Source organism: Capricornis sumatraensis, chromosome 8 (genome assembly GCF_032405125.1).
Source record: "Capricornis sumatraensis isolate serow.1 chromosome 8, serow.2, whole genome shotgun sequence".
Taxonomy (NCBI): Eukaryota; Metazoa; Chordata; class Mammalia; order Artiodactyla; family Bovidae; genus Capricornis; species Capricornis sumatraensis.
The window spans coordinates 24,593,380-24,736,944 of record NC_091076.1 but is presented as its reverse complement, the minus strand read 5'-3'; the positions used below and the strand labels follow the sequence as shown (position 1 = coordinate 24,736,944).

Here is a 143,565-nt window from a genome sequence, read left to right as displayed (position 1 = left end):
AGTAGAATAACACTTCTATTGCCAACTCACAGCCTAGCAAGCAGAGAGCTGGGGTAGATTAAAAACCTCCTTATCTCTCAGAGGCTTTTCTCCAGTTTCTTGTCAGTGTTGACCTTTGACTGATTTCTACAAGGAGTCACAGGAAAAGGCACTCATTGTTAAGGAACAGAGATGTATCCTACTGGAGTGCAAACTAGGGTAGAGAAGGATGGAAAGTAGATCCTGATGGCAAGTGGAGAACATCCCTCACCTTCTTACACCCACCACACAGCCTGTATTTCCTGGGACTTTCTCTATCTCAGTGTTCAATCTCTAATTTTATCTATTCAGTGTCTTATTTATATCTCTTTGCACTTCTCTCTTTAGTGTAATTTTATTGGAATGATCACACTGTCAATATACATACCTTTAAAAACAAAACATTAAGAAAAGAGAAATATGTTCTTCTAGGTATTTTTTGGTTTATAAGCTAATTTTTGATTTTTGCTGTTCTAACAGAAACTCATTTAAACAGTGAAAAGAGAAAATAGTTTATAAATGGTGGTTTGGCAGTTTTAGACACGAGGGCCCCTTCCAATTTGTTGCTCCTCCATCCCTCAAGAGGTTCTTTCATCTTAATAGTCCTTAACGGCCTCAATCTTTATTGCCACATCTGCATTCCAGCTGGCAAGAGATGCAAAATGACAGAAATAAGCCCTTCCTTATCAGTAACTATATTAAATTTAAATGAATTAAACCATCCAACCAAAAGACAGAGATCGGCAGAGTGGATTTTTAAAAAGCTATTATCCAACTTTACACTTTCTATAAGAAACTCATTTTAGATCAAAAGACACAAATAGGTTGAAAGTAAAAGGATGAAAAAAGATATACTTTCCAGTTTTGGCTATAAGGAGCTTGGAAGTCACCACTCCATCCTAAAAACAAGTAAACATTGAACAAATTGAAAAATCAATAACCATTTTGATCAGTAAGATGGAGGAAGACACAGGGCAAAGAGTCACCCCCAAGATTAAAGAGACAGATAGGCAAATACAGGAAGTCACGAATTACTGGAGCAGAGAATAATGGGTAAAAACACCACAAGATCCAGTGCCAAGGTAGAAAAACCTGAACTACAGCACATGTCTGGCAACCAAAAAGTAAACGAGTTATAATGCATACTAAAAGGAAAAAACACACACACACAATTGAAAAGACAAAGCAAGCGTCAGAACCAGACATGGCAGGGATGTTGGCATTATCAAACTGGGCATTTAAAACAACAATGATTAATATGCTAAGGGCTCTAATGGATAAAGTAGACAGTATATAAGAACAGGTGGACAATGTAAGAAGAGAGGTAGAAGTTCTAAGAAGGAATTAAAAAGAAATGCTAGAGATCAAAAACACTGTAACAGAAATGAAGAATGCCTCCAATAAGTTTATTAGTACACTGAGCATGGTTGAGGGAAAAAAATTCTCTGATTCTTGAGAATATATCAATTTGTTCTTGTTGCTCAGTCACTAAGTCATGTCTGACTCTTTGCAACCTGATGGACTGCAACATCTTTCCTTCCAAGAAGCAAGTGTCTTTTAATTTCATGGCTGCAGTCACCATCCACAGTGATTTTGGAACCTGAGAAAAGAAAATCTGTCACTGCTTTCACTTTTCCCCCTTCTGTTTGCCATGAAGTGATGGGATCAGATGTCATGATCTTAGTTTTTCAAATGCTGAGTTTTAAGCCAACTTTTTCACTCTTCTCTTTCACCCTCATCAAGAGACTCTAGTTCCTCTTCACTTTTCACCGTTAGAGCGGTATCATTTGCATATCTGAAACTGTTGCTATTTCTCCCAGCAATCTTGATTCCAGCTTGTGCTTCATCCAGCTCAGCATTTCATATGATCTACTCTGCATAGAAGTTAAATAAGCAAGATGACAAGATGTCATACTCCTTTCCCCATTTGAACCAGTCACCTGTTCCATGTCCAGTTCTAATTGTTGCTTCTTGACCTGCATACAGGTTTTACAGGAGACAGATAAGGTGGTCTGGTATTCCCATCTCTTTAAGAATTTTCTGCAGTTTGTTGTGATCCTCATAGTCACAGGCTTTAACATAGTCAATGAAGCAGAAGTAGATGTTTTTCTGGAATTCCCTTGCTTTCTCTATGATCCAACAAATGCTGGCAATTTGATCTCTAGTTCCTCTGCCTTCTCCAAAACCAGATTGTACATTTGGGAGTTCTCAATTTACATATTGCTTAAACCGAGCTTGAAGGATTTTGAGCATAAACTCACTAATATGTTAAATGAGAACAACTGTAATGTAGTTTGAACATTCTTTGGCTTTGCCCTTTGGAATTAGAATGAAAACTGACCTCTTCTAGTCCTATGGCCACTGCTGAACTTTCCAAGTTTCCTGACATATTGAGTACACCACTTTAACAACATCATCTTTTAGGATTTGAAATAGCTCAGTTGGAATTCCATCACCTCCACTAGCTTTGTTCATAGTGATGCTTCCTAAGGCCCACTTGACTTCACATTCCAGGATGTCTGGCTCTAGGTGAGTGACCACATCATCAAGGTTATCCAGGTCATTAAGACCTTTTTTGTATAGTTCTTCTGTGTATTCTTGTCACCTCTTCTTAATATCTTTGGCTTCTGTTAGGTGCTTACTCTTTCTGTCTTTCATCATCCCTATCCCTGCATGAAGTGATCCCTTGATATAGCAATAGAACCTCCAAAACTGAAAAGCAAAGAGAACTAAGACAAAACACACACAGAGAGAATATCCAAAGACTTTGGGACAACTACAAAAGTGTAACATACACATAATGAGAATACCCGAAGGAGAAGAAAGAGAGAATTGAATGGAAGAAATCATTGAAACAATAATGAAAATTTCCCCCAAATTAGTGTCAGACACCAAACCACAGATCCAAGAAGATCAGAGAGCACCAAGCAGGACAAATGTCCCAAAAATGTACATGTAGGAATATTGTTTCCAAACTGTAGAAAAATCAAAGGCAAAGATAAATATCTTGACAGAAGCAAGAGGAATAAAGAACTTTACTGCAGAGGAACAAGGATAAGAATCACATCTGACTTCTCCTCAAAACCACTAGCTTAGAACTCTGTACCCTGTGAAATTATCTTTTAAAAGTGAAGGAGAAATAGACTCTTGGACAAACAGAGCCTGAGGAAATTTCTTACCTGTAAATCTAACTTGTTAACAGAAATTATTGGGAGAGAAGAAAAACAATATAGGTCAGAAACTTGGATCTTCATAGAGAAAGGGAGAGCATTTAAGAGGAGTAAGTGAAGGCAAAATAAAATCTTTTATTTTTTTTTCTGGATTGCTCTAACACATCACAGTTTATTCAAAACAATAATACAACATTATGTTCAATTTTGTATTCAAAAGTATATGTCATCACGCATATATGTTTATATATGCTTATAAATAAGTGAAGTGAATGGAAGCAATGACAACAAGGGACAGGACTGAAGAGCTGGAATTATTTTGTTATTATAAGCTATTCAAACTAGCCGTGAAGTGGTACAGTGTTTTTTTAAAGTGCACTTGGATTAGTTGGGAATGTATATTGCAAACTCTGTAGCAACTGCTAAAAAGGTTTTTTAAAAAAGGAAAGAAAAAAAAGTATAACTGCTATGCTAAGAAAGGGGAGAAAATGCTAAGAAAGGCTTGCTAACTGACATGGTAAGAAAGCAGAATCACATAAATGCTCAACTGAAACCACAAAAGTTTGAAAAAGCAGTTAACAAAAATAGGAACGAAGAATAAGGGTAACAAATAGAAAATAGTAACAAATATGGTAGATATTAATCCAACTACATTGATAATTACCCTGAATGTCAATGATCCAAATGCGCAATTAAAAGAGATTTTCATATTGTATCAAAAACAAGACCCAACTATCTGTTGTCCATAAGAAATCCACTTTAAATATGCAGACACATGCAGATTCAAAGTAAAGAAACAAAGAGAATATACCATGCTAACACAATTTTTTTAATTTAAATTTATTTATTTTAATTGGAGGCTAATTACTTTACAATATTGCACTGGTTCTGCCACACATCAACATGAATCCACCACAGGTGTACACACCTGTTCCCCATCCTGAACCCCCATCCCACCTCCCTCCCTGTATCATCCCTCCGGGTCATCCCAGTGCACCAGCCCCAAGCATCCTGTATCGAACCTGGACTGGTGATTTGTTTCTTATATGATATTATACATGTTTCAATGCCATTCCCCCAAATCATCCCACCCTCTCCCTCTCCCACAGAGTCCAAAAGACTGTTCTATACATCTGTGTCTCTTTTGCTGTCTCACATACAGGGTCGTTACCATTTTTCTGAATTCCATATAAATGTGTTAGTATACTGTATTAGTGTTTTTCTTTCTGGCTTACTTCACTCTGTACAAGAGGCTCCAGTTTCATCCACCTCATTAGAATTCATTTAAATGTATTCTTTTTAATGCCTGAGTAATACTCCATTGTATATATGTACCACAGCTTTCTTATCCATTCATCTGCTGATGGACATCTGATCCTGCTGTGATTTATGTCGGAGAGTGTTTTGCTTCCATGTCCTGGCTACTATAAACAGTGCTGCGATGAACATTGAGGTACACATAAGGCCATGACCCAGGAATCTCCACTCTGTTCTCCATAGTGGCTGTACTAGTTTGCATTCCCACCAACAGTATAAGAGGGTTCCCTTTTCTCCGCACCCTCTCCAGCATTTATTGCTTGTAGACTTTTGGATCACAGCCATTCTGACTGGCATGAAATGGTACCTCATTGTGGTTTTGATTTGCATTTCTCTGATATTGAGTGATGAACATCTTTTCATGTGTTTGTTAGCCATCTGTATGTCTTCTTTGGAGAAATGTCTATTTAGTTCTTTGGCCCATTTTTTGATTGGGTTGTTTATTTTTCTGGAATTGAGCTGCAGGTGTTGCTTATATATTTTTGAGATTAGTTCTTTGTCAGTTGCTTCATTTGCTATTATTTTCTCCCATTGTGAAGGCTATCTTTTCACCTTGCTTATAGTTTCCTTTGTTGTTCAGAAGATTTTAATTTTAATTAGGTCCCATTTGTTTATTTTTCCTTTTATTTCCAATATTCTGGGAGGTGGGTCATAGAAGATCTTGCTGTGATGTATGTCGGAGAGTGTTTTGCCTATGTTTTCCTTTAAGAGTTTTATAGTTTCTGGTCTTACATTTAGATCTTTAATCCATTTTTAGTTTATTTTTGTGTATGGTTTTAGAAAGTGTTCTAGTTTCATTCTTTTACAAGTTTTCCCAGCACCACTTGTTAAAGAGACTGTCTTTTCTCCATTGTATATTCTTGCTTCCTTTGTCAAAGATAAGGTGTCCATAGGTGCATGGATTTATCTCTGGGCTTTCTATGCTGTTACACTGATCTATATTTCTGTCTTTGTGCCAGTACCATACTGTCTTGATGACTGTGGCTTTGTAGTAGAGCCTGAAGTCAGGCAGGTTGATTCCACCACTTCCATTCTTCTTTCTCAAGATTGCTTTGGCCATTCGAGGTTTTTTTAATTTCTATACAAATTATGAAATTATTTGTTCTAGCTCTGTGAAAAATACCCTTGGTAGCTTGATAGGGATTGCATTGAATCTATAGATTGCTTTGGGTAGTATACTCATTTTCACTATATTGATTCTTCTGATCCATGGACACAGTATATTTCTCCATCTATTCGTGTCCTCTTTGATTTCTTTCACCAGTGTTTTATAGTTTTCTATATATAGGCCTTTTATTTCTTTAGGTAGATATATTTGTAAGTATTTTATTCTTTTTGTTGCAATGGTGAATGGAATTGTTTTCTTAATTTCTCTATTTTCTCATTGTTAGTGTATAGGAATGCATGGGATTTCTGTGTGTTGATTTTATATCCTGGAACTTTACTATATTCATTGATTAGCTCTAGTAATTTTCTGGTGGAGTCTTTAGGGTTTTCTATGTATAGGATCATATCATCTGCAAACAGTGAGAGTTTTACTTCTTCTTTTTCAATTTGGATCCCTTTTATTTCTTTTTCTGCTCTGATTGCTGTGGCCAAAACTTCCAAAACTATGTTGAATAGTAATGGTGCCTTGTCTTGTTCCTGACTTTAGGGGAAATGCTTTCAATTTTTCACCATTGAGGATAATGTTTGCTGTAGGTTTGTCATATGTAGCTTTTATTATGTTGAGGTATGTTCCTTCTATTCCTGCTTTCTGGAGAGTTTTTATCATAAATGGATGTTGAATTTTGTCAAAGGCTTTCTCTGTATCTATTGAGATAATCATATGGCTTTTATTTTTCAATCTGTTAATGTGGTGTATTACATTGATTGATTTGCAGATATTGAAGAATCCTTGCATCCCTGAGATAAAGCCCACTTAGTCATGGTGTATGATCTTTTTAATATGTTGTTGGATTCTGATTGCTAGAATTTTGTTAAGGATTTTTGCATCTATGTTCATTAGTGATATTGGCCTGTAGTTTTCTTTTTTTGTGGCATCTTTATCAGGTTTTGGCATTAGGGTGATGGTGGCCTCATAGAATGAGTTTGGAAGTTTACCTTCCTCTGCAATTTTCTGGAGGAGTTTTTAGGTGTTAGCTCTTCCCGAAATTTTTGGTAGACTTCTGCTGTGAAGCCGTCTGGACCTGGGCTTTTGTTTGCTGGAAGATTTCTGATTACACTTTTAATTTCTGTGCTTGTGATGGGTCTGTTAAGATTTTCTATTTCTTCCTGGTTCAATTTTGGAAAGTTGTACTTTTCTAAGAATTTATCCATTTCTTCCACGTTGTCCATTTTATTGGCATATAACTGCTGATAGTAGTCTCTTATGATCCTTTGTATTTCTGTGTTGTCTGTTGTGATCTCTCCATTTTCATTTCTAATTTTATTGATTTGATTTTTCTCCCTGTTTTTCTTGATGAGTCTGACTAATGGTTTGTCAATTTTATTTATTCTTTCAAAGAATGAGCTTTTGGCTTTGTTGATTTTTTGCTATGGTCTCTTTTGTTTCTTTTGCATTTACTTCTGCCCTAATTTTTAAGATTTCTTTCCTTCTACTAACCTTGGGGTTCTTCATTTCTTCCTTTTCTAGTTGCTTTAGATGTAGAGTTGGGTTATTTATTTGACTTTTTTCTTGTTTCTTGAGGTATGCCTGTATTGCTATGAACTTTCCCCTTGTCACTGCTTTTAAAGTATCCCACAGGTTTTGGGTTGTTGTGTTTTCATGTTCATTCATTTCTATGCATATTTTGATTTCATTTTTGATTTCTTCTGTGACTTGTTGGTTATTCAGCAGCATTACACAAATTTTTAAAAGCAGGAGTAGTTATATAATTTCAGATCAAGCAGACTTTAAAGCAAGGAAAGTTTCAGATATAAAGAAGGGCATTACATAATTATTATAAAGGGGTGAATTCTCCAAGAAGACATAAAAATTCTTAATATCTATATGCCTAAAAACAGCATCAAACTACATGAGGCAAAAACTGATAGAACTTCAAGGATAAATAGCAGAATCCATTATTACAGTTGGATACTTTCACACCCCTCTATCAGAAATGGAAAGATTCAGTGGGCAGAAAATCAGTAAAGACATAGCTGAACTCAACAACATTATAAATCAACTTGTTATCACGGACATCTATAGACTACTTCATCCAACAATAACAGAATACACCTTCTTTTCATGCTCACATGGAATATTCATCAAGACAGGTCACATACTGGGCCATGAAACACACCTTAACAAATGTAAAATAAGAGAAATCTTTCAGTGTCTGTTCTCAGACCACAGTGGAATTCAGCTAGAAATCAATTAACAGAAAGATAACTGGAAAATTCCAAAATACATAGAGATTAAATAATACACTTCTAAATAACACATGGGTCAAAGAAGAGAACTCAAGATAAAGTCTGAAATATTTTCAATTAAAATTAAAATACAAATTATCAAAATTTGCAAGATTCAGTAAGAGCAGTGCTTAAAGAGAAACTTAAAATGCTGAATGCATATATTAGAAAAGGAAAAAAAGCAAAATAAAGTAAGCAGAAGAAAAGGAGTAATAAAAATTAAAGTATATATCAATGAAATTGAAAATAGAGAATCAATAGAGAAAATCAATGAAGCCAAAACTGATTCTCAGACTCACAGACATAGAGAACAAACTTATGGTTGCCAGGTTTAGGGGGGAAGGGCGAGAGATGGACCAGGAGCATGGGATTAGCAGATAAAACTCTCACATAGAGAATGGATAAACAACAAGGTCCTACTGTGTAGCACAGGGAACTATATTCAATACCCTGTGATAAACCAAAATGGAAAAGAATATGAAAATAAATATATATGTATAACTAAATCACTTTGCTGTATAGCAGAAAATAACAACATTGTAAATCAACTATACTTGAATAAAATAATTTTTAAAAAGATGCTTTTTTGAAAAGATTCATAAAATCAATAAGTCTCCAGTCAAGCTAACTAGAAACAAAAGAAGGATACAAATTACTAATATCAAAAATAAAGCAAGGGACATCACTACAGACTCCATGGACATTAACAGGACAATAAAGGAATACTATACAACCCTATGCCCACAAATTTGATAGCCTACCTGAAATGGATGGATTCCTGGGGTTCAGGATTGGGAACACGTGTACACGCATGGCGGATTCATGTTGATGTATGGCAAAACCAATACAGTATTGTAAAGTAAAATGAAGTAAATAAAAAAAGAAAAGAAAAAAAAAATATACCAAAACTCAAAGAAGAAAGAGACAATATGAATATATATACTGAATATGTATTTTTAACAAAATTATATCAGTAATAATAACCTTTCAAAACAGAAAGCGCCAGGCTCCAATGAGTTAACTGGTGAATTCTACCCAACATTTAAGGAAGAAATTATACCAATTCTCTACAATCTTATTCAGAGGATAGAAGAGGGGCTACTTCCTAACTCATTCTATGATGTCAGCATTGCTCTAATACCAAAACCAGATAAAGATGTTACAAGAAAAGGAAACTACAGACCAGTATCTCTTGTGAACATAGTTGAAAAACCCTCAACAAAATGTTAGCAAATAGAATCTTAAGAAGGCATTAAAAATTATATACCATGTCCATGTGGAATTTATTCCCGATATGCAAGACTGGTTCAGCATTTAAAAATCAGTTAATATAATTCATAACATGAACAGAGTAAAAAAAGTAAAATCAAGATCATTTCTGTAGATGCAGAAAAAGCATTTGATGAAACAACAGCCATTCATGATAAAAATTCAGTTAACTAAAAACAGAGAACTTTCTCAACTTGTTAAGATGTACAATCATTCTACAACTAACAGCATACTTGAAACTTTCCCACAAAGATACTTGAAGCTGTCCCACTAAAATCAGGTATGAGGCAAGAATGTCCCCTCTCACCATTTCTTTTCAACATTACACTTGAAGTTCTTGCTAATTCAGTAAGAAAAGTAAGTTAAATGTATATAGATCAGGAAGGAAGATATAAAACTGTTTTTGTTTGCAGATAGACATGTCTACACAAAAATCTAAAATAATTTTTTTAAAAAAATCCTCTGGAACCTAGAAGCAATTATAGCAAGGTTACAGGATACAAAGTTAATATACAAATGTCAATTATTTTCCTATTTACCAACAATGAACAAGTGGAGCTTGAAATTAAAAACACAGTATTTATTTATATTCCCTGGGTGGCTCAGATGGTAAAGAATCTGCCTGCAATGCTGGAGACCTGGGTTTGATCCCTAGGTTGGGAAGATCCCCTGGAGGAGGGCATAGTAATCCACTCCAGTATTCTTGCCTGGAGAATCCCCATGGATGGTGGGCTACAGTCCACAGGGTTGCAAAGAGTTGGACACGACTGAGCGGCACACACATTTATATTAGCATCCCTTAAAATGAAATATCTAAGTATAAATCTAATAACATATGCTTTATTATTTTATAAAATCTATACAAGATTTTATAAAATCTATACAAGATCTATATAAGAAAAACTACAAAGCTCTAATGAAAGAAATCAAAGAACTAAATAAATGGAGAGATAGTCCCTGTTCATAACTTAATATTAAGATGTCAGTTCTCCCCCAAGTTTACTTATAGATTCATTTTTCACAGTTCTGTACTCAGAACTCAGGTACCCTAACTCCAGATCCAGTGGTCTCCCAATCTAGCACTCTGCTAATTCTATATCCTAGATGTGCCTGCCCCTTGATTTCCAAATGCTGTAGTAGTGTTAGGTTGTATCTGGGGTCTTAATCAAGCTAGGATGCAGGGTGATGGAAGCAGCAGAAAGACAGCGTTGTACCCTAAGCACCAAACAGGATGCTTTGATGTGATGAGACAGATTTAGACAGAGGGTTCTTAGGAGAGTTAGATTTCCTAACTCTGTGAGCTGTGATTTCATCAAATGTACAGTTTTGGCTGAAAATGTCCATTATGAGGAATCCTGTAGAGAAATGTCATGTAGTGTTTAAACCAAAAACTGTTGGGTTTCATGTGGGCAATTGGTTATTTTGAAGTCATTGGCTTTCCTCTTCATGTTGGCTGCAAGATAACTTAGAGATGGATGCTTAAGCTCAGTCCCCGCAGCTCTGAACTCACAGAATTCACTCAGTCCTAACATTCCTCCATTATAGCACTTATAATACTATACTGTAATGATTCATGTGTCCGTTCTTCATCACACTGTGAGGTCTTCAAGGAAAAAAAGCATGCCTTTGAATCCATAATGTATAGGATTGGACCAATGACTATTCTCAGTTATTAATAGCTCCCCATTGAAACTCATGGTTGTCTAGCATCTTGAAAAGACTGGCTCAGTCACCAGGTATCCTTCAGGCACCTCCCACTCAAGAGGATGGACAGCGTCCCCTGGAGTTGGTCAATCTGAAGAAAGTGCTTCCCTTTCATTGCAGGTGTGCTTGCTGCCTCTGGGGAGAAGAACGGAAGAAAAGGAAAGGGTTTGCTCATGAGCTGCCTACTTTCCAAAACCAGCAATGGTTTTTCCACCTAGCTTCACCTTAGGGTGGATCATGCTTGATATTCAGGAGTTTTCTTCAGGAAGAGAAAAAAGATATGAAAGTCCCTCGTGGCACCTTTTGGGAGCTGTCACCTACGACCATTTATTCATGCATGAATTTGACAAACGTTATCTAAACCTACTTGATAAAGCACTATGCTATTTCTTTATGGAGCAAACACTTTTTATGTAAATCTCTGGTTAACAGACTCTTATCTGTTTAACCAAGCCAGTCCATTCCACTAAGAAAATAGACTGATTGACGTCCAGTAAACACTGAGTCCTCAGGACCATTCATTGACTACCTAGTATACCTGGACACTACAGCCCTGAGTTAGCTGGTTTGTAGGAAACAATTGGGCCTATTTCCAACCTTTCTTATGCCAGTTAGACTTTTTCATGTAATCATCTGATTCATCAAGTTTATCAAAACACATTATAAATCAATGAAATATGAATATAAAAAGAGAATTTTTGATGAAAATTAATTAGTGCTTAAAAGGGCAATAAAAGCTAGTCTCAAGATTATTGTAATTTAATTAGGAATGAGCCTGACAACTATACAAAACTGAAAAAAAATTAGCAATATTGAAAAACATCATCAAGCAGAATGCTATACACATGATGTTAAGATCTCTAATAAATACAACTGCAAATAATAGACAAGGCTGAATGGATGTGCTCTCTGCAAAAAAGACTAGAACAACATTTTATGACCATAGTCAAAGGAAAGTCCTTCTTGCTCCTTTATTTTGGTGAATGAATTCTGGGTTAAAATAAAATATTTCTATTACAAATATATCCTTTTTTATAATTGCCCTTTAACAGACTGTTGCAATTAACCTATCTATTTCTACTACTCTTAACAATATCACTAAACAGGCTTCTCATAGCAGAGTCACTCAGTATTCTTCTGTTCTTTCCATAAATAATAACTGAACATCTTCAATGTTCCAGTCCCTGTGCCAGGCACTAGAGGTTCAAAGACAACATATTCATCTTCAAGGAACTCACAGTCTGTGGAAGGAAGGAGCCTAGTGTGGGACAGACTGCCACACAATGTGATCCATGCGATCACAGAGTTGTTTGGGAGTCAAGGGTCCCCAGAGAAAGGATCATTTAAAAATTCCATTTTTTCTCATTTACAATTTATTATCAAAAATAATAAAATACTTAGGAATGAACTTAATCAAGACAATAAAAGATGCATACACTTAAAACTACAAAGGATTGATGAAGAAATTTAAAAGTACCCAAATTAAAGGAAAGACATTTTATGCTCAGGAATTGGAAACGTTAATATTGTTAAAATGTCCATGGTATTCAAGGAGATCTATAGATTTGATCCACTCTCCAGCAAAATACAAATAGCATTTTTTTTGCAGAAATAGGAAAACAATCTTCTTAAATCCATGTAGGTCCAAAAAGACTCTGAATAATCGAAGCAATATTTAGAAAGTAGAACAAATCTGGAGGCAACACACTTCCTAACTTCAAAATATACTATGCAAATACAATAGCAAAACAGTATAAATAGCTTCAATCCTGAAGAAGAATGTCATACCCAACCACCCAGGAAAAGCATGGCAATATGAATCCAGGTGGCTCCCATGATTGACAACATCCTCAGGAAAAGGTCTATAATTGATTAAATCACTAGACTCACTATGCTGAATCTTCTAGCAGTCTTTAGTCCACACTGTGACATCACATCCAGGCACAATTCAAGAAAGCATTTTTAAGAAGGGTCCCTGCAGGTGCTAAGGCATAGGCATTGCACCTCTACTTATTCTCATTACCCTATATTCCAGCAGAGGAAGTCCTTGCCTCCAGCCAAGCCCACCTCAGAATCCAAATATCCTGGGATATGCAGGAATATGGGCTTCAGTGGTAAAGAATCCTCCTGCCGAGGGATTCCATTCCTGGATCAGGAAGATCCCCTGGAGAAGGAAATGGCAACCCACTCCAGTACTCTTGCCTGGGAAAGCTATAGGCAGAGAAGCCTGGCAGACTACAGTCCATGGGATTGCAAAAGAGTCAGACATGCCTCTCTGGGTGGATTCATGTTGATGTATGGCAAAACCAATACAATATTGTAAAGTAATTAACCTCCAATTAAAATAAATAAATTTATATTTAAAACAAACAAACAAACAAAAAAGAGTCAGACATGACTTAGCAACTTAACAACAAAGATAATGCAGGAATATAGAACTGGGAAGTGCTAGGCTGGGAAGAGCACTGGACCTGCAGTCAGGGAATCCAGATTCTCATGAGCAACTTGGATCACAAGGCAACTCAAGCAGATAGTGAGGTAACAGGATTGCACCAGTCTGAGTTTTATGCCATTTGTTGTTGGGCACCTGTCTTCAGAATAAGGCAGTAGGGACTGACTTCACCATAGACAGGAAGGTAACTTCAGTTATAAGTCAGGTGGCCTCAGAAGTTCATGTCTCTATACTTTGACTATAATCATGAGCACATACATTCTCATCTGAAGCTGTATTTGGCAGCTACCTTGTGGGCTTCCCTGGTGGCCCAGACAGTAAAGCAGCTGCCTGCCTGCAATGGGTTCGATCCCTGGGTTGGAAAGATCCCCTGGAGAAGGAAATGCAACCCACTCCAGTACTCTTGCCTGGAAAAGCCCATGGACAGAGGAGCCTGGTAGGCTACAGTCCATGGGGTCACAGAGTCGGACATGACTAAGCGATTTCACCTTTTGGAATTCAGGAAGGTTGCTTGATATTCTTTCTGTATGATGGTAGGGTATGTATTAGACACCAATATTGTCAATGTTTACAAATAGATGAGATTTGATTTTTGTTCTCCAGGAGCTTATAATAGAATGTGGAAGAAGGGCTCTTACACATACTTAACATACTGTTATGACTGGCTCTGAATTCTGCCAGGATACGAACACAGAGAGGCATATGATCTCATTAATAAGGATGTACATGGTGGTAAGTGGATCAGGGAAGGCTAAAATACTTGGAGTTACAGTTGATGATTCTACAATTTACCAAGCAAGTAACCTGTGTCACTTTTGCCAACCACACCAATCTTTTAAGGTAGGGAAGGGAAGATCAATAGGATCTGGACAAATGAAAATGGGAGAAAAAGCAGTTCATAGTGGCATTGCTAATAAAGCACAGAGGTTGGTTTAGAGAACAGTGATCAGTATGCAAACAAGTTTTATTCCCTGTGACACCCCAAGTATTTGGTCTTGGTTGCTAGATCCCTCGTAAGACTGGAATGCCATGAGCAATGAGCAATGCTTCTCGTGATCCTGAAGGGATAAATGTTGGCATAAGTTTTTCACAATCAGCTGGAGTCAACTCTACAAAACTGTTAAGTTCAGAGAGAGCCAACAAAGTTACCCCAACAGGATAAACCGTAAAAAGCAAGTCCTCCTCTCCTGATCTTCCACCCTGGAATATGCCCAACCCTCCAGGGTCAGAAATCACAACTAGAAACAGTAGGAAGGTACAAGGAGAAAGTGGGGGAGAGAAAGAGAGAAGCAACAAAGAGCACCCATTTCCCTGCTGCAGTCTTCTCACCTGCAAGAGTCGAACTGGGAGCAGGGGAGATGGTTCATCTTTAAATTGAATTTGATGTTTTATTCCTCACATAAAAATTCAACTCTAAAAATTTTAACAACTTTGACATGGATGATGATGTAAGACTCAGTAAGCAATTATCAGAAATTTTCTACCTAAATTCTGCATATCATCCTGTGCAAGCAAGTGAAGTTGCTTAGTCATGTCCGACTCTTTGCAACCCCATGGACTGTAACATACCAGGCTACTCAATCCATGGAATTTTCCAGGCAAGAATACTGGAGTGGTTTGCCATTTCCTTCTCCAGGGGATCTTCCCGACCCAGGGATCAAACCTGGGTCTCCCTCATTGCAAGCAGATGTTTTACCATCTGAGCCACAGGGAAGCCCCATTTTTCAAAATGTAGTATCTATAGTATCTTGTCTTTTTATACAGTTCATGAAGTTCTCACAGCAAGTATACTGGGGTGGCTTGCCATTCCCTCCTCCAGTGGATCATGTTTTGCCAGAATTCTCCACTATGACTTGTCTTGGGTGGCCCTACATAGCATGGCTCATAGCTTCATTGAGTTACGCAGACCCTTCGCCACGACAAGGCAGTGATCTGTGAAGGGAATTCCTCTCCTCAGGTTCTAAAATCACTGTGGATGGTGACTGCAACTATGAAATCAGAAGATGATTGCTTTTTGGCAGGAAAGCTATGACAAACCTAGACAGTGTGTTGAAAAGCAGAGACATTACTCTGTCAACAAAGGTCTGTATAGTCAACACTATGGTCTTCCCAGTGGTCATGTACGGTTGTGAGAGTTGGACCGTAAAGAAGAGAGAGCATCAAAGAATTGATTCCTTTGAACTGTGGTGTTGGAGAAGACTCCTGAGAGTCCCTTGGATTGCAAGGAGATCAAACCAGTCAATCTTACAGGAAATCAACCCTGAATACTCATTGGAAAGACTGATGCTGAATTTGAAGCTTCAGTATTTTGGCCACCTGATGTGAACAGCCAACTCATTGGAAAAGACCCTGATGCCAGAAAAGATTGAGGGCAGAGGGAGAAGAGGGCATCAGAGGACGAGATGACTGGATGGCATCACCAATGCAATGGACATGAACTTGGGCAAACTCTAGAAGATGGTGAGGAACAGAGGCCTGGCATGCTGCAGTCCATGGGGTCACAGAGTTGGACATGACTGGGTGACTGAACAACATAGCATCTTGATATTTAGAGCAAAACTTCTGTTTTAATACCCTGTTACACACATGAAAGAATAACGTATGTCATCTTCAGAAGTTCTGAAGAAATCGATGAAAGAAGAGAAACAGGTTTGAACCTCTAGTTGTATCTGTAACATTTTGTTCATTTTTAAGGAGAGATTGGAAAAACATGACCAAATTTTAAATATATGCTTAATTTTAACAGTGAATTATGTGAATGCTCACTACATTATCTTCTAGCCGTACACTTGGCTTATAGACTTCTCCAGGGCATAACCCTGTCCTCACCGTGTCTTCAGTATCCACCTAGGGAGTCAATCCAACAAACTAACCTTTTAGTTTTTTCACTTTTCTGAATTAATTATCGACTAATGAGTTGCAAAAAATAGTACAAAAAGTCCTTTTCATCCATCACCAAGCCTCTGCCAACAGTGACATCCTCATAAAGTACATTATCAAAACCAAGAAATTGATCATAGTATGATACCACTATCAACATTACAGATCTCACGTAGATTTCACACACTTTTGCATGCACTCATTTTTCATGCCATTATATATAATTCTAGGGCATTTTATCACATCTTCTATTGTATAACCACCAACACTTTCATGATATGAAAGTCTTCACCACCAAAAAACTCCCTTCAGCTCTGTATTTATAGTCAAACCCACTCCATCCCCCTTCTCAAACCCCTAGCAACCAGCAACCACTGATCCGTTCCCCATCTCGATTGTTCTGTCATTTCAGAAATGTTATATAAGTGGAATTGTACAATGTCAAACCTTTCGATTTGGGGTTTTTGAGCATATGTCCTCAACCCAAGTGGTTGTATGTTTCAATAGTTTGATGTTGCTGGTTTTTTTTTCATTTTTGGATAGTATTCCATGGTATGCATGTACTACATTTGGTTTCAATAGTCACAAGTGAAAGGATATCTAGTTTGTTTTCAGTTTCCTATTATAAATAAACCTGTCATGAACATTTCTATATAGGTTTCTATGTGAACATAAGTTTTCCATTTTCTAGGATAAATGCCAGGAATAGATTGCTGGGTTATATGGTTAAGTGTATGTTCAACTTTAAAGAAAACGCAAAAGAGTTTTCCAACGAGACTGTACCATTTTACATTCCCATCAGCAACATATGATATGTAAGATTCAGTTTTTCAAATCTTTATCAATATTTGAAACTATCAGTATTTTTTTTATTTTAGCCATTCTAAGAAGTGTGTATTGTGTGGTGGCATCATGGCTTTGATTTGCATTTCCTAATGGTGAGGAATGCTGAACATCTTTTCATGCGTTTACCTGCCTTCCGCATGATGTGCCAAGTCTTTTGCCCTGGTTGAATCTGATTCCCACTAACGCCATGCCTGTTGCCAGGGAGCTAAGTATGGGTTTGAAGAACAACATCCAACCACACCCAGAGGTTTCACTTTCAATGTAGGTCCACACACCTCAGGTACCCACTTGGTTCTGCTGAGTGATTATGTAACGTTTCCATAATTACCCTTCTCCAAGGGAAGCATTTCACACCATTTTTCCCCTGAAACCTCCTCTTCACTCTTCTAACACTCACAGATGATGCTCTGCTGAAAACTTCTCCATCTCCTCACACCAAATCTACCAGCCAATCTGCCTCTGAGCTCATTTCTCTGCCTTTCCTGCCATGCCAGGGAATAGTTCTACACACTCCTATCCGAAGCCATCTTTTCTACCCGCATGCCGGCTCCCACCCCTCTCCTACACAGAAACAGTGTCGACAGTGATAAGTAGACCTCTCCACCTGCCTCGCAATGATCCTTCTCTACTGCATCATCTCTGCAGCCACAAACACGGTCTTCCATTCCTAGCTTAAAGACCACCAGGTCTCCATTCCCCTCCGTCCACAGCCTGCTCTCTCTGCTTGCCTTTATGGAGCATCTTTTTTCTCAATCTATTTCTCAATCTCTCTCCTCCTCTCTCTCCTCCTTCTCCTCCTCCATTTACTTGCCTACCCTCATCTCCCTCTTCACATCTCTGTCTCACCCTCTTGGCTACATCATTAAATTTATTTTCCTTGTTCTAAAATGTTATTTTTGAAATAGCAATACATTTGTAGCTTAAAACAGTTTTAAAGCATTCATTGAAAATGGTCATTCCATTCCAGGCCTTCAGGCATCTGTGTCTTCTCCACAAAGACAAATACAGTTATTATGGTTATTAGTTTTTTTAATCTTTCCAGAGATATTTAAATGCTAAAACAAGTGTATATAGATATATTTTTATGAGAAGGAATAGTATATATAATACATGTATTATACTATATGTACATATATGTATAATATATGCATTCTTTTTCATACATACACATATTGTTCTGCACACTTTCTTTTTTTTTTAACTTGATATATCTTGGAGGTCCTTCCATATCAGGTTTGTTGTTCTCTTAATACAGTTACACAGTATTCCATTGTATGGATGGACTAATAACCACTAATTTACACAGTACTGATGGCCATTTTGGCTGTTGCCAATCTTTTTTATTGCAAATAGTTCTGCATTTATGAACTTATATTTGTACATGTGTAAGAGATAAATATCTCTAGGATAAGTTGCTAGATGAATAATTATAGGTAGAAAAACTTAGATACTTTATACATGTTGATCTATGTTGCAAGTTGCCCTTCCTGGGGACTCTATCAGCCTTCATTCCCACCAGAAACAGGTGAGAGTGCCTTGTCCCCACACTACCAAACTGTGGGGTCTTTCATACTTCAATGAATAAAATATAACTGTGTGATTTTAATTTGCATGTTTCATTACATGTTTGGCTTCTCATTCTTCTATATGTTTAAGAGCCATTTTATTTTCTAGAAATTATGAATTTGTGTCCCATAGTCATTTTATTATTGGCTTATTAGACCTAGAATTATAATTTTATGGAAACTTTTGCAATTAGGAGAAATTAGTTCTTCATCTTTAATATGAGTAACTAATATTTCTCAACTTATTACTTATCTCTTGATTATGGTGGTTCATGCCATGCCAAAATTTTTCATTATGTTGTCTTCATTAATCTTTTCTTTAATATCTTCTGAATTTTGTGCCATACTTTGAAAATCTTCTCCACTTTGAGTTAAAAGGAATTTTCCTAGAGTTTATCCAGATACTATTCAGTTCAGTTCAGTCACTCAGCTGTGTCTGACTCTCCACGACCCCTTGGACTGCAGCACCCCAGGCCTCCTTGTCCATCACCAACTCCCGGAGTTTACTCAAACTCATGTCCATTGAGTCGGTGAGGCCATCTAACCATCTCATCCTCTGTCATCCCCTTCTCCTCCTGCCTTCAATCTTTCCCTGCATCAAGGTCTTTTCCAGTGAGTCAGTTCTTTGCATCAGGTGGCCAAAGTACTGGAGTTTCAGCTTCAGCATCAGTCTTTCCAATGAATATTCAGGACCAATTTCCCTTAGGATGGACTGCTTGGATCTCCTTACTGTCCAAGGGACTCTCAAGAGTATTTTCCTGCACCTCAGTTCAAAAGCATCAATTCTTCGGCGCTCAGCTTTCTTTATAGTCCAACTCTCACATCCATACACAACTACTGGAAAAACCATAGCTTTGACTAGACAGAACTTTGTTGGCAAGGTATTGTTTCTGCTTTTTAATATGCTGTCTAGGTTGGTCAAAACTTTTCTTCCAAGGAGCAAGCATCTTTTAATTTCATGGCTGAAGTCACCATCTGCAGTGATTTTGGAACCCAAGAAAATAAAGTCTGTCACTGTTTCCACTGTTTCCCATCTATTTGCCAAGAAGTGATGGGACTGGATGCCATGATCTTAGTTTTCTGAATGCTGAGTTTTAAGCCAACTTTTTCACTCTCCTCTTTCACTTTCATCAAGAGGCTCTTTAGTTCCTCTTTGCTTTATGCCATAAGGGTGATGTCACCTGCATATCTGAGGTTATTGATATTTCTCCCGGCAATCTTGATTCCAGTTTGTGCTTCATCCAATCCAGCATTTCTCATGATGTACTCTGCCAAGTCCAGTTCTAACTGTTGCTTCATGACCTGCATACAGATTTCTCAGGAGTCAGGTCAGGCGGTCTGGTATTCCCATCTCTTAAAGAATTTTCCACAGTTTGTTGTGATTCACATAGTTAAAGGCTTTGGCATAGTCAATAATAAATCAAAAGTAGATGTTTTTCTGGAACTCTCTTGCTTTTTTGATGATCCATCATTTGTTGCCAATTTGATCTCTGGTTCCTCTGCCTTTTCTAAATTCAGCTTAAACATGTGGAAGTTCTTGGTTCACATACTGTTGAAGGCAGGCTTGCAGAATTTTGAGCATTATTTTGCTAGTGTGTGAAGTGAGTGCAATTGTGTTGTAGTTTGAGCATTCTTTGGCATTGCCTTTCTTTGGGATTGGAATGAAAACTGACCTTTTCCAGCCCTGTGGCCACTGCTGAGTTCTCCAAATTTGCTGGCATACTGAGTGCAGCACTTTCACAGCATCATCTTTCAGGATTTGAAATAGCTCAGCTGGAATTCCATCACCTTCACTAGCTTTGTTCATAGTGATGCTTCCTAAGGCCCACTTGACTTCGCATTCCAGGATGTCTGGCTCTAGGTGAGTGATCACACCATCTTGATTATCTGGGTCGTGAAGATCTTTTTTGTACAGTTCTTCTGTGTATTCTTGCCACCTCTTCTTAATATCTTCTGCTTCTGTTAGGTCCATACCATTTCTGTCCTTATTGTGCCCATTTTGCATGGAAAGTTCCCTTGGTATCTCTAATTTTCTTGAAGAGATCTCTATTCTATTCCCATTCTATTGTTTTTATATTTTATTTATTTTTAAGTATTTAGTATCCTTGGATTTATCCCAACATGGTATGCAAAGTATGTTTTCAACTTTATTTTATTTTAGATGATTATCAGTTGCCTCAGTCCCATTCACTGAATAGTATATGCTTTACCCACTACTTTAACATACACCCTTTGTCATACAGTAAATTTCCATATGCATTTGTGTCCAATTCTGAGACTTTTCCACTGTAAGTTGTTCTACGTATGAATCAGTATTACAATGTTGTCCTCATTCAAGTTTTGTATTAATATGATGTTTCAATCGCCCTCTGTACTCTTCTTTTCAGAATATGTATCTGTATCTGTGTGTGTGTGTGTGCGCACGCACACATTTAGTCGCTTAGTCATGTCTGACTCTTTGTGACCCCGTGGACTGTAGCCCACCAGGATCCTCTGTCCATGGGATTCCCAAGCAAGAATACTGGAGTGGGTGGCCATTCCCTTCTCCAAGGCATCTTCCTAACACAGGGATCGAACCTGAGTCTCCTGCATTACAGGGAGATTCTGAGCCATGTGGACCTCGGTAAGTATCTTAATCTCTGCAAGCCTCCTTCCCTCCTCTGTAACATGGGGACATTAACTCCCACCTAGCAGGGTGGCTGTGAGAATGGATGGTCACACAGCAGGTGCCCACGTTTGTTTGTATGCCCAGGAGCACCAGCGGGGGGTTTCTGAGCTTGGATCCGACCACCCCAGCCAGGGAGACTGAACTCATACTCATGAGTCAAAGTGACAAGACCCTTTCTGAAGGTGACATACTGACCCTGATCCTGCTCTTGCCAAATATCCTCTCTGCCATGGGAGGCCTGGCAGGAAACGCGGTTGTGCTCTGGCTCCTGCGGTTCCACGTGCACAATGATATATCTTCACCATCTTCATCTTAAACCTGGTGGAAAGCCAACTTTCTCTTCCTCTGCTGCCAGATTACAAGACCTCTGGAGACACTCATCACTTCCTGCCACAGCCACAACCCATTGTTCTCAACTTTGTGCCTATCTTTGCCTACCTCTCAGAAGCTTTCTGGAGAAGGAAATGGCAACCTACTCCAGTATTCTTGCCTGGAGAATCCCATGGACAGAGGAGCCTGGCGGGCTACAGTCCATGAGGTTCCAAAAAGTCAGACACGACAGAGCAACTCACACACACACACACACAGACAGGAGCTTTCTCAATGCCATTAGCACCAAGTGCTGCTTGTCTGCCCTGTACCCCCATTTGGCACTGCTGCCACTGCCCCCATACAGGTGTCAGCTGTCACGGGTGCCCTGCTCTGGGCCCTGTCCCTGCTGCTGAGGATCCTGGCAGGGAATTCCTGTGGCTTCCTGGTTAGGGATTTTGACCGTGTTTGGTGTTGGATGTTTGATTTCATCATTGCTGGGTGACGGGTGTTCTTATTGGTGGTTCTTGCTAGCTCCAGCCTGGCCCTGCTGGCCAGGGTCCTCTGCGAGTCCCAGCAGGGGCGGCTGACCAGGCTCTGCATCCTGCTCACAGTGTTGGCCTTCCTCCTTGGCAGCCTCCCCTCAGGCATCCAAAGGTTTCTGCTGTACTGGCTCAGGAGGATTTCTTTGTTTTAGCATGGGGATGGTCCTATAGAGCAGTGCCAACCCCATCATTTGCTTTTTTGTTGGCTCCTTTAAGCATCAGAGGCAGGGGCGGCTGGCCCTCAAGTTGGCTCTTCTGAGGGTTTTGGACAACACAGCTGAGCTGAAGAAAAGCAGAGGAAGTCCTCCTCAGGAAACCAGGGAGTTGTCAGTATTTTCATGCAGTGATCCTGTATTAACCAGGGTTCAGAGAAGAAGCACTTACAGAAGATTCTCTATATCACTGTGTAAATATATATAAGTATGTATATTGGGGGTAAAGAATCCACCTGCCATTGCAGGAGGACCCAGGGGACATGGGTTTGATCCTGGGTGGGGAATATCCCCTGGAGGAAGAAATGGCAACCCACTCCAGTATTCTTGACTGGAAAATCCCATGGACAGAGGAACCTGGTGGACTACAGTCCATGATGTGGTAAAGAGTCAGACACAATGGAGTGACTGAGCACATGTATATGTATTTGACCCTACACAGTTGTAGGTTCTGGTTAGACTATCTCTGTAAGGCCTGTTTGTCTGATGCTAGAACTTGAAGCCCCACAGGACAAGCTGGAACTCAGGAGCATGAGATAAAGCCAATGAGAACCAACCAGAACTTGTGTCAGTCTCTCTCAGCACCTGCAGTTTTGCTGAAGACTGTAGAGGTTGGCGGAGAAGGCAATGGCACCCCACTCCAGTACTCTTGCCTGGAAAATCCCTTGGAAGGAGGAGCCTGGTAGGCTGCAGTCCATGGGGTCTCGAAGACTCAGACACGACTGAGTGACTTCACTTTCACTTTTCACTTTCATGCCTTGGAGAAGGAAATGGCAACCCACTCCAGTGTTCTTGCCTGGAGAATCCCAGGGACGGGGGAGCTTGGTGGGCTACAGTCCACGGGTCGCAAAGAGTTGGACACGACTGAGCGACTAAACAACGACTAAACAAGCTTCCCCTTAACACGACAGACCTATCCCGTAATACCTGAAATATACTAACTTTTTCTCCAAAAGAGAAAGTCCATCTTTTCATGGACTGTCAATCATTTATTCTCTTTTTTTCGAAGTATCTTTTCCATCCATTAGGTTGTTTAGCTCTTTATATTGATTTGCTCAAGTTCTTCACATTTTCTAAATAAACTTCTTTGTTGAATTGATATCTCACAAATATTTGTCCTCAGTCTGGGCTGTGCCTATTTATTGTTTAAATATCTTTTGTTGGGCAGTGGATTTTTCCATGAAATCTAAGTTATCAATTTTTACCTTTTACATTTAGTGCTTTATGCTTTCTAAGACATCTTTGCCTTCTCTGAAGGAAACAAAAGTATTCTTCACATACGCTGTTTTCTTCTAACAGTATTATAAATTTTGCTCTTCCGTATATTAATTTCTGGGCAGAGTTTGAGGAAGGGGTCAAGGTTCATTTTTCCCTATCAGTTATCCGGGTGTTCTAACTTGTTTGTTGAAAATAACTTCCTCCTGCCCCATTTTACTATTTAGCCCCTCTGTCAAAAACTATAAGTATGGGTCTACCTCTGGATGTTCTGATCTATTCTATTAGTCTATTCCAGCAGTCAGCAAACTACAGCCTATGTGCCAAACCCAACTGAGTTCGGTTTCTTGTAAATAAAGTTTCATTGGAACATAACTATGCCTATTCATTTATATATTTCTTGTGGCTGCTTTTGTGCTAAAACAGCAGGGTTGAATAATTGTAACAGAGACTATATATGGCTTCAAGACTAAAATATTTACTATCTAGTCCTTTCCAAAATAAATTTGCTGATCTCTGGTCTATTTTTAAACCAACATCCACTGTTCTGATGACTGTAGCTTTGCAGTAAGTCTTAATATCAGGTGGTGTATGTCCTCTAAGTTGGGGGATGGTTATTTTAGCCCTTGCATTTGCATATAAATTTTAGAATAAACATCTCAATTGCCATAAAAATCCTGATGGGATTTTGATTGTGTTTAATCTATTAATTAATTTGGATGTAAATAATATCTTAGAATAAAGAGTCATTGAATTCATAAACATGGTATATTTATATAAATTCATAAACAAGGTATATCGATATATCTTTCTTCATTTTTCTCACCAAATTTTTGTACTTTCTACCATACAAGTCTTGCGTACCTTTTATCAAATTAGTACTTTATGATTCCTGATGCTATTATATACACCATTTTTTAACTTCATCTTTCTGATTGTTCACTACTAGAATACAGAAATATAACCAAGAGCAAAATGGCTGGATGGGAGGCCCCTGACTTTGGCTCCTCGCACAGAGGATCTGTTCCCTCTGAGAGAAATCCAGAGGTGAGTTGAATGACTCCTACACATCAGGCAACTGAGAAAATGTGAATTTATTTTCGCTTATGAGAAAGAAGGAAAGAAAAAGAAAAGAAAGGTAAGGAGAGCTACAAAGATGGCAGATGCCTGGCTGGGTACCTGGAAGCATAAAACACCAGTGAGAAACCTCTAGTGTGGAGGGCTAAAAGGATACTTTAATATTTACACATAGATGATTTATTTATGTGATATATTAATAACATATGGCCTCTTTCCATGACCTCAAATCTTCAGTGATGTCTATACCACACTTACAAATATAAACGTGGGTAGGGTTGTAAGTGGAGAGGGGAATTGTGTGTGTGTATGTGTGTGTGAGAGTGTGTAAATCAAGTTAGATGAAGCTCCCTCTAAGAAGACACACTAGAAAAAAAGATCAGCTATAAACCAGATCTGGAAACAGAGGTTTTAAGACCAAAGATGATATCTGGTTCATCCATGGCAGTATGAATGAAATGTGTTGGGAAAAAAGACATTCCGAGTTGGGAACAAAATGACGCCAGAAATGAGGCTGAAGTGCCGATCATGCAAATCCCCTGGGGATATGTGATCGTCAGTCACACATTCATGATACAATATAGGTCATCATCCCAGGGGAACTGCAATTGTACTTAGTACCAAGATCAGATGTACTCAGCCCCAAGGACACTCTCCTAACTGAACATTCTCAACCACATCTTGACAAAAGACATGCACATGAACTTCTGCAATGACTTCTGACACCAACTATGTGGAGTTAGGCTAGACCCCACAGGTGAAGGGCACAATCCTCACAAGACTGCCCTCACTTTTGACACCAGCCACAAGTTCAGGGGACCTCTAGCCAGCCTCACTTCTGGGCAGCTGGCTAGAAATTCAGTAGTTTGGACTATCCCTTCAGCTTCAATAATTCTCTGGAATAATTCACAAAACTCAGGAAAGTACTATGTTTATGACTGCATTTTTTATAGCAAAAGGAAACCAATCAGAATCGGCCAAAAGGAGAAAGAAGCATGTAGTAAGACATTTGGGACAGTTTCAAACATGAAGCTTCCATTCCCCTCAAGAATGCATCACCATCCTGGCACTCAATGGGTGGCAATATGCAGTGTTGGCAACCAAGGAAGCTCACATGAGCTCCAGTATGCAGAGTTGTTAACTGGAGCTACATTATGTAGGCAGGATTAATTTTATTTTCTTGGGCTCCAAAACCACTGTGGACAGTGATGGCAGGCATGAAATTAAAAGATGCTTGCTCCTTGGAAGAAAAGCTAAGACAAACCTAGATGGCATACTAAAGAGCAGAGATATCACTTTGCCAACAAAGGTCCGAATAGTCAACCTAGTAGTCATGTACAGATGTGAGAGTTGGACCATAAAGAAAACTGAGCACTGAAGAACTGATGCTTTTGAACTGTGGTGCTGGAGAAGACTCTTGAGAGTCTCTTGGACTACAAGGAAATCAAGCCAGTCAATCCTAAAGGAAATCAACTCTGAATATTCATTTGAAGGACTGATGCAGAAGCTGAAACTCCAATACTCTGGCTACCTGATGCAAAGAGCCAACTTACTGGAAAAGCCTCTGATGCTGGAAAAGATTGAGAGCAAGAGGAGACGGGGGTGACAGAGGATGAGATGGTTGGATGGCATCACTGACTCAATGGACATGAGTTTGAGCAAACACCAGAAAATCGTGAAGGACGGGGAAGTCTTGTGTGCTGCAGTCCATGTGATTGCAAAGAGTCAGATATGACTTAGGGACTAAACAACAACAATTGACTCATTGGCCATGTGTTTGAACTCAATCTCCAGACCCCTCCCACTCCCCGGGACTCAAAACCCTAAACCTCTAATAACACGGTTGGTCTTTCCAGCTTGGCCAGCCCCATCCTGAGTCATCAAATTAGCATAAATTATCCAGGGCTCACCATGAATCACCTCATTACCATAAACTATCAAGTTTAGTCTGAAAGACCCACCATGAATAGTAAATTCATTCTCATCACACTGGAAATTCCAAACATTTAAATGCTGCCTCCCAGGAACCAAAGGCAAAGGCCAGTCAGATTCTGTTTTACACCTCTCACTGGTTACTTGGGGCTTCTGTGATAGCTCAGCTGGTTAAGAATACACCCGTGGCTGATTCATGTCAATGTTTGACAAAACCAATACAGTATTGTAAAGCAAAATAAAGTAAAAATAAAAAGAATCCACCTGCAATGCAGGAGACCCCAGTTCTATTCCTGGGTTGGGAAGTTCCCCTGGAGGAGTTCCCCTGGGTTGGGAAGTTCCTCAGTATTCTTGGGCTTCACTGGTGGCTCAGCTGCTAAGGAATCCACCTGCAATGTGGGATACCTGGGTTTGATCCCTGGATTGGGAAGATCTCCTGGAGAAGGGAACAGCTACTCACTCTAGTATTCTGGCCCAGAGAATTCATTGGACTGTATAGTCTATGGGGTCACAAAGAGTCAGACACGACTGAGCAACTTTCACTGACTGACTGGTTACTTCTAACAACAGCTCTCGATCTAGACTACTAGGACCAGACCAAAGTACAAATCAGAAAAAATAAAAAATTCTCAATGGAGAACTGCAGCTGTCTGTTTATGCTGGAACAACTGAAAGCCTCTCTCTTTAAATTCTGGGGAGAAGATCTCAGCCCAGCCCCAGAATAACATGTCAAAAATAAAGTAGGAGCAGGGTTCAAGGTTAGCTCAGTGAAAATACACTAAGATCAAAAATTGGCTATAAGGGTAGGGGATTAACAGGAACAAACTCTTTTACATATAAAATAAGCTACAAGGATATATTGTAAATCCTGGGAAATATAGCCAATATTTTATAATAACTATAAATGGAGCAAACCTGTAAAAATTGTGAGTCACTATATTGTACATTGCAATGGCACCCCACTCCAGTACTCTTGCCTGGAGAATCCCATGGACGGAGGAGCCTGGTGGGCTGCAGTCCACGGGGTCACTGGGAGTCGGACACAACTGAGCGACTTCACTTTCACTTTTCACTTTCATGCATTGGAGAAGGAAAGGGCAACCCACTCCAGTGTTCTTGCCTGGAGAATCCCAGGGACGGCGGAGCCTGGTGGGCTGCCGTCTATGGGGTCACACAGAGTCGGCCATGACTGAAGCGACTCAGCAGCAGCAGCATCATATTGTACATTAATTCTACCATACTTCAGTTAAAAGAAGTATGGTACCTTGAACATAAACTGTGTAAAGTTGGGCTCACCCCTTCTCTCTTTGGCATCAGCATCACTTTCCACAGAAGGAGGGGTTTGGACCATAGAGCCTCGATATACCTTCCACTCTGGATTAAATGGCTCTGTGCTTTCTGTGCTGTGAGCCAGATCTTAGTTTATGTTGACAGCTTAGGCCTTCTGTCCCTTTGCCTATCATCCAAGTGTCCTCGGCCTGCAACAGCTTGAAGCAGGGCTTGGGTTCCCAGCTGGCAGTAAGAGCACCAAATCCTGACCACTACACCAGTGGTCAGTGACAAGGGCCTTGGCCCTTCGGCTTTGCAGAAAAGGATTTCCACAGAGACAGAAAGCAGTGAAACAAATAAAGTATTGACTAAGAAAGAGTACAGTACGTGTGGATAGACACATGGGCAGACTCAGAGAGAGAGGGTCGCTGAGTTGCACCATCATGGCAGTTTGAATTCCCTGTATGCAGCATTTCTTCCAGGTTTCCTAGCCAATCCTTTTGATTTGCCTGGTTCACAGTCCACATTTGGTATATCTGGATCCTCCCATGTGCACCCATACATCTCTTAGCCAAGGTGGATCCTACTGAAGAGGCATATGGGTAGAGCATCCCTTGACATCGCTTGTCTTTAACCTGCTAGGAGCCTTTCTGCACACGTGTGGTTGGGAGGGCTCCTGATTTCGAGAATGAGAAATACATGGTCTGGGCAGGGCCCGGCCTCCTCACTTAATTGTCCCACTATTCTCAGCTCAGAGTTTTGGTCCACAAGGAACGAATCTCCCATCACTTTACCTGGGGAGAGGGGGCAACTACTTCCTGCCTCACAAGAAGTCAGATTTCCTCTTATTGTTCTCCACTCAAGGCAGCCTCCTTCTTGAACATACACTTCACTTACTTCTCTTGTTGTTGAGCATAATTTTCTTTCTGGTGGTTCCCCCTGGTTCTAGGTTTTATCTGCAAAGTCAAGCTGGACTGAGAATAAAGCACACTCAGAATGCTATTGAAAGCCTCCTTTGTCTGGTCTCCCCAGCTTCCCCAACCTTAACCTCCCAGATGATCACTGCCTCCAGTCACTGCATCCTCAACTCAGCTCAACCAGGTGTGACCTGTAACAGCTAATCTTCTGCCCTCACCTCTGCTGCTGCTGCTAAGGTGCTTCAGTTGTGTCTGACTCTGTGCGACCCCATAGACGGCAGCCCACCTGTCCACGGGATTTTCCAGGCAAGAACACTGGAGTGGGTTGCCATTGCCTCCTCTGGCCCTCACCTCTACCTCAAACTAAATTTAATCTGTCTTCATCCTTTATTCTAGCACAGAAATCAACATTTTCTGTAGACAGTCAGATAGAAAATGGCTTAGGCTTTGTGGGACACAGGATCTTTGTTGAAATGGCTCAAGTCTGCGGCTACAGCATGGAAGCAGTCATAGGCCATGCTGGAAACAGTGTCAGACTATTTTTTGGGGCTCCAAAATCACTGCAGATGGTGACTGCAGCCATGAAATTAAAAGACACTTACTCCTTGGAAGAAAAGTTATGACCAACCTAGATAGCATATTCAAAAGCAGAGACATTACTTTGCCAACTAAGGTCCGTCTAGTCAAAGCTATGGTTTTTCCAGTGGTCATGTATGGATGTGAGAGTCGGACTGTGAAGAAGGCTGAGCGCCGAAGAATTGATGCTTTTGAACTGTGGTGTTGGAGAAGACTCTTGAGAGTCCCTTGGACTGCAAAGAGATCCAGCCAGTCCATTCTGAAGGAGATCACCCCTGGGATTTCTTTGGAAGGAATGATGCTAAAGCTGAAACTCCAGTACTTTGGCCACCTCATGCCAAATTTTGGTTAGTGTAACAAACTTTAGTTTCAGTGTATCTGGGGATTTGTCCCATTATTCATCAGGTAGCAAAGAGCCACTGCTGCTAAGTCACTTCAGCCGTGTCCGACTCCGTGCGACCCCATAGACGGCAGTCCACCAGGCTCCCTCATCCCTGGGATTCTCCAGGCAAGAACACTGGAGTGGGTTGCCATTTCGTTCTCCAATGCATGAAAGTGAAAAGTGAAAGTGAAGTTGCTCAGTCGTGTTCGACTCTTAGCGACCCCATGGACTGCAGCCTACCAGGCTCCTCCATCCATGGGATTTTCCAGGCAAGAGCACTGGAGTGGGGTGCCATTGCCTTCTCCGAGCAAAGAGCTAAGATGTATTAGTAATTTGATGTTGACAATGGTGATTATGATGGTGATAATAAATGCAGCTAACATCTATGTATCACTAGTAGTGTTACATAGTGTCACTAGTATCACCATACAGATGAAGACAATTAATTCCCTAACAACTTTCCGAGCTAGTATAAAATGAATGAGTTATAATCTGTGATATTATTTTTTGTTATTCAATAAACTGTATTTAGTCCATTTAAAGGACAACTTTTATCGTTAGTTTTCCTTTCCATATTCTTCTAATCAACATTATTAAACTAAAATTTATATATCAAAGATGCACCCATTTATGTATATATGTATCATCAAAATGAACTTTGACATGTATCACCCACCGCCAGTCGAGATACAGAACTTTTCTCTTACTCCAAAAAGTTTCCTCATGCATTGTCGTAATCAATCTTCCAACCCTGTCCATTGCCCCAGACAACCATTGATCTGTATTCTGTTACTAAAGAATAATTTTCCCTGATTTAGAAAGGACAATTACATTGTGTGGTGTTGGAGAAAACTCTTGAGAGTCCCTTAGACTGCAAGGAGATCACACCAGTCAATCCTAAAGGAAATCAGTCCTGAATATTCATCGGAAGGGCTGATGCAGAAGCTGAAGCTCCAGTACTTTGGCCACCTGATGTGAAGAGCTGACTCCTTAGAAAAGACCCTGATGCTGGGAAAGATTGAAGGCAGGAGGAGACGAGGATGACAGAGGATGAGATGGCTGGATAGCATCACCAACTTGATGGACATGAGTTTGAGCAAGCTCTGGGAGTTGGTGATGGACAGGGAAGCCTGGTGTACTGCAGTTCATGGGGTGGCAAAGAAACGACTGTATGACCGAACTGAACTGATTACGTTGTGTAATCTTCTATGTCTTCTTCATTGAATGCATCTATACTTCATTCTTTTTATTCCTAAATTGTACTCCATTGTATGTACCAAAACTTGTGTGTATATTTACTTGCTGTTGGGCTTCCCTTGTGGCTCAGATGGTGAAGAATCTGCCCACAATGCAGCAGACTGGCGTTCAATCCCTGGGTCAGGAAGATCCCCTGGAGAAGGAAATGGAAACCTATTTGCTTGGAGAATTCCATGGGCAGAGAAGCCTGATGGGCTACAGTCCATGGGGTCACAGACAGTCAGACACGATGAAGCGACTAACATTTTCACTTGCTGTTGAATATTTGGAAATATTTGGAAATGTTCAAATCTTTGCAAATTGTGAAGAAAGTGGCTTTGAACATTCATGAATATACATATATTGAATATGTGTATTTATGAACATATATATTCAAACAGTTTCACCTCTCTTGGGTAAATATCTAGGAGTGGGATTGTAGAACCAAACGGAAAGTATGTGTTTATCCTTATAAAAACGTGCCAGTCTGTTTTTCCAGGTAGAGCAGACATGGGTGGTGACCTGTCCAGATCCCTGAAACTTCTTTTGTGTTCTTGGTTTCATTTGTCCATCTACCAGCTAGTTCAGTAGCCACTGCTAATACCTCACATCTGCAATCTTCTCCAAAAGCTTGTCCTTGGGTAACTGGGGCCACCTCACCTGGAGATGCCTGGCTAATTCTTCCCTCAACATGGGACAGACTCCACATGATAGCTTATACTCAAGGTCAAGATCAGATCTGACTTTTCCTGAAACCATTGCCATATTTAGCTCTGCCCCTTCCCTATTCACTTCCCTCACTCTTACAGATTACTCCTGAGAACACTCCCCTAACTAATCCCAGGAATCCCCATTTCAGGCTCTGCTCCTCAGAACAGCCCATAGGATGCTACCTCTACCAAACTGAGAAGGAGTGAATGAGGAGGACGACATCAGGTAGCTGAGAAGCTCCATGGAGGCTGTCCTCTGGAGGCCAGAGTTGGCAAGGGGAGATGATGTCACAGAACTGGGTTCCCTGGTTTCAACAAGGATAGGAGGATTCTGGAGTAGTAAAGACCAAACAGCGGCATTAATCATTAGAGGCAAGAGAGCCTTAATTAACCACAATGAGCAATAACGTCAGAACAGCAGCCAGGGGACCTAACCTGGAGGACTGTATGGAGATGGGCCTGACCTGAAGGACTCTAAGGCACAGTATTCCCTGGGGCAATAAAGACCTTCAGGCATCAAAGATATCACTTACTATACATAACCAAAAGAAATCAAGAATGAATGCGTAGAAGGCTGAGGTCACCTCAAGAGAGTGTCATGATACCTCGCCTTGTTTTCAGACTATGAGCTCGGTCTCAGACCCAGAGCCCATCAACTGGAAGGGAGGCTGATGAGCTCATGCAAGGATGACACCAGAGCAGGGGGTGAGGCAGAGCAGCAGGATCAGGGTTCCATGAGGAGAGGTCCAGGCAGAGAGCTGGCCCAGGGGGGTCAGGTTATGGATTATACTCCAGAGGTTTAGCAAATAAGTAAATATATCAAGCATAATGAGAGCCGGCTATGAATGCTGTTGGACTGATGCTGGATTAGAATTGGAAGTATAGATATAAACTAATGGTTTTCAATATATACAAATGGAAATATCCATATTTATCTGTGTGTATATGCATACACACACAAGTGCACATACACACAGATGTATATACACACACACATATATGTATGCATGTATGCAGATACACAATTTCATGGTGATTGCAGCCATGAAATTAAAAGACGCTTGCTCCTTGGAAGAAAAGCTATGACAAACCTAGACAGCATATTAAAAAGCAGAGACGTCACTTTGCTGACAAATATCTGTCTAGTCAAAGCCATGGTTTCTCCAGTAGTCATGTACAGGTACGAGAGTTGGACCATCAAGAAGGCTGAGCACCAAAGAATCGATGCTTTCGAACAGTGGTGTTGGAGAAGACTTTTGAGAGTCCCTCAGACTGCCAGGATATCAAACCAATCAATCCTAAAGGAAATCAATCCTGAATATTCATTGGAAGGACTGATGTTGAAGCTGAAGCTCCAATACTTTGGCCACCTGAAGAGCTGATTCATTAGAAAAGGCACTGATGCTGGGAAAGATTGAAGGCAGGAGAAGGGGACAACAGAGGACAAAATGGTTGGATGGCATCACTGACTTAATGGACATGAGTTTGAGCAAGCTCCAGGAGATGGTGATGGACAGGGAAGCCTGGTGTGCTGCAGTCCATGGGGTCGCAAAGAGTAGGACGTGACTAAGCGACTGACCAACAACAAATGCAGGTACACGTCTAGTTCTGACAACTGAGGGGCCTGGAAGCAGTAATACTCCAATAGATATTTCTAAATACCACTGTCCATTTAAAGAACCTAAGACTGCTTGTGGGGAAAAGTGGCTGATTTCAGGACTAAAACAGGAAAAGAACAAAGTGACCCTGGAAAAGTCTTACTATTCTAGAAAGTAAGAAAATGTCCAAAGAATGATGGAGATGTGTAAAATGAACACAGAAGCCAGATCAATGGAACTCTCGCTGGAAATATCCCGTATAATTTGAAACCACCAAAATAAATAATTGATAGTACCAGATTATAACTTGTGAATAATAAACATCAGTGAGTCCACAATGACACAAATAGATAAGTGAGTGAAATAAATGGGGAAAAGAAAAAAGTGTTTCCTTACAGTCGAATGCCAAGTGAAAATTGATAGAATTAGAAAATCAACATTTGGCAACCACTGAAGTAATAATTAAGGCAAGAAATAGCAAAGGATGCTAAAACTAGTGGGCTAAAACGGGATGAGGAATGGAGTTTATGACAGCTTCAAAGTATTTCCCAGAAAAATTCTTACTGTTTACAAAAGGGAGAAAAGTAGCCAGAGTGGAGAAACACAGCAGACACTATCTTGATCAAGTGATCGAGTCATACCACCAGTGACAGGACAAATCCACACCCGTAGGGTTGCAATCAGAAAAACACAGCACCACTTCTGCGGTATTTCGGCCCAAACGGATAGCCCAGGTCTAATCACATGTAACTATTAAACAAAACCATTTTGAGGGGCCTTTGACAAAAATACTGGCCTGTGCTCTTCAAAAAGGATGTAAAAGTCATGAATGATAACGGAAGATGGGGCAGCTAGACTGGAGGAGAGCACAGAGACCGCACGTGTGAATGGGACATGTTATCCTGGACAAGATGCCGTAAAGGATGTTCCTGATGAAATCTGAATGGGGCTTTCATGAGAGAGCATGCAAAATTCCTGTGTACTAGTCTTGAAACTTTTCTATAGGCTTGAAATTGCTTCAAAATAAAACCTTTTAAAAAAACAAACGAACAAAAACCTGCATTTTTTCTTTAAAAGAAAGAAAGGCCGCGTTCTCTTGGGGGAAGTACCCTGAAATACCAGGTGTGTGGTGTGTACCTACTTAGTCAGTTCAGCTGTGTCCGACCCTTTGTGACCTCATGGAGCTGTAACCCACCAGGCTCCTGTGTCCATGAGATTCTGATTCATGTTGAGGTTTGACAGAAAACAACAAAATTCTGTAAGGCAATCATCCTTCAATTAAAAAATAAATAAACTAAAAAATTAATTAATTAATTTTTAAAAGAAAGGGAAAAAAAAGAATACTGGAGTGGGTTGCCATGCCTTCCTCCAGGGGATCTTCTCAACCCAGGGATCATGTGTGTGTGTATAGTAGTAATTCCTCCAGTCCTTTCTCAAAGTATTTGGATAACTGTAGTGCCAATGTTTGGATAAAAAGAAATACCTAGATCTTTGAGGGCTGTTATTTACAGCATCTGAGCTGACATAGAAGCCCAGGGATTCATTCCTGTCCCCTGTTAGAGAACTGTCAGATTCAGATCAAGTAATAAACACAGTCCTGGACCAAATCCATCTCACAGTGAATCCACCATGTCCACAGACTAACTGGAGCTATCTCTCCAGCTCTTAAATATATAGTTGGAATGGTCTTACTTAGCAGTTAGCAAAAGCCCATATTGGTTCCTGGACTCATGGAGTAAAAGTTACTGTGTATGAAAGATCAAGTAGAAGTCCCTAAAACTATCCCTTCTTCTAGACAAAATAATAATAATACTGAAGACACTGCATTCCAGGAGGAACAGCAGAGATTGGCACTACCCTCAGAGATTTAAATGACGCAGAGCTCATTATCTCAACCGTACGTTCATTTGGTTCACAAGTCTGGACCCACAAGAAGCAAATGAATACAGCAGACAGTGAACTATTCATACCTACCAAGAAGTCGTACCAAGGGCAGCTACTGCTCTACATTTAGCCTCTTTACTAGAACACAATAACGTGGTGTCCGGTACACGGTGCTGCTTTGGATCTGGCATTATTTTTAATATCCATAAGGAAGGAGAACTGGAAGGAGTTTGCTTGAGGTGGGATGGGCAAGAGTAGATAACTATTACACTCTCTGTTGCAAAATATTCTGAAGGGACCTGGGCCATCCGGACATTCCAGAAAGTACTGTACTGGTCCACTATATTGATGACAGCATATTAATTTGACCTAGCGTCCATGAAGTGGCAACTACTCTGGATATCCAGGAGATAAATATTACAAAAATTCAGAGGTCTGCCTCCCCCATTGAGGAAGTTTAGGGATTCAGTGGTTTGCCAGGACATTCCCTTCAAAGTAAAATACATGTTATACCTACTGCTACCAAGAAAGAGCATTAATAAGCCTCTTGGAGTTTTGGACGCAGCATATATCACATGGTGTGAACTATTTATTGAGTGATACGGAAGGATGCCAATTTTGAGAGGAACTCTCTGGGATCTGGCTACTGCTGCTGCTGACATCCAACGTGTCAGCAACAAAGACCCACGCTCAGGCCCCCAATACGGTACCATCCTTCAAGGAGGCCAACCAGCCACCTATTGCCATTCGGGCTACAAGTGGAACCTTGCTCCTGGAAATGGCAGCAATTCTTCCCTCTAGGACTGGCACACAGTCTGGGTATATCGTTTGCCTTTCCTGCCTGGAGTGTCTTCAGTAGCAGCCTTATTTTAAGGCTCAGAGAGTCAGGGCCAGCACCAAAGTGAGGCAGTACAAGACTTCCCCAGTGGTTCAGTGGCTAAGGCCCCATGTTCCCAATGCACAGGGTCTGGGTTCAATCCCTGGTCAGGGAACTAGATCCCACATGCCGAACTAAAGCTCCTGAAGGCCACAACTAAGACCCGGTGCAGCCAAATAAACTTGCTCTGTAGTACAATTTGCACATCCAAGCTCTCTGCAAGATTCGGCTGAAGCTCGACTTTCCTGAAATATATTCTTGCTCGGCTTCTTCTCCTCTCCTGCCTGGCTTTCCCCATTCCTGTACAGGCTTCTCCTGAGAGCACGCCTTAATAAATTACGTGCCCATGAATCCCCGTCTTGGATTCTGCTTCTAAAGAATCTGACCTGCATTTACAAAAGTGATTTTAGTTTTAATGTGAATACAGAATTTAAATAAAGCTCAGTTTGAAGTAATGGCAAATGCAATTTGGAAGTCATCCTTGAGACCAGCAATTCCCAAGTTTGTGACTGAAATCACATGGCAAAATTCTGAAAATGACATGTCTAGGTCCTAACCTAGACCTCCTAACTAAAATTCCACAAGTGTGACTTAGGAGTCTCAAGTTTTTTACAGTTCTCCCAATACAATATTTCAGGCTTCCCAGGTGGTGCTAGTGGTAAAGAACCCACTTGCCAATGCACAAGATGTAAGAGATACATGTTCGATCCCTGGGTTGGAAAGATCCCCTGGAGAAGAGCATGGAAACCCACTCCAGTATTCTTGCCTGGAGAATCCCATAGACAGAGGAGCCTGGCAGACTGCAGTCCATAGGGTCACAAAGAGTCGGACATCACTCAGGCAACTGAGCATGAGCACAATACAATACTTCAGCTCATTAAGGTTTTGGAAAGACGGGAAATAGATGGGGAAAAAATGGAAACAGTGACACCCTTTATTTTCTTGGGCTTCAAAATCACTGCGGGTGGTGACTGCAGCCATGAAATTAAAAGATGCTTGCTCCTTGGAAGAAAAGCTATGACAAACCTAGACAGCATATTAAAAAACAGATATCACTTTGCCAACAAAGATTTGTATAGTCAAAGCTATGGTTTTTCTAGTAGTCATGTACGAATGTGAGAGCTGGACCATAAAGAAGGCTGAGAGGCAAAAAATTGATGCTTTCAAATTGTGGTGCTGGAGAAGACTCAAGAGTCCCTTGGACTGCAAGGAGATCCAATCAGTCAATCCTGAAGGAAATCAACCCTGAATATTCATTGGAAGGACTAATGCTGAAGCTCCTATATTTTGGCCACCTGATCCAAAGAGCTGACTCACTGGAAAAGATCTTGTTGCTTGGAAAGACTGAAGGCAGGAGGAGAAGAGAATGACAGAGGATGAGATGGTTGGATGGCATCACTGACACAATGGACATGAGTTTAAGCAAGCTCTGGGAGACAGTGAAGGATGGGGAAGCCTGGCGTACTGCAGTCCATGGGGTTGCAAAGAGTAGGACATGACTGAGCAACTGAACAACAACAACAAGGATTTAGAAGCCATTGGTTTAGACAACTTACTCGTTTTGGATGGTTGCTATATATCTCTCTCTATACGAACTTGTGGAATGTGCAAGATAAAATTTTTAGGTCCCTCCCAATACTACATGTCTATGATTCAAATAACTTTTCATTACAAACCAATATCCCTTAATTGAAAAAAAAAAAGTGTGCAAATTCCCTGGAGGTCCAGCGGTTAGGACTACATGCTTCCACTGCAGGGGCCACAGGTTCAGTCCTTGGTCAGGGAACTAAGATCTCACATGCCAAGCAGCAGCCAAAAAAAAAAAAAAAAATCAGTGATCTTGATTTTAAATCAATCTTAGTATGATTTTTCATAAAGACTATGTGAAAGTGAAAGTCACTCAGTCATGTCTGACTCTTTGCAACCCAATGGACTATACAGTCCATGGAATTCTCCAGGCCAGAATACTGGAGTGGGTAGCCTTTCCCTTCTTCAGGGGATCTTCCCAACCCAGAGATCAAACCCAGGTCTCCCATATTGCATGTGGATGCTTTTCCAGCTGAGCCACAAGGGAAGCCCATTAAAACTTTAATTCAATATAAAACTAGACATAAACATTTCTGATTATGGTATATGTTTGATTACATTTTGTGAAATGGTAATAATTCTTTTTAGTACATAAGTTATATACAGTATATGAGTGATACATGCTACTGCACTAGTCAACACTTCCCTTGTAGCTCAGTCAGCAAAGAATCTGCCTGCAATGCTGGAGACCTGGGTTTGATTCTTGTGTTGGGAAGATCTCCTGGAGGAAATGGCAACCCACTCCAGTATTCTTGCCTGGAGAGTCCCTTGGACAGAGGAGCCTGGTGGGCTACAGTCCATGGGGTCACAAGACTTAAATACGACTTCGTGACTAAACCACCAAAGCTGGGGCAACAAACACCACCAAAATCTCAGTGCCATAACCCAGTAAAAGTTTATTTCCTTTTCATCCAAGTCCACAGCATGTCTGGGCACCTCTTCAGGGCAGCTGTCCTCCTGACCCACTCCTCAGCCGTGTAGGAAGCTTCCCATCTTAAGGCACTTCAACCTCAACACAAGACCTGGAGTTCCCTGGTGCTAGAAAGACTCATGCTGGGAATTAAATGCGGTGACCCTGAGGCAATCCTGACTATTCTGATCACATGGGTCCCTACTTATTGGCCAAAGTTAGTCATATGATCCTACAATAAGTGTGAGAGCCAAAGAAGAGTAAGGTAATCCTACTACAAGGAAAGGTGATCCTGCTATATGGCCAGAGCAGAGAAGAACTAAATAGGGGGAAGACTACTGGTTTCTACAACACTTACTTTTAGAATGTGGAAAATTCATGAAAATGGAAAAAAGAAACAAGTGTGTGTGTGTGTGTGTGTGTGTTCTATTGCATTTTGGGTTTTGGTTTATTTCCTTTGAGTCACTGAAAATACAAGTTCTTTTGAATAATGTTTTTTTTTTATTTACAATTCTGTATCCTCACTAGAGAATATTTTTAAAATACAGCACTGCATACAAAGAAAATTTAATACCCTTGCAATCTCACCTCCAAAAAACAATCACATATGATTTTTAGTCAAAATTAGACTCGTGCTATTCACACTATTGTAATACGTTTGTTCTCCTGTCAACACATACAGATTCAATTTTTAATTCCCATTTGCTAACGATCATTGATTATGATTTCAGGAAAGGTATTTCTTTCTGGGGCTGAGTTACTCCATCTCTAAAACGAGGATGTTACCATTAATTTTTAGAGAAATGCAAAGCAAAACTACCATGAGGTACCACCTCACACCACATGATTAAGAAGTCTACAAATAACAAATGCTGGAGAGGGTGTGGAGAAAAAGGAACCCTCCTACACTGTTGGTGGGAATGTAGCTTGGTACAGCCACTATGGCAAACAGTATGGAGGTTCCTCAGAAAACTGAAAACAGAATTACCATATGATCTAGCAATCCTACTCCTGAGCGTATATCCAGACAAAAGTGCAATCCAAAAAGATATATACCCCCCTATGTTCACAGTAGCACTATTCACAATAGCCAAGACATGGAAGCATCCTGAGTGTGCATAGACAGATGAGTGGATAAAGAGATGTGGTGTATATATATTTACATATATAATGGAATATTACTCAGCCATTAAAAAGAACACAATAATGCCATTTGCGGCAACATGGACGCAACCAGTGGTTACCATGCTAAGTGACGTTAAGTCAGAAAGAGAATTACAAACAACTATGATATAACTTGTATGTGGAATCTAAATTATGACACAAACGAGCCAATCTATGAAGGAGAAAAGAATCACAGACACAGAAAACAGAGCAGTTGTTGCCAAGGGTGAGGGGCTGGGGGACAGATGGAGTGGAAGGCTGGGGTTAGCAGATGGAAGTTTTTATATATAGAATGGATAAACAACAAAGTTTTACTATATAGCACAGAGAACTACATTCAATATCCTATAATAAACCATAATGGGAGAGAATGTTTTTAAAAGGATGCACACACATATATGTGCATGCGCTGTGTGTGTGCTAAGTCGCTTCAGTCGTGTCCAACTCTGCGCGACCCTATCGCTGTAGCTCTCCAGGCTCCTCTGTCCATGGGATCCTCCAGGCAAGAATTCTTGAGTCGGTTGCCATACCCTCCTCCAGGGGATCTTCCTGACCCAGGGACTGAACCCACATCTCTTGCATTGGCAGTCAGGTACTTCACCACTGAGCCGCCTGGGAAGCCCATACATGTATGTATGTATATATCATATGTATATATACATATGTGTATGATATGTATATATACAACTGAATCAACTTCCTTTATAGCAGCAATTAACACAACATTGTAAATCAACTATATTTCAACTTAAAAAACTAAAAAAGTAAATAAAATGAGGATGTTAGAGATCATCTCAAACATGCTTCCAGCTCTAGAGAACTGTAAATATATGCAACTCCTGATGTCTCTACAAGTTCCTCTCTTTCCTGTCCTCCCATCTACAGGCTGCATCCAGGATTGATTGCACCTTAGAGAATGAAAACCTTGAACCAGCTTCTCCACTTTCAGGACCCAGAATAGCTCCAAGTGGTAGGGCTCCTGTCTGTCAGCATGATGTCCAGAGGCCTCGATTGCTCTCAGTCTGATACACAAAATTTCCTTAGGGCCCTGAGTCCCTGGCCAAAATCTGTTACCAACGTTTGCCAAACCAGACTCCTATTCCTTGGAATTATGAATCTTAAAATTTCTGATTAGAAAATAACACTGGGGGCTATTTTCCCCAATAAAATGTAAGCTTGTAAAACAAGAACTTTGTTTTGTTCACAACTTGTACATCCTGTCTTTTAGGAATTTTCTGGGATATAGCAGGTACTCACAAATATTTGCTCATTTAGGTCAGTGGATCTAGCCTCATCCATACCCTTTTCTAACAACTGCAAGAAGGACAAGAAGCACACCCACAACATCTGCTTCTGCATCTCCAACAACAGAAAGCTGATCATCTCCTGGAGTAACCAATTCCACTGCTGCACGGACAGACAAGCGTAACTAAAGGAGGGCCACGTGGAATTCAATACATCCTCTACCCCTACTGCAAAGTCAAGAGCTGGAAGGCAAGTGTGGAAGTGCCAAATGGGCAACAGTTGGTTCTGAAATGCAAGCTTCACATATGTAACCTTCTCATGTTTAAACTATGTATTACTTTCAATTCAGTTCAGTTCAGTTGCTCAGTCGTGTCCGACTCTTTGCGACCCCATGAATCACAGCACACCAGGCCTCCCTGTCCATCACCAACTCCCGGAGTTCACTCAGATTCACGTCCATCGAGACAGTGATGCCATCCAGCCATCTCATCTTCTGTCGTCCCCTTTTCCTCCTGCCCCCAATCCCTCCCAACATCAAAGTCTTTCCCAATGAGTCAACTCTTCACATGAGGTGGCCAAAGTACTGGAGTTTCAGCTTTAGCATCATTCCTTCCAAAGAAATCCCAGGGCTGATCTCCTTCAGAATGGACTGGTTGGATCTCCTTGCAGTCCAAGGGACTCTCAAGAGTCTTCTCCAACACCACAGTTCAAAAGCATCAATTCTTCGGCGCTCAGCCTTCTTCACAGTACAACTCTCACATCCATACATGACTACTGGAAAAACCATAGCTTTGACTAGACGGACCTTTGTTGGCAAAGTAATGTCTCTGCTTTTGAATATGCTATCTAGGTTGATTATAACTTTTATTCCAAGGAGTAAGTGTCTTTTAATTTCATGGTTGCAATCACCATCTGCAGTGATTTTCGAATCCCAAAAAATAAAGTCTGACACTGTTTCCCCATCTATTTCCCATGAAGTGATGGGACCGGATGCCATGATTTTTGTTTTCTGAATGTTGAGCTTTAAGCCAACTTTTTCACTCTCCTCTTTCACCTTCATCAAGAGGCTTTTTAGTTCCTCTTCACTTTCTGCCATAAGGGTGGTATCATCTGCATATCTGAGGTTATTGATATTTCTCCCGGAAGTCTTGATTCCAGCTTGTGCTTCTTCCACAGGACATGATGTATCCACTTTTTAAATCCTGCCTTTGAAGGCTGGGGAGAGGCAGGATTTAAGTTCAGGATTTGTTGAATGGCTGAGTCTTTTTGCAATCTTCACAAAGGTCACCAGGGGGCGAACGTGTTACTTAAATCATCACAATCTCTGACGCTGGAGACCTGCAGAGTCTGAAGTGCGATATTGGACTTGAAAAATAATTAGCCAGAGACATTTAGATTCTGTCACTGTCCCTTTATATAATAAAGGAATGATGGTAAACGTAAGATACTAAAAGGCAGATGCCTGGGGCACATCACATCTACTGAGAAGGGTGGATAGAAATCCTTCCTTTACCGCTGATTAAATAACCAGAGAGAAAGCCAAAGACCTACAGCTGAATATTATGGCTTCAAGGTGAAGGGGTGCCAGGCCCTTGCTAACCTGGAAAGAGAGTCATAGAGACATTACTTGATGGTGCAATCTTATTCTCTGAATCTCTGGCAGTCTCCTAAAATATTAGGGCTCGCGTGGAAATACAAGAGTGTCCAGGCATTTCTTCCAACCTATTTTACAGAGGAGGAAACTGGGGCCCAGAGAAAAATTAATTACTTACCCAAGGTCAGATGACAAATGAGTGGTAGAATCAGAATTAAAACCCTGAAGGTCATTTCACTGAGTATTCAATATTTGGCTGGTGGGAAATGGTCTTTAAAAATAACCTTTTGCTTGGGGCTGGTGCACTGGGATGACCCAGAGAGATGATATGGGGAGAGAGGCGGGAGGGGGGTTCAGGATTGGGAACTCATGTACACCCGTGGTGGACTCATGTCAGTGTATGGCAAAACCAATACAGTGTTGTAAAGTAAAATAAAAATAAATAAGTAAATAAAAAGATATCCTAAAAAAGAAAAATTAAATTTAAAATAGATAAATAAATAAAAGTAACCTTTTGGTTTCAGGGCAACCTAAACTCTACTAGTGATTAAGACTGGTCTTTTTAGAAGGGATTATTGATTTTGACAGGGTTTCCCTGGTGGCTTAGTGGTAAAGAATCCACCTGCCAATGCAGGAGACATAAGAGATCCAGGTCTGATCCCTGGGTCGGGAAGATCCCCTGTAGGAAGAAATGACAACCCACTCCAGTATTCTTGCCTGGAAAATTCCATGGACAGAGTAGCCTAGCAGGCTATATTCCATGGGGTAGCCAAAGAGTCAGACATGACTTAGTGACAACACAACAACAAATTGATTTTGATATCTTTGCTCAAAAGATAAAAAGAGAGCAAGAGAACGAAAGAGGGAGGAGGGAGGGAGGGAGAAGGGAAGTAAGGCAGGGAGACTGGGGTTTTCTGATGGCCTTGTCTCCAGGCAGCCTCTGTGGCCAATCGCCCTTCCTAGCAACTGCAGCTATGCTGCATTGTTTGAAGTACTCAGTTTTTTCCCCAAATCAAAAGATGAAGGATAAACTCCCAAAACAAAAGGCATTTTTCTTCTAAGGGCTTAGATAAATCATAATTCAAGGACAAAAGAGTCAAGGGTGAGCAATCCCTCAAAAACCATCTGCAGAACAATTAAGCATTGTCAATAGTACAACTCATTTCTCAAGTGCAGACTTGGAGAGCCTTGCCAGCCAGAACTGGAAAGGACCTTGGAATCATCATATTCAAATGCCTCGCTTTACACGTGAAGAATCTGTGGTTCACAGAGGGGAAGCGTCATAATTCAAATGCTCACAGACACCAGGGAAACAGGGAGCAAGCTGGGGTCAGATAAGAGATCCCTTAGATAGGTTCCAGGAAATATGTGACTTTCCCCTTTAAGAAAAGCAACAGAGCAAGCTTCCTGACAAATGGCAAATAACACAGGCCCTTAGTAAAGGCAGTAAGAGTGGAGATCAAGGCAAACTGGACACGGGCTGCCTCAGGGGCTCGGTGCTGCCCCATTCACTGGCCAGTGTTGTGCAGGCATGTGAGCCTCAAGTTCTCAGATCTGTTCTGTTGGGTTTTTTTCAATATGGATTTGTACTTGCAATGTCCTCATTTTTTTTTTCATGATGACAACTAATTTGAATTAGTGAGAGGCCAAACAGAGCCCTTCTGGAGTCTGAATTGAGCTGCAGGTTTCCGGTGTACACAATCTGGACCAGGGCACTGTGGGCGGCAGGGAGGAGGAGGCCTTCAGCTCAGTCGTCTAACTCACTTTGTGGTCTTCCAGAAACAACTTTTCTTTGGACTCTGTTTTCTCATCTGAAATGTGAAGGCAGTCTCTGAACTTTGATCTGACAGTCTGCAGTTTTTCAGCGTTCTTTACAGAGTCTAAATTAGCAAGGGATCCCGGGCAGAGAGTAATCTGGAGGCAAAAAGCCCACAGACTCCTGTCTCTCTCCACATCCCTGTTCCCCTGGAAACGCCAACATCACTTGTCCAAAATGGAGTGTATAGGTTCCCCCACCCAAATGGCCCCTCAACTGGCTTTACCCGCAGTATACAGCACCACTCCCCACCTGGGTGCCCAAGTCAAAAACCTCGCCCTCATCTTAAATCTCTCCCTCCCTCTCCCCCATCATCCAATCAGCAAGTCCTGTCAATCCCACCATATCAGCCCCCTAACTATCTCCCTCCCTTTATTCTTACCCACTCCAGGCCAATCTTCACACTGCAGTCAGAGTTGTCTTCATAAAACACAAGTTCCCAGTTTTGAAATCCTTCCACAGTTGCCTCCTTAAGACGAGGCCCTTGGTTTGGTTTGGCTCCGGACCCTTACCCATGCTCTAGCCTTTTCTCCTGCCTCTGCCCCCGGAGCTGGCAAACTTATGGAGAGAAGACACTGCAGCTGTTCACCACTGAGCTCCCAGAACTCAACCCAGTCCTGACCCCTGACAGCCACTTCACTTGCTATTTGATGAATGAGTGAATGAATGACTATATGACTCCAAAGATTCCGCTACTAACTAGCTGTGTGACTCTAGAGCATGCGCACACACTCTCCATCTGTGAAATACCCTATCCTTACAGGCTGTCGTGAAGAGCAAATTAGACAACAGGTATAAATGGGCTTTGGAACCTATGAAAGCAGGATCTAGACATTAGTTGCTACATACGTTCTCTGCTCCAGTTTCCCAGCTCAGACCTGTCCCACAGCCTTAGAGTATGAGTTGAATGAGTTAATAAATATAGCATGCTTTGAATGGTACCTGACACACTATAATTATTAAATGAGTAAGCATTACTTTGATCCCAGCAGTGATAGCAATGATGACTGGTCATTACAACTCTCTGAGGTGCCAGAGGTAGAGGACATTTTTGGTTGCTCTTTTGGTAACAGCCTTGTGACTTCCTTTTGGATGAAATCTCAGTGCAGTTCGGATGGGACTGTCAATCAAGATGTGCCCTCCCACTAGCCAGTGGGGTGAGCCCACAACCAGAACTCAGCCAATCCACCTCTCACTCTCCCAGGACTCTGAGAGGTAGGAAAGGCAATTCTTGCGTCCTTGGTGGTACCACCTCGACGTCACTGTGGAGAGGCTCCCAACCCTGAAAACTTCCAGAGCTTTCTGACCACTCTCCCTTCCCAAGCATGCTTCTTCAGCCTTCCCTTCCATCCATGAACTTCCCCATGGCCTTCCAATTAATCCCTCTTTGCCAAGAGGGACATTTCTATGACTTATTTCCAGAGACCCCATCCATGCACTGCTCTGCGGTCAGGACACTGGTCAGCCCTCAACTCACTGTGTGCCCTGGAGAGGCATTTCTTCTCTCTGAACCTCAGTACCCTTCTCCTAATGTGGGAGCCTTGACCAGAAGGGTGGTCCCCAACCCTGGCCCATCAGCCAGAAGCATTTGGGGGAACTTCCTTAAAGCTGACCCTCTCCTCCATCCTACTGAACCAGATTTTCCAGGGAAAGGCATGAGAATCCGTATCTTTTTTAACAGTTCCCCCAAATGATTCCGGGACACAGTGAGTTCAGAGTCCACAGCCTCTGGGGGGCCCTCTGAGAACAGAAGGGCCGGGAGTCTCGGCGCTTCTACAATGCTGCTGCTGCCCCAGACACACACGATCCGAGTCCAGATCTCATCACTCTCCCCACTTAGAAACTGCCAGTAGCTTCTCAGCACATCACAGTAAAACCCAGAGTCCTCTCAGCCTTCAAGGCCCCCTGCAGCCCGGCTCCTGCCCTCCTCCCCAACCTGATCTCTCAGTCTGGCCTTCCTGCTGTGCCCAGAGGAGAAAGTCCTGACTGGGTAGGTCCTCCCCTTCCCTGCCCAGAGAGCACCTTCTGATAACTCAAGTCCCTGTTCAACAGTTATCTCCTCTGAGAGGCCTTCCCTGAACCGCCAAAGTCCAAAGTCTGTCCGCTCTCCACCTGTACTCTCCATCACCCCAACTCTCTTTTCTTTTTCTTCACTGCACTTACCACTGTCTGAAGTTAGCCTTCATTCATCATTTTCACCCAGTTCCCTGGCAGTGTGTCCCCACCAGAACGTAAATTCCGTGAGGGCAAAGAAGCTGACTGCCCTGTTCTCTAACATGTATTCAAGCTTCTGAAACAATGGCTAACTTAGAGTAGGCATTCCTGAAAATATCTGTTGAATAACTCTGCTTTGCAGATTTCTCATGGTCCCCAGAGCAGGGACCATGAGAAAGCCAAAGCTCTGACTCTCACTCCTCCTGACACAAGTGTTTCCGATGTTTCTTCCTGGGGTTGGCAGCCAGGTGCCCTTGGCCTTCACCTTGAGGTGACACCAGTGTCTGTGGCTCCCAGAGGCTTGGCTGAGATCTGTGGCCAGCTCCTATGGAAGATCACATCACACCCCCACCCGCATGCACCCCAGCAATTGGTCTCAGCTCAGGTTCTCCTCTGATAAACCTCACTAACGACCTTGGCTTTTCACCCTTCAGGCTTGCAGCCAGGAAAGATGACTCCAGAGGTGACCTCCTAGGAACACAAAGGATGTCCTCCCTTTAAATCAATTGTTTCACACAAAAACTCCACTTTTTATTTTCCTATCTCCATCCCTACAGGATCTGCTATAAAACCCAAATCGTTGGGAATGGTACTTAGACACTATTCTTAGACCCAAGGATTGCCTTTGCAGACTTAGATGTCCATCTTTCGTTGAAAGATTCCATCAAAATCAGCATCATGAAACCCCTTGACACATTTGCCATAATGATGACAGTAAGGTCAGAATCTACAGTCAGAAAACCCTCCTGAAGAGTTGGTCTGAGAGTTAAGTGCTAGAGCTGCCTCGAGTTCATCATGGAAACAAGTAGAGAAAAAGGAAGAAAATGAGAAAAGAAAGAAAGAGAAAGAAAACATGAGCTGGTAAAAAATTGACCCACTTTGCCACTTCAGATATATGGTTCTGTCCTTCCTCTCTGAAATTGTCATTTAAACGTTAGACAAAACTGTTATTGAGTACCTGCTATATATCAGGCATGGTCCATGACACTTGGGATCCAACAGTAATCCAAACAGACAATGATGCTCCCCATGGTATTTTAGAGGAAGAAGACAGACAATTAAACAATGAACGTATTAAACAGATGAAGTATCTAATTTGCAATTCATAAATGAATTTATTACTAGATACTATACTGTAGAACCTCCTGTGTGCTGCACAAAGTATGCAATATTTGAAATATGTAATATAGTTAATAAAGCATCCAATGTTAGAAGATAAAATGTGCCATCATAAAAGCAAAGCAAAAAGGAGATTGGGATTGCTGAAGGTAGCAGGAAGAGGCAGGCTCCAGTATGAATTAGGACGAGGAGTCAGGGTAGATCCCATTGAGACTGAGCGACACTGAGCAAAGGCCTGAAGGCTATGAGGGTATTAGTGCCATTTAACTTGCCGTTTCCCTTCCTTGTTGATAGCCAAGAAAATCAAAACCAAATATGAGACTAAAATCCAGTACACTAGAGGAATCCAGAGTGGTCAGCAAACCTGTAGTCTTTTGTCCCCGAGAGGCAGGACAGGACAGTGATTAAGGCCATGAGTTCCAAAGCCAAACTAGACTTCAGTACTGGCTCTATGACTTCGCTGGCAGCTCAGATGGTAGAGCATCTGCCTACAATGTGGGAGACTCAGGTTCGAGGATCCTCTGGAGAAGGAAATGGTAACCCCCTCCAGTACCCTTGCCTGGAAAATCCCATGCACAGAGGAGCCTGGTAGGCTACAGTCCATGGGGTCGCAAAGAGTCGGACACAACTGAGTGACTAAACGTTCACTTTTGCTATGACTGACTAGCTACATGACTTTGGTCATCATATTTAATCTCTGAGCCTTGGTTCCCTATATCCCCAAATAAAGATAATAAGAGCACCCACCGTGCAGGACTCTCTTAAGGACTAAATGGAATAAGGTACAAAGTTCCTCTGCAGACTGGAAGAACTCAATAAACATCAGCTGTAAGGATTAAACCTTGGTCTTGTCTCTCAAAGTTTATTTACATCTTCCCTGGTCCTGCTTCTCTGTCTCTATTGATATTTTAACATTGTTTTATGGTTTCTACTCCAGTGGTAAGCAACCTCAAATCCTTTGAGGATTGGGGCGGATTATAAATAAGTAAATAAATAAAAATCTGGATAGGGGAACATTTTCACCAAAGCAAAACATTTCATTACTGATAGAGTGAATTGGAAGAGAAGTCAAAAGCAAGAAATATTGACTCTAACAGTCCATCAGAAACCACCAGCAAGACACACTCTGGTTACTCAGCCCATCTTTCTCTCTCCCAAACCCCTCTTCCTCTCTCCATCAAGGGAGGGTAAGTGAGTCACACAAAATGACTCAGGAAGCCTAAATCCTCCCAACCTCACAACTACTTCATTGCTGGGGACCTCGGAAAACACTCCTTCTTCCCCATCAGGGACGAGAAAGGAAATCGATGGAGGTGTTTTTCATGGTGATGAGACTGAGGAAGACAGGTGGTGGCTAAGTGCAGCATCAGATGCAGGTTAGAATCTCTTTACTGCTACTAATTAGTGGGGGCTGTAGCCATAGGGAAGTCCTCTGGACTCCCTATGCCTCAGTGTCCTCACTGGTAACAACAGAACCTCCCTTATCAAGGGTTTGCGAAGAAGAAAGGAGAGTGTGCGCAAGTAACATGGCTAGCCCTCAATAAATGTTGCTTTCTTTCCTTACCTGTACCCCAGGGCAACGCTCAATGGACTACAGGAATTTGGAAATTTTAAATGAAAGGATGCACAGGGGAGAAATGGGGTGAGAAGACAAGTTTGGGTGTATCTCTCAGTGACAGAAACTGCCCACAAGAAGCAGAGGAGAAAGACCATTTTTGATCCCCTCCTATCCTGTAAGTATATTATCATGCTCCTTCCTCACCATAACCCTTCGACATGGGCATTGTTAGCCACACCTGACAGCTGAGGCTGGGCTATGAACACAGGGCACACAGGGAGGAATGCTTAGGAGGCAGCTCTGGCCTTCCAAAGTTGACTTCATGAAGGGCAACAACTAGCCTCCACCATAGGACATCCCAGGTACCACAGACAGCAAGGTCTCCTCTCACCCCCAGAGCCACGCCCCTGTGATTCCCGAGCTGGCTTCAGCAAAAACCGGGGCCATGGTGGACCCTGCTGAGGCTGCCTCACGCTTCAGCCACCGGGGTCTCTACTCTATGAGCTTGGGCTTGGGAATCAGCTAGCTCTTGATTTGAAACACATACCCCTCATATAACAACTGTAGGACTGTAAACACGTCATCTCTTTCCGGTTCCTCTTCTAAGAACGGTGATATCAAAATGCCTGCCTCACGAAGTCGCCATGAAGAGCATCGGAAGCATACCAAACAATGCCCAGCACACACTGAGCACTCAGTAATGGTAGCTGCTAAGGTTACACCGACACTGTCTGGGGAAAATCAGCCTTATGCTGGATGACGGAGATGATGCTTTCTGGGGGAGAAAGAGGGTCCCTGAGTACTGGCTGACGCATGCAGCACAGCCTGAACAAAGGCTAGGAATGGGAAAATGCAGTCTGTTTAGAGAAGAGTGCGGTAAGGCTGGAGAACTAGGGTGCCAGTGGACTAAGGTGAGAGCTGGAAGTGAAGGGCCAGCGAACCTTATGCGCAGGGAACACGAAACAAAGGTCATGACTACCATGGAGAAAATGGGTGTGCATTTAAAATAGAGTGGTCACAGAAGCCTGTTTGAGGCGACACTTTTAAGAGGTAAAGGAGCAAGCCATGTGACTATCTGGGGGAAGTTTCCAGGCAGAGAAAATAGCAGTGCAAAGGCCCTGAGGCCACAGGGTGGCTACCATGTTGGTGATCACTAAAAAGGCCCCTGTGACTGGAGCAGTAGGAAGTGAAGTCACAGAGTTAAAACAAAAGGAAGCCGGCTCATGACAGGGGCTGTAGCTTTCCCTTGAATGAGTGGAGAGCCATTGAAGGATTTCCAGTAAAGGAGCAAGGCCATCTGACTTACATTTTCAAAGGTTAGCTCTGACAGTAGAGAATCGACTGCAGGGGGCCAAGGGTGGCAGCGGGGAGACCAGGAAGAAGGCTATTGTAGAAATCCAGGCGAAAGAGGGCGGTAGCTGGAATTAGGGTGGTAGCTCTGTGATGGTGGACCTTGGTAACCTCCTGTAAAAACGAAGCTTAGGATCCCGGCCCTGTGTGTCTCCCAATATCTCAAAAAGTCGGGACAGAATGGGGCGCCAGCCTGAGGAACGTGGGTCTGTAGGGTGCGTGGGCAGCTCCTTGAACTTCCGGCCCCCCGGTGCACCCCTCCCCCCCCGCCCCCCCCCCCCCCGGCCATAAAGCCTAGACAGATGCACGCCCCATGACGCGCATCAGGAGGGTGAGATCCGGCAGAGGAAGGTTTTACTCCTCAGCGACTCAACAGGGAAGGGTGGTAAGGCGAGTGCCTCCACCGACAGTAAGGGAGCAGGTCCTGGGAACCCGGCACTGCGTGCGCCCCGGGTTTGCAACCACTCTGCTTGTGCAGGTGTGGCAATGACATCTTGCGGGCGTCATGCGGGGAGCGCCACAGCACCCCCTCCATAGAATTCCCCCCAACCCGGCTATGACCCCTTTGTCTTGCTTTCCCCTACCCCCAGCTGTCTGCCTGTCCCTCTTGCACCGGGTTCGGCGCTCACGGCCCTGCCGGGGTCCCTCTGACGGCCGCCGTAGCGGCGCAGCCCGGGCCTCCGGGCTTCCGAGAGGAGAAAATCATGAATGAAATGGATGCGGTGCTCCCGCTCCCCCGCCCTCCCTGTCCAGGCAACCTCGGCGCGGGCGCAGAGTCTGCGTGGACTCCAAGCGGAGTTGCGGGGTGGAGGCGCCCGAGATCAGGGTCAGGCAGGGATGAAGGGTCTGTGATCCCGCCCGACTTGGGCCCCGGACGCCGCCAGATCTCCCCACCCCCCGCCCGCCAGCCCCGCGGGCCCTGCGCAATTCCCGCGGAGCGGCGCAAGCCCGCCCGGGGGCGGGGCGGAGCCGGGGCCGAGGGTGCCGAGCCGACCCGGCGGCTGCGCCCGAGACTCTGCAGCCGAAGCCGGTTTGGCTAGGCGGCCGGGCAAGGGAGCGCGCACGGAGCACGGGACAGAGCGCAGGGCAGACGGACCCACGGACGGACGGACGCCCCCGCACACGCAGACGCGCAGAGCTCGGCGAGGTCCCCGTCACATACACACATTCACACACTCGCGCTGACACACACAGGGACACACGCACACTCGCGCGCGCACATCCTCCCGCCAGCCTGCCCGCCCGCTCGCCGGCGCCCGGAGCCCTCTGGCCGGTAAGTGCGGCGTCTCAGTCGGCGCCTTTGTGTGGGGAGCTGGGAGGTGGAGGGCGCAGGGTCCCTCCCAGGGAGGCCCGGCAACAGATCTCCTCCAGACCCCCGGGCGGAGAAGCCGGCGCCCGCCCCCGCCACGCCCCCATGGGGCTCCCGACGCCCCCGGACTGGGGGAAGGGTCCTCCACGCCCGGGAGGGGACCCGGCGCTGGGTAAAGGGAAGGGAGCAGCAGCCACTCCCCACGAAGCTCGTGCGCGGTTCCCGAGAGGGGAGGGATCGCGATGGCGGTCCCGGGTCCGAGCCTCTGCTGCTGTGGCGGGTGCGCGGCTCCTGGCTGCATTACCTCTCCAGGGTCCGAAGCTCCCGGGGGAGGTTGGAGATCGCCGCTAGCCTGCTGGCCTGTTAACCGTGGCTCCCAGCCTTCGCTTTGCCTCCCCCGACCGTGTAGCTTAAACCACCAGTTCCCCCACCCACCCCCAAAATAAAAGCCCAGCGCGTTCCCCTCCCCCAGCGTGCCCCTTCTACCGGCTGAGGCCCAGACTCCTGCAAAACCTGGAGATTGCTCGGGTCAGAGCTCTGAGGGGCTTACCTTACCAGGGATCGTGTGGCTTTCGAGGGTCAGGACCAGGTGAACCTTGGGAATTCATTTAGCCCCCTCATTCTACAGATGGGGAAACTGAGGCCCAGTGAGGTGGCTTGACCAAGGTCACAGGAGGGTTCAAGGCAAAGCCTGCATTAGAATCTAGCGTCCCTGGCTTTCAGACTTACTTCCTCTCCTATACAATTCCATCCTTATCCTCACCGAAACCCTAGAACATAAAAATTTACCCCAGTATATCAGGAAAGTCTTTGTAATTCCACCCTGCCCCCCCCTCCCACCTTGGAGCAGCAGGTACCCTTCATTGGCTACCATATTTACTGTTTAAAAAAAAAAAGGCTGGCCTTCAATTTGCATCTTTCAGCCTCACAGGGGATCTCTGTTAGGCAGGTACTCCAGGTTTGAAATCATTGAAACAGTGTCCTCAATTGGACCAGGTGATGTCGTGGTTGAGAAGCCATCACCCGGCCCCCCCCCAACTTTGACCTGATGAGATGCCTTCCCCCTCACTCTCCACTTCACCTTAAGGGCCTCACCCTTCTGATCCAACCCAGCTCCCTTCATAATCCCTTTGCAGAGGTCTCTAGGGCCTTCCTGTCCGGCCATCTCTCCCTCCTTGATGCTTGTTGCGTGCAGCCTCTTGGTACTGCTGATGGAGCTGCTGGGGAGGCTTGAGTTACAGCCCCATCAGGCTCGGGTGGTGGCTCAGGGCAAGGTTCCCTCAAGGGCAGCTGGGTGTCCCCAGAGCTGAACCCAGTGCCTGGTACAGAGAGGTGTCCTGAGAGGTGTGTTGATGGAGTGAGTGCAAGGTGGGTGGTGAATGGATAAAGTCAGTCACCTTTGAAAAGACTGTGTTGGATGGGGGAGTTGGCGAGGAGGACAGTATTCAATCTCTAGGGGCCTGAGGCTCTTGTCTCAAGAGCTTCCTTCTTGAGGGAGCAGCCTGGCAAGGAGCAGAGACAGGGTGACCAGCTGGCATCTCTCCAGGAGCCACCACTCATATTGCTGGGTATGTAAATGGCATAGTGCTCCAGAAGCACCGTTTGCATAGACTTCATAATGAGCGTTGCCCCTGAGTTGCAATTGCAATGCGGTGTCTCTCACCCTCAGAATGAAGAGATCTGGGTTCCAGGTCTCCTTCCTGGCTGGACAATTTCAGTGAATGTTTATAACCTCTCTGGGTCTCAATTTCTCCAACCAAAAAATAAGATCATTGGATTGGAGATTTTCAGGATAGCTTTCAGGTCTAAATTGTTAGTGTGGTGGGGGGAGGGAGGAAGCACTTATTTATATAACTGCTGTGGGCCTGGTTTTCCTCTTCTATTACTCTATGATGAGATCATTTATGTAGGGTACTTAGCACAGTGCCTGGGGCATAGAAAAAACTCAGAATAGGTAGCTATTAATACCATTTAGGTCCTGGCCTTATGGATATACCCTCCACTTCTTCTCTTCTTAAAGATTGCTCAAGGACAAGAGATTTTAGATCCTGAAAGGCCCTGTCTCTCAAAAAATCCCTCCTCCACTGATCTATTCCTGGACTTAGGGCTCAGCCAGCATAGGACATCCATGAAGCTTCCTCGGAGAAGTCGCGCTTTTGTTTATCAGTTATTTCATGCCTAAAGGTGATTGAATTTGATCATTTATGTACAGTCAAAGTTTTTCTTACAGGCTGTCACTTACATATTTGATCTTATGATATCAATAGTGTTATTATTCCCACTTTATAGATGGGGAAGTTAAAACTCAGAGTTTAACCTGAACCCTTTCTTCTGTGTCACTTTGCCTATCCTTTCCTGAAACCTGTCCTGAAAGAGACAGCTGACCCCTTGGACAGAGTTGAGAAGGAAGGCTTTATTCTTCTGGAAGATGAGAAGTGGCTTCTTGGAGAAGCTCAGTAGCATTGGAGCTGGGTCTGCATGATTTGTATGGTGGAAGGAAGGAGGAAAATATTACAAGTAGTGAAAACAGCAAGAGCAGAGAGCTGGTGGTAGGGGCTTCTAGGACAAGTGTAGAAACTGGAAAGTTGTTCATTCCCACTGGAGCAAAAAGGATAAACGAGGAGCTGTGAGAAGGAAGGCTGGGTAGGAATGTGGAGGCAGTGGCTAGGGCAGGAGTGTCAAGCCAAGGGCTCGGCCTTTAGGTTTCGAGTACGGGAGAGACGTGATCAGACATGGCCATTAGGAAACTCACTCTGGCTGCACAGAACAGATTGGAGGAGAGAGCCTGCTGGCAGGGAGCTCAGGTAGGAAGCAATGACAGTCCTATAGGTAAGAGATAAGGAGGGTCTGGGTGGGGCAGGGAGCACAAGTGGTTTGTAAGAATGAGGAGAAAGAGGATTTGATGCAGAGGCCACAGTGTCATCAGAATCAGTAGTGGACTGGATATGGGAGGAGAGAAGAGAGGAACGAGAAATGATGGCAAGGCTTGGAACCTGAGTGGCTGAGCGTCCATTCACAGACAGAGTCCAGCAGGAAGGAGAGGGGGATGCCCAGGAGTGGGGGGCCATGATCTGACAGGGCACCAGAACAACTCCTGCAAAGCTGGCTCACTGAGCACCCCAACCTGTCCAGAACCCGTTGCTTCATTCATTATTCACATAGAAACATCTGTTGCGCGAGGTTGTTCTAGACTCTGTAGAGACGCATTGCTAAAAAAGATGAACTGCCTCTACCAAGGGAGACAGGAAAGAAATCATAAGCAAGTACAACATTTCAAGAGGTGAGCAATACTCTGGAGACAGACAGAACCCAGTGAGGGGTGACTGGGGGGAAGAGATTCACCCTTACGTAGACTCGTCTTCCAGGAAGTGGTATTTGAAAGTCCTGAATGGAGTGAGGAGGAGACCCTGGGGAAGAGGGTTCTAGAGAGAGGAGACCACAAGTGCAAGAGCCCCTGGGTAAGAATAGCTTGGTGTTTTCAGGGAACAGCAAGTGTGGCTAGACAACATAGGTCAAGAGGGAGAGTGGGAAGGAAAAATGGAGGAGAGAGGGGCAGGCCCAGATCACACAGGCCTGAGTAAGAAGAAATCACGTGATGTTAATGGGTCCAAGAGAATTAAAGTCCCATTCTCCATGTGTGTTTCATGCCCAGAGAACCAAGCCTGACACTCAGCAGTGGCTCACTAAATAGTTGTCTAACAAGCAGGAAACCACCATTTATGTATGCAGCTTTTTGGTGTTGCTGCTGCTGCTGCTAAGTCGCTTCAGTCGTGTCCGACTCTGTGCGACCCCATAGACGGCAGCCCACCAAGCTCCCCCGTCGCTGGGATTCTCCAGGCAAGAACACTGGAGTGGGTTGCCATTTCCTTCTCCAGTGCATGAAAGTGAAAAGTGAAAGTGTTGGTGGTGGTGTGCAATTGCTCAGTTGTGTCCGAATCTTTGCGACCTCATAGACTGCAGCCCTCCAGGCTCCTCTGTCCTCCACTACCTCCCGGAGTTTGCTCAGATTCATGTCCATTGAGTTGATGATGCTGTCTAACTTTCCCTTTCTCTTAAAGCCTCATATCTTGGACTAAATAAAGAAATTATAGCATAGTAAGGTAAGGGCATAGTAAGCTGTGTATGATCAAAATGATAAAGTTCAGATGATCTGAATATCTGTGATATCATTCAAGTATGAAAGTTTGAGTCATGTCTGCATATTCAGTGTGACTGTTGACTAAGATGAAATAGGAAAACATACCTGAAATGATTGTAATACAGTTAAAATGGTAACCTTTTATGGTCTTCCCTCATCCCCTTTCCAGTGCAAATATACAGCCTTTTGGTTTCATTTCAGATTTTCTCTTGTGCCACTCATGCCCTCAGCCATTTCCCTTAATAGAGATTTTAAATTAACTCACCTGAAGCACAAAGGCCCATATTGGCAGGACAAGGAATTATCATCTTCTTCAATACATTGACAGATTTCAAAGAAAGCAGGGAGGGTGGTGGGGAGAGAGAAGCTATTTGTAGAAGTATAAATTCTTCAAGCACCTAATTAATTGTTTAAATGGATCTACAAGTAGGAATGGAAAAACTCCAGAAGATGGTTAATCGTTTAAAGCTTTCTGTCTGCATTAAGTTGAACACAGGATATGTGTGAACACTTCAAAATATATGGCACCTTTTACCGAAAATTTAACCCACAGACCAGGAAAGATGTTCTTACCAGGAAGGGTCAGCATAGCTCTCCGTGTATATATATCTGTTCAGTTCAAAGATTACTTGTAGTTACGTGAGCTGGGTCAAAGTCCTTCCCCTCTCCCAAACTGTTTCCCTGTCTCTGGGCGGTAAGGCTTGGGTTTCTGGGGCCCTGGAGGACTCAGCACGGTGGTCTGTGATATCTGTAGGCCCACACTGTCATCTTCCCGGAGGACAGTGACCAGTGTTGCAGCATGGGGGTGTGGCTCCCTGTGACACTCAGATGACGTGACATATAGGAGGCAGACAGGTGGTCCTGTCACAGAGAAGATAGGATGTTTCCACCAAGCAGACAGAACCAGATACTAGGCCAGACCTTCTGAGGGGGTAAGTTGACAGGTAATCTAAATCTGAGAAGCATAGACTGTCTCTAGGTGCCCTGGTCCAAATTCCATCTGATTTCTGCATGTCTTGTCACTTCTAGGAACTGGAAACTCAAGTCAGCTGAAGAAAAAAAACACTCAACCCTTTTAATTTTTGTGCAACACCATCACCAAAAAGCTCTTCCTTACCATCAACAGTGGCATTGTGGAAAATAAGGGTTTCCCCCATTCTTTAATGTTAGCTCCATCTTTTTTGCATCTGGTAAGATATGGGATGAGTACGTTGGCTAGCAATGTCTGGCAAAGCTCCAGAAATCCCAGACTCTTAGAATAAAGCTTTTCCCACTCAAATGTGGCTGCTGCTACTGCTGCTAAGTCGCTTCAGTCATGTCCGACCCTGTGCGACCCCATAGATGGCAGCCCACCAGGCTTCCCTGTCCCTGGGATTCTCCAGGCGAGAAAACGAGTGGGTTGCCATTTCCTTCTCCAGTGCATGAAAGTGAAAAGTGAAATTGAAGTCATTCAGTTGTGTCTGACTCTTAGCAACCCCATGGACTGTAGCCTACCAGGCTCCTCCGTCCATGGGGTTCTCCAGGCAAGAGTACTGGAGTGGGGTGCCATTGCCTTCTCTGCTCAACTGTACACTTAGAATCAAAGCCATCTTCCTTCCTGTGTGCCCCTTTGACACAGTCTAGACTTAAGTTTCTATAGCTGGAGTGCAGCATGTTGAGTTGGGAAAGGATCCCCTCAAGCTAGACACAGGGGATCCACAATTCATAAGTGAGCAGTGTCTTAGTGAGAATTCCTGACTTTGGCCTAATGAAGGGCATTGACTGTTCTTGACTGTATCTGGTTACTGTGATGGCAACATACAGGCCTTCATGTGATGAGATGATTGGCTAAGAGACCTAGAGAGACATACTGTACCAAGCTTTAAGATGTCTTTCTTAAGAGTGGAAATGTTCCTTTTCTCCCCCCAATTCTCTGGAAGCCACTCAGGAGGGATTCAGTGGACTTCAGTGGTGGGCAGCTTGTGGCTGTCTGGAGTGGACCCAAAGATTTCATCATCTGCCTAGGAGAGTGGTCCAGTCTTTAAAAAATAAGTTATACCATAAAAATAACAGAACCATACTGTAGAATTAAATGTAAGATGAACCATGATTTTATCTGTTCCATTCTGTTTCTTCTATAGATCTGTATCTCTCAATAGTTGAAATCAGTCCACAACTAATTTTGTACCCAGCATTTTTTACTTAACATTTTCTCATAACTTTTGTGTTCATGCATGACCTTCTTCCATCCTCAGTGGTTTTACCATACTTTACTTAGCCATTTCTTAGTTGGTGGACATACTCAGTAGTGCACATCTTTATGAACACAACTCTTCCATCTCAGATCCTCAAGGCTTCTGATTTAACCATCCCCAAGAGGGTGGAGTCTTTGGAAGGAATGATGTTAAAGCTGAAACTTCAGTACTTTGGCCACCTCATGTGAAGAGTTGACTCATTGGAAAAGACTCTGATGCTGGGAGGGATTGGGGGCAGGAGGAGAAGGGGACGACAGAGGATGAGATGGCTGGATGGCATCACTGACTTGATGGACGTGAGTCTGAGTGAACTCCGGGAATTGGTGATAGACAGGGAGGCCTGGCATGCTGCGATTCCTGGGGTCGCAAAGAGTCGGACACGACTGAGCTGAAGAGGGTGGACAGGACGGGGCTGCTGGGGAGGGGGGAAGAGGAGCACACAATTAAAGAACATGTCGATGCAGGTTGATTTCATGGATGCTGATGACATGGCCCTGGATCCTGAGGTGGAAAGGGAACAGTGGATACCAGAGCTGGAGCCAAGGAGAGGCTGGAAGGGGAGACTGTGGGCCAGGAGGCCAGAGTCACAGGCATTGAGGGTGTGATAGAGGGATGTCAGATTTCAGAGGGAGCTCCTCCAGCGGTTTGATGATTTGGTTTGGGGTGCCTTTTTTAAATTAGGAAGCAATAGATAAAATATACTACTGTAACCTTCTAAGTATATAGTTTAGTAGCAGGAAATGCATTCATATTGTTGTACAGCCATCGTCACCATCTATCCTTGGAACTCTTCACATTGCAAAACTGAAACTCTGTACCCATTAAACAGTGACGCCTTGTTCCCCCTACCCCAGTCTCTGATAAGCTCTTTCTGCTTTCACATATTCTAGGCACCGTGTATAAGTGGAATCATATGCCATTTGTCCTTTTGAGGCTAGCTTATTTCACTTAGCATATTTTCAGGGTTCACCCATGTTGTACCATGTGTCAGAATTTCCTTCCTTTTTAAAAGTGAATAATAGTCCATTGTATGGATATGCCACATTTGTTCATCCATTCATCTGTTGATTGGACACTGGGGCTACTTCTACCTTTCGGATATTGTGAATAGTGCTGTTATGAACTTTGACATACAGGTACCTCCTTGAGCCCGTACTTCCAATTATTTGGGGTACATGCCTAGAAGTGGAATTGCTAGATCAAATGGTACATCTATATTTAACTTTTTGAGGAACCACAGGGTGGTTTTTATTAAGGATTTTTGTGTACTCATTGAAAAAGACCACTAATTGAAGTCTTAGGAGTGGAGGGTCCAGGAAGAAACCATTAATTTTTCTAAGTAAATGTTGTGTAGGTTTCTCCATGGCGTTGGAGGGAAGAGAGAAAAGGGAGCAGAATACAAATGAATCCACCCTCCATTTCTGAAGAATTATGGTGATTTAGAGGCATCGTGGGTGGAAAAAGAAAGCTCTCAGGAGAGAGCTTTCAAAGTTGGGATTCATTCACACATGCAGGTATTTACTGCTCCAGGAAATCAACCTGCCGTGGGGACCCTGCCCACAGGAGCTTGTGTGTGCTGTTGGGGTCACCAGTGAATATCCGGACAACAGTGGTCTGTACAGATGCTCACTATGGTGGTCATAAGTACCAAAGTTTCTGAGTGCTTACTACGTTATCTCACTGATCTCTTATCATGGTTCATTGCAGACAAGTTTTTATTGTCCTCAGTGTATTGATAAAGACTCAGAGAGTTTAAGTAACTTGCCAGAAACACACAGCAAGTAAGTGGCAGAGCAGGAATTCACACCTAGGTATGTAACCGTACTCTGGTGATGAGCTGAGGGTTGTGGGGACCCAGGACAGGCACCTGCTCATTGTGGAGGTCAGAGAAGGCTTCCTGAAGGAAGGGGTCAGGTGAGCATCTTGGTGGAAGTTGGCTGTGTTCTTCTGTGGCTCATGATTTCAGAACATGGTTTTCAGTAGGAGCAGTGGCAGCATCCAGCCCTGCTTGCTGTGCCTCTGGTCACCCAGGGCACCCGCAATCTCCACCTGCTCCAGCTCCATTGAGACTACGTTTCAGAGGAAGACGCTCAGAGTCAGCATCCCCGGTGCTTATCGAGGTAGGGAGGCCAGCGTGGAGCCTGTCCTTTTCTCTCTGACATTTGCTGCCTCTGACTCCCTTAGCTGCCTGCCTTCCAACCCCTTCTGGGATGCCTTAGAGGGACAGCCCAGGATGCCTCCCAGGTCTGGGCAGCGTTGGGCCAGTGGGCTGGAGTTGGCCAAACACAAGGCCCAGGAGTGGCAGTGGAAGTCACATATCCACCTCTGTGTCGCTTCACACCCAGGGTACCTGGACCTGTGGGCTCCCATCACCTCAAAGCCCTGAACCCAGAAGTAGCCAGCTCTCTCTGCTCTTTGAGCCCCTTGTAGCTCCCTGAGGCCTACAGCAGTGTTTCTCAACAAGGACCTTGCTGGTCTGTAGGTGGGGAGTGCTTTATTACGACAGCATCCCTGCCGACTCCCCTGAATATTTCCCAGGAGCACCCTTCAGTCATCAGGACAACAGAATGCTCACACACATTTGAAGGTCTGTTTTATGAGCGGGAGGATGTATAGACCTTCAGCGCTGCATTCAGCGAGTTTTGATGCCTATATGAAGGGGAATAACCATCACCGGGATTGGGATGTGGGACGTTTCCATCACCTCTCAGAGTTCCTTTCTCCGTCAGTCAGTACCCGCCCTCAGAGGGAACCGTCCTCGCCATTTCTGTCACTGAAGATGACTTTTGTCTGTTCTTGATCTTGGTATAAACGAACTCAGGTAGCGTGTGGTCTTTGTGTCATAAGTAGTTTTTGAAATCCATCTGTATTTTTACACCCCCACTCTCCCCGACATGCAGATCCCTAAATGCCAGCTAGAATGGCAGTCCTCGCCTTTATCCTACCGAGGGAAAATGGGTTGTGAGTTACAGTCTGTGTGTGTTCACAGGGTGCATGAAGCCCTCAGCCGTGGGAAATGAGGCCCCCTCCTGCCCACTGTCCAGCCACACTGAGGGGCCCTCTCCCAGCTCGCCTTGCCCTTTCACCTCTCCTGGCCTTTGCCGCTGCATTGTTCTCTGCCTGGAACACCTTCTGCACAGTCTGGTGAGCTCTCCTGGTCCTTAGGTCCTCAGGGTGCTCAGACAGCAATTCCTGTGCAGCTTCCTGGATTTTCCCACTGTGCCCTCCCAGGCACCCATATCCCACAGCCTCCAGTGACATTTAGCACCTATTCAACTCTGCTCACAGGACTGCAAGCTGGTTGAGGGCAGGAGTGGGGTTTAGTCATCTGTATATCCTTGCAGGTCCAACACACAGAGCCTGATAGTAAAGAAACAGATTTAAGATTATAGCAGATCCTTTCTCAAGCTTACTTCGAGGCAAATTGGGTCTAAAACAGCTGTGCAAAATATATCCCCAAACCACCCTCTGAAATTGATCAAAGAAAGGTGATGGAAAAAAGAGTGTAATCTCTGACCAAAAATGATAAATGTAGCATTAAACTCACTACAGTGAGGCAGAAACCTTGACCCCTTGCCTAGAGGATCTGGATTCATGGGAAATCCATGGGCATTAATAAGTGCAGAGTAATACAGCTCAGGGAGTCAAGGGGATGGGCAAAAGAGTAGAGCCAATCAAGGAAGGCTGCCTGGAGGAGGTAAGCTCCAAAGGGTTTTCAGAGAGAGGAGTCTGTTGAGCCAGAGTTACATAATCAAGGGGAATCTATAGAAAGCCTTAAAGCATGAGCCAAGGCAGCCTGGATCATGGTCTGATCTGTCTTCTTGTGACTGTGGTCCTGAGTCTCACATAGGTCCCCTTCCCTCACCTTCCACTCCTTTTCATTCACTTCTTCCTTCCCTCTTTTCTCCTATTTAATCTCCTTTGCATCTACCTTACAAACTTGAATGTGCAGGAGGAGCTGGATGTACATTGCTTGGCCTTCCATCCCGTCCTCGGTATACTGGACTCCCGTCTTAGAGGAGACAGAAGGAGGCCCATCCCCTGTCCCCCCTACCCCCAGCCTGGGCAGCTCACAACAGTCAAGGTTCTGGGCAAGAGAGCCAGGGAGTGGCCCAGGCTGGAGCGTGGGCCATCGCCAGGTGCCGAGTTACAGATCAAAACACTAGAGAAAGAATTCAGCTGGAAGAGGGGTCAGTGTGCACTGGGTTCCCTGGGGAGGCTTCCCGGAGGTGGCGTGAGCTTCGGCAGGCCCTGGCCACAGCTCAGGGGAGAGGAGCAGGGGGGCCTGTCCAGGACAGAGGATCAGAGAGACACGGGCTGAGATGCAACAGTGAGCATGGCTGGGGGCTGGGGCTGTGTTCATGATGGAAGAGGATCTGGGGAGCCCCACGAAGCTGGGTTTTCAGCTCTTTATGCCCCACCTTCCTCTGGGCCCTGTGTCTGACCCAGGGGACCCCGAAACAGCCCAGGGCTCTCCAAAGGGGAGAGAGCAGTTCTGCCGGAGAGGCCCCTTTCATCCTCAAGGTAGCCTCTTCAGCATTGCTCTCCTTAGCTCCAGGATACCTGGTGGAGCCTAAGGACAAAGCAAACAGAGCTTTGCAGCTGATGGCACCGCCTGGTATGGAGGGCAGGAGCGGCTCCTGTGCGGGGTTGACTTGGAGGGCCCTGGGAGAGGCAGCGTTGAAGCAGGTCAGCATGGTGACAGGGAGGCTGTCAGCCCCAGGTGGCCTCGTACTTTCTCTGCCTCGGTCACTTCCACCGTCTTTACCACAAGCTTGTGACCGGCAGCTCCTATTGCTTCCGCAGCCCAAAAGAAGAAACCAAGGCTCAGAGAAGCTGGGACACAGGTCCAGGGCCCCATGGGGACAAGGTGGCAGAGCACAGCGTTTCAGCCTGGTCTCTCGGCCTCCGAATCCATCCTTTTTGCAGAGGACCGTGGCTACCTTGAGGTGTGCGACCTCAGAATGGCCAGTCTGCTGTGTTTTGAGGGATTCTCCCAGCGACTGACGGCTCGGTCACAGCCCTCCCCCGACCCCAGGTCTCTAGACTCTTTTCAGCCTTGAATTTTGGCTTCCTTTTTCCTCTTTCCTATTCCATTCAACTTCCTGGCTCATACAGTATCCTCTCTCCTAGCAAAGCTCCTCAGACCCAGCTCACGTTTCCAAACAGTTTCCGTCTTGCGTCCCCCGCCCCGGCTCTGTGTCTCAGTTCTGCCTAATTCTTTTACCAAACCCTGAAGTGCCAGCATCTTCACAACCTGAGCACCGAAGGGTTACCTGAGAGGCTGAGGGTGAGGGCCCTGATGGAGGACTAGACGCCACAGTGAGGGGTGGCAGGAGCCAGAGGTCTAGCCGCAGGTGGGAACAGACCTAGCTCTGTACCCCAGCCCCCTCCTTTCCAAGTGTGTTCGAGCCCTGTGAGAGGTGGTTCTGTAGGTGACGGAGAGCGGAGCAGATGCCAGACAGGATCTTCGTGGATAATCCAGAGCAACACACAGGCGGCCCTGGCATTCAGGCCCAAGGTTGGCATCGGGGACATCTAGGGCTAAAACCAGAGGCAGGTAGAGATCAGAAGCCCAGAATCATTTGCGATCAGGGTGTGTATGTCACCAGCACTGGCTAGGTCAGGATTCTAGTTCCGTTTGGAGAGGGCAGAGCTGCAAGAGTGGACAAGGCCTCAATCCTCGAAGGAAGATGACCGAGGCAGAGATTGTGCCTGCCAGGGCATCAGGCGGAAGGCCAGGTGCTGGGATGGGGCCAGTGTTGGGGCAGTGTCAGAGCCAGATGAGCAAGAGTGAGACTGACTGTTGTGAACATAATAGTTAACACTTAAATGAGCTTCCTTGGTAGCTCAGTGGTAAAGAATCTGCCTGCCAGTGCAGGAGATGCAGGTTTGCTCCCTGGGTCAGGAAGATCGCCTGGAGAAGGAAATGACAACCCGCTCTAATATTCTTGCCTGGGAAATCCCGTGGACAGAGGAGCCTGGCAGGCTGCAGTCCATGGGGTCGCAGAAGGGTTGGACACAACTTAGTGACTAAACAGCAACAACAGCACTTATGTAGTGCATTCCATGCTACAGGTCCATTTTACAGATGAGAAAACTGAGGCACCAAGCGTTTAGGTCAAACTTCTGATCTCTTCCAAGATTGGCAGCATGGCCCCTCACATTCATAGCTTGCCCTCAGCCATGGTGGGAGCATTTACACCAGGGAAATTGGCAAATGCCACAAATTATAGCTTTTAAAATTTTTATTTATTTTTTTTTCTGAGAACCAGTTTGTTAGCATACCACTAGGCTCAGAGGGTAAAGAATCCACCTGCAGTGCAGGAGACCTGGGTTCGATCCCTGGGTTGGGAAGATTCCCGTGGAGAAGGGAACAGCTACCCACTCTAATATTCTTGCCTGGAGAAATCCATGGACAGAGGAGCCTGGCAGGCTACAGTCCATGGGGTCACAAAGAGTCGGACACGACTGAGTGACTTTCACTTCACTTCAGGCACATTCCAGAGCCTCCATGAACCTCACCTATGGGTGAGAAGGCTTGTATTAACTGAAAAGCAGGCAACACTTGGACCCTGTCTAAGCATTTCACTTGCATCTCATGTAAAAACTTCGTGTACGGATCAGCATTCATTCAGTCTCCCTGAGACCCTCTGAAGTGTAGACACTGCTTTCCCTGTTTCACAGATCAGGAGGCTGAGCTGCGGAGAAGTCAAGCGTCTTATCTAAGATCAGGCAGTCAATGAGGGAGCGTCGACTCAGACTTGGCCGCCCAATCCCAAAGCCTGTGCTTTGTGGCGTTTTTGATGAGCCATTTATACACGCTCAAACCCTAGCCCTATTTTCACTTATTTTTTCAAGACTAGATCTTGAGTATCTTCCTGGTGCCAGATAGGGTATTAAGTGAGGAAATAGGAACGTCCACATCAGAGGCCATGCACCTGGTGGCTTCAATAAAGCCTGGGTCTGGGGTGGAGGCCAACTGAGTTTGAAGCCTGCTTCTGCCACTTACCAACTGGATGACCTTGAGCAAGTGACTCTCTCCAAGTCCTCATCTCCGCATGTGTAGGAGGGGGCTGACAACTGTGTTTAGCTCATAGGGCTGTGGTGAGAGATGAGTGATGTAATACATGGGCAGTATTGGCACGGTATCCAGCGCTCCCTAGGCACTCCATGGAAGGAAGCTGCCGTGATTACTGTCCACAGGTTTGTGTTTGGGTAGCTCCATGTGAGGTGGGGATACAGGCATCAGGAGATTATCACCGAGGGACTTCCCTGGTGGTCTAGCAGTTAAGATTTCTCCATCGCAGGGGACATGGGTTCAGCCTCTGGTCGGAGAACTAAGATCCTGCATACCACGTGGCATGGCCAAGAAAAATAATAATAATTAAAACATAACCACTGAATAGAGCGTGAGAACCGAGGGGGCACCCAGTTCTTTCTAAGGGAGTCAGGGAGAGTACTGCTGAGGCCACATTTGAACAGGGTCTTGAAAGGGTCTTAAAGAGTTTTTCAAGCAGAGAAGGGAAACGGGGGCTTTTCCCTGAAGGGTGAAGTGCATTCCAAGGCATCCTGAGTAGGAGCGAGCATCTAACAGAATGGAAACAAAAACACTCCCCTCGCAAGAGATGTGATCACGCCTTCACGTTTGTAACTGTCTGTTTCCTCCTTGTAAGTTAAACTATATACTTCGGGTGAAGAAAGAGAGGGCCGAAGGGGGTCGTTTTCAGAATCTTGGAGAGCAGAGGATTAAACCAGATGACCTTTCAGCCCTGAAATCCCACTCTTCGATTGAACATCTTCTGGTCTCCTGTCCACCACACAGATATACCTGTCTGCAATAGATACTGACCCACCCAGGGGAGCTGGGCCTGTGTCAGTCACTGACTGGGGTGGGAAAGCTCCCCTTGCCCCACCCTCTACCCCGCACTCCCACTCCCCCCCAGCCCCACCCATGGACCAAAGCCTGTTTCCCTGCTGCTGGGAGCGCCCTCTGCTGGTTCCCTGCTCCACCAGCCCTGCCTCATCAAACCTTGATACCCCGGAATCAAAACTTGAGACCTTAAGGAAAGGCCCTTAAATGTCATTAAATTCATTTTTTTAAAATTTTCATTTGTGGATGCTGTGACTCGAATTGGGGGAAATGACTGGCCCAGGGTCACACGCTGGACTAGAGCCCAGGGCTGCTGTGCCCTTGGGCCGTGGAGCCCTTGTGTTCCTCCAGTCATGGAGCACGGCTGCTACTATCACACACACTCTCCACTCCAGCCAGTCTCCCAAGGAGGGCTCTCTGGGCTGCTGCTTCAGGTGGAGCAACCTGAGGCCAGGGTCCAGGGCAGGGCTTCCTTCTGTTCCTGGGGAGGACATACGAGGTAACGGCCCTGCAGCTGTGAACTCCTTCGGATCCCTGGGGACAGGAGTTTTCCCCTCGGGCTCCTTCACTAAGTCACCTGCTGTATGAATCTAGCCGAGTCACTTCACCACCTGAGCCTCAGTTTCTTCATCTGTAAAATGGGCGTGCTGCCCCCAAAGACCTAGGTGAGGATTGTTTCAAAGAACATGTGCAAGGTAACTGCCGTTTCATTCACTTTCACTCGCTTCCTATTTTCAGAGTGTTGTTTTCAACGAATACCAAAAGCCAGAAGAGAAGAGAGCTGAGGACTATGGGCAGCAAGAGGCAGACCTGTTACTACTAGCTGTGTGCCCTCGGGCAGGTCACTGGACTTCGCTGAATCTCCATTTCCTCATCTAGAAACTACAAGGTAATGATCGCATGTGCCTCCTAGGGCTGTTGTGGAGATTAAGGTCTGCCTTATGTCTCTGGAAAGAAGGGGAGGGAGGAGGAAAACACACAGGAAGATCATGACAAACGAGCCCCTCGGAAGGTGTCCCCGTCCGCACGCCCTTCCCACGTGCCCTTGTCAGACTGAATTTCTTTCCCGTCGTTTGAGCGTGCCCCGCTTCCTCTCAACTCCAGGCCCCTTCACGGGCCTTCCTTCGGCCTGGAACACCCCAGCTGCTCCTCTGTCACTCCGCAAGTCCTGCCCCCCTCCTCTCCTTCATGTCCCCTCATCGGTTCCTTCCTGGGAAGCTTCCCCGACTCTCCTGCCTGTCTCGGGGCCTCACCAGCAGCCCCTACACCCGGCACTTCTCCCATCAAACAGGCCGCCTGTGTTTCTTTGCCTTTTGCTTCCCTGTACTCCCCCTCTGTGCTCTGAGAGCCTGCGCTTTGCTGTATCCCCGGGACCTCCCCCTGTGGCCCGCACATAGTTGGTGTTTGGCAAACACTAGTGTTTGGTCACGGAGAAGGCAATGGCACCCCACTCCAGTACTCTTGCCTGGAAAATCCCATGGATGGAGGAGCCTGGTGGGCTACAGTCCATGGGGTCGCTAAGAGCCGGATACGACTGAGCGACTTCACTTTCACTTTCATCATTGGAGAAGGAAATGGCAACCTACTCTAGTGTCCTTGCCTGGAGAATCCCAGGGACGGGGGAGCCTGGTGGGCTGCTGTCTATGGGGTCGCACAGAGTTGGACACAACTGAAGCGACTTAGCAGCAGCAGCAGTGTTTGGTCATCACTAGTCAAACGCATGAGTGTTCCAGACCTGAATCAGACTCATGTGAAAGATGGAAAACTCCTTCCATCTTGCCCAGCCCCCACCCCTTTGCAGCCTGGGCCTCTCCAGCACCGCTTAGTCTCCCCTTCCCTTGGCTGTCTGCCACGCCCACACCACTGTCTCCCACCAGCAGAGCAAGGTGGAGAAGGCGTCATCATTCATCAGGGCACGTCCCAAGCAGAGGACTCACAGACCCTGTGTTTGGGATCCAGAGCGCTCTGAGTTTGCAGTCTGCTCAGACGTGGGGACAGATGGCTGGACAGTGGACAGCTGGGCAGGGAGGGTAGGCAGCTTGGCAGGATGGAAATAGCAGTGAACTAAGCATTGGGAGTCCTGGGCTCAGAGCCTATCTGTTCCACGAGTTAGCTGCATGCATCAGTCTGAGCACTGTGGTTGCCAGCAACAGAAACTGACAAACTTACGCAGGAAAGCTGCTTGTTAGAAAGCTTCGGGGTGTGACACAGGATGACAGGTAACTGATCTCTGGTCTTGGGCCCTCCCTGCGGCAGGGGACCGGCAGAGCACCTGCAGAAGAGAGAGGCAACTCCTGATAGGGAATCGGGATTTTTAATTGCCTGAAAACAATTGTTCACACCCTTTGTGACCTGAGGCATGTACTGAATCTCCCTTGCCTTGGTTTCCCTTTGGGGGTATCCTAAAGGTGGCCTCTCTCCTGCATTCACATCTCGTGTGCTTTGTCCAGAGAAAACTTTCTGCCCTGGCTGCAGATAGTGATGAGGAGGTGACTGAGCGCCTATGTGCTTCCCTGCTACAGCCCTGGGAAGGAGGGTGAGGTCTCTCCACCTGCCGGCTCTAAAGCACGTGGCTCATTTGCAGGAGGCGGTCAGCCTGGTTCTCCATGAAGCAAGCATGTTCTCTGCCCCTGCGCACCGCAGTGCTGATGAGAACCTGGGTGGCATTCTGGGTCCCTTTCTGGCCACGGCGTGGCCGTCTTCTCCAGGTTGGGAAGCTCCTGGCCAGGTTCTGCCCACCCAGAACCCTCAAAACCACTACCCCTAAGACCCTGCCACTGCCCTCCATCTGTCCTTTAACATGTACATCAACAGGCTTGGGCCCTGAACACCTGGGTTGCAGGGATGGCTGATGGGGTGAGTGTGCTCTCAAGTCAGTGCTCGAGAGGCAGGTGCACAAACAGCTAACTATAGCAGCAGAACAAAGTCAGAGGCAGAGAGGAGTAAGAGCCAGTGTGGGCCGGGAGCAGAGATCGGAGAGCTTGATTCTTCCCCGGAGATCAGGAGGTGCTTCATGAAAGAGGCGATGGGGAGAATTAGTAAAATTTGACAGGAGGGGGAAAGAAACATCAGGCTAAGGTAATAGCATGAACAGAGGCCTGGAAGTCGGAATGGGCAGGTTTGGTCCTGAGGACATGGCCGTGTAGTGGGATTCAAGCTTTGGGAGGTGGTGGAGACTCCGTTTGGACACTTTGGGGTGTCTAGAGCCTAGAGCCATTGTCCCCAACCTTCTTGGCACCAGAGATCAGTTTCATGGAAGACAATTTCTCCACGGATGGGGGTCGGGGATGGTGTTGGGATGATTCAAGCACATTACGTTTATTGTGCACTTTATTTCTAGTTATTCTTTATTTCTATGTATTCTTTATTACATCCGCTTCACCTCAGACCATCAGGCGTTAGATCCCAAATGTTGGAGACCCCTGCTCTAGCGAGCCCTGGGAGCCCCAGAAGCAGGAATCCCAAGGTAGAGGGCATATCTGCCTGGGCTTGGGTCAGGAGGTTCCTAGGGGCTCAGCCTCCCACCCAGAGAAGCTGGCTTCAGCATCCCAGCTCCTCCTCACCCACCTGGGAGGAGAGTGCAGACTCCTCTGCCTCCCTCCCCAAACCCGTCAGCTATCTTTCTGCGTGCATCCTGGGCAAAGCTGACACCCACTCCAGGATGTCTCCTAAGAGCACCCATGCATCCACCGTCCCACCCTCCAGGCAGAGGTGATGTGCCCACAGTCCGTCCCAGGCAGGCCTCTGTTAGCACTCTTCACGCAGTCCCTAATGTCACCTGGTCTGTCTCCCCCATCAGCTCCTGGAAGACAAGGTGGGCTGGTCCGGGCTGAGTCTCCAGCAGCCCGCCAGATGCACCAGCACCTTCAAACATGAATGGACGAATGACACTGATGACATTTAAGGTTCCAGGAGCCTAGGGTCTAAACCACCTTATTTCGTAGATGAAGCCTCAGGGGTCCAGAGTGAAAGAGGATTGCCCAAAGTCATAAGCAAGTAGGGAGCAGAGTTTAAAAGGTAAGTTTGGATCATAGCAGCACTATTCACAACACCCAAAAGGTGGAAGCAGTCCAGAAGTCCATCAGACGATGGATGGGTAAGATGTAGTTTGCCTGTGGAGTCGGATATTATCCAGCCATTGAAAGAAATTAAGTACTGACACATGCTAGAGCGGGGATGAACCTAGAACATGTTACGCTGAGTGAAAGGATCCAGACACAAAAGGCTACAATATTGTAAGATTCCATTTAGTTGAAATACACAGAACAGGCAAATCTGTGAGACAGGAAGAGGATAGTGGTTGCCAGAGGCTGAGGGAGGGGAGGATGGGAGGGACTCCTTAAGGGGTACAGGCTTTTCTTTGGGGGGCAATGAAACTCTTCTGGAGCTAGATGGTGGTGGTGGTGTCACAACATTATGGATGTAATAAGTACCCTGGAACTGTATGTTTTCAGTTCAGTTCAGTCGCTCAGTCGTGTCCGACTCTTTGCAATCTCATGCCAGGCCTCCCTGTCCATTACCAACTCCTAGAGTCTACCCAAACCCATGTCCATCTAGTCAGTGATACCATCCAACCATCTCATCCTCTGTCATCCCCTTCTCCTGCCCTCAATCTTTCCCAGCATCACGGTCTTTTCAAATGAGTCAGCTCTTCGCATCAGGTGGCCAAAATATTGGAGTTTCAGCTTCAACATCAGTCCTTCCAATGAACAGCCAGGACTGATATCCTTTAGGATGGACTGGTTGAATCTCCTTGCGGTCCAAGGGACTCTCAAGAGTCTTCTCCAACACCACAGTTCAAAAGCATCAATTCTTCTGTGCTCAGCTTTCTTTATAGTCCAACTCTCACATCCATACATGACCACAGGAAAAACCGTAGCTTTGGCTAGACAGACCTTTGTTGGCAAAGTAATGTCTCTGCTTTTTAATATGCTGTCTAGGCTGGTCATAACTTTCCTTCCAAGAAGTAAGCGTCTTTTAATTTCATGGCTGCAATCACCATCTGCAGCAATCTTGGAGCCCAGAAAAATAAAGTCAGCCACTGTTTCCCCATCTATTTTCCATGAAGTGATGGGACCGGATGCCATGATCTTAGTTTTCCAAATGTTGAGCTTTAAGCCAACTTTTTCACTCTCCTCTTTCACTTTCATCAAGAGGCTCTTTAGTTCTTCTTCACTTTCTGCCATAAGGCTGGTGTCATCTGCATATCTGAAGTTATTGATATTTCTTCCGGCCATCTTGATTCCAGCTTGTGCTTCCTCCAGCCCAGCATTTCTTATGATTTAAAATGGTTTAAATGATGAATTTTATGTTATGTGAATTTTACCCCAAATGTAGTTTGGGACCAAATCAGGTAACCACCAACTGGGTCTAATGTCTGTTCCTCAAATCTATGCCACTAATCACACTTCCTACAACAGACCTCCTCAGCCCAGGGATGGGGGAGCCCGTGGCACCTCTTGGTTCGAGGGAAGCCCCACCTGGGTGGCAGGATTTCTGCTCAGGTCCCTCTGCTGTGTCCTGGCCTGCATCACTTCCCCAGCCGGTTGGCCAACTACTTCCAGTTAATGCCAAATACTCTATCCATCTCGAGCCTCCGGGATGTTCTCCTGTTTCTGTTTGCACCATGAAAGAAGTCCTTTTCCTTGTGACCCCTCATCCACCTGAAAACATCCTTTAAGAACCGGCTCCTATCTTCCCCTTGCCACCCCCTCCACCCCCTCACCACAAGCTGAGCTCCCCAAGGTATCATGGGCATGCAGCCTATTAAAGCTGGTGTGGGAGCAATCGTGTTTGCCGGTGTGTCTCCCCAGAAGACTGGGGCTTGCGGGGGGAAGGGCCTGGCATGTTCGTCACTGTGTTTCTAGTTCTGCTGCCTTGCTCCCCGAAGCTGCTCAGTGAGCGCTTGGTGACTGGGGCAGTGGCTTTGGAAAGGTTCTTTCCACTCCCAGACATTCTCCATCGGTGAGGGAGGGACAGGCCGGGTGATCGCCTAGTCCCTTTTTCTCGGGGGTTCTCTGGTTTCTAAGAGTAGCAGTGAGGGGCCAGTCCAGCAAGTGGCTGCTTGTGGTCACAGGCCAGTTTTCTCCTCCTGTGTCCCCAGCCGGATAAGGGGAGAGAAGGAGCCTGCAGTAATCCACAGCAAGCCGCTATTTCTTCTCTTGGCTGGGAGGAAGGAGGACAGTGCCCAGAGACTGGGCTTCTCGAGTCAGCCTGAATGCACCAGCTCTTCCCTTTGGAAATCTAATCCAAACCCTCCCCTGAACAGCCTCGACATGCAGGTTTTGGCGAGGTTGCCTGGAGTCTTCCGACTCCAGGGCCCAGAGCAGGCTCTTGCTTCATTGTCCTCTCCAGATGAGAGGTGCTACTCTTTCTGCTTTCCTGATGATGAAATTAGTCATTTTCTAGGAAGCTTATTTATAGAGTCCGCTGCACACATGCAGGGCTGAGCTATTCTGAACACGACTTGGGGCCTGGGAGGCTTGAGGTGTGAAAGCAGCTGTGAGTCACTCATGGGTCCTGTTGCAGAGGTATCTGGATATACCTGGGTTACCTTTTTGCACTGAGCCAAGGGTCAGACCTTTGGGGCTACCCTCCAGCCAGGGCTCTCTTCAAGGTAAAGAAAGCAAAAGCTCTGGATCAGGAGGTAGAGGGTAGGTGTTCTCCATCCCCATCTGCTGGCTACCCGCTCGGCATATAACCTGGGGCCAGGCAGACCTCCCTTCTGTGCCTCCGTTTCCTCCTCTGCTAAATGAAAGGGCTTCCAGCCCCGTGTTACTGGTCTGCTGTGGACTGCAGCAGGGGAGAAGGGTTCCAAGTACCTGCACGAAGATCTGCCTTCACAAAGGCAGCTCAGATAATGGCCATGTTTGAGGGGCCTGAGGTTTTTTTCAAGAAGGTCAGGGCAACGTTCACTTATTCACTGAGTGTTTGTTTATGTATTGAACACCTTCTATGAAGCAGGCACCAAGCAAGACTCTGAAGCTACAGTGATAAATGAAACCCAAATGGTGGTCCCTGCCCTCATGTCATTTATAATCCAATGTTAGTCAAATAATGGCATAAGGTAAAATGAAATTTCAAACTTTATCAAAGGCTATGAGTAAAAACTAATGGGAATTAGACCTTGGGGGGCAGGGGGTGGGGAGCTCTCCAGGCAGGGAGAAAAGCATGTGCAAAGGCACTGTGCAGAAAAAAGCCTGCCCTGATGTAGCTAGAGTGCAGAGGTTAAACAGGAAAGGGGCATGAAATAAGGCTGGAGGGATGAATGGAGGACAGAACATTCAAGATCTGGCAAACCACATCTAAGGATTATAGTCTCTGTTTTGAGTGTAATAGGATGCCATTCAAGTATTTTTTAAAAGAAGCAAGTTATATGGTAAGTGTGAAAGAGCTGATTCTAGCTCAGGCCTCCCCTATCCAGTTGTGCAGGTTGTAAACTGCACAACCTACGAAGCCATATATATTAGAACCATACGGAGAAGGTTTCGGAGGCCAGCCTGAGTGGATGCCAGAGACCAGTTAAAAGACAGCCTCAGGAATCTAGGCAAGAGATGCTGCCCTGGACCAAGATGTAGGTGGCAGAGAGGGGGGGAAAGTGGAGAGACTTCAGAGACATTTAAAGGGCCCTGAAGATAGCACTTGTCTCTCTGCAGGAGAGCCAGGCCCTGGGGTTTGGGATTCTCAGAGATCATGCAACTGGAGTGAGGAAAGAGTAAAACAGTTGCCAGTTGAGAGCAGAAGATGTCAGAATCAAAAGGGGCATCCTTACCCCGACCTCTGTGCCCTTCACTGTTTCAGGGTTGCAGTTGGGCCTGGAGTTGGCCTCAGGACCAGTCCAAGAGGCAGGATTGCAGGGCTAGTGGGTGGAGAGGCGGCTGACCTCTTGAACCTCTTGGCAGTGCTATGCTAGCAAGGGTAGATTAAAGTTTCTTCTGGCTGCCAGTTTCAGAAATCAAATACCACCATCTTAAGCTAAAATATTGGAATTTATTGGAAGGATCAAAATCACTATAGACAGTAACTGCAGCCATGAAATTAAAAGACGCTCCTTAGAAGAATAGCTATGACAAACCTAAACAGCATATTAAAAAGCAGAGACATTACTTTGCCAACAAAGGTCCATCTAGTCAAAGCTATGGTTTTTCCAGTGGTCATGTATGGATATGAGAGCTGAACCATATAGAAGGCCGAGGGCTGAATTGATGCTTTCAAATTGTGGTGCTAGAGAAGATTCTTGAGAGTCCCTTGGACTGCGAGGAGATCCAACCAGTCAATCCTAAAGGAAATCAACCCTGAATATTCATTGGAAGGACTAATGCTGAAGCTGAAGCTCCAATACTTTTGGCCACCTGTTGAGAAGAGCTGACTCATTGGAAAAGACCCTGATGCTGGGAAGATAGAAGGCAGGAGGAGAAGGGGGCAGCAGAGGATGAGTTGGTTGGATGGCATCACCAACTCGAAGGACATGAGTTTGAGCAAGCTCTGGGAGGTGGTAAAGGACAGGGAAGCCTGGCGTGCTGCAGTCCATGGGGTCGCAAAGAGTCAGACATGACTGAGTGACTGAACAGCAATTGGAAGGATCCTGGGGCATCTGATGGTCTTAACAGGCATGTTGCTCAACAAAGGTTCACGATGGGCCAGAATGAAGCAGTTCCAAGGCCCTCAGCAGCAGATGTTTCTGGACCTTCTCTCCAGGGCACTGTGGCTACCGTGGTCCAGCCCCCAGAATACATTTGAAAAGTGCAGGGGAGAGGTTCTGATTGTCCCAGGCTGGTGGGCTTGTCCAGCCGAGAATCAGTCAGCTACTGCTGGGAGTCGAACACAAAGGGCAGGCAGAGCCCCTGGAGCCCACGCTGCGCATTAGGCCCTTCCCAAAGCAGGGGAAGCCCTCAGAGCAGAGCAGCCACCTCAGGATATGTCAGATGACTCAAACTCCCTGAAAAATGAAAGTGAAAAGGGAAAGTTGTGTCCAGCTCTCTGCGACTCCGCGAACTGTAGCCTGCCAGGTAACTCTGTCCATGGGATTCTCCAGGCAAGAATACTAGAGTGGGTCGCCATTCCCTTCTCTGGGGCATCTTCCTAACCCAGAAGATACCCAGATGACATCTTCTTTACCGTCTGAGTCACCAGGGAAGTCCACAGAAACTCCCTGGGGTCTGGCTAATCTCCAGCAAACTTTTTCCAGCTTATTGGGTAAAGGAGAAACTCTAGACCCCAGCCTAGTCCTGAAAGGAACCCTGATAAAGAAGGTTTTCTGATTTCAGAAGGAAATAGAACATTTAGAATATGCAAATACATCAAGAGCTTCTTTTTCTAGCTGTTTCTAGAGAAGAGTTTTGCATACCACTTTGTACTGCCTGAGCCACAGGAAATGTGCAGGACTTGGGGGGGTGCCAGACACCGACTGGACATCACCCAGATCCCTCTTGACCACCCATGGTTCAAACCCACAGAAACTCGGAGGCAGAATGGCACAGCAGTGCAAATGTGAGCCTGGAGTCCTAGACTGTAATTTCATACCCCGCTCTACCCAAAGGTGCTGTGTGACCTGAGGCAGGTTACTTAATTTCTCTGAGCCAAGTGGAATGATCCCTAATTCATGGGGTCCTGATGAAGACTCAGTGTGACAAAGTTTGTCAAGTGCTTTGCATGAAGTAAGCCCTCCTTCTGTGGTGGAGATATGGTGTTATTCCACGTGGAAGACACCTGCAAAACTCTGCCCCTGCCTCTCCAGCTTGACCCCTCCGTAGGTTGGTCTTTTCCTCGGATCCCCCTAATGGGACAGGGTTATTCCAAAGGACCTGGTTCAAGAAAGGAAGGCTTTTTCTCTTTGCTCAGGGTTTTGTCTTGATCCCCACTCATCAACAGCCTCACCTCCCATTTTTCATCCTGCTGCAGGAGTGAGAGAGAGAGAACCTCACTGCTGATGACTCCGAGGGAGGGGCCCTGGACATGTGCTGCAGCGAGAGGCTGCCCGGTGAGTCTTCCCAGCACCCAGGTGCTCCCAGAGCTCTGAATGGAGGCAGAGAGCCCCCAAGGACCCTGGGGCTGGAGGAGAACCTGGGTGGCTGTGAATCAGCTCGAGAAGAGTGACCCGGCTGGTCCGTAGGTCTTCATTTCAGTGAAGATTTGTTTTGCGCATCCCTAATGTCTCTCTGATACAGTTTCGAGCTGCTCTAGGCTCAGCTGGAGGGACGAGCAGGCAGCTGAAGGTGTGTGGGGAGGGTGGAGAGACGGGGGGAGAGCTAGGGAGTCCCGACTTGACTGGGACAGGACCGCTGGCCAGTGGTGTACTGGGCAGACTTCGAAAGGTAAGATGAGGAAACACAGCCTCACCGCGGCATGAATCAAGGGTAGGGGGGACGATGTGGAGAAACTCCTGACAGGGCTGGGGGGAAGCCTGGCTGTGAATGTCCAGTTATGCTGCCTGAGTCCCATTGACTGCTCTTGCGCGGAGTGTGAACCGAGACCATTACTGTCACCGCAGAGATATTACCAAGGCACTCCGGCCCACGAGGTGGCAGCCCATCCCAGTTAGAGACCAGATACCCAAGTCATGATAAACCGCCTTGGAAGGAAGGAAGGAAGGAAGGTGGGGGGAGTTTTTTGTGTGCTTTTACCTTTTATGAAAGTTTTTATTGATTTTTCCGTCCTAATAACAAATATCCATTGTAGAAATACTAGAAAATAAAGACAAGTTAAAAAAAGAAAAGAAAAATCACCCTAATCCTATCACACTGCATACATTTTCATAGCTCCTTTTCCAAAAGTGTTAGTGTTAATTACTCAGTCATGTTCGACTCTTTGCAACCCCATGGGCTAGCCCACCAGGCTCCTCTGCCCATAGGATTTTTCCAGGCAAGAGTACTGGAGTGGATTGCCATTTCCTCCTTCAGCAGACCTTCCTGACCACAGATCCATCCCAGGTTTCCTGCATTGCAGGTGAATTACTTACCACCTGAGTCACCAGGGAAGCCCCTCCCTTGCCAGACCTCTTTGTTAAGGGAAAATCAATGAATTCTAATTTTGAAGTCTCAGACCTGTTCAGTTCAGCTCAGTCGTGTCCAACTCTTCGACCCCATGGACTGCAGCACACCAGGCCTCCCTGTCCATCACCAACTCCCGGAGTTTACTCAAACTCATGTGCATCAAGTCATCCAGCCATCTCATCCCCTGTCATCCACTTCTCCTCCCGCCTTCAATCTTTCCCAGCATCAGGGTCTTTTCCAGTGAGTCGGTTCTTTGTATCAGGTGGCCAAAGTAGTGGAGTTTCAGCTTCAGCATCAGTCCTTCCAATGAACACCCAGGACTGATCTCCTTTAGGATGGACTGGTTGGATCTCCTTGCAGTCCAAGGGACTCTCAAGAGTTTTCTCCAACACCACAGTTCAGAAGCATCAGTTCTTCAGCACTCAGCTCAGACCTGTAGCTTGTCAGAAACCTCATGATTGGCAAGGAAATAGAGTATTGAGTCTTCAGCGATCCTCTTTAACAAAGACACAGAAAATAACTAGGTGTGACTCTAAAGCGATGACTGGTTTGTTTGTTTTTTTAGTTGGAGGCTAATTACTTTACAGTATTGTAGTGGTTTTTGCCATACATTGATATGAATCAGCCATGGGTTTACCTGTGTTCCCCATCCTGAACCCCACTCCCACCTCCCTCCCATCCCATCCCTCTGGGTCATCCCAGTGCACCAGCCCTGTCTCATGCATCGAACCTGGACTTGTGATCTGTTTCATGTATGATAATATACATGTTTCAGTGCTGACAGAATAGTGATGACTGTTTATGCAGTTGTTTTATTCACACCAGGAGCCAGGGCCCCAGTAACTGATGAAGCTCCTCCAGGCGCCTAATAAGCATTTGGCCCTTTGACGTAATTCATACCTTGTCCAGTAGGGGGTGCCATTGCTCAAAACACTTTGGATGGCCTGTTAAGATAGGCTAGGATGGATGCCATTGCACCAGAGTCCTTGTGGGAACCCAAAACAGCTATCTTGAGGGGAAGAATTCTCCAAAGGGCTATGGGAGCTGTCTACAAACATCTGAAAGGCTGTCTTGTGAAGGGGACAGCATATCCATTCTGTCTGTCTCAGAAAGAGGTTGTAAATCCAATACATAGAAATTTTAAAAAGAGACCTTGTTGGCCCACAGGATACAGAACTTTCTTTTTGACTGTAAAAGAAATCTGGTCCCGGAACTTGATAATTCAAGACAAAATGAGTGTTCCGTCACTCGGGGCATTCAAGTATTATCTGGATAGACACTGGAAATTTCCGCAAAGGGTGGGAGGTCGAGATGACATCACAGTCCTTTCAACTATTAAACAGTTCTGTGATTCAGATATGAGTCATAGAATTCAGAGATGATTCTACAAACAGGGATGGCCCCACTGGCTAGAAAAAAATCTACAGAAAATAGGACATAGTGTATAGGAATCCAGAGTAGCATAGTGTGGAGGAAAGAACACCGGCTCTGGCCTTAGAATCCGGCTGTTGTGTATACAAGCTGTGTGTTTATGGACAAGTCACTTAACCGTCCTCTAGTCCTTTGTTTGTGAATGGAGACAACACTATGTACATTAATCCTCACCAGAATGAAATAAATGTAATCACATGAGCAGTCATTCCACAAATGCTTGTTGAGCACCTACTGTGTGTCAGATGGGATGCTAGGAATATAGTGGACTGTGCTAGGAATAACAAACATAGTCGTTGCCCTGCTTTGAGCTGCTTCTGGAAAATAGCATGAAGCCACTGCAGAGAGGCTGCAGTAATAGGCGTGATGTGTTCCAACCCTCTTTCCCAGGCCTCCCCAAAAGCCAACAACCAGCAGAGAACGGAAGGGGAGTAGTGATCACCTCCACAGGGCCAGCACATTGCCCTCCTGGTGCCAGGCACTGTACTAAATGCTTTTACCTGTATGCCAAGGGGCAGGGACACCAGCAGGGTATGTGAGTAGTCAGCTCATTCCTAACACCGTCTACTGGGAGAGAGTATCAGATTCCACAGGTAAAGGGCTCGAACCCACAAGTCCACCCTCCACTTCAGATGCCAGTCACAAGCCCAGGTTGTCACCTGTGCTTTTTGATGACCCACTACCAATTGGAGGTTCCAACAACCCCCTCCAACTCAGGATGCAGTCACAAGTCCTGAAGGTCACCTGTACTTCTGACCTATGATTGGCTATATATCAGAGGTTCCCACAGCACACTGCCCTCGGGTCTGCTAGAATGGCTCTCAGCACTCAGAAACATTTTCAGATCCCCAGTTTATTATAAGAGGATATTAAAGGATGCAGAAGATGACCGCCCAGACCGAAGACGATGCGTCGGGAAGGGTGTCGGTTTCCCTGCTCAGAGGCCCCATCCTCTCCCAGCACCACTCTCCCCACATCCATGTAGTCACTGGCCCGGAAGCTCTCCGGCTCCTGTCCTTCTGGATGTTTCCCGAGGCTGTGTTACATAAACACGATTGATTAAATCATTGGCCATTGGTGACTGACTCCATCCCCGGCCTCTGTCTCTCGAGGTCGGGCCTGGGACTGGAAAGTTCCCGTGCTCTAATCACATGGTTCTCCTGGCTACCAGCCCCCACCCTTGGGTGGGATACACAAGGCACCTTCCCTGAAGCATTTTCAGGAACTAGAGATGCGACCAAATATTATCCCATTGCTCTTCTAGCTCAAGAAGCACCAAAGGTTTTGGAAGATATGAGTTAGAAACTGTGGATAAAGCCCAAGTATATTTGAGAAATATATATTTTTTGGTCATCTGAATGACCAATTATAAATTTCTTATGAATCATAATATCGTAACATACCTTACTCAATCCTCTATGCTGCCCTAGGAAGTTCAGTTCAGTTAAGTGGCTCAGTCATGTTCGACTCTCTGTGACCCCATGGACTGCAGCATGCCAGGCTTCCTTGTCCATCATCAACTCCCGAAGCTTGCTCAAATTCATGTCCATCAAGTCAGTGATGCCGTCCAGCCATTTCATCCTCTGTCGTCCCCTGCTCCTCCTGCCCTCAATCTCTCCCAGCATCAGGGTCTTTTCAAATGAGTCAGTTCTTCACATCAGGTGGCCCAAGTGTTGGAGCTTCAGCATCAGTCCTTCCAATGACTGATCTCCTTGAGGACTGACTGGTTGGATCTCCTTGCAGTCCAAGGGACTCTCGAGAGTCTTCCACACCACAGTTCAAAAGCATCAGTTCTTCGGCACTCAGCTTTCTTTACAGTCCAACTCTCACATCCATACATGACCACTGGAAAAACCATAGCTTTGACTAGACAGACCCTGTAGGCAAGGTAATGTCTCTGCTTTTTAATATGCTTTCTAGGTTGGTCATAGCTTTTCTTCCAAAGAGCAAGCATTTTTTAATTTCATGGCTGCAGTCACTATCTGCAGTGATTTTGGAGCCCAAGAAAATAAAGTCTGTTACTGTTTCCATTGTTTCCCTAGGAAACAATGATTGCCCTGGGAAATTAGGTATTATTTCCCTAGGAACTACAATGATTGCCCTAAGAAATCAGATGTTATTTGCTATCCCCCATCTCATAGAAGAAAGGGACTTTCCTGGTGGCTAAGATGATAAAGAATCCACCTGCAATGCAGGATACCTGGGTTCGATCCCTGGGTCCAAAAGATCCCCTGGGAAAGGGAATGGCTACCCACTCCATTATCCTTGGCTGGACAATTTCATGGACAGAGAAGCTTGGTGGGCTACAGTCCATGGGGTCGCAAAGAGTCAGACACAACTGAGCTACTAACGATTTCACTTTTCTCATAAAAGAAAGGATCAGGGTCCAGAGAAGTTAGAGAGTCTGTCCAGGTTTGTCTAGCTCATGTGTGGTAGAGGGAGGCTTCATTCCAGGCAGTTTCTTCCCGGAGCCCAGGAGCCACTGCCCCATCATCTTCTCCTGGTACCTTGTGGACGGAGGCAGAAATAACTAAGGTGCATGTGTCTCCAGGGAGGCGTTAGGAGAAGCTGGGTGACGTCACTATGCCTGTCTCCATCTGTGCTCTTCCTCTGGGAAGCCTGCCTGCCAGGGCCCAGGCAAGTTATGGGCCCCTCTAGACATCTTGGTTGATACTGAAATAACTTTTTGTCTGTTTCCTCCATGGGGCCATGAGCTCTTCGAAGGCAACTGCCTCTCTCTTCCGTCCTCCGTGGCAGCATTTATTCGCACATGTCTTCATCTGTTTACTCACCGTTCACTGACCACCTCCGTGTGCCAGGCACTCTGTAAGTCCTAGAGATTCAACAGTGAGCTGACCTGAGAAAACTCCCCCCCTCGCAGGACAGGATCGTGAACTAGCTAAGACCAGGCATTCTGAACCCAAACGTGGCTCCGCCACTGGGGTGATTATGGGCAGGCTCCTTAGCCTCTTAGTACCTTCCGTTCACAAAAACAGCAAGAATAACATTCACTCCCACGTGGAACTGTTGGAGGATGAAATGAATGAATGGAGCTCGAAGCAGTGCCTGGAATGTAGCGAGTATTGCATAAACATTTGTGGGACTTCCCTGGTGATCCAGTGGCTAAGAGTCCAGGCTCTCAATGCAGGGGTCCAGGTTCGATCCCCGGTCAGGGAACTATGTCCCACATGCCGAAACTAAAAAAGATTGCACGTGCTGCAGTAAGAACTGAAGACCCTTTGTGTTGCAGCTAAGACCTGGCACAACCAAATAAATGTTAAAAAAAAAAAATACATAGGCATTGCTATTAAGGAAAAGATAGACAATAAATAAGGGGAATATATAGCAGGGCAGATGGTGATAGTGCTATGGAGAATTTAAAGCCGAGAAAGGAGGGGTTGGAAAGGACTGGGACTCGGGAGGTGGGGTGGGATGGGGCTTGGCATTATGAATAGGGTAGCCCTGAAACCTGATAAGGAGTAGACTTCCACAGTTTTCATCAGCCAGAACCACTGACCTAAGCCTCCACTTGGACCTAAAAGGAGATGGAGATATACAGGCCCAGAGACTTGGGACGTTGGGCCTTTAGAATGAGCCCACGGGCATGGCAAGCAGTTGCATAACGATGGTGTAAAAATACAGCCCTTGAGTAATCTCTCCCCCTCCCAGCTGTCTTCCCCACTGGGCAAGACTAAGAGGCAAGGCAGAGTGAGGACCAGCCATGCCTGGGTGACTCACTCATTCCTACACGCACTGCCAGGCAGGGGCAACACGGCCAACATTCCTGGGGCCGCGGTCATCCTGAGCTGGCGCCAAGCAGGTCATCCAGTCCTCCCAGACTGAGATTTCTGGGTGAAAACATCATCAGGCATCGCCAACACCTGCAGGCAGCCCACAGCTGCCCCTAGGACAGGCACACTCGCTCGCATGCCCGGAGGCGTTCCACGCAGGCGCACACGTGCTCGTGTTTGCTCACTTGTCACAGCCTCATGCTCATGTATTCACGTGCACGTCATACCCACACTCAGTCCCCTGGGCACACGCAGCCCCCACACCTGCGAGTTTTCTTCCTCTTGCACACCCAGGACCTCTCAGCTCCACCGCCCTGTCATCCAGCGCTTTCCACTAGAGATGAGCTTAGAGGCGGACACACTTGCTTTTCACTGTTTCCTCTTTAGGGCTCTTTCTTTCCTGAAGCCACGCCCCCTTCTCCTGCCCGTGCAGATAAGCAGGCTTGTTCCTTCCCGCTGCTTCTCCACCCTGTCCCCAGCCCTCACTGCATGCAGTTCCTACGTGCTCTGGTGGACAAGGGCGTGCACACACTCCCCTTTGTGCACATGCGCACATAGGTTTTTTCCCAGCGTGCACACACTCTTTTCCACATGCTCACCCTCCTCTTGTACGTCCCCTTTGCCTGCTCACTTCCTTGCTCATTTACTTGCTCACAGTCACCCAAACACATTTATACATGCAAACTCACACTCCCCAACCCCCCTTCTGTGTGTAGGTGTTCACATTTGAGAAGAACAAGGCAAGCCTGCTGATGCTGGGGCCTCGGCTCCTGCCGAACAGCACGAGTGCAGGCCTGGCCTGGGACCAGCAGCTTCCTCAGGGGTGTGGGGCAGAGGAAGGAGGTGAATAGGATGACAGCAGGGGCTTCCTTTGCTTCCCTGGTGCCTCAGTGGTAAAGGATCTGCCTGCCGATGCAGGAGACACAGGTTCGATCCCTGATCCCAGAGGAGCGCTCATGCCACAGAGCAGCTAAGCCCATACTCAACAACCATTAAGCCTGCACTCTAGACCTGGGGAGCTGCAGCTACTGAGTCCAAGCACCCTGGGGCCCGTGCTCCACAACAAGAGAAGCCGCTGCAGTAAGAAGCCCACACACCGCCACTGGAGGGTAGGTCCCTTCCTAACACAGCTAGAGAAAAGCCCACGCGGCAACAGAAACCCAGCGCAGCGAAAAATAAACAAAGATAAAATTATTTTTTTAAAAAGACAACAGTAGGTGCTGATGATGGCATGATGTCACCGTGTGTTGTTCACAGCACCTCCAGCAGGCAGCTGCATGGGCAGGCCTGTTCCTGACGTTGGCAGGGACCAAGGTCAGACTGCAGGTGGGGCGCCACCCCCTGCCCAGTCCTGCACGGTGAGGGCTCTTGTGTGCATGCATAGGGGCACGTCAGTCTGTGCGTGCAAGCATGGGCCACACTCCACCCTGCCAGCTGACCCTCGGTCACCCTTCAGACCTAAAGATACCCTTGTGGAAGGCCGTGTCTCCCCTCAGAAGGGTGTTCCTGCCTTCCTGAAGGCTTCAGGCCATTTGGACAGAGGGTCCTGGAGTCCTCACCGCCAGAGCATGGCCTGAAAAGAGGGGCATGTACACATATCCTGGGCCCAGAGGACCTCTCGTCTCCTGGGGAGTGGGATGGCCAGAGGGAGGGAGTGCGGGCCCCTGCTCAGCCTGGCAGTCTGGGCTGACCCAACCCCAGGGATTTTCTTCTTTTTTAGCTGTGCTGGGTCTTCGTTGCTGTGTGGTCTTTTCTCTGGTTGCAGCAAGTGGCAGCTACTCTCTGGCTGTGGCTTCATTGCAGTAGCTTCTCCTGTTGTGGTCCAGGGGCTCTAGGGCCCTCGGGCTTCAGCAGCTGTGGCACGTGGGCTCAGTAGGTGCAGCTCCCGGGCTCTAGAGCGCAGGCTCAGTAGTTGTGGCGCACAGGCTTAGTTGCTCTGTGGCACATGGGATCTTCCTGAACCAGGGATCAAACCCATGTCTCTTGCATTGGCAGGCTGATTCCTTACCACTGGACCTCCAGGGAAGCCCCAACCCCAAGGATCTTAACAGGAGTTGGTTAATCCTGCAGGGGCATCTATGGAGACAGAATCTCCCTCCAGAAAGCCAATGAAATTACTTACAGCATGTTGGTGAACCAGTTCAGACAAAGAGAAACTCGGGGGTCCTAGGCAGTCAGCTCTGTTTGACTAAGTCTATGCCTCGTGGCGGAGTCCTCTCTCTGCAACTCTCCCAGTTCCAGGACGCGGCCAGCTTGAAGCGTCCTCTGCTTTCGTTCATTCTTTCCACACTGGCCCTTGGCCCCACTTCCAGCTCAGCTGGTTTTGTCTAGACCTGGGAGAGGAAAGGGTGATGATAGCTTTAGGTACTGTCAGGCACACTCCCCTGTGTGCGGCCTGGTTATCTTCAGAGATCCTCACAAGGCCCCTCTGGTTTCACTCACGTGTTTCTCTTTTGCCTCCCACCACCCTGTCCCTTCTCCTCATAGTTAACGTGCTCCAATGTATCATGTGCATTTTGTTCGTTTGTTTCTATGTGCTCTTATAGAACAGGGGGCAATGTTTTGTGCCTGTGTGTCTATTTTAAATTTGTGTCTGCTGCATTCAATCTCATTCTTCTCGTCAGCAGCCCTGTTTCTGAGATCCTTCCACCGTGCCATCTGTCCTCTGACCCTTTGCTCCCGAGGCTTGCAGTGTATTCCCCCGTGTGTCTCTGGACCTGCACATGGCCTACCAGCTCCCCCAAGTGATGGGCATGTAGATGCCCCCCTCCTCCCACCCCACCACAGGTAGCACAGGACGGAACTTTGGCTCGTGTGTTTCCTGGGACTGTGTAAGGCTTTTTTTTTTTTTGAACGGACGCACTCATTTCCAGAGTTTTCTACCTCCCAGATTGGTTCCAGCAGAAAATCGGAAAGAAACTGGAACACAGAAAACCAGGAAGAAGTGGTGTGGGTGGAGATGGGGAGACACACAGGAGCAAGCTGGGCCATTATTGATGGCCATGGCGGGGATCTGGGTCCTTATCCCAAGAACAAGGGGAAGCCATTGAAAAAACTACAGCAAAGGCTCAGATTTGTTTGCCGTTTTGTTTTTTGTTTTTTTTTTTAAGGAAGCAGTGGATCTTTAGTGCTAGAAGGACCCTTAGAGACCTCTAGGCACACTCTGAATTTACAGTAGCCTCTGAGGCCCACAGAGGCCATGAGATGCCCAGGGTCACAGAGCCCACTGTGACTAGTTAACAGAGCCAGAACTGCTACCCAGGCGCCCCCGCCACTTGGGCAGTGTTGTGAGTCTCCCTGGTTGCTGAGGGCTATCTGAAGGCAGCAGCCTCTGCTGGGCTGGGGTTTGTCAGCATATCTGTCCCTGGACGGGAGAGGCAGGATCTTGGGTCGACCTTGCTCACCCCCTACCCCCTGGACTTTCTAAGACCTCTGAGGGCACTTACCAGGATCCACCCTCCTGCTTCCAGGGAGGGAGGCCCCAGACTATCAGACACCCACAGACGGCCCTGCGAAACATCCCTTGCTGGCTCAGTGAGTGAGAACCAAAACAGAGGGTTAAAGACATGCACGCCAATCCTGGTTCTGCCTTTTCCTCTGTAGACCTCAGTTTCTTCATCTGTGAAGTGGGAGCGTGGAGCAAGAGGCTCTCCCAAGTCTGTCCCCGCCTCACTCCATGTTGGTGCTTTAGTCTCAGGCACTTGGAACCTCTGGTCCCACCTCCCACGGCCTCTCCTTCTGTTCTTTTAGTTCTCACCATGGGCTCGAGGGAGGAAGGCACTGCCCCCTCAGAGTTTCATTGACCCTTTTCACGCTTGTACTTCTGGGGCTCTGCTCCAGAGAGGCACAAAGAACCAAGCCTTTGTTTGCAGCAACAAAGCTGTTTGCAATTTCAGATAGAACCATTTTATTATATGCCATCCAAAGAGTACTTGAGTTGGCTTTTGTTTTGGAAGCTTGTTAGCATTTCAGATTTAATTAACTGACAGAGACAAAGCTTCCCCACTTCCGCCACCCCCAGCCTATGTCCACTCTATCCACCAACCCCAGGTGCCCGCCAGCAGCCTCAAAACCCATGCCCACGTAAGATGTGGGGCCCCCACTGTCCTCCTGAGGGGCTCACCTGGCAGATGAAAGGAAACTCCTGCTGCCTGCCCCTCGTGCTTCCCTCCTGTCTTCCCCTTCCTGTCTAAATTCTGCTGCTGTTTACTGAGTGTTCACTATGTGCCAGGGACCAGGCGAAGCACTGAGCATTTTTTTTTTTTTACCTGATGGCATCCTCAGACCCCAGCTAGTAGGACTTAGTAAATCTGTTGTCCAGAGGTGAGATTGAGTTGCTTTCCCAGGGCCACACAGGTCGTCAGTGGCACCATCGGGCTTCAAACCTAAGTCTGGGTGATTCCAGAGCTTTTGTTGGAAGTCCCCACAGAACGAGCTTCCTGTCCAGAAACAAGCCTCTTCTAGAGACTTCAGGGGCTGCAGTCCTGACTGGGCGGGGCCAGGTCCGAGAGCTGGTTCTTGTTACAGGCGTACTGCCCTTGACTGCACTTCGCTTTATCCAGCTTCAGAGACAACTGCGTTTTTCACGAATTGAAGTTTTGTGGTAACCCTGCATTAAGCAAGTCTGTCAGTGCCATTTCTACAGCAGCATTTTTTTTTAAGTTGTACATAGTTTTTTTTTAAGATATAATGCTACTGCACACTTAATAGACTTTCAGTTCAGTTCAGTTGCTCAATCGTGTCCAACTCTTTGCGACCCCATGAATCACAGCACTCCAGGCCTCCCTGTCCATCACCAACTCCCGGAGTTCACTCAGATTCACATCCATCGAGTCAGTGATGCCATCCAGCCATCTCATCCTCTGTTGTCCCTCCCAGCATCAAAGTCTTTTCCAATGAGTCAGAGTATAAATGTAATTTTGTATGCATTGGGAAACCAAATAATTAGTGTGACTTGCTTTATTGCGCTGTTTGCTTTATTGCAGTGGCCTGGAACTGAACCCATAGTGTCTCTGAGATACTTGGAAATCTACTTCCCAAGAGCAGCCACACGTTGGTCCTATTCTCATCTCTTGACAGGCCCCCTTCCCCTAGCACAGCCTCCTCGGGGGTCTGCAAACAGCACTCAGCCTCCTGCCCCTCTAGCCTCTACTCCCTTCCTCCCCACAGTGAGGTAGGAGCAGCAATCCTATAAACTAGTGTCCATGTCTATGGGTGGGGTTTCAGACACAGTGATGGGCTGTGGCGCCAAGCACCATTTCCCATGGGGACGAGGCCATACTTGGGAACGCATGGCGGGTCAGGCATGCATTCTTAAGAATGCCCAGGTAAGGAGAGCAGATCACCAGAGCTAGTCTCATCTGATGGGTTGGTTGGTGGTATGGGCTCTGGCTGCAAGCTGCCTGGTTTCTGGTCTTAACTTCTGCCCATTATTAGCTGACCTCAGCCAAGTGACTTAGCGCCCATGTGCCTCAGTTTCCTCATCTGTAAAATGGGAGTGAGAGCAGTACCTCCTAGGACTGTTGAAAATTAAATGAGTTAATATATATGAAGCACTTAGAGCAGTGCCCACACGTGGTGAGCACTCGGTAGGCGTTAGCCCTCAGTGGTCCTGGCTCTGCCTGCGGCTGGCTGCTGACCTACGGCAAGCCTCTTTCCCCCTTGGCCTCAGTTTCCCTGTTTGAGAAAGCAGCGGACTAGACCAGATGCCCCTCAGGGCCAGTCAGAGTCTGCCCGTCAGTGGTTCTAGAAGCCCTGGCAGGGCTAAGCGTGGTGTTCTGCTGGTCAGCAGCCCTGTGACTGTGTCGGCATGGTGGGGAGGTCCCTCCTGGCCACATTTGGGAAGGGAAGAAAAGCTGAATGGGCCAGGAGCTCCCTCCTCATGTCAACAGGAACAGGCTGAGCCAGCCTCCAGCTCCAGTCCTGGTGGATGGCAGCTGGCAGCTCCAAGGATGAGTCACCAGCAGGAGCAGCCATGGGTTCTTGGGCTCGGGTGTTACCAGCGCCAGGGCACACCCTGGCTGCAGAGTTTGGTAGTGGGACCTGGGTGCCAGGTGACAGGAGAGGGGTCACAGTGTTTCCATTTGCCAACTAAACTCTCAAGGCCTTTTGCCTGCATGCTCTACCCAGAGCCCCTAGAGCTTTGGCCCAGGGTACAGAGCCCCTGCCTTCCCGTGTACCTCCCTTTCATATGATGCAGGCTTTGGGGAGCCATCAGCCAGGATCAGGCACAAAAGCTGCACCACCACCCCCATGCTGCTGGTTAGAGTTCAAGGGTCCCCCAGACACAGGGACTCCTTCCTTGCCTCCCGGGTTCTCACCGTCTCCCTGCCTTTGCCGTAGTGGCCCTTTCCTGAGAAGCAGTTTGGGAAAGCAGAAAGATCACTGGATATCAGGAAGGCCAGGGTTTGCCTCTTGGGTCTGCCTGTACTTGGGCAAGCCACTTCAGCTCACTCAGCCTGATTTCCATGCCTGAAAAATCCCCTTCACCCGATGCAGGAGGCAAGCCGGTGAGGAGCCGGGTGTTCCGTCGCTGTCAGCAAGCTGCCTCTGAGTCAGGGCTCCGTGCATGACAGAGGAGCTACCTCGCTGTGAACTACTGAAAAGCCAGTCCTTGACACAAGCACCCGCCTCTCACCGGCAGAACGGGGTTGATGATGCTAATGCCTACCCCCCACCCCGGGGTAGGGGGCGGCTGCCAAGAGAAGCAAAAGGAGCTGCGTGCACACAGGCACTCCGGAAGCTGCATGGGGCCTGCCCAGAGAGCTGGCACTCTCATTGCAGAGCAGGACAGTGAGTGAAGGATGGACAGAGTGAGGAGAAGGATCCATGTGATCTCTAAGAGCAAAACCCAAAGAACAAAGTGGCCCAAGACCTCAGTGGTTCATGTGGGCAGGCACTGTGTTGCTCACTGCTGTATGTGGTGTGCTGAGTCGCTCAGTTGTGTCCGACTCTTTGCAGCCCCATGGACTGTAGCCCGCCAGGCACCTCTGCCCATGGGAATTCTCCAGGCAAGAATACTGGGGTGGGTGGCCAAGCCCTCCTCCAGGGGATCTTCGCAACACAGGGATCAAACCCAGGTCTCATGCATTGCAGGCAGATTCTTGACCATCTGAGCCACCAGGGAAGCCCATTCACTGCTCTGTATGTATCCACAAAACCTAGTCCAGTGCTTGGCACAGCATATAATTGGTGCTCAACGTGTGTTGAACTCACACATGAATGAGCAGAGACTAAAATCAGCCCAGTTCTCTGCCTCCCAACTTCTGCCACCTGATCACAGACCTTCGCTCCCCATCCCGGAGATCTGAGGCTCTTAACCTGAGGTCCATGGATCCCCTCCAGAACTGTATACAGAACTGAGGGGGTGTGTGTCTGTGTGTGTGTGCAGGCATCTTCCTGAGTGAAGACATGTTAGATTTCTGTCCAGGAAAAGTTTTAAATAAGCCCGGCCCTGAAAGGTACATCGCTCAGTTGGATTCACCTGGACTCCAGGACTGCCAGGTACTCTGTGAGTTAAAAAAAAAAAAAGACCAGCCTCCACCCTTGTCTCTGAAAGGTACATGCAGGACCCTTCAAACCTACAGTTTTTCCTTCCACCCCCATATGGTGCCAGGCAATTAACCTGCCATCTTTCATATGCACAAGTGATGATGGAGCATCGTCCGGGGACCAGTGTTCTGAGTGGCTGCGCTCCTGTTGGGTGGGTCTCACAGAGCCTTGCACTCCCTGTCCATCTCTCCAGTCCCCCCACTTGCATTTAGATGTGACAGGTGAGCGTCAGGGCCCTGGACCCAGGAATACTAATCAGGCCTTGTAATATCTGAACTCAAAACGGTACCCTCCTTTTAAAAATACTTTTCCTCATTACAAATATTAATAAATATATATGTATATACATATATATTTATCTCTTTATGTATGTGCCTATTATTATAGGAAATTTAGAGTAAGTAACAGTGAAAAATATCACTCTGTTCTCACCATCCTCCAAAAACTATTGTTACTACCCTACTTCTGTTCTTCCCATGTACCGTGTATGAGGTTCATTGAGCACTTACTATGTGCCCAGCGTCCACTGTGCTTCATGCTCTCTGAGCACCACTTGAGTTAATCCGTCATCTTTTTGTTGTTGTTGTTTAATTATACCTGCAATGGGTCTTCATTGCATGAATTTCTCTAGTTGTGGCACACGGGCTTAGTTTCCCCAAAGCATATGTGATCTTAGTTCCCCAACCAGAGATCAAAGCCTTGTCCCCTGCATTGGAAGGCAGATTCTCAACCACTGAACCACCAGGGAAGTCCCCAACCTCCCTTCATTCATCGGGGATTCTCCACCTTTTTATATGCATGTTTATACTTAGTTTTTGAGGCCAAGCAGAATTTCTTCCCCTGTTATTAAATATTCATCTTCGGAGTCATTTTTAACGGCAGCATGATGATGTTTTATTGCAGGCAGGTTCCAGCTTCTCAGACTGGGGTGCATGTACCCCTGAGGGCAAAGCCACAGGATAAATGTAGAACATTTTCCTGAAGCATAAATTTGATTCCAAGCTTTGGGAGGGGAAAAAAACATTAAGATCAAAACAAGCACAGATATGCTACAGAATAGAATAAAGAACGCCCATGAATTTTAAAACAAAGCAGCAAAGTCTGGGTCATGTGACTTGCAGTTTTCCCCCAAAGACCCATGGTCCCCTCCGCTCTGAAGATGGGAGAAACATCTGAGAAACTCTGAGCTCGCCCTCTTCTTACAATTAAGGGAACTGAGACCCAGGAAGGAGAACGGATTGCCCAGGGTCCAGTGTGAGTGTCACAAGTCAAACCCGGTAGCCTCTGAGCTGTACCTGTCCCACCCATCCGTGTTTGCACTCACGTATCAACCACTGTTTCTGAGGGTGTGGGTGGAAAGCTTGCAGCTTGAGTAACTGACCTTCAGCTTATCAGTTGTGGAAACTTTCGACTTCTATGTGATCCATCTCTTAACAGCGGCCTTTCCTTTTTTCACCTTGCTGGCCAGAATCTGAGGTGTCTGCTCATGTGGTTAGTAACAGTAGCCTCCCAGGGCAAAGGCAGAGGCCCCTAGGCTCCACCAGCACTTAGCTTTTTCACTTAGTGTGCTGTATGGTAAATACGGATCCACAGGTCTGTTTGACCCAGCTGACCTGAGCCTTTAAAGGCAGGAGTTACGTTTGGTCATTATTATCTGATGTGTCTTGAGCACTTAGTGCTAAGTTTGATGTTTCATCCATAGGATCGACTGTCGTCATCACAGCTTTTCTTTGCTTTAAATTTATTTATGTATTCATTTATTTATTTGGTTGCGTCAGGTTCTAGTTGCTGCACATTGGCTGTCCAGTTGTGGTGTACAGGCTTGCTAGTTGCAGTGTGCAGGCTTCAAGGCATGTGGTCTCTTAGTTTCTGTACCAAGCATTGAACCCACATCCCCTGCATTGCAAGACAGACTCTCAACCATTGAACCACCAGGGAAGTTCCCATCACAACTTTTCAAATGTACCATCATCCTTGTCTATCACTTGTCCATCCTCATTCACTCACCACAGAAATATTTATTGTAGACCTACATGCTAGCACTGATGCTATATGCTGTGGACAATCATGATGACCATAACTGCTCTTCCCGTCATGGAACTTACAGAGAACTGGCAAAGATGATATATTCAACAAATAATTTGGACACACTGTAGGGAGTGTAATGTAGTTCAAGGGCCTGTCCAGTTTCAGTTCAGTCACTCAGTCATGTCCAACTCTGCGACCCCATGGACTGCAGCACGCCAGGCCTCCCTGTCCATCACCAACTCCCGGAGCTTTCTCAAATTCATGTCCATCGAGTTGGTGATGCCATCCAACCATCTCATCCTCTGTCGTCCCCTTCTCCTCCCACCTTCAATCTTTCCCAATATCAGGGTCTTTTCCAGTGAGTCAATTCTTTGCATCAGATGGTCAAAGTATTGGAGTCTCAGCTTCAGCATCAGTCCTTCCAATGAATATTCAGGGCTGATTTCCTTTAGGATGGACTGGTTGGATCTCCTTGCAGTCCAAGAGACTCTCAAGAGTCTTTTCCAACACCACAGTTCAAAAGCATCAATTCTTCAGCACTCAGCTTTTTTTATGGTCCAGCTCTCACATCCATACATGACTACTGGAAAAACCATAGCCTTGACTAGATGGGCATTTGTTGGCAAAGTAACATCTTTGTTTTTTAATATGCTGTCTAGATTGGTCATAGTTTTTCTTCCAAAGAGCAAGCATCTTTTAATTTCATGGCTGCTGTCACCATCTGCAGTGATTTTGGAGCCCCCCAAAAATAAATTATCTCACTGTTTCCATTGTTTCCCCATCTGTTTGCCATGAAGTGATGAGACTAGTTGCCATGATCTTAGTTTTTTGACTGTTGAGTTTTAAGCCAGCTTTTTCACTCTCCTCTTTCACTTTCATCAAGAGGCTCTTTATTGCTTTGATTTCTTTCATAAGGATGGTATATGAGGTTATTTTTATTTCTTCCTGCAATCTTGATTCCAGCTTGTGGTTCATCCAGCCTGGCATTTCACATGATGTACTCTGCATATAAGTTAAATAAGCAGGGTGACAATATACAGATTTGACATTACTCCTTTCCCAATTTGGAACCAGTCTGTTGTTCCCTGGTTCTAACTGTTGCTTCTTGACCTGCATACAGATTTCTTAGTTGACAGGTAAGGTCGTCTGGTATTCCCATCTCTTGGAGAATTTTCCACAGTTTGTTGTGATCTACACAGTCAAAGACTTTGGTGTAATCAATAAAGCAGAAGTAGATGTTTTTCTGGAATTCTCTTGCTTTTTTGACCATCCAACAGATGTTGACAATTTAATCTCTGGTTCCTTGCCTTCTCTAAATCCAGATTGAACATCTGGAAGTTCACAATTCACATACTATAGCTAATTCTTCTTAACTACAATCAATCAATAGATATTAGAAACCTATTATTTGTTTTAGTTCTATACTAGGTACTATACTAACATTATAAATTTGAACACATAAAAACCATTACGTATTATTGCACTGGAGAAGGGCATGGTGAACCACTTCAGTATTCTTGCCTTGAGAACCTCATGAACAGTATGGAAAGGCAAAAATATATGAAGATGAACTCCCCAGGTTGGTATGCTCTTCTCCAATATGCTACTGGAGAAGAGTGGAGAAATAACTCCAGAAAGAATGAAGAGACAGAACCAAAGCAAAAACATCGCCCAGTGTGGATATGCCTGGTGATGGAAGTAAAATGTAATGCTATAAAAAATAGTATTGCATAGGAACCTGGAATGTTTGGTCCATGAATCAAGGTAAATTAGAAGTGGTCAAACAGGAGATGGCAAAAGTGAACATCAACATTTTAGGAATCAGTGAACTAAAATGGACTGGAACGGGCGAATTTAATTCAGATGACCATTATATCTACTACTGTGGCCAAGAGTCCCTTAGAAGAAATGGAGTAGCCCTCATAGTCAACAAAAGAGTCTGAAATGCAGTACTTGGGTGCAGTCTCAAAAATAACAGGATAATCTCTGTTCATTTCCAAGGCAAACTATTCAATATCACAGTAATCCTAGTCTATACCCCAACCAGTAACACCGAAAAAGCCAAAGTTTGAACATTTCTGTGAAGACCTACAAGACCTTCTAGAACTAATACCCAAAAAGGATGTCATTTTCATCATAGGGGACTGGAATGCAAAAGTAGGAATTCAAGAGCTACCTGGAGTAACAGACATATTTGCCCTTGAAGTACAAAATAAAACAGGGCAAAGGCCAACAGAGTTTTGCCAAGAGAATGCCCTGGTCATAGCAAACACCCTCTTCCAACAACACAAAATTCTGCACATGGACATCACCAGATGGTCAATACCGCAATCAAATTGATTATATTCTTTGCAGCCAAAGATGGAGAAACATTATACAGTCAGCAAAAACAAGACCAGGAACTGACTGGCTCAGATCATGAACTCCTTATTGCCAAATTCTGACTTAAATTGAAGAAAGTAGGGAAACCCGCTAGACCATTCAGGTATGACCTAAATCAAATCCCTGTCCAGGTGGCCTAGTTCAAACCCACCACTTATGAGCCTCTCTGCACCTCATCTTCCTCTTCTGTAAAATGAGGATCACAGGAGTGCCAACTTCATAGGGTACCATGAAGAGTGAATAGATTAACATGCGCAAAGCACTCAGAGCAGGCCTATGTTCCAAGTGTATTATTTTGCGGGCCGTATGAAGGAGAGACGTGGGTTGCCAGGTGTGTATGACGGGGAGGACCTGCTTTAGGAGACAAATGATGGAGTTCTACAGGATGAGTAGGAGTTAACTTGGCAAAGTGTTTTGGAGGCAGGTGAGGGGAGCAGGATGTTGGAGGGATGATCCTGGCAGAGAGGACAGGATATTCAGAACACAGTGGGTAGGCTCTTTCCCTGGGAAGAGGGAAATACTGGCACAGAAGTTCAGGCATCTCCAGGACCCAGCGCTCTGCTCCACACTGTTGATCCAGGCAGTGGGAGAGGCTCAGTAAGTATTTGTCATGTAAGCAATCGAGCATGCAGACATGGTGTCTTGGCTATGAATACTCCAAGTCCCCCATCCAGAAAAGGAGTCTATTGTCCCATATACATAATATGTGAACTGTCCCAACCCCTCACTGTCAAGCTATACACATCTGTTTTGCTGGTCTCTCTCTCTCTCTTTTTTTTCTGCCACACCACCACATGGCACGTGGGATCTTAGTTCCCTGACCAGGGATTGAACCCGCACCCCCTGCATTGGAAACAGTCTTAACCACTGGACCACTGCCAGGGAAGTCCCATGGTCCCTCTCTTCTTGGCAATAGACTACGGCGTCAGTTTGGATGGGGAGTTCAGTAAGGTGGCGCTGCTGGAATCCCCCACTCCACTGGGGCCTCAGCTCTAGCCCAGTGCTGTTCAGACTTGTTTAGTGGTGGCGCCTTGTGTTGAGATGATCTTAGAGGATACCCACTATACGGAATGTGACCGAACAGCTTCCATGGCTGAGGCTTGGGTATGGGGACTCAGAGCACCTGGTCATAGCTGGGTCACCCGAGAAAAACGCCAGGGCTCCCTGAAACACAGAAAGCCAAGGGAGGAGCTTAGCCCCCGCTTTTGAGGTGTGGAAACTGAGGTCCAGAGAGGAGGGGGCGACTCTGCCAAGGTCACACAACCAGGGACAGACCCAGAACTGGATCCCAGACATTTGACATCAGCTCTGCTACCCCAAGGTTTTGCTCCACTGCCACCTGACCACCCCCATTCCCCTAGTGTGGTGTCTCAAGGTGGGTCAGGGGCATGTGGCTGTGACCTTGTCAAGTCAGGATACAGAGAATGAGACAAAAACCGGGAGGGCAGGCGTGGGTGAGCTGTTCAGGGTCACGGCCTGGTTACGCTGTGCCTTTTTTTCCGTCTCTCTCTCTTTTAATTGAGTTTGAGGTGGTTGGTTTTTGTTTCCTTAAGAAATGGGAACAGAATGAAGCCGCGTAAACACCACAATGTTAACTCCCTGAAAAACCTCCTGCCATTTTAACTCTGTTACTGGAGAAATAAAAGAGAAATAATTTGTCCACCCACACTTAGCTCTTTCTGACGAAGGTAGGTGAATATTGCTTTGCTAGTCGAGGGTGACTGCTGGAAGTGGAGCCAGGCTGACTGATCTTGGATTGAGAGGAAGCCACGGCAACCCCAGAAGGAGCAGCCCGCGGGGTCGACAGGGCCCGGGTCACCGGCCACGTTGTCACCTTCCGCAGGTGTCCGCCAGCCGGTAGGGATGGAGGCGCTGGACCAGGCCGAGGGGCCCACGGCCTCACAGAGAGAGATGCCACCGCCCCCACCTGCTTCACCGCCCTCGGAGCCAGCTCAGAAGCCGCCACCTCGAGGCGCCGGGAGCCACTCCCTCACCGCCAGAAGCAGCCTGTGCCTGTTGGCTGCCTCCCAGTTCCTGGTAAGGACATCACAGGCCTCGCCGGGCCTGGAGGGAGGGCGGGTTGAGGGATGGCCTCCACTTCCTCCCCAAGATGGCCGCCTGGGGACACAGAGGAGTGAGGGGCCTTCCCGGCGTCCCTCGTGCCTGCGGCCATCCGGCTGGTGTGAGAGAAGGCTGGAGTTCCAAGCCACAGCCTTGAGGGCTGAGCCCCTCATGCGCTGAGCTCAGAAGCAGGGATGCAGGCCCGGCCCCCAGCCCCCCGTGGTCCTGCGGGCGTCCTTCTGAGGACTTCCTGTCTCTGCAGGCACCTCCAGGAGACTCTCCCTGTGATGTGTATACCTGGTGGGGTGGTGGGCTCCCCTCTGCGAAGGCTCCCTTAAGTCAGATTTTCTCCAGGCAAAGTCCTATGCCCTTGGCCTTCGTTGCACAGTCCGGACCTTGGTGGGAGCGCGGGCAGGGTAGGCGGTAGGTTGAGGCTCCAGGTGAACTCTTGAGGGTGGGGGAACGGGGAGATATGGGGGCAAGGAGGCCAGACTCCGAACTCAGAGCGCTGGCCCCGGCCACCCCAGCTCGCCTGTGGGATGCTCTGGCTCAGCGGCTTTGGCCCCATCTGGACACAGAACACCACAGACGTCGTCTCCTCTGCGCTCACGTTCCTGGAGCGGCTGGGACCCGCGGTGAGTAAGCTCCAGGGAGCCGCAGGGTAGGAGGGAGCGCTTGGGGGCCTCCAGCCCCACCAGCCCCTGCCTGGGGCTTCTTTGAGTTCAGATGATCACCCTGAAAGGCTTCTTCCTGTCCCCTCCCCAGAACCAGGTACAAAGTTCTCAGAGCCTCAATCTTACCCGTGCTGAAATAGATGAGAACGCGCCCCCACCCCCTACCCGCATCACCCTGAGCTGTTTGTCTGATGTTCCCCAGGCCTGGCTGGGCACTGGGACCTGGGACATCCCCAGTGTGCTGCTGGTCTCTCTCTGTGTGATCCTCGTCACCACCCTGGTAAGGCTCCCCCTGACCCGACCTCGCTGCTCCCCTCCCGTGACTCCAAGACCCAGTCCCCACCTTGTCTCCTTTGACCTACAGACTAGATGTTGTGGGTAGGGCTGAGGAGGGGCACCTGTCTTCTTCCACCAGTGTGCCCAGGCTGGGGTGGAGAGAGGCCCCTTCTTTCTCAAAATTGGTTTGCAGTGTTCTTGGCTGGGGAAAGGAGCTGAGACAGTGTGAAAACCGGAGTAGGAACACCCCACCCCACTAACAAAGCTTCAAAGCATAACAACCTGAGGGTTGGGGAAGGAGGGGGCCGGGAGGACATCTAGGTAGCCTCCCATCTAGGTGAGTGGTGGTACTCTGCAGACAGTTCCCAGGAGAACAAGCCTGCTCCAGACACATGGAGGGGCAGGGAGCTCAAGACCCTGGGCACGCCATCATCCGGGGGCTGCTGCCAGCATGCTCCATGATGCCAGTTATGTCCCCAACTAGGTGTGGCTCCTCCTGAGGACTCCCCCAGAGCCACCCAGCCCGCTGCCCCCCGAGGACAGGCGCCAATCGGTAAGCCGTCAGCCTTCCTTCACCTACTCGGAGTGGATGGAGGAGAAAGTCGAGGATGACTTCCTGGATCTGGACCCCGTCCCCGAGACCCCTGTGTTTGACTGCGTGATGGACATCAAGCTGGAGGCTGACCCCACCTCCCTGACTGTCAAAGCCATGGGTCTGCAGGAGAGGTGGGTGCGGCAGAGGTGCATGGAGCTCTTAGCTCCCTGTCGGAAGGGCAGACGCCTGACTCTGACTCCGTGCCCAGGGCAGAGCTGAGCTCACAGCCCCACCAATGCAGACATGTGCTCTTCAGGTCTGATTCATGTAGATCTGAATGCCCCAAAGTGAACACAAAGAAACGTTACTGCACACAGACATGTAGGCATGCACACGTGCGCACTCACACATACGACTTTTATGGCTCCGATAGGTTTCTTTACTGTAGGACTTGTTGGGAGCCTTTAACATGCTTGTAGTCATTGTAGATTGACAAGGGGTTGTGTGTAGCCTTCCTCAAAGTTATCCGACCACAGAACCCTGCTTTCATAGTGTCTCATAGAGTTCCACACAGCACAGGTTGGGAGGTGTCAACACCCTCTGCAGAGCCTGGCTGGGTTAGCTAGATCCCACCAGGGTTGTGTTGTCCGCATGATGTCATGGAAAGAGCACTGGAGGAGGAGTCAGAAAACCTAGGTTTTTGTTTCAGCTCTGCTACCCCCTTACTGTACGTGCTTGGGCAATTCTTATCCCCTCTGTGGCTTTCAGTTTCCCTTTCTAGGTAATGAGGGTAATGGGCCACTAGACTCTGAACACAGCAGAGTCTGCTCAGTCCACTCATCCTTGCTGAGCTGTGCTACCCCTGGGATCCCGTCTTTCCTGAGCCTTTCCTGGATGAGATGTCCTTGGAGGCTGTGGCCCTGGGGGCTGGGGTACTTGAGGGTGGAGCCCTGCTTCTCTGCCCCAGGCATGTGCCCTCTCGGTGAGCTTTCCCTGGCTCTGGGAGCTGTCTCTGGCAGGGGCACAGGAGAGTGCAGGGAAGGACTGTATTGAGGGGCCTCACATGGAATTTTTGGGACTGGGGCCCAAGCCCACACGCAGTTAGCCGCTCTGCTGCATGGGGCAGGAGTGGGTGGCAGGCTTAAGCCTTAGAGCTGAGCCTCACGCTGTCTGTGTTGGGGTTACGTCATGCCCACTCCTCTCCCTGGGACCCATCAGGTTCCCACCCCATCTGCCGCTCCCTCATCCTCCTGCTCCAAGGCCCCCAGCTAATGGCCCTTCCTGCCCGTGATACTCACCGCCCCCCTTCCCGGTCCTTCCAGGAGGGGTTCCAATGTCTCCCTGACCCTGGACATGTGCACGCCAGGCTGCAACGAGGAAGGCTTCGGCTATCTCATGTCCCCCCGTGAGGAGTCAGCCCGAGAGTACTTGCTCAGCGCCTCCCGCGTGCTCCAGGCCGAAGAGCTTCATGAGAAGGCCCTGGACCCCTTCCTGCTGCAGGCAGAATTCTTTGTGAGTCCCCCTGAGCCAGCGCCCCCACAGGGACCAGCCCTTTATGCTCATGTTGGTCCTCCGAGCAAGGCTTTGGAACAGGGTACCCCAAACTCAGCATCTGATGAACATCATTTCATTCTCACCTCTCCTACTGTCTTGGGCTAGCTGCTTCCTCTCTGAGCCCCAGTTTCTCATCCGGAAAATGGGGATAAAGATAACAGGGGTGTTGCAAGGATTCGAAAGATGCAGAAAGTGTGCAAAGTGCCCATCAGGTGATTGGTGTTTGTGGCATTCTTAAGTCATCATCACCTAGGATTGTCCTCCGAAAGTCTTAGACAGCTTTCTCTTCTCTATTTGGAGATGTGGGGCGTGACACTATGTGGCACCAGGGATTATACCTGGGGCCCAGCAGTGAAAGTGCTGAATCCCAACCACTGGCCCGCCAGACAAATCCCGAAAGCCTTCTCTTCTGACTCTCCCGTTTTCCCACTCTCCTTTTACCTGGCATCACCAAACAATGTTCATCCTCCTTTGAAATCTCTCCAGTTCTGTGGCTCCAGCTTAGGGTGGTCCTGATTACCTCCCCCTCCAGACTCTAACAGCAGCCTCCAACTGCCTCCTGTTGGACTTTGAGGGGCTTATAGATAACCCCCCTGTTTCACCTGCCTGAGCACTCAACCAGTTAAAAGCTAAGATAGAGAAGATCACAAAACCACCTTTATTTTTGCTGATAAAAGCTAGGTAAGCTTCTGTTCTTGTTTGATTTCTTTTTTTCCAGTTTGACTGCTCTGAGTCTTTGCTGCAGACCACAGGCTTCTTTCTCTAGTTGTGCCACGCAGGCTTAGTTGCCCGGAGGCATGTAGGATGTTAGTTCCCTGAGCTGCGATCAAACCCATGTTCCCTGCATTGGAAGGCAGACTCTTTATCACTGGACCAGCAACGAAGTCCCAATGCTAGGGTTAACATGAGGATTACGTATGTAGCAGTAGTGAGCTTCCTAATACCAACCGCCAGAATGAAGCAACTTTCCTGCAGTGCTGGTACATTGCCAGCCTCACCCCATGGGGGTGCCCTGTAATTCTTTCTTAGCAGGAGGGTCGGAGGAGGAGGAGGAGGAAGTAAGGGGCTAGTGACCCAAAGCCGAGTTTCTCAATCAGACACCATTTGGTAACTCACCCACCATGTGGGCAGGAATGGGCAAGAGCCAGGAGCATTTGGAGAGAGCCCCTCCTGGGAGAAGCCTGAGGGATGGGGAACCTGCATGCCTCCCTCTCAGCTCCCCTTGCCCCAGGCCACCTGCTCCCTAGCAGAACTGGATGGCTCTCCTCTCTGGGCAGCCCTCCATCACCTCTGATGGAGGTGGCTCCAAAGTCTCCAGTATGTGGTCCAGCCTGCCTTACCTGAGTTGAGCCAGCCCCAGACGCCTTTTCCAGACTCAGGGACCCATCCCTGCAGGACTGCCCACTTCAAACTTGGCCCCCGGCCCACCCCCTCCCCGCGCCTTCACAGTCATCAGCCCTCACCCTGGAGGCCCTTAAGATGCCTTCCTGGGGTACCCAGCCTGGATGTGTCCCCATGGCCATACCTCCCCTTAAGGGTGTGTGGCATGTCCTTGTCATCTCCGGTTTCATAGTTCATTGTCAGTTTTGCCCAGAGAGAGAGGAAGTGGGGGTGCTCACATACCCACCCCATGGGCACTTCTGCACCTGCTTTTTATTCTTCTGACTCTCACAACCACCTAGAAAGTGAGTCTCGTGATCCTCTTTGTACAAAGTGCATTCTTAGTGTGTCCACAGTGAACACTGTGATTCATGATGGTGAGAGATGGCAAGGGTGCTAAAGTGTGTAGACAGAGGGAAGGGGCGCGAGAGGACAGTCACTGAGGAGTCATCCTACAGGACCTGGCGGGAGGGGCAGCAGAGAACCTTAAAGGCTCAGAAGGATTAGGGTGATGAAGAGGGATGTGACCAGTGCTCCCCGCAAGTGGAGTGCCGCGAACTCAGACGCGGAGGCTAGCCGGAGACTGAGAGATTAACTACAGGGAAGAGATGGGCGCAACTGGAGGGTGGGGGTTTTGAGAGCAGCTGGTGGTAAAGAAAGGCCAGCTCCAAGAAGATCTCACATTCCAGGCAGAAAAGTTCAGACTTGGCGCTCTTGACATGCTGAGTGATTGAGAGGTGCAAATACAACTCTGGGAAGGCCCAGAACGAGGCTGCCTCCCTGCTGGAGAATCAGGGAAGGCTTCTTGGAGGAGGTGTCATTTATGGTGCACAGCAGGGCATGGAAGATGAGGATGGAATGGATGTTACTACCAGGCAAGCAGCACGACCCAAGGCCCTGAGCGGGGCACCTACCTGGGGTAGGAATGTGAGTCAGCAAAGCCACTCGATGTGCAGGGTGTAGACGAAGGTGGTGATTAGCCAGGTCACTTCTTCTCTGTTCATCCAGCATTCACTGAGTGCTGACTCTGTGCCAGGCTGGCCCTCCATAAACAGTGGTGGTGCTAACATTCATTATGCACTCAGCATGTGCCAGGACTGCTCTGGACACTTTTCATGTGCCCTCACTCATTTAATAGTCGATGTTTGTTGAATGAATGCATGCATCAAGCCAGCCCACAGCTGCTCTCAACCCTGTGCCTTCCTCCTACAGGAAATCCCCATGAATTTTGTGGATCCGAAAGAATATGACATCCCTGGGCTGGTGCGGAAGAACCGATATAAAACCATCCTTCCCAGTGAGTACTCGGCTGCCCCTCACCTGGGTGCCCTTAAACCCTGAGGCCCATGCCCTTAACTCCAGCATGGGCCTCCAGGGTCGCCAGGCAAAGGGATGGAAGGTGGGGGTGCCCAGTGAAGGGAAACACCCCCTTTAGAGGGCAGAGGGCTCTTGGTTCCTCCATACGGCACTCTCCAGATCTTTGCCCTGGACAAGCATTGTGCTGGGCTCTGTGGAAACCCAGAGAAAAAGGGGAACAATAACAGCAGCTCCTAGACAGGGCATGGTGGCTGAAAATTGTGGTCACATCCCTGGTCTCTTCAGAGTGGACAGGTTTTAAAGAGAGGACATTAAGGCTCAGAGAGGTTAAGTGGCTCATCCACTGTCACACAGCTAAGACGTACAGAACCAAGTTTGAAACTAGGCCTCTGTAACCTCAAAATTGAGCTCTTTTGTCTACCTGGAGTTCACTTTGGCTAGATTATGAATCCTCTAACAGGCAGAGCCACCTCAAAAGGGAGCAAGCTGCCTGTCAGGTAGGAAGCTCCCCATTGGCTAGGTATTCAAGCTAGAATGCATGAGTGGTCCCCCTGGAAGGTTTCATAGGGATTTTACCCCTTTGGGGGTGGTTAGACCAGGTAACCTGATATTCCTCTTTTAGCCTGGGATGTCATTTTCAGGTAACTTTCATCAGGCCCCTGTCTGCCTGTCACCCCTGCCAAGTTCTGGCCCAAGGCCCTAGGGCTAGCTTGGGGGGTGACTTATTGAAACCAAATCCCCACAAACCTACTTCACTCAGTTTATGGAGTAAGGAGGCTTTAAGAAAGCAGTTTTGCCATCAGCATCTCCAACAACATGTAACATGTCATGACTTATTTTTAACTTTTAGAATATCGACTTGTGGTTGCTATGGTTACACAGAGTCTAGGTAATTCCAGTTAGACAAAGCACCATTTAAGGCCAAGATTCGGGGCTGCTCACCTCTTCCCTCCTCTTGCTCCCCCCTCCACCTACCAAGCCCTACCTGAAAGGAGGGCTTCAGGTACCCCACAGTCTCGGGCTTTGCCGGCCACTCAGAATAGCCACCGGGGGAGTATGAAAGCCAGGCCATCGCTCCATCTGGTCCCCACTGGATTCCTGAGAGTAATCCAGCCTCCAGCCATACCGTATGCCTGCCGCCCCCGAGCCCAACAGAGAATCTTCACTGCAGCCAGGAAGAATTGACCCTGTGCCCTCAGAGACTGGACTGGGGTGGGTGGTAGAGGCCCCTCTCGGATCAAGGACACCCCGAGGCTTGCTTTCTTATTCATTCAGAGGCTACTTCTGGATCCCAATCTGGGTACCATGAGGGGAGGGAGGGGGCCCATGCAGGGCTGCCCGTTCCTCTCCCCCGGTCACACAGAGCCCCCTTCCATTCACCCTCGCCCTTCCGCATACCTGACTCTCCTCCACACCCCTCGCCACAAGAGCTGCCTCACCCCCACCTTCCCCTCCACAAATCACATGCCCAAACCTCAGGCACTTGGGCCAGGGCATGAAAGGGCTGGCGAGGGGAGTTCTGTGGGTATCCTTTTCCATTTCATATTCCAGGTTTGGGATCCTCCTTTGACCTGTTAATTTAGAAATTGATTTAATTTATACTTGCAGTGATATCAGTAGCAGCACCAACTTGCTCTATAGTGACTGGGCGCTGGCCTAAGTTATGGGTCTGAGGACTCATTATGAATGGCCACTCTTGAACCCTGACAGGATGAGTGAGGTTGTGACGGAAGGAATGTTCCCAGTTTACGGAGGAGGCACAGGGGTACGCAGTGAATGGCCTGCACTGGCACCACCAGGACTTGAACCCAGGCTCGCTGGTGGGCGGTGTAGACTCCTGACCGCTGATGCAGTCTTTGAGAGCCCTGTATGGGGCACACGGGCAGGGCCTTTAGTCCAACCCTCCTTCCACGGGAAAGACCCTGGGGGCCAAAGAAGAGAGGAGATACAAGCTGGCGACAAAGCTGGACAGAGCCCAGAACCCAGGCCCCCAGCCCCCCCAACCTCCTGGCTCAGTCCCAGCCTCTGCGAGTTTCCAGGACAGACTAAATCAATACAGGGAGGCTCTAGGAGGCAGAGCATGACGCAGTGAGAATCTGCTGCTCTGGGATTTGACAGGTGACTAGATTGGGGTGGGGGTGAACCCTTATGGACGTGTGTGTCGTCTCATCTCAGGCTCAGAAGACTTTACTCCTTTCATGGTGATACTCTCCCCTGGCATCCTACCCAAATCTTAGCTATAACGTGCTTTACAATTGACATAGCACTTCCCATCTGTTTTCTCAATTGTCTTCCCAACAATCTGAGGAACTAGGCATCTTTACCCCCATATTACAGATCGGAAAACAGGCTGAAAAAGGCCATGTGCTTTACAAGCTTACACAGCAGGTTGGGGACAATGTATACTCAAACTCTTGCTGGTCCTGCTGGCTAGGATGTATCCCTTAGGGAATTTCTTACTGTCTGAGCTGTCTCCTCCCCAGAACATGAAGCACAGAGAGGACCAGGCAGCTTAAGGGATGCAGGCAAAGGTGGCCTGGATCCTACAGAGGGAGAGAGCCAAGGCCTCCCTGTACCATTCTCTTCAGCCTGGGTCCTCACCTTCCTGAGTGGGCCACAGGGATGGGTCAGTGTTTTGCTTCTGGCAAGGGAAGAAGGAACCTCCTGTCCCAGAAGAAATGTAGGTGCCCTGACATGGGCCAGAGAAGGTGGGCCCACACAAGAGGGATTACACATTCAAATCCCAGCCTCACCTGTCTCCACTACCTCAGACCCTCACAGCAGAGTGTGTCTGACCTCACCAGACCCTGACGACCCTCTGAGTTCCTACATCAACGCCAACTACATTCGGGTATGTAACCCCATCCCAACAGTCTCTCCCTAAAAGGGAGGCCCGGGTCAATGGGGTCCATCCACTAGGCTTGTCCCTAAGTCCGTCCGGTTCCTGCCAGCCCCCGGGGAAGAGGCTGAGTGGGGGAAATGGGCCCCGGGAGCCCAACAAGTAACCCTGATGGCCTGGACTTGGCTGGTCACAGGGCTATGGTGGGGAAGAGAAGGTGTACATCGCCACTCAGGGACCCATCGTCAGCACGGTCGGCGACTTCTGGCGTATGGTGTGGCAGGAGCACACACCCATCATTGTCATGATCACCAACATTGAGGAGATGAACGAGGTAGGCCCCTCTGGACCTTACCAGGTGTCTGCTGCTTGGTGCCCCATGCCAAGCATCTTATTTCCGTGTTAATCCTTTCAGCAATCTTGGGAGGTTGGTATGTTCACCTCGCTGCCTTGCCCAGGGAAGGAAATGTGAGGCTCAGAGAGGTTAAGTCAGTTACTCAGAGCCACACAAATAGTCAGAGGCAGGGCCTGGAGCTGGCCTCTCCATCTCCAGTGCTCAGGATCTTAAACACGCTGCTCCACTGCCACCCAGCCTGCCAGGGCTGATGCTGGCTACTTCCATACTCATCACAGCCCATTTAATTGAAGTCCCATGAAGGTCCTTCAAACTGAGTATTACTTCCATTTTCCCAGATGAGGAAACTGACACTCAGAAAAGGGAAGTAACTTAACAAATGAGAAGCTGAGATTTGAGCTCTCTACTGCCCCGTTGTCTGTCTCCCCACTGGCCCGGGACAGGCACTGGGGAGGGCGTGGTCGGGGCACTGGGAGTATCTCAGTCTGATCTGGGCCCCTGCAGAAGTGCACCGAGTATTGGCCGGAGGAGCAGGTGGTATACGATGGCGTGGAGATCACCGTGCGGAAAGTCATCCACACTGAGGATTACCGGCTTCGGCTCATTGCCCTCAGGGTGAGGCCTGGGGTTGGGCTGGGCTGGGCTGGGAGGAGGGGGCACTCCACAACCAACAGGGTCCCAGAGGCCAAAATAGCTGAAATTAAGGCATGTGTCACTCCAGGCTTTACTGATGAGCAGGGATGAGGGGAAGAAGGGGTGAGTCATCTTGCACATCAGAGGCAGGACCAAATTCTCAGTGCATTTCTTATCACTGGCGTCTGTCCATCCACACTGTCCCAGCTCGGCTTCAAATGTACTCAAGGCCAAGACTGTCTGGAAGAGGGGGCTTCAGCAGCTTCCATATTCTGCCTGGAAACATCCCTTCACCTGGGATGCTGGGCTTCCGACCTGTAGTACCGAATCTGTCCACTAGAGGACAGGCGCTTTTTGCTGCATTTGGGTAGCACAGGGAGGTTGTGGTTACAGGAAAAAGAGAAGAGGACATAAAAATTATGAGCAGTACAGAACAGCCCAGAAGAGTGTGGGGAAGTATCCTCCCACCCTGAAGACTGTGCTTCTTCCAGGCTCAGCATAATAGGGGAGATTGTTCCTTTGGAGTCAAGAAAATCAGTGCATTCTGCTTTTGAGAAATCTTTGTGAACCCTGTTTGGGGAAAGTGGTACCACTGTAATTATCCCAAAGTCTGGAAGAGGTGACCTAGGTGCCAGAAGCTGACATCCTATCCAGAAACAGTCAGGGAGGTCCACTGATGCTGGCAGCCACAGGGTCTGAATAGGGTGTCAAGGGCGTGAGACTTGTTCCTCTGAGCTGTCCCCTCCCACTGGAGAAGGTGAAAAATGGCGTGTCAAGGAGAAGTCAGCCCCTCGAGGGCAGTGCCCAGTAAGCATTTCCAGGATGTAGGCTTGCTCGAGGGCATTTCAGAGGTGGAGGATAGAGGCTGTGGTAGCCCATGGAGCAGCTTCCTTTTCTCCTGAAAGAGAGGCTGGGGCTGCCACATCTTCTCAGTGCTGTGGGACTGGTCAGGGACCACTGGGCATTTACTTTTGTCCGTAACCTTTACAAGCACCTGCCCTGAGCCTGGTTCTGGGTTGGGTACTGGGAAAACACAGAGCTGTCCAAAGCCTGGACTCTCTCCTCAAGGAGCACCTATAAAATGGTAAGTACTGACCTAGAAATAAGTAAAAGGAGAGAAGAAGGACATGTTGTCAGCTAGGGTGCTCAGGGAGGGCTTCCTGGAAGTGGTGGTGCTGAATGGGGTTCCGAAGGATAAGAGTTGGCTGGGGGGCAGACATGTAGAGAAAGCATTCCAGACAAAGGGAAACTAAAAGTAAGGGCACAGAAGATAGAACAGCTCTGTGTATAAATGTACTGGGAATGGGGGAAGCAGAGGTTTGATCTGCAAACCATTTGGAGTGTAAAGGCATCAAGTACAAGTTCACAGGAGGACTTGGGCTTGGAAAGGTAGACGCTGTACCGTGTGTCTTGTTTGCCCAAATGAAGAGTGGGGAGGGTGTGTTTGAGTTTTAGAGCAACAAGAGCTATCAGAGTGTTCTGAGCGGTAGAACAGGATGGGCTGTAGACAGGCCTTCTGGACCACTGTGGATCTGGGCGATCAGAGAGGAGGAGGGGAGGGCCCCACACAGTCGAGAGAACAAAGTGAAGGTGGTGGTGGAGAGGATAGAACTGGGACACTGGCTGGGGGGGACCAGGGGTACTGGTGGGCAGGAAAGTATATTGAGGCAAGAGGAAGGGTCCCAGGGCTCTTGTAGGGGTGACTGGGCTATCTGTGAAGGGGCAACCAGGAGACAGGAGTGAAATGGAGAAGGAGCTCTTCACCTCTCTTGGAAGATCCTGGAGTCACTAGGGCAAAACCCATGTGAAGACCAGTGCTGACGCTGCTCACCAGTCCCCACTGCCCAGCTGGCCTCGGGTCTCTGGCTGCTGCCACTGGGCTGTACGGGGTAGATGGCAGAGGTCCGAGGTCCCACTCCCTGTGGCCTCCCTCCTGTGTTTCCTTCTCCCTTTCCATCTCTATCTCTGGGCTGGTTGCTGGGCTCAGTTCACGTGTATCTGGGGTGGGCCTCTGTCTCCTGGACAGAGCGGGACAGAAGAGCGAGGCCTGAAGCATTACTGGTTCACGTCCTGGCCCGACCAGAAGACCCCAGACCGCGCGCCCCCACTCCTGCACCTGGTGCGGGAGGTGGAGGAGGCGGCCCAGCAGGAGGGGCCCCGCTGCGCCCCCATCGTGGTGCACTGCAGGTGGGTCCTCCCAGACACCCACTGGGGCGGGGCGGGGCTCCCCGGCGGCCCCACCCCTCACCCCCGTGCCCTGGGCCCTCAGCGCAGGGATTGGGAGGACCGGCTGCTTCATCGCCACCAGCATCTGCTGCCAGCAGCTGCGGCACGAGGGCGTGGTGGACATCCTGAAGACCACATGCCAGCTCCGTCAGGACAGGTCAGCTGAGGGTGGGGCCCATGGGGAGCTGGGGAGCGGGGGAGAGGGCAGCAGAGAGAGCCTGACCTGTGCATAGGGTGAAGGTTAGGGGGACACACCCCACGGGGACCGACCTGTGGACAGATGGGTGGAGAAGCCAGATCCAGGCAGTTGGTAGCTGGGATGCAGAGGGGAGAGGGACAGAGCTGGTGGACACAGGGGCAGAGGCTGAGAGTGGAGGGTCATGCCACCTCTGTCCCCGCTGTCTATGCCAGAGCCAGGAGGGACCGGAAGGGCAGGTGGAAGTGGCTGGCTGGCCAAGGCTGACCTCTCTAAGCTGCACAGAGGCCCTGATACGCCTCCCAGAGGACTGGCACTCTGTGGGTCTGGGGGCGGCTCCGCAGCCGTTCTTCCATGACCCGGCCCCTTCATCTGTCGGGTAGGGGCGGTATGATCCAGACGTGCGAGCAGTACCAGTTCGTGCACCACGTCATGAGCCTCTACGAGAAGCAGCTGTCCCGCCAGTCCCCGGAGTGACCACACGCCTCCCCGAGGTCCTCTGGTACCTCCCAGCCTGAGTTGGGGCCCTCCTCGCAGCCACACCCAGGGCCCTGCCTCAGGTCCCGGCCTGCTCCCCGTCCCTCCCGCTTCCTCTCTTCAGTTTGCTCCCCCTCCCCCGCTGCCTCGGCCGGACCCCTGCCCCCTCAACATAGCTCTTCCTACTGTACATACTGGGGAGTGGGGAGGGTGGGGGAGGGGTGTGCCAGGCCAGGCCTGGGGCCCCAGGGCCTGACCCAAACCGCGTGACCTGGGGCCTCAGTTTTTAACGATGGTTCCACTGCTACTTGATCCAAAACGTTTCCCTGCCGCAACTCCACGTGTCCTGCCGCAGCGTGTTCTGTCTGTCCATCGTCTCTGCTGTCTGTACCGAACACTGTGTCTCCTCAGCCCGGGAGAGGGGTTGTGAGCTCCAGCCCCCCAGGGGCCCTGGCACGGGTGCCTGCCTCAGGCCCCCAGCCCCGCTTCTCCCAGCAGACAGGTTGCACTTTGCCCCTAGTTCCTGGAACCAGGTTGGGAAGGAAGGGCCTGAAGACCCCGGAAGTCAGGCACAGGAAAGCCCTGAGGGGTTGGCAGAAAGATCGCAGCTGGGGAGAGGTCTCTGGATGGGGGTGGGGGAGGAGGATCGCATCCAGGGGGACCCCCAGGTATCAGACGCCCTCAGCAGGCAGTGACTAGCCTGTGGGGCAGTGGTGAGAAAGGGGACACATAGGGGAGAATGAACCCAGGGGGCCTGGACCAGTGGGAGACGGGAAGCTCTGAGGGTAGGGTGGGAACTCGGCCCCAGATCCGTGTGAAGCATTTTTCTGTGTCGCTGTGGGAAACCCCTCCCAGAAGTCTTGCCGTGTGTAGCTCTGCGTGTGTCCTGTGTTCATGCGTGTGTTGAGAGCCCGTCAGCAGGGCGTGCATGACTCTTTGGCAACGTGTGTTATCTTGGAGCCACGTGTTTTTATTGGTGACTTTGAATATTTATTCCATGGCAGACAGAGACATTTGGTGTCTTTTTATAATTTGCTCATGGTCATTGAATAGAGCAATAAATGGAGCATTTTGAGCAAAACTAGCCTCCTGGGTCTGTGTGATTGCCTCCCCCCTCTACTTCCTGCCTCCCTGTACCCCCATCTTATTGCCCCTCCTACTAATACAGATGCGCATGCGCACACAGACACACCCACACACACCCAGGCCTTTGAGATCCCTAGTGCCCCCTTGTGTAGGTTGGGAGATGGCGTGAATCCAGATTTGAAATTCCAAAGTCCACTGAGCATAATTCTTATATACCTGCACCCTCGCACCCAGCCAGAAGCCAGGGGCCCTGCAAAGCCACAGGGACAGATGTTGGAGGCTTTCATAGAAGGAAAAGTGGCTGGCAGGCCATCAGTTTCGACAGAGGGCCAGAGATGCCAAGGTCAGAGCAGGGGGACCTTCAGACTACACAGGCCCCTCCCTGTTGACCAGCCCACTTATTTGCCCTGCAGGTCCCAACAGCAGCTGCAGCCCAGCAATTTGCCTTGCAAGGCCTGGGCTGAGAGCAGTCCCGCCCAAGGAACCTGGAGAATCTGCCCCTAGACCAAGATCCTGTGCCTTCCAGACACTCCCACTCTATTCTTACCCCAGCCCCCAGGGATGCAGCAAACGTAGCTGTCCTGCCCTTGCTGACAGGGGTGGGTCACCCCAGGGCTAGAGGGAGGCCAGGGCAGGACTGTTGACCAACGAGCAGGTCCTTACAAGGTCGCAGAGCCCTGAGTGGGCTGGTCAAGGGTCTGGGCTGCAGATTTACTGCAGACAATGAGGAAAGAACAGGGGAGTGGCTTAGACAGAGGTCCCAGAGAAGGGGGCCTGCTCTCCAACTAGTCTCCAACAAGAGGATGGGCCCTCCTACCCCTCCGCCCGGATCAGGGGATTGAGCAGCAAGAGTGGGATGGGGAGGAAGAGCTAATGTTTCCCCTTCTCTCCTGGGGGTGGCCCCGTGACACACATTACCCTGAGCCCCTCAGCTCAGAGAGGTCCCACCCAGCAGCAGTGAGAACCCAAACCTCTGCACAAAGGAACAGAAAAAGTACCCCAGGACCACCACACTCGGCCACCTGCCTGCCCAGACCCCTGCACTTCCTCCAGCCCTGGCCCCAGCTACCCCCCAAAGCACTGAGCCAGCTTGGCTGGGGCAGCTGTGGACCCCAGGGGGCCAGACATTTAAGGAACCAGTGACTCCTGGTGGTCACATTGCTGGGACAAAGAAGGAGGAGACTAGTCAGTCTACAGCCCAGGGACCAGCTGGGTCTCCAAAGTCGTGGGTGGACACAGCCCTTGAGGGTTAGAAGGGACTGGTGACATGAAGGTAAGGCTTCCCTCTTTCCTGAGGAAAGGGGCAGAGTCTGCTTTCTGAGCCCAGAGGGGGACAGCAGGAGCTAGGGCTGGGGAGACATCTCCAAACCCGGAGGGACCAGGTAGAGAGGTGTCATCGGATGAGGGGGCAAAGTTTAGCCCCAAACCTTCTTTCTGGCTTGGAAGAAGGCCTTGGGGTCCTCTGGAAGGGCACTGGACTGGGAGTCAAGGGGCCAGGATTCTAGTCTGAGTGCCCTTGGTTATTTCTCAGATGTCAGTTTCTCATATACAAAAAATTGGGGTGTAAAAACTGCCACTCTGTGACAAAGGAAATGGCAACCCATTCCAGTATTCTTGTGGAGAATCCCATGGACAGAGGAACCTGATGGGCTGTAGTCCATGGGGTCGCAAAGAGTTGGACATGACTGAGCGACTAACACTGTGTGGTACCTAAAGATTCCCACATACCACTCTGGTTAAAGAAAAGATGTAATGTACATCTATTCAATGGAATACTGTGTAGGTGTTAACAAGAATGCGAAAACTTCATAAACAGGGATGGAAAGACCTCCAAGGTGTACAAAGTGAAAAGAGGGCTGAATAGCTTGTATAATAGGCTACCTTATGTATTAAGAAAAAGGGGGGAATGAAGACAAAAACATATTCAAACTTGCCGGAAAGAGCTCCAGAAGGAGCATAAAGACCACAGGTGGCTAGCTGCTGTGGAAGGCTGGGAGATAGAGGGCCTTGGGAGCAGGAGGGAGCCTCTTTACAATAGATGTTTCTATTGTTTTGTTTTTTAACCATGTGATTGAATTACCAACTCAAAAATTATGAGAAAGAAAGACTCAACCTCCGTCTTTATCATATCGGAAAGGAAAGCAGAGCGGTAGGAATGTGCTGTCTTTTGTCTTAGCATTCCCCAATGCCAGGGCTCCCCAGGGCCCAGCAAGAAGATCCAGTTTCCTTTCAAAGCCGGCTCCAGGATGGCTTAGTCAGAAAGTTCCTTCTCAGGTCTGACTTCATTCCCTCCTGATGGAGCCTCCAGCACTGCCCCACCCCACCAGTTCCATGTAGCTATCAAAAGGTATCCTCAGCTCCCGCTGGGCCTTGCTGGGTTCACTGGGTAAGTCTAAACCCTATCTCCTCCCCCTCCAAGGATCTGGAATGGTTTGGGGTTACTCAGTGAGAGGCCCATTGGTCCTTGTAGCCAACCAGGGAAAAGGAGATACCAAGGGAAGAGAAAAGAGGACAGAGGGAAGAGGCTTGCCACCGAGCCTCTCCTCACCCTCCCTGTAAACAGTCAGCTCTCTCTGTGTTCAGCTGCTCTGTCCCTTCCCCTACCCCGCCGTGCGTGCACACACAAACACACATACACAAACATCTCTGAGTCTCCCTCCTGCTCCCTTCCTTGTCCTTCACGGCCTCATCCCCTTCCTGGTCCTCCCAGGTGAGTGCCCACGCCTTGTCACCATGACAACCATTCACCACAAGCAGATACTTCAGGAGCACGTGTCCATGGAGTTCTCCAGCTCTCCCACCCACATGCAGACCTTCTCCTAGACAACCAAGATCGTGGGAGGCAAATAGAGTGGGATGGCTGGTAAGGGGGCAGAATTAGGTAGAGGCAGCCTTTCTTCCTCCCATCTTTGTGACCAAGGGGCCCCTCAAAAGCCCGAGATACCACCACCAACCCTCCCAACTTGTGCTTCTAATCTGTGATTTGATAAAGCTAAGCCAGCAGGATGCTTGCCCACAAATGCTATCTCTAGGAAAACAGCTTAGGAAAAATCAATCACATGGATATGTGTAAGTGATTGAACTCTTAACTGCTGGAGATCAAAGCCATAGGCAAATGCACAAATTTCTAATGGTAGAAATTCAGGCATGGAGGAAGTTAGGGAGGTAGCCGCCTTATCTACTTAAGAATAATGCTGGCCCTGCTCCACTTAAGAAAGAGAAGACTTGGGCTGCCAGTGGAGAGAGGATGAATACATAAACAAGTGACGAGCTTCCAGGTGTTCAGACTTGGGGACCAGACTTAAGGGAGGGCAGAGCCAAGGGAAAGCTGAGAAATGGTCTCAGAACAGAACAGATTGTTTTAGCCATGTCTCTAGAGGAGAGTGATTCAAAGATGACAAGGAACCAGGATATCCCAGCCATCCCTCCTTCAGTCAGTCCTCTGTGCACACAGGTCAAGGCCAGATAAGCAGCAAGTCCCCCTGGCCAAGTGAGGCATGTGTGCATGCATGCTTAGTCACTTCAGTTGTGTCCAACTCTCTGCGACCCCATGGACCATGGCCAGCCAGGCTCCTCTGTCCATGGGATTCTCCAGGCAAGAGTACTGGAGTGTGTTACCATTTCCTTCTCCAAGTGAGGCATGAAAGTGAAAGTGAAGTCACTCAGTCGTATCTGACTCTTTGTGACCCCTTGGACTGTAGCCTACCAAGCTCCTCTGTCCATGGGATTCTCCAGGCAAGAATACTGGAGTGGGTTGCCATTTCCTTCTCCAGGGGATCTTCCCGACCCAGGGATCGAACCTGAGTTTCCCGCATTGGAGGCAGACGCTTTAACCTCTGAGCCACCAGGGAAGCCCACAAGTGAGGCATAGCAAGTGGAACGGCTGGGACTCAAGAAGAGAAGCTTCAAACTCAAGTGACTATAATTTGTGATTCTCAGCCCTGATGGCACACCAGAACCACCTTAGTGTACAGGTGGGAGAAGGGAGTAAAAAAAATCAATGACATGTGAGTCTTACCTCAGACCGTTAAATCTGATAGTGTTTTTAAGATCTCCAGGGACCCTGATTTGCAGCCATACTTGAAAACCACTGTCAGATAGCGTCCAGCAGAGAACATAAATGCAAAAAAAAAGTTTGAGGTGAATTGCCCAGAATGTAGCCCATCGAAAGGGACAGCCCCTCTTCACCTCCCACTGACTGTTGCCATGTAGGAATATGCATCCAGTGTTAAGGATCCAGAAATTAAAATTTTTATGTGAAATTTCTCAATTTTTAGATGTAGGGCTCCTTTTTTGTTTAAATATTAAAGGAAAGGAAAGTGAAGTCACTCGGTCGTGTCTGACTCTTTGCCATCCTGTGGACTGTAGCCTACCAGGCTCCTCTGTCCATGGGATTCTCCCAGCAAGAATACTGGAGTGGGTTGCCATTTCCTTCGCCAGGGGATCTTCCTGACCTAGGGATCGAACCTGGGTCTTCCGCATTGCAGGCAGATGCTTTATCCCCTGAGCCACCGGGGAAGCCCATTTAAACATTAGAAACGTCAAATAAAAAACATCAATAGACCGGCTGCAGCCTGTAGACCTCTGGTCACTGGGGGACCAGAACTTCCAGGAGAGGAACCCAAAGAGACCCATAAAATCTAAAAAAGAAATCTCCTGAAAAAAGGGCCGGATGGGGCGGTGGTGCTGAGGGGGAAGTAGAACGCAAGACCTTGACCCAGCAAAGATTGTAGAGATTGACCACTGAGGGATGGATAAGGCTTTCGCTCCCCTAGTGGTTGGTATTTGCCATAACACAATGACCCACCGACTCTAAGGTCCTCCTTTCTTGGCCAAAGCGTTTCCTGTTCTCACTGACCTAAAATGCTCCACTGTCCCCTCGAGAAGAGGTCCCAGGATAAGCTCTGCCTGGAGCCTATTCTGACCTCTCTAGCCTGTCAGCACAGAGGAAGTGGTGAGGAGGAAGTTCTCCAGCTCCACAGAGTTCTTCAGCTTGGTGACCCAAAGTTCAAACATTTCTGCTGGCGAGAATGTCCCGGAGTTCATGGAGAAGCCTCAGCCAGTTGCCTCACCCGAGGGTGCATCCCTCCCAGAGTCTCCCCAAGGCCCCAGGTGCTTCCCTTTCTATCCCAGTGCCCCAGCCTCTCGCTGCTGCTGCCATCCCCGCCGTCATCCCCCCAGTACACAATCACTGGCGGAGAGACAGGCCAAGGGTCTCTCCCCAGCCCAGAGCTGGGAGCAGGTCGAGGTGCAGCTTCCAGGCTAAGGGGCAAAAATAGGTGCCCACTGCAGGGGATAAAGCCATGTTCTGAGTCCGGGCGCAGGGGAACCCCAAACCCAATGTTTTGGGGAGAGAGAATGGCATGCCCATCAAGGACTCTGCCAAGATCTTCTACAACAGCGTGAACAAGGAGCATGTGTTGAAGGTGCCAGGGCCAGTGACCCCTAAGGCCAGAGGCCAAGACCCTGGGATGAGCCCCACGTCCTCTCACAGCCAAGAGATCCACAATGGAGACCCAAGAGCTGGGAGATGAGAAAAGGGGCTCTCTAGGGGCCCTAGAGGAGCAGCAGGATAAGAAAGGTGAGTCGGGAGCTAGGGCGTCCTTGCCAGAGTGAGCAGGGGGCCAAAATTAGGGGCAGGGCAAGGCAGAGCTAGGGCAATGCCAGAACAAGGAGGGGGCAGGACCAAATGGAAAAGAGAGAGGTTCCAGCAGGTGATGAGCCCCAAAGGAACGTGAGGCAAAAGCTATGCGCATGGCTAGAAGGGAATGAGACCAAGGGACCTCAAGCAGGCTGAGGGGAGGCGGGATCTGCACGAAGGGAAGGGCTAGTCATAGAGTGGAGGTGAGGGTTAGGATCCTGGGCTCTTCAGGGGAACATTACAGAAGAGCAATGCCAAGGGCCGATCATCCTAAGGTCTAAGCATCTTCTGCAGCCTCTGGGTCCAGACCCTTTGAGGAAAGGGCGGGATGGGTCCCTGGGGGATCTAGGTCTATAATTACTTCTGTTCCTGGATCTGCCCTGACTTCCCACTGTGAAAGGACAGAGCCTCCCCTCTCCCCACCCATGCCAGGTGCTTCCTTCCCCTCCCAAAGAGCCATCATTGGGCCTTAACACTCCCCACAGTACACACAAGCTGCTCCAGAGCCCCCTACTGGCCAGCCACTCCTTACACAAGCTCATTCAGTCAGCAAGACCTTTTAGGAAACCCACTGGTACCTAAGCTCCTTTCTACAGGCGCCAAGGCAGCCTTGTTCACCCCCATTTCCTCAGGGCTCAACCCAATACCTGACACAGAGGAGTAAGTCTGTGTTAAATAAAGGAGCACTCAGCCCAGTGCCAGAAACCGCAGATAAAGTTGCAACTCAGAGGAAATCCTTGTCCTCCAGGAGCTCACAGCCAAGGGGGAGAATCCAATGTGGAATCAGGCTTCAAACAGACACACTCACACTGACTGCTCCCTGGCACCTTCCAATCATAGAGGCAGCTCAGTCCTCCATACATACATCCAGCATTCAGCTCCTCCCCCTCCTCCCAAAACACCCTGTCTCCCTGTCGTTCCCTCCCCCAGCCCCTACTAACGGCCTGACTGATCCAGCTGGAGTCACTGACCTCGGACGACTCTGACAACTACAAGTGCATCGCAAGCAATGACCACGCAGATGCCATCTACACTGTGTCCTTGCTGGTGACTGAGGGTGAGCCAGTCCAATCCTCCTGGCCTTTCCTCTTGAGGACCAAACTCCCCCTGTCTGACCCTGTCCCTTTCTCTGTCCTCAGGTCAAGAAAAATTGGATTTCAAAAAGATGTTGAAGAAGAAGTGAGACTGGGAGGCTCCTCTTTCCAGGGTGTGGTCCCCCCACCCTCCAGGCTTTTCAACAGGGCCCTGAGTTAATGGCCCAGGCTCCAAGAATCCATGGAGTAGGGAGGGACATGTCAAGGTTGGGAGAGCCTCCCTCTGTCTTCAGAGAAAGGCACTAAATCCAGGCTTGTCACCCACCTCCTTCCTTCCAGTGGACCCCCTGCTCCCAAGAAGCAGCAGAAGAAGGTGACAGGTGAGAACGAAATGCTATAGACTTTTCCAAGATGCCCAAGAAGGACTTTGAGAAGGTCTGCATGGAGTATGGTTTCAGCAACTTCTGGGGGCTGCTCAAGAAGCTCAAAGGGATGAAGAAAGTGGAGGTAGAGGTCAGTGGCCACCAGGGGGAAGGGGGACTGCAGGCCAGGGGCTGGGCCTTACCAAAAGTGCTAATGCCTTTGGGACTCCTGGAGGCAAGGTTTCCCCACCCTGCCCATGCCTAGTCAAGGGCGATCTCTACTGCCAGGACAGTGAGGAACTCAGGTCATCTTCCTTCCACCTCTTTTCTCTTGACTGCTCGCTAATATATTTGCATCGACTTTGGAATCTGAGAGACCTGGGTTCAAAGTCCAGTTTTACTGCATTATTAACTGAGTGAACTTGGAGGGCGTCTCTCCAAACCTGTTTCTTCATCTGCAAAATGAAAATTACTTTTGCCCTGTTCATTTGTTTTTATATTGCGGTTCTCACTCATTCATTCAATCAACTTGTCATTGTGAAACATCTGCACCAGAATCAGAGGACCTATACACAAGGGGACCTCTGTACTCGGTAACTGTTCCTCGGATGGTGTTCCTTTTTCTTCCCTTATCATGTCCGTTTCCTCCTCGATCTTCAAGTTGTTCCATGCGGAGGGAGGGGAACGCAGCTGTCTAATTAATCAACCTAGTCATTTGTCCCCGGAAGCTCAGAGGGCTTCTCCAGGCCTGGGGACACAGACTGGGCAGATTTAAGATGCCTCTGACCTCTGCCTGTTTGTTATCACACGCCCTCAGGCCATATGAATTCTGAAATCCCTGGAAGACAGAACAGCCAAGGTGGACACCACGGTGGTCTCTGACTGCATCGTGGAGCTAAAGGACCCCAATGTCAAAATGCCGTGGGTCAAGGTGGGGAGAGCACCCAGGGAGGGATACAACTGGAATATCATTTCTTCCTCTCCACCCCTTTCCTTCCAAGACCCTCTCATTTCCCATAAGCCCTGTCCTCTTCTCCATCCCAGGAAAACGGTGCCATCCGGCATGGCTGAAATGGGCTGGGAGCTGGGCTTTATTCTTAGGTGTTCCACCGGTTTGCTGTTTGATTTGAGACAATTACTCTCCTTTCTCTGTGCCTCAGCCTATCCATCTGAAAGGGCTGAATTAGACAGTCCTGAAGATTACTGATGATCTGGACCTCTAAGAGAAAACATCTAGTGAACTCATGCATATTAAGAGTTCAGGCTTTGGGGGAGGCAGGGACCCTGGATCCCACCAAGCCAGATAATGAATGAAGCTAGAAAAAATGTTAGGGGCCTCTGACTGTGTTTGAGAGCCTTAGAAAGGTAGATATGGCTCCTTTCAGCTCAGGCTGGCCTTATGGAATGGAATAGAAATCTCCTCTTAAATCCATTCATCAGTTTTTCTACCTAGTCCATGAGGCAGGATAATGAGCCACTGAGGATCCGGTACTTCCTGGGGAAATATGATGTGAAGCAGATGGGCACCGAGTGCGTGCTGCCCATTACATGAGTGATGCAGGCGCCTACAGCCTGGCTGTGGCCAACAGGCGGATGGATGCAGAGCTCATGGTGCTGGGCACGAGTGTGGGCACCAGGGGCCACAAGGAGGACATGGTCAGGGTCAGGGCAAAGGAAGAACCAGGGCTGGGGTCCATGGGGATATGGCAGGAAGGACTGCAGAGCTAGCACAGGCTGCATGGGGTTGGGCTTAACAGAGGAGAGAAACGTGGGGCCTGTGGATACGACTATGAGATAAAGTGCCGTGGGGCGATGTAGCACAGTGGTTAAGAGTACAGCCTCTGGAGTTGAACTACTGGAGTTCAAATCCTAACTTCTGTCACTTATGAGCTGTATATTTGGGACAAGTGATTCAACTTCTCTTTGCCTCAGTTTTCCCATCTCTAAAATGGGAGATAACAGACTCTTCCTGTATGAGGACTGGATACCTTAATAGTGCCTGGCACATAGATACATATTCTTTCTAAAATTGCTGTTAATGTTATTGGGAAGGAGACCATATGAATGTCATGGGAGGGGATTCCCATGATTCACAAGCAGAACAAAAGGAAGTATGTTTTCCCCAGCTGTGGGCTACAAGAGGCTGACACCTGAGTCTTTATGCCGCCTTCACCATCCTACCCCTCAGGAGGGACCAGGGATCAGCCCAAGGACTGCCCTTCCTACTCTTTGCTGCAGATAAGTCACTGAAGTTCTTGGGAGAGATGAAGCCGGTGAAGGTGACAGAGTGCCAGACAGCTGTATTTGAGATCCGCCTCTCTAGGAAAGTGCCCGACTTTGTGTGGAAGTTCAATGGAAAGGAGCTGAAGAGGGATGAAAAGTATGAAATCACAGCGTCTGAGGATGGTCTGACCCACACGTATAAGATTCAGGATGCCAGATTCAGTGATAGTGGTGAGTTCTCTGCCAAGCCAGGAGACCTGGTTCAGAAGACCCAGCTCACTACTGACCATGAGTGTTTGGGCCAGAGCTTGAGTGGTGGGCTTCATGCCACAGCAGCCTCGATGTGGGCATTCATCCCTCCATCCATCCATCCATCTATCCAGCCATCCATGTATCTATCCGTCTCCTCCTTGCAAGGTCCTTTGATGGATATTAGAAAAATAAAGAGTTCTCCTCTCTGCTAACTCCTAGTCTGGTGTGAGATGTAGGTGTGGAAATGGAATTAGAAAAAAAGTTCTTAAGCAAGGAATCAAGACACACTAAGATCTTACTGTCAGCTGGGAGATCTTGAGCCAAGAAATTATTAGCCTTTATGGCTCTAGTGTCATATATTACAGCACATACCATATATTACATCTTGACTACACACATTCTTATAGCTAGTTTGGAGAGTTACACATGACGGTGAGTCACACATGTGAACCACTCTTGACACGTGTGACATGGAATAATCATTGCTGTGATGGAGGGAGACACAGAGGCTGTGGGAACCCAGAGAAGAGATACCACCTTGCAATGTCAGAAGGGATGTGATAAGATGATGGCAAACCTTTACCAAGAAAAATGAAAAGGCATTCAGTTTTCAGAGAAGGGGCAAGAGAAGAGAACATTTTCAGCACGTATAAAGGTCCAGACACCAGAGAGACAATGCAGTTATGGTTGGAGGGCCAAGGGGGCATTAGAGATATTGCCTGCAGTCCTGTGAGGAGGTAAAAGCTGTTGCCCTGTTTTACATATGAGCAAACAAACAGACAGGAAGTGAATACACTGCACAGAGTCAGCTAGCAAATAAGCAGAGCTGGGAATTTCCCTGTCAGGTACTTCTGTGAGTCGGGTACACACTTCATGTCACAGGGCCCTGTAGTTTCTGGGGTCAAAAAGAGGACCACAGCAGCATCTAGCTGCAGGAAAGCATCGTAGGAGGTTGGGAGCAGAAGCAACTGTTTGTTTGTCTGTCCATAGGCATCCCTATAAAATTTGTAAGCACCCTCAAGAATGTGCGTGTGAAAGAGAGGAGCCATGCCTGCCTTGAGTGTGAGCTGACGTCCAAGGATGTGACCTTGTACTGGAAGAAGGACGGGCAGCTGCTGGCGCGAAGCTCCAAGTACAGCATGTACCATGAGGGCAAGCGAGCAGGGCTGTTCACTGCGGGTGCACAGCTCACTGACGGTGGCAGGTACACTGCGGTGGCTCTGCAGGATGGGGCCTCACTGAATACTACAGCACTGCTGTGGTCACCATGGAAAGTATACACCCACCCTGACAGTCGCCACCAACTGACCCTCCGCTTTCCTACCATGGGGTGAACACCAGTCCCCCATGACATCAGCCCTCCTCCAGGTCTTGATCTATTTCTGCCTCCCCACTCTAACCAACTCCCAAATTCTGACCGTTTCTACCTCCTAGACCCTGATCGTCCTTCATCTTTTGAACTCTATCTGAAATCCCTTGACTTCATCCATCCTTTACTTCGAGACTCTGACCACCCCCAGCAGATCTGATCATCCCACATCCCTTGACCCTGACCAGGCCCTACTCACTATCCCTGGCTATTTCTCATTGACCCTGGCCACCCTCTACTCCTAATAAACCCTGGGCATCCCACCGGCCAGCATAACCACAGCTAAACATCCCAGCTCCACTAACCATCTGCATCCCACCATCTAGTCTTCACTTGAGCAGCCTGAGTTCCCACTGACCATATGCTCTGATGATCAGCCCCCCATTAGCCATCTCCCAGAATTCCTGGTTACCATTTCCCAATGCCACTGACTTTCCCCCAAACCCCACCTACAGGCCCTAATCCCCCCACTGACCCCTTACCCACGTGCCCATTTTTAAACATCCTGCTCATCATAAATGACTTTGATAGATGCCACCAGCCCTTTTCGGAGAAGGCAATGGCACCCCACTCCAGTACTCTTGCCTGGAAAATCCCATGGATGGAGGATCCTGGTAGGCTGCAGTCCATGAGGTCGCTAAGAGTCGGACACGACTGAGCGACTTCCCTTTCACTTTTCACTTTCATGCATTGGAGAAGGAAATGGCAACCCACTCCAGTGTTCTTGCCTGGAGAATCCCGGGGACGGGGGAGCCTGGTGGGCTTCCGTCTCTGGGGTCGCACAGAGTCGGATACGACGGAAGCGACTTAGCAGCAACCAGCACTTTACACCTTCAGGGTCAAGGGTGCAGAGAGGGAAGCCTCGGTGTTTATCGCAGGTAAGGTCGCTGCCCGCTGTAGACAAAGCGAGACCACGCCTGGCCCGCCCACCTACTCCTAGCCCCTCCCCCATCCCCGTGGGCTCCTCCCCCACCCCTGCTGGGCGTGCCTTTCCTGCCGCCCCTCCTTGCAGATCCGCCAAAAGTCCACCGGTCCGTCCTGGAGGCACTGGCTGCGCACCCGGTCACAGTGAGAGTGGGCCACACAGCGAACATCAAGGTGCCCTTCCGAGCAAAGCCGCTGCCCAAAGTGACGTGGTACAAGGAAGGCAGGGAGATGACAGAAGAGGAACGCGTGTCCATGAAGCGTGGCGACGACCAGGCGCTGCTCACCATTTCAAAGTGCATGGGAGAGGACAGCGGCCTGATCCTGCTCGGGCTCAAGAATGACCATGGCTCCGTCACAGCCACTCTGCACCTCAGCGTGCTGGGTGAGCGCAGGGGCCCTGCTCGGCCAGGCTGGGGACCCCCGCTGCCCTGGGCTCAGGGCAACAAGCAGGCTGAGGACAGAGTTGGAGTCTGGGTTGAGAATGGGACTGAGTGCTGACTTTGCAGCCAGAAGAGACCGCTTCCAATTCCTTAACTCGGTGGCCTTGAGCAAGTCAGTTAAATTTCCTGAGCCTGTTTCTCATCTGTGATAGGGTGGTTGTTTAAAGTGTCTTTTTATGAGTGAATTTAAAGACTGTAGAAGAGTGCACAGCACATTATTGACCTTCACATGTTACTGAAGTATTGTAATTGACTTGGAGATGAAGCAAGGTGAAAATGAGGTGAAAGAGAGGTGGGGTTTAGGGATGAAAGTGAGGTTCCTTGGGAAGCATTTTGGAGTCGGAAGTAAAACGGAGGGAAGGGAGTAAGAAGGATAAAGTGAAATTGGAGAGAAAGCTGAAATGCAGGTAGAAATGGGATTTGGGATGGTCTGAACATAATGTTAAGGAAAGAGATGCGGAACTGGCCTTAATGAACTCATAGTCAACGTCCAACACTTACATACCATGACCACCTCCCCCACCTGCATCTCCATCAGGTGGTGGGCTGGAATGGAGTGGGTTTCAGTTCAGTTTGGCAGCATGACTGAGCACCTCCTCTGTGTTCTCAGTGCTGCGGACACAGGGATGAATTATCCTCAGCAGTCCTCCAACCTAAAAGGGATACAGGAAAAAAAGAAAAAACCCAGCAGACATGGAATTACAAAATGAACTGTTATACTGGAGTTCTGGAAGCTGAGAGGAGGGGAGACCTTAGAAGAGGACAAGTGGGAATCAGCTGAGGCAGGGCCCCCTCAGGTCTCCAGATCACCCATTCCTAGGTAGATGAGAATCTTTGTGAGGGCAAGGATCAAGCTATTTGAGCAGGTCTTAGGAGGACAGTGACTCAGAGAAGCACAAAAGAGCTGCAAAGCTCAGGATCTAGCTATGTTCCAGTCTGGTGGACTCCAACCAGTAGGATGAAGCCCTTCTGGTCCTTTGCTCCAAAGCCCCATTCTGATGGTATCTTCTGTCCTGAGACCATCCCAAGCCTCCCCAGGGCCAGGTGGAGTTCCTGGAGCTCTTGGGTAATTGTGTGCACATGAAGTGGAAGGCCCCTAAGGACAACAGACAGTGGCTTATAACACAGTTCATAGTGGAACCGAGGGCAGTCGGCAAGAAGTCCTGGATTAAGATCGGGGAGGTGGGCAGCAAAGTCACCAAATTCTCCACCAACAAGGTGGAAGCAGGGAAAGCCTACCAGTTTCCTATCCTGGCTGTCAATTCAGAAGGAATGAGCTACTCCCCAGAGGCAGAGGAAGTATTTTCAGGAAATGCTATTGGTCAGTGAGATAGCTCACTGTGGATCCCAGGAGCCACTGTGGGGCCTTCAGCTGGTGAGAAATGCTAGTGGGGGATTCCACAGGGTCATCTGTAGCTGCCCTATGAGACAGATAGATTCTAGAGTAAGAGCAAAACCGTGTTGGACAGAAATGCTCAACATTTTCCAGTGAGGTCGCATGTACAACACACCCCTGTGTATATATCCAGAACTATGCACAATGGCAGAAAAGTAATTCCACTTGTTCCTCCATTCCAGAAACCATCCCTCATTCAAGGGAGAGCGATGTTACTTTAGGGATGACCTTGAACCCATTCTAATTGCTTTTTCCAAAGAAAACTCTTGACAACATTGGCGTTTTAATTATGATCACTAGTTAATTACTTGCTACAGGCCTCCAAACTGATCTCCATGTTTCTATGTGTCAAGACAGTACCTTAAAAATTGTGCCTTTGGGGACAACACAGGTTAGAAAATTCAAGTCACCGTTCTCTATCTTGGCTTCACATTAGAACCACTTGAGTTCTCTAAAACAGTGCTGACGCTTGGACTCCACCTAGGCCAGTTAAATCAGGAGATACAACCCAGACACTAGTTGTTGGAAGGGTGTTTTGGGTTTTTTTTTTACTGCTCACTTGACATTAATGCGCAACCAGAATTAGTTAAGAATCATCGGCTTTAAGGTTTTTAAGGAGGGAACCTTAAAAAACTGGAAATAGAACTGCCTTATGACCCAGGAATCCCACTGCTGGGCATACACACCGAGGAAACCAGAATTGAAAGAGACACGTGTACCCCAATGTTCATCGCAGCACTGTTTATAATAGCCAGGACATGGAAGCAACCTAGATGTCCATCAGCAGACGAATGGATAAGAAAGCTGTGGTACATGTACACAATGGGGTATTACTCAGCCATTAAAAAGAATACATTTGAATCAGTTCTAATGAGGTGGATGAAACTGGAGCTGATTATACAGAGTGAAGTAAGCCAGAAAGAAAAACACCAATACAGTATACTAACACATATATATGGAATTTAGAAAGATGGTAATGATAACCCTGTATGTGAGACAGCAAAAGAGACACAGATGTATGGAACAGACTTTTGGACTCTGTGGGAGAGGGAGAGGGTGGGATGATTTGGGAGAATGGCATTGAAAAATGTATACTATCATGTAAGAAACCAATCGCCAGTCTAGGCTCAATACAGGATACATGATGCTTGGGGCTGGTGCACTGGGATGACCCAGAGAGATGATATGGGGAGAGAGGTGGGAGGGGGGTTCAGGATTGGGAACTCATGTACACCTGTGGTGGACTCATGTCCATGTATGGCAAAACCAATACAGTATTGTAAAGTAAAATTTAAAAAAAAAAGGAGGGAACCAGAGCTCAGCATGAGTTGGACAACTGTCTACATACTCCCCCTCCTAACCTGTACCCTCTCTCACCCACTCTGTCTCCCACAGAGCCTCTGGTCTTGCCTCCCAGGCTTAAGTGACTGACGTGACCAATGAGGCCCTGGCCGTCACATGGAATGCCCCTACCCAAGATGGGGGAGCCCCAGGGCTCCACTACGTTGTGGAGCAAAGGAAGAAAGGCAGTAACCTGTGGGTGCCAGTCAACAAGGACCCCATCCAGGGTGAGGTCCTAGAGACAAAGGCCCAGGAGGGACCAAGGGAGATTTTGCTGGGTGGACCCATGTACCCCTGCTGCTCGGAACATAACTCCTCCTCATATTCCTTTGCGGGTTTTAATAGCAAACCGATGAACCCTCATCCACATTCACTCATTCTGTGGTCTCCTACCACATGGACACCCCCCACCCCAGCCTCATGACCCCTCAAATGCCAATTTTAGGCACCAAGTACACTGTGGATGATGTCCTGGAGGACACAGAATATGAACTCCAAGTTGTAGCTGTGAATAAGTCAGGCCCTGGACATCCAGTATGTCATCCAACTCAGTGGTACCCAAGCACCCAGTGAGTGAGTGCAGGGCTGCCAGTACATAGTGGAAATAGCCATTTGAGGTAGAAAGAGGGTTTCTTCTTGGAAAAGTCTAACAGGAAAGGGGTCACACAGTCTCTACTCTCTGGGAGCTGCCAGCCTGATTGAGGGACAAGATTCACAGAAAGGAGAAAGCCAGAAAATAAAGATTGAGTGTTAGGGATAGTGAGGAGGCAGCTGGAAAAAAAAAGTTTTTATCAAAAGTAGAGTATGTCTGGTTAGGTGAGGTGGTAGAGAAATGTGTGAGGACTGAGCAAGGTGGTGGGTAAATGGTTGGGCAGGTGCTGAGCTCAGGTGGTGAGATGGGGACACTGCATAAGACTGGATGTGGTAGAGATGGTTGGGCTAAAGGCTGGAGTTTTGAATGCAGAGGGTTGGAGTATATAGTGCATATTGAATTTGGAGGGTACTGACTTCAAGGCTGAAAGTGTTGCGTCAGTGAGAAAATTGAATTTGGAGGTTGTTGAGGGTGCAAGGCTGGGTGCTGAACATGTCAACTATGAGTGTTCAAAGTAGAGGTGGTAAAAGTTTTCAGGGTTACTGAGCGTGGGAATTGGCCTTGGGGTTGAGTGGGAAGAGTGTGGGAGTTGATGAGTTGTCTGTGTCACCCAGAGCACCCCAGGCCTGGTGCAAGGCCTGCACATGTCTGATTCCTCCAACACCAGCATCTCCCTGGCCTGGCGAGAGCCTGCAGGGGGAGACCCACCCTCTGGCTACCTCCTTGAGATGCAGGCTGAAGACACCATGGAGCGGTCCAAGTGCACAGAAATCCCCATCTCAGGCACCTGCTACACAGTGGGAGGCCTCACTGAGAGGCAGCAGTACTTCTTCCGAATCCTGGTGGTGAACGAGGCTGCGGTTGGAGAGGCAGTGGAGCTGGATGAGGGGGTCTGTGCCATGCCAACACCAGAGGAGAGACGCAGAGAGGGCTGGGGTTTAGCCCTCTCAACATCCTAGCTCCACCGCTTCCTCTTGGACCTCATCCCGTAGGAGACAATTGGGCAGTGCTGGGGATGGAGCTAGGGGTAACCCCAGGGGCTTCCCCACCCAAAACAAAACAGAATAAAAAACCCAAAAACCAAAAATCTCACTTATTGTGTGCCAGATAGATAGTGTGTGTCAAAGGAGCTGTTAGGGATATAGGGGGAAAGATCAACAACACAGGATCTGCCCTAAAGAGTCTTACATAAAAATAGAGGGAGACAGATGAGAAAAAATAAATGCTTTGCAGCACTGCAGGGTTCCTAGCTGCCTGTCTGGCCTGAAGTGAGAGCATGAAGGGGAAGAGATTGGGAAAGGCTTCAGAAGGGAGGCTTAAACTTGAGTCTTCCGGATAGAGCGCTGCTTGCTCCCATCTTTGTCTTTTCCATCTCAGCTGCTCCCAAGTTTGACCTCAGTGCCCGGTTGAAGAGTCATACGGTGGTTTGCGCTGGGACAGCCCTCTGCATCCACGCCACCTTCCCTGTGAGTCATTCCTGACCCTGACCCCCAGAGGCCCACCACTAAACCCAGATGGCTACCATGGCTGCCATAGCCTCTCCCTCTGCCCCTCGCCACACCTCTGGCACCAGAGGCTGATAGGAGACTCCTGGACAGTGAGAGGGGGCCGGCCCCCAAATACCACCCAGGTGACCCATGGTGCTATCTCCTGTCACCACCCAGGGCTCCCCACCACCCATCGTGATCTGGCGAAAGACGGCATCCCTACCAAGGGCCGGGAAATTATCACCAAGAGCAAAAACCACTCCCAGTTCCTCATCAAGAGCACCAAGTGCTCTGACTCAGGGGTGTACCACACTGAGCTCCAGAACGTGTCTGGAGAGGTATACCACGACTTCCACGTGTGTGTGGCAGATATGACAATGAGCGGAGGCCTGGGTAGACATCCCTGCCTACACGCCCCTCTGCTGCTGGACTTTTACCACTGTAACGGCATTCCCATTGGCACCGCAGAGCAAGACTCTTATTAGCTTTTGCCTGAATGGGCAGAGTTGTTTCCACTTTTTCTCAGTGTCTTGAAACCCCAGAGGCATTGAACTAGGACTAAGCCCTTGTTTCAGTTTTTGCAGTCTTATCTGGAGAGCTTCAGGGCATATGCAGAGTAGGGTCAGTGAGCAGAGAGAGAGGCAGGAACAGGTAAGAGGCAGGAGAGACAGACAGAAATGAGTCCATTAAAAATTGGGGTAACTGGCCTGTATGTTATTGGAAATACTTTCAAAGCATGTGATGTGGTCACCTAGAAAGCCCTTTTGGGGAAACTTCACAGTCCCACATTGTCACTGCCATATAGCTTCATTAGAATTCCTGAACCACAGCTGAAATGAGCTTCCTATTAATTTTTAGTTTCCCCCCAGATACCATTTAGAATTTTAATAATAAAGATGGTGGGTAAAACCTAAGAAAGAGTCTTTTCATCATCTTAAGTTTCAGGAAACTGCAGGTTTTGAGGTTTAACACATTGTGTATTCCTAAATTTACATTAATCACTATGCCAAGGAATATGTGAAACATTATTTTGCATTGATGCATTTTGTACCTCCCTCTGTTAAAAGCATAACAGCCCCTCCAAATTGGGGTGACCTCTTAAAGAGAATTGGAAGCTTTATAATAAAGCCCTAAATCCCCAAGGGATGAAGGGGTGAACTTTTATTAAATGGGCACTTTACCCAAACATTTTTATGATAGTTATTGTTAGCCTTTTTTGCAAGTGAGGAAATGGGTCTCTGATAGTAACTTGTCTAAGTTCACAGGACTAGTAAATGACAAAGCTAGAGCTACACTTCATAAATAGTTCTGACTCCAAGACTCTGGCTGCCTGAGACTTAGAAGGTGAAGGTGCCCCGTCCCATCCTCCTTAGGACTTGGCAGGTGGCTGGCACGGGGGCACGATATTTTGGCGGGGATGTGCACGATATTTCCCCAGGGAGGCTGATGGATTTTCGGACCCTTCCAGATTTTCCGCGGCCACCCACAAAGCTACAGGAGGAGGTCACCAACACGGTGACTCTGACCTGGAACCACAGTCCCGACCTTCAGGAGGGCGGCGAGGTCCACTACGCCATCATGGAGCGGGATGCCAGCACCGCCACCTGGCTCAAGGCAGTCGACCGCGTCTTCAGCAACAAGTACACGGTGACCGACTCGCTCCTCGGCAGGAAGTACTACTTCCGAGTGCTGGCCCAGAACGCAGCGGTGACTCCAACGATACCCTGGCTGGCTTGTCAACAAGGACAGGAGTGAGTCTGGGGACTTAGGGGTTCAGATCTTTGATCCCTGCTGGCGGGAATGAAATAAGGATTGCCAGGGTTACCCAATGCTGAGAAGCACTGAGGTGAAAGAACTAACGTCGGGGACCCTGGGGAGAAAAGCTGAGGTCTGGAAGCCTAGGGGAGGGGATTCCTTTCGGGGACCCTGAGGGGTGGGACTAACGCGGAGGTGGGGAGATCCCCCTGGGGGCGGGGATGCCGGTAGGGGGCGGGAAGGAGGGGCGGGGATGGAGGTGGGGGACGGGGATGTGGAGCTGAGAAGCTGTTTCAGGGGAGAGGCTAACTGACGCCCTGATTGAGGATTCAGGGAGGGTCCAAGAAGCGGGGACAACATCCAGAAACCCCGGAGGGAGGGGATTAAGGATTGGGAAAGCTGCAGGAAACTTGAAATATGATTCAATTGGAGAGAGCAGAGACGGTAGAGACTGGGATGGCCTTGGGGAAAGCTTGGACCGGTGCGGGGGCGGGCGTGGGGTTGGGGTGGGGAGTGGTGATCAGACACATGAACACCCGAGGCTGATTCATGTCAATGTATGGCAAAACCCATCACAATATTGTAAAGTAATCAGCCTCCATTAAAATAAATTTATTAATTAGGGGGGAAAAAAATGCCAGTCAACAGCCCGGTCCAGAAGCTGGTGGCCGGAAAGAAGTCTAGGATGCCCAGGTCTGGAAAAACGCAAAAGCCCGCGGACCTGGTTTGGGTCTTGGAACCAGCAGTGGCATGGGGGTGGGAGAGTGACGAAGGGAGAACTTCAGGAACCACTATGAAGTCGGGGCCCTAGAGCTGACGGTGCGTGGGAATCTAACCCAGGTCATCGGGGTTTCGTGAGCTGGGTATTCGGGGCGTCTTTCGAGCTCTAGGCGGGAGCGCGGTGGGTGGGGGACCTTGGGGTGCGCTTACCGCTCGCCACGTCCCCCACCCTCACCCCCACCCGACCCCCGCACAATCGAGGACCTGAGCACCAAGCTGAAGCCGTACCAGCAGAAGGACTGGCGCCACGTGCTGCGCGGCCAGGACTGCACCGTGACCCGCGCCTTCCTGGGGAACCCGCGGCCCACCATCACCCTCTACAAGGGCCACGTCAACATCACAGCCAACTCACGGTTCTGGTACATCTCCACTAGCAGCGTGTGCACCATCGTCATCCCCACCTGCACGCTCAAGGACAGCGGCGAGTACTGCGTGCTGGTGGAGAATAAGCTGGGCAAGGACTGCAGCAGCTGAAGCTTACGGTCTACGGTGAGGGTGCCGAGCCTGCCTCCGGAGGGCCTGGAGGTGGTGGGCGCCCCAGGCTGAGTCCTACCGGGGGTGGAAGCGCAAAATGGCAGTTTTGTGGGAGGTCGATAGATTATTTTCCTATGGCTGACACTACCTTTTATTTAATCTACCATGGGGTGGTGTAAATATTCTCTAACTGACCAAAGTTCGACCCACTCTGCCATCTTCTCCATATCATTTGTTATGTATCTGGCCCCTGCAGATTTGGGAGTTGGCAAAAAAAAAAAAATAGTCTGTAGTTTGCAACCCTTCAGTTCAGTTCAGTGGCTCAGTTGTGTCTGACTCTTTGCGAACCCATGGACTGCAACACGCCAGGCTTCCCTGTACATCACCAACTCCCTGAGCTTGCACAAACTCATTGTCCGTCGGGTCGGTGATGCCATCCAACCATCTCATGCTCTGTGGTTCCCTTCTCCTCCTGCCTTCAATCTTTCCCAGCATCAGGGTAGTTTGCAACCCTCGGTGGGCCTAAACCTGCATTTGAAAAAAAACAGTGGTGATCATGTCTGAACCAGACTTGACAAGCACAATCTCCCTGGTAGGGTTCTAAAAGGAATCTTTTATATTGACAAAAATTTCAATATATTTTGCTGTGCAACCAAGACAAAACTATAGTGGCTCAGGATAAGGATAGACAAGGAGGCGCTGTAGGGAATAAAGGCTTTCCCCCAGGTGGCGCTAGTGGTAAAGAACCTGTCAGCCACTGCAGGAGAGAGGAGGGGTCGATCCCTGGCTTGGGAAGATCCCCTGGAGGAGGGCATGGAAACCCATTCCAGTATTCTAGCTTGGAGAATCCCGTGGACAGAGGAGCCTGGTGGGCTACAGTCCTTGGCGTCGCAAAATCAGACATGATTGAAGCACACAAGGGAGGCCCTCCCTCTGCACACAGGTGCGCCATGTCTCTGCTCGTGTGTGCACAAGTAGGGGAAATGTTTTATTTCTTCCTACATTCTACTGTCTTCACAGCTAGACAGCTAGTTGCATGAACTCTCTAAATGCAAAGATGACCTACCTTGCTCTTCCCCCTTTGCTTTAAGCCTCCTAGCTTTGTTATGATCCTTTAAACTCACTCCCCACCACCTACCGCTCCAGCCTCCTCCTCTGCCACTCTCTGAAGTTTCCATGGCATGTATTGGTGTCCACAGTCTCCATGGTTACAGACTGGAACCATCCTGTTACAGATGTCTTTCTCTGGGGAAAGGACCATGTCCTGTTGCTCTGTCTCTCAAGTACTCAGCTAAGTGCCTGGCACTGCGATGATGCCTCCACAGTGGCTGCTGAACTGTGTAACAGAACTAGGCCAGGGAAGGCACCATGGGAGACATCCAGCTCTCATTCCACAGCTAGAGAGATCCCTGACAACTTAATTCTGGTTTAAGCACATGGGCACAAGGCCCTGGCTCTAACACTAATCAGCCATGTGACCTTGGCAAGCCACTCTAAGCTTGTTTTCTCATCTACTTCTTAAGGCTGTTATGAGGATTAAATGAGATAGTGCATAGAAGCGCCTGGCACTATGCGTGGCATACATTAAATGAATAACTGGCAGCTCTTGGCCCCACACACTCGGCTGACCTTGGCAGACTGCAGCTGGAAAGGACTGAGGATCCTAGGCAGGGTCCAGCCTCTGGTTTCTGCATAGTGACTCAAAGTCCAGGAGTTTGGAGGTTCCCTTGTCCCAAGGGTCATTCACACTGACAAAAACTTTCTTTGTTCTTTCAGACAAAGATGACAAGTCAGTTCTAGCATCTGTCACTGAGAGTCTGCAGAAGAAATCAAAGTACCTCATGTGAGCTCCAGCCCAGCCCAGGCATCAGGAGGATGTTGTGATGTGGGGCTTCTTGGCCTGTCCTCTGTGTGGTCCCAGTGAGGGAGGCCCTGTATGCTCTGTGGTCTTTGTCAACATAAACATTCACTGAAGGGATAGGACAATACACTGAGTGTGCCTTTGCGTATATTCCTGACCATGGTGTGCACCAGGGACCAATGGGACTTGGGAGTGGGATGGGGATACTCAGAAGCCCAACCCCCAAGAGCCTGCTCCAAACCCACCCACATGGGGAGTGACCAGTCCCCTTTTGGCTGGGCCTTGCCCTGCCTTCCCTCCTCCACAGCTGCACTGTACCTGGCCCTCCCCTCAGGGCTTAGCAGGGAAGTTTGCAACTTCCTCCTTGGCCTGCCCTTCCAATTTCTTAACTACAAGTAGCTATGTCTTCAGTTCTGGGATCTAAATGGATCAAGACCTTGCGTTTTTAGTGTGCAGGGTTCCTACTATCTGAGCATCCCAGATGGCTGAGTGGTGAAGAATTCACTTGCCGATACAGGAGACACAGGTTCAATCCCTGGGTCAAGAAGATCCTCTGGAGAAGGAAATGGCAATCCACTCCAGTATTCTTGTCTGGAAAATCCCATGGACAGCGGAGCATTGTGTGTTACAGTCCAGGGGGACACAACTCAGCGACCGAGCACACACTTATGCATATTCCTCCTGAGAATTAGAGAATCTGAAAGCTAGAAGGGATTGGTCATCCACCTCACTATGTCTGACAGCAGCAAACTCTTCCTTAAAAAAATTTTAAGCTACTGGACTTGAAACAAGGATAGGGTCTTTGAACCTCCCTCCTCTACTTTATTCTTTTGCTAGTTCCCACCAGCAGGGCTTCCCTGGTGGTTCAGCTGGTAAAGAATTGGCCTGCAATGTGGGAGAACCTGAGTTTGATCCCTGGGTTGGGAAGATCCCCTGGAGAAGAGAAAGGCTACCGACTCCAGCATTCTGGCCTGGAGAATTCCATGGATTGTCCATGGAGTCGCAAAGAGTCAGATGCGACTGAGTGACTTTCACTTTCAGCTCCCAACACTAATCTCTGTACAGATGCTAGTTTGAAAATTACTGATTCATCCAACATCCATACGGGGCTTGAGTCTACCACATCCCCACAATTGTACAACCCCTCTCCTGATGGAGTATTCATTACCATCCATGACTTCCCTTTTTACTCTGGGTCAGGGAGCTGCCCATTAAGATGAAAATGCCCCTGGAGTCAGGTGACACGTTATTCTGCCAGGGCTTCACATCTAAAGCATGAATCATACAATCTAATCTCATTCCTCCCAGCTGTTCAGCTGAGCCCAGACTCCAGGCAGGAGGAGAAGCATGAAGGGAATCTAGATTATTCTGGAGCAGGTAACAAGTCTGGGCTGGGGAGGGGAGGAGGTGGCTAGCAGTAGATGACACCAAGTAATGAGACGCAGGGCACCTGTGCATAGGGGAGGGCATTAAGGACAAGTTTGGATGGTGGCAACTACTACCCATCCCCTATCCTCCCGAACTACATCCTCACCCACACACGTGACCAGAAAGAGACCTACTCCAACCAGGACAGTGTCACCAGAGCCAGGGAGCCGGCCTGATGCCAACATGCACTGGACAGGACTGTGACCCGCGCTGTGAGGACATCCAGGGCCCCTGGTGCCATGCCCCACCCCCACCTCTCCAGGACAGGCACGTGCCACACAGGCAGACAAGCAGGGCAGCCAGTGACTCTTGGTTTGTTTTTTTTAATTTTTTTTTCATGTGAGCAACAGGATGGAGTCGTCCCATCCTTGCTCCCCTTGCATTGAATGTGCCTTGGGTCTTATGACCCTAGAGTGTCATTGGAGCCCATTCCTCTTGCCCCCAGTGCAGGAGGGGCAAGGAGGAAAGAACTGAGAGTGGGTGTGTATGTGGGGGGTGCCAAGCTCTCTGAGCCAGGCTCAGCAACCCCTCAGCAGCTCCCTGAGGCCCTCTCCCTGTAAGACTTTGACACACAGCAGGTCAGAGACAGCTGGCAGAGTAAGACATAGGTAGGCTGGGAGACAGACCATACAAACAAGACACACACACACACACACATATACACAGGCTGGCCCCTTCCTTTGGCATGGTTCACCCTAGCCCTGGGGATAGGGTCTGAGGGTAGTGGTGTGGGGCCTGAACTCTGGGATGCCCTTTGAGAGATGGGACCAACTTGAATCCTTGGTACGCAGAACTCCCAAGGCCAAAGTAGTCCCCAATCTTGCCTACCTAGACAGACACCCCTCCACCTTCCCACCCAACACTTAGACATTAAGATTGTTCAAGTAACAAGGATAGATGCAGGAAAGGGAGACTCCACCCTCATCCAGTCTTTCCACCTAGGGGCCTGGGAAAGGGGCTTCAAGCCCTGGGCATCTCAGCACAGACTCTTCCCTTCCTCACTCAACTCTGCGTAAATCACAAAGAGTGGAAGTGGGTGAGTCAGACTCTTCCATCTAGCAGAAGTGGGGGAGGTCAAGAGGCTGAGCACCACAGCCCTCCAGAGGGGCTCTGACAGTCTGGATGGGGTAGAGGTGGGAAGATCCTGGCTCCGGCAAGGAGCATTAGGCTGGCTTTTTTTAGTTCTCAGCATGGTCCTGGACCACTAGCTTTGCTAGAATCTTTTTTCTGCTTATCCCTCAAACTTGCACATTTCACAGGTGGTACCTGCTGCCCCAGGTTGGTACTGTGGTCATCTCAATCCAGCTCTGGCAGACTCCCAGGTTCTGGACTCCAGTCCCAGGAGAAGAGAGAGGTGACCAGAACCTGACCCTCATTTGGCCTTGCTCAGTCGGTAGTCCTCCACTGGCTCCCGGCTCTCAACAGCTGACAGGGCGATGAGCATCTGGGCGGCGTAGTAGGTGGACATGATGAATGCCCGCGAGTAGGGCACAGGGAAGCAGAACTTGTCGAGGGCGATGGTCAGGTCTGAGACAATAAATAGCAGTGCGCCACTGCCCGCCGCTAGCTCAGTCCAGCGCCAGGCTGCTCCGACCAGCTGTAGCCCCGCCATTGCTCGCCAGCCCATGAAGCCGATAAGGGCCACATAGACCCCCACCAGGTAGGTGAAGGCACCCGTGAGGTTTGGGTAGAGGAAGGCATAGCACAGGCCCGACAATACTGCCATCAGCAGACCTGTCCGAAGAGCCAGTGGCCGCATGCCAAAGGCCGAGGCGTAGAGCATGTGGGTCCCAGCAAACATCAGCAGACCTGGGAGTGAGAGGGGATGATGGGACGTTGAAGGCAAGCTCAGGTGAGGAACGAGTAACAGGAGGTGGGGTAGGAGTGCAGTGCTTGGGATAACCCAGGGGAGTAACAGGGGTGGGGAGAAATCCACGAAGGCAAAGATACCTCCAAACTCTCCTGTGGTACTCCAGAGCGGATCACCGTATCACTGGCAAGGTCATGCGGCAACAGGGGCCCCAACAGTCTTTGGCCTCAGAACCCCTTTAATTCCCCATGTTCTTGTTTTAAAAAAATTCTCTTTCCTAAATCCTTGGCCCCTCCCCAGGGTCCTCTAGCCCAAGATTCCTCCCAGGTGGTGACTGTGATGACTGACCGTGGACAAAGTAACCCTGGTCCTGCCAGATGAGGAAGGCGTCGCCTATGGCAGAGAAGACAAGCCCCACGAAGATGCGGGTAGCACTGGGGTGGGTCAGCAGGAATCCCAGGCCATGGGCCAAGAGGAAGAGCCAGAGGCAGAAGATTGGCAGGCACTTGATGAGGGCGCTGACCCACGATGGGCTGGACGAGGGCAGCCAGAGCACGAAATACACACAGGTAGCCTTGAAGAAGGGCACCAGCTTGGGTCCCTCACTCTTCACCTGGAAGACACGGGACAAAGGCAGCATTCAGAGCATGGGAGCCCAGAGCGGGGCTCAGAGCAGGACCCTCAGCCCAGGCATCCACCCCAAAGACAGGCCCACCACCAAAGCAGGGAGGACTGACACAAACCCAGTTTGACCTGCCCCAAGCAGCCAGTGTGAAAGAGCCCATCGTTAACTTGAGGCTTAAATGATTAGGAAGACAAAGGGCTCCATTGAGCCTGCTACTCACGTCCCATTCTTGGCCCTGGGGCAGGACCAAAATAGTCACTGGGCAGAAAGCAGACTTTGGGATAGTGTCCCATCCTGCAGCCCAAGGCTTCTCCCTTTCTGCCCCTTCCTTCTTCCCCTACAAAGCCCCCTCAGCCTCTCTCTGGCAGCATCAATCCCCAGCTGTCTGGAATAGAGTGGAGTCAGCAGCAGACCACAGAGATGCCACAGCTGGCCAACTCGTGATCCTCAGCAGTGGGGCCAGGACATGGGCCCAGCAATACCAGGTGAGTGCCAGGAATGCGTGAGAATGAGCACTGTCAACCATCTCAGCTCCCACCGGCTCTCTTCTCAGCCAGTCTACAACTCAGCCTCCACTTTAGCTACCCTAGCCTAAAGGTACCATCAGGGACACGGAGAAGAGACAGGGATACTGCCTAGAGAAATGCACCCATGAGTGGGGAGCAAGAAAACTGTCCCTGGAATACCAGCAATCTCAGGGGTTGGGGGGTTGGAGAGGGTGTCAGTCATTCTCATTTCCCAGAAAACAAGAGCAACTTCAGGCACATCAGAAAGAGAGGCAGGATGGGGAGGCAGGGTTCTTTCACTAGCTTTTGATCTGAAGCCAGCAGTCAGGCTGGGAGGAGATGAGGAACTGAGAAGGGGAAGTTAGAGCAGCTGACTGGGTCTCAGCCAGATTAGGGGGGAAGGGAGCTAAAGAAGTGTTGCTTCCCAGGCCATGCAGGCACTCTGCAAGCTCAGGGAGGGAGCTGCTGTGGATATTCTGAATTTCGGATACCCTGAAGCTGTTTTTCTTGGACATTTGGTACTGGGGCTCAGAGAGTGATGTGAAGGAGCTGAGGTTCCCGGTATATTCATGCTCTGCCCAAGAGACAGGTCTCTGGGCCAGTGAGCTGCCCAGCACAGGGCCATGGGTACACACTCAGACTCTCAGATCTCCAGGCTGTGGTTACCTGGCACTGAACAGACTGTGATGAAGGAGGCTGGGAAGAGGCAGATGCGGATCCAGGGGCTAAGCCTGCCCTTGCTCTGCCAGGGGTGAGAGCAGTGAGAAGAGATGACAGAGTTCCTTCCTATGGAGATTTCCCCAGTGCAGGCTGGTCAGGGTAGGGACACGGGCAGAGGAGGAGAGAGCTTATCCTCACAGTCCCCAGATCTCCCCAGCCTCACCTGCTAGCCCTTGGAAGCACAGTCCCACAGTTCTCCCCCAGGTCCCCTATTCCCTAGCAGAAGAAACAGCAGTAGTAGCGGGGGAAGCTTTGACAGTCTTGGAGAACCCAGCGCTAGGAGGAGGAGAGGGGCAGAGAAGAGACAAAAGTTCAGGTGAGAAAGTCTGAACAAGGCGTGTCAATAGAGAACGACCCTTTTTCCCTTCTGCGCGTGATCCAGGCTGCCTAGACTCAGAGGCGTCACCTACACTGCCCGAGACTTCTTGTAAAGATGAGGAAAGGGAGGGAAGAAATTGGGAAAAAGACTCCCAGGAGGTCCCAGCCCCGTTCCCGCTCTCCCCCTCTTCTCTGTGGTCTGCCCACGCAGAGCTGGCGGCCCGCTGCCGTCCCTCTCCTCTCCCAGGCGGGCCACCCGGCCGACCCGCGCCAGACACACGGAGATCAACAAAGTCACGCTTCCGAGTCACGTGCCCGCTGTTTTCCTCCCTCCCGCGGGCCGGCGGGGGGCGCGCGGAGGAGGGGTGCCAGAGTCTGGGATGCGGGGGGCCGTGACCGCGCCGCCTCCCGCCGGGGGGACGCGGGCGGCCGCAGGATCCCTGCCTTTCCTCGTACCGCCCCCGCCCCGCCGCCCGCGGCTTGGCCTGCCGCAGCTCAGTCCCCAGGCCGGTGGGCTCCGGCCGCGCCGGACACTGGCCCGCTCGCTCGCTCGCTCACACACTCACCACAGTGACCGGGGACACCATGGCGGCGGCGGCGGCGGCGGCTGGCACCCGGTTCCGGGAGGCAGCGGCCCGGGACGCGCCGCAGGTGAGGAGGCGACGAAGTAACGAAGCCCCGGAGACCCAGGATACCTCCCGCGCGCCGGGTGCCGGAGCTTCTGTCTGCGATCAGTGCGACGTCACGGCAGACACAGCCAATGAGAGGGCTGGAGTCGGCCGGGGCGGGGGCGCAGAGCAGGAGGGCGGCCCGGGAGTCGCGAGAGGCCCCGCCCCTCCCCCACCCCACCCCACCCCACCCCACCCTCCTGTACCCCATCTTTACTGCCCCAGAGAGAGAGGCTCTTCAGGCCGCGCCCCTCTAGGAGTCCGTGCCAAGGCCTCCTGGAACCTAACTGTGACCTCAGGCTTTGAGGGACGACAGCGGTTGGCTGAGAGACAAACACTTTCCTGTCCCGGACACAGGGCTACACATATTTTTCTCATAAACCGGGGTAAAATGCAAAGACAAATTCCCTTCAGCGTTTAAACATTCAGTCCACATGGACACATTTGGTTAGACCCACAACCTTCACTGTACACAAATACACATCGAAATGGACACACGATGGTCCGTAGGCATACAACTTTTTAACATAAAAAGAAACATATAGCAATCCATAGACCCATGAGTGTGTGTGTGTGTGTGTGTGTGTGTGTGTGTGTGTGTGTGTGTGTGGCACAGTCGTGTCCAACTCTCTGTGACCCTTTGGACTGTAGCCCACCAGGCTCCTTTATCCATGGGATTCTCCAGGCAAGAATACTGGAGTGGGTTTTCATGCCCTTCTCCAGGAGATCTTCCGAACCCAGGAATGGAACCAGCGTCTCCTGTGTCGCCTGCATTGCAGGTATAGTCTTTATCCGCTGAGCCACTGGGGAAGCCCCCGCAGAGACCCATACACATGCACAAACACATACAGGATCACAGTTACCCTTAAGCACCAAACAAATACATAGCCACAAAACTGACAGGCCCAGATGCACATATATCCTTCCAGGTGAAAAGAGAGACACATATATAGGCATGCCTATAGACCGACAGCAACCACAGTTACTCAATCACCCTTAGACACACTCTCTCACAACTCAGAGACACCTTAACACCCACAAGAACACACCGGGAATGATAGACAGGCAGACCTGAGCATACTCAAGGACCCAAAGGAGTATGAATGAACTCTGCCAAAAATGCAACTTAAGCAGATTAATGCTGATAGAACACAAACTAAAGGTACACAAGCACATTTGGAACCAAGCACAGGCAGAATCATGGGAATTAGGTGAGAGAAGTGGGAGGCAATCAAATGGACTGAGACCTAGTCCCAGTTTTGCCACTCCCATGCTGTGTGTTTGGGTGAATCATTTCCCCGGTCTCATCTCGATTTCTTCATATATGAGTGGATGATCTCCAATGTTCCTCCCAAGTCCAACATGTTTAGGATAGGGAAGGGCAGGGGCTGCTGGTGTCAGGAAATTTAAGTCTAGAGGTCTTCCTGGAGTGGTAAAACTGGGACTAGGTCCCAGTTCATTTGACTGCCTCTCACTTCTCTCATGTAATTCCCATGATTCTGAACATCCTTGGTTCCAAATGTGTCCATGTACCTTTAGTCTGTGTAATATCAGCATTAATTTCAGATCTCAGAAACATCTTAAAGGATGTCCCGGTGGTCTTTGATCTGCTGCAAACTCCGGGAGATAGTGAAGGACAGGGAAGCCCGGTGTGCTGCAGTCCAAGGGATGGCAAAGAGTCGGACACAACTTAGTGACTGAACTACAGCAACAAAGAGGGAAGTAGCTGTGTGTCAGCCTTTGGGAACTGGGGTGGAGTAATCAGCCCTACTTATCTCTAATTAGCAGCCATAAAGGAATTTTCAGCATCATGGCATAGTGACACCATAGTACTTAATTCTTCCTTGTGCTGGCTGGGGAGAAGCCCACAGACTGAGATCTCCTGTAAGCCCCTCCCGCAATAGGCCTCTTTTTTTTTGGACCCTGCCTACTTTCCCTAAAGCCAGTGTGGTCCACATGACAGTCTCTCCAAGCCAGGAGCAGCCCTCTTCTAGTGAAAGAATTGGTAGAGATTCAGAGCCAGGGAAATAAAGGTGAGAGGCAAGGACTGGGGCTGAGGCTCACTCACACTCTTCCCCTATCCCCTCCAGGCTCTTGCTACAGAGTCCCAATGGTATGAACTCCCCTTGTTCTGCTTTCTTTCTAGTCAGGAGCTGTGGGGAAACTCACCTTACCAGAACGGGAGACTAGAATTACTGCCCCCAGCTGCTTTGTCACACACACACACACACACACACACTCCTACCAAGTGTGCTGCCTGGAATGAACACTGGATTAAAAGTTACAAACACAGTACTAGCCCTTCCTCCTCTGAGACTTACTAGTTATACAGCTGGGCACATGACTCTACTTTTGTTTTCTTATCGGTAAAATTGGGCCAGAAGATATGTGCAAAAGTGTCAGCTTTTGACCTAAACCCTTTAATGTCACCTAAGGGATAATTCCCAGAGAGTGGCCAAGTTAGGGTATTTTTCATTTCTCTGGATGTTAGTTTCCTATCCATAAAAATGAGAGGACTATCACAGTGGTTCTCAACAACTAGGGCCTATCAAAATTACTTGGGAAGCTTTTTAAAAACATAGATACCCTTGTTCCACCCCAGACCTACTAATTAGGCGGCACAGATTGTAATAAACTTGAGTATATCAACACCTTTGACTTCCCTTGGTGGCTCAGATGGCAAAGAATCTACCTGCAATGTGCACCCGGGTTCGATCCCTGGGTTGGGAAGATCCCCTGGAGGAGGGCATGGCAATCCACTCCAGTACTCTTGCCTGGAGAATGGCCATGGACAGGGGAGCCTGGCAGGCTACAGTCCATGGGGTCGCAAAAAGTCAGACATGACTGAGCAACTAAGCACAGCAAATAGATAAAACATGAGACCTAGAATTGCAATCCACAGGGCTGTATCAATGTCTGATTACTGAATAGGCGAGAATCAATTATATAGGTCGTCCACAAAGCAGAGGCATCTCCCCTCCGTGCTGATTATTTTGTTTGCCCTTCTACCACCCAGATCCTTTCTTGGTCCTTCTCCACCTTGCCCCTGGAGGTTGACCTCTAGGAACTGTGTCACTAGGGTTCACTTGTGTTCTGGCTTCTGCACTCAGCTAATAAGAGGCAGAGGCTGATCTGTGGTTGGAAGAGAACATGGTTGAGGTCCCCCTCCACCCACCACTAGTCTGCTGAGTGAGACTGAATTTCCAATAGTGACTGTGCTCTTCCGTGGCTACAACTCCAGGCTTCCACGCTGGACTCCAGGCTTAGGATTGGCAACAGCTTCCCGCTATTGCTAGTCTTCAACCCTGACTGATTTGTGACTAGTTGTTGATCTTCAGCTCTGACTAGTTTCCTTAACCCTGCCCACATCTCTGCCATCTCATAAGTTATATTCTTGAATCAGCAACTTGATTGATAGAGTGAGTCATCAATGAGGCAGAGGCACTGCCCCCTTCCCCTACAGAAAGAGCTTACCTAATTTCATTCCTATGAATAAGATTTCTCTTGTTTCAAAAATGCAACTGTATGTACTGTGTAGTGTTTTTATGTTGATTACATAGTATAACAGGCAGAAAATGGGATAGGGCTGCCTAAAATTAGACATCCCTTCCTCTCTGTACCCAAAACTACCTATTTCACACAACTTGGTAATTTTGTTTGCTTGTTTCCCCTACCAAAGTTTGAGCATGTTCATCCATTCATTCAACAAATGTTTATTGTGCACCAAGTATGTCTTAGCCACTATGTTAGATGATGGGGTTTAAAACCTTCTTTAAGATATAGGTTCTAGGAACTCCCTGGCGGTCTAGTGGTTAGGACTCTGCACTTTCACTGCTGAGGGCCCAGGTTCAATCCCTGTTCCAGGAAATAAGATCCCACATGCCGGGCAGTGCAACCAAAAGAAAAATAAATATAGGTTCTGTCATGGAGTTCAGTTCAGGCAGGCAAGTAAACAATAATTACACAATTTAAATAATTGAGGTATGAAGGTTGTGTCTGACTCTGTGACCCCATGGACTGTAACCAACCAGGCTCCTCTGTCCATGGGATTTTCCAGGCAATAGTACTGGAGTGGATTGCCATTTCCTTCTCCAGGGGATCTTCCCGACCCAGGGATCGAACACAGGTCTCCCGCATTGTAGACAGACGCTTTATGTCTGAGCCACCAGGGAAGTCCTGACATCAAAAAGACATCTAAAATTATCTTTTAGCATGCCTTGAGGAGTTAAGAAAGCTGCGGCTAAATCTATAGAGATGAGCTGGTCTTCACTGAGTAGACACCGATGTTCTAGGTGCCAACTAAAAATTATTACTTGCTTTCTACCTCTACAAGGCCACTAGCCACTGCAGTCTCTGACCTTTAACACACTGTGAAAGGAGATCAGGGAGGAGACCAGGAATGAGGCCCTCTGTGCTCTGGAAAAAACTGGCAGAACAGGCCTTCAGATAGATATTTTCAGGAGATTTTATGACCCCAGTTTCTCATATCTTCTCATATCTAGAAAAGCACTAAACTCATTAACAGAGGTATCTGCTCCTCGTGACTAGCAGTAAATTTATCATGACTAGCAGCAACCCTCTGCCCAATACATGCACGTATCCCCCTTCACTAAAATCATACGTAATACTGTCCCCTGCCACACATCTTTGAAGCAGTTCCTCAGATCAGTCTCAAACACTGTCTCCCAGGCTATAGTCTTCATTTTCCCCAAATAAAACTTAACTCACAACTCTCATATTGTGCTTTTTTTTGGTCAACATTGGACAGAGGGAATTGCGTGTGTACACAGAAGCACAAGAGACACACTGAATTCAGGGAAATACCTATCATCTTGGGGAGTGCTGGGGGGTGGGAAAGGTGAACCTGGAGAAGTAAGAAGGATCCAGATCAGAAAGGATCTGAATGTTCTGCCAGCCAGTTTGGACTTGACCTAACAAGCGCCAAGAAGCCAGTTGTCTTTTGTTCCTTAGTTTCTGTGATTGTTTTCTGCTCTCACACACCAGATACATGGAGGATACGCAGAAATGGTGACTGATCATTCATCTGGGCTTGCCTTTTTTCCTCTTTTGGGGCTTTTTCTCACCAGTAGCCTTCTCCATCTCTGATCACCATAGTTTTGCCCTGGGATATTTTCTTGGTTTGCCCCACTTGGCATTGTAATGCAGCTCTAACCTGTTTCAGTTCAGTTCAGATCAGTCACTCAGTCATGTCCGACTCTTTGCAACCCCATGAATTGGAGCATGCCAGGCCTCCCTGTCCGTCATCAATTCCCAGAGTCCATCCAAGCCCATGTCCATTGAGTCAGTGATGCCATCCAACCATCTCATCCTCTGTCATCCCTTTCTCCTCCTGCCCTCAATCTTTCCCAGCATCAGGGTCTTTTCAAATGAGTCAGCTCTTCGCATCAGGTGGCCAAAGTATTGGAGTTTCAGCTTCAACATCAGTCCTTCCAATGAACACCCAGGACTAATCTCCTTTAGGATGGACTGGTTGGATCTCCTTGCAGTCCAAGGGACTCTCAAGAGTCTTCTCCAACACCACAGTTCAAAAGCATCAATTCTTTGGCACTCAGCTTTCTTTATAGTCTAACTCTCACATCCATACATGACCGCTGGAAAAACCATAGCATTAACTAGACTG

At 48.0% G+C, this 143,565-nt stretch overlaps 3 protein-coding genes across 3 annotated transcripts; 2 read left to right on the top strand and 1 right to left on the bottom strand.

Moving 5' to 3' along the window:
* The first annotated feature begins 75,814 nt into the window (after nt 1-75,814).
* Nucleotides 75,815-108,829, top strand: PTPN5 (protein tyrosine phosphatase non-receptor type 5). Its single transcript, XM_068977358.1, has 14 exons — nt 75,815-75,880; nt 76,042-76,111; nt 96,150-96,343; nt 96,895-97,002; nt 97,244-97,321; nt 97,802-98,043; nt 99,175-99,364; nt 101,999-102,083; nt 104,875-104,954; nt 105,139-105,276; nt 105,802-105,912; nt 107,957-108,117; nt 108,200-108,313; nt 108,736-108,829. Exons 1-14 carry the CDS (start codon nt 75,815-75,817, stop codon nt 108,827-108,829), a joined length of 1,731 nt encoding a protein of 576 aa, XP_068833459.1.
* A 3,819-nt stretch (nt 108,830-112,648) lies between these two features.
* IGSF22 (immunoglobulin superfamily member 22) lies at nt 112,649-131,835 on the top strand. The gene is given in 28 exon segments (XM_068977357.1): nt 112,649-112,757; nt 114,862-114,993; nt 115,208-115,341; nt 116,514-116,613; nt 116,696-116,735; nt 116,930-116,985; nt 116,988-117,103; nt 117,770-117,883; nt 118,418-118,496; nt 118,499-118,570; nt 119,191-119,469; nt 120,418-120,660; nt 120,663-120,701; nt 121,252-121,352; nt 121,611-121,674; nt 121,809-122,105; nt 123,182-123,488; nt 124,955-125,127; nt 125,346-125,432; nt 125,435-125,477; nt 126,109-126,428; nt 126,870-126,958; nt 127,157-127,181; nt 127,184-127,372; nt 128,448-128,730; nt 129,625-129,983; nt 129,986-130,003; nt 131,765-131,835. Coding segments are annotated over 28 exon segments (3,939 nt in total).
* Nucleotides 131,715-137,937, bottom strand: TMEM86A (transmembrane protein 86A). Its single transcript, XM_068978619.1, has 4 exons — nt 137,823-137,937; nt 135,436-135,700; nt 134,544-135,086; nt 131,715-131,805 (listed from the first exon to the last, which is right to left on the bottom strand). Exons 1-3 carry the CDS (start codon nt 137,841-137,843, stop codon nt 134,650-134,652), a joined length of 723 nt encoding a protein of 240 aa, XP_068834720.1. The 5' UTR covers nt 137,844-137,937; the 3' UTR covers nt 131,715-131,805; nt 134,544-134,649.
* Between the last annotated feature and the right edge of the window lie 5,628 nt (nt 137,938-143,565).

Excerpts from the sequence above, each read along its gene's own strand:
- PTPN5 (XM_068977358.1), top strand. The coding sequence starts at position 75,815 with ATGGTGTTATTCCACGTGGAAGACACCTGCAAAACTCTGCCCCTGCCT. Across the intron at positions 104,955-105,138 it reads TCAACGCCAACTACATTCGG|GGCTATGGTGGGGAAGAGAA; the intron begins GTATGTAACCCC and ends GGCTGGTCACAG. Across the intron at positions 105,913-107,956 it reads TTCGGCTCATTGCCCTCAGG|AGCGGGACAGAAGAGCGAGG; the intron begins GTGAGGCCTGGG and ends TCTCCTGGACAG.
- TMEM86A (XM_068978619.1), bottom strand. The coding sequence starts at position 137,843 with ATGGTGTCCCCGGTCACTGTG. Across the intron at positions 135,701-137,822 it reads TGGTGTCCCCGGTCACTGTG|GTGAAGAGTGAGGGACCCAA; the intron begins GTGAGTGTGTGA and ends CGTGTCTTCCAG. Across the intron at positions 135,087-135,435 it reads CCAGGGTTACTTTGTCCACG|GTCTGCTGATGTTTGCTGGG; the intron begins GTCAGTCATCAC and ends TCTCACTCCCAG.